Source organism: Eublepharis macularius, chromosome 7, assembly GCF_028583425.1.
Source record: "Eublepharis macularius isolate TG4126 chromosome 7, MPM_Emac_v1.0, whole genome shotgun sequence".
Lineage (NCBI taxonomy): Eukaryota > Metazoa > Chordata > Lepidosauria > Squamata > Eublepharidae > Eublepharis > Eublepharis macularius.
This window is the reverse complement of record NC_072796.1, coordinates 142,375,997-142,497,892: the sequence shown is the minus strand read 5'-3', so window position 1 is coordinate 142,497,892 and position 121,896 is coordinate 142,375,997. Positions and strand designations below refer to the sequence as shown.

At 49.3% G+C, this 121,896-nt stretch overlaps 4 protein-coding genes across 7 annotated transcripts; 1 reads left to right on the top strand and 3 right to left on the bottom strand.

Annotated features, from left to right (window-relative positions):
- Positions 1-1,960: 1,960 nt before the first annotated feature.
- MFSD3 (major facilitator superfamily domain containing 3) lies at positions 1,961-14,038 on the bottom strand. Its single transcript, XM_054985464.1, has 7 exons — positions 13,852-14,038; positions 8,207-8,264; positions 7,202-7,890; positions 5,370-5,517; positions 3,955-4,061; positions 2,787-2,896; positions 1,961-2,226 (listed from the first exon to the last, which is right to left on the bottom strand). The coding sequence occupies exons 3-7, from the start codon at positions 7,866-7,868 to the stop codon at positions 2,053-2,055; spliced, it is 1,206 nt and encodes a 401-aa protein (XP_054841439.1). The 5' UTR covers positions 7,869-7,890; positions 8,207-8,264; positions 13,852-14,038; the 3' UTR covers positions 1,961-2,052.
- Positions 14,039-17,836: 3,798 nt separating this feature from the next.
- RECQL4 (RecQ like helicase 4) lies at positions 17,837-53,179 on the bottom strand. Its single transcript, XM_054984982.1, has 25 exons — positions 53,134-53,179; positions 51,190-51,305; positions 51,066-51,099; positions 49,575-49,672; positions 48,302-48,445; positions 46,506-47,587; positions 43,454-43,553; positions 41,197-41,326; positions 40,337-40,459; positions 39,307-39,450; positions 37,730-37,822; positions 36,731-36,867; positions 36,235-36,318; positions 34,348-34,536; positions 32,773-32,955; positions 31,072-31,270; positions 29,822-30,099; positions 28,895-29,032; positions 25,821-25,977; positions 24,161-24,290; positions 21,807-21,979; positions 21,044-21,230; positions 20,562-20,730; positions 19,652-19,760; positions 17,837-18,811 (listed from the first exon to the last, which is right to left on the bottom strand). Exons 2-25 carry the CDS (start codon positions 51,271-51,273, stop codon positions 18,690-18,692), a joined length of 4,287 nt encoding a protein of 1,428 aa, XP_054840957.1. The 5' UTR covers positions 51,274-51,305; positions 53,134-53,179; the 3' UTR covers positions 17,837-18,689.
- Positions 53,180-53,328: 149 nt separating this feature from the next.
- LRRC14 (leucine rich repeat containing 14) lies at positions 53,329-64,748 on the top strand. 4 transcript variants are annotated; one of them, XM_054986001.1, is made up of 5 exons: positions 53,329-53,351; positions 55,281-55,370; positions 56,647-57,011; positions 58,993-59,628; positions 61,699-64,748. In XM_054986001.1, the coding sequence occupies exons 3-5, from the start codon at positions 56,689-56,691 to the stop codon at positions 62,267-62,269; spliced, it is 1,530 nt and encodes a 509-aa protein (XP_054841976.1). In that variant the 5' UTR covers positions 53,329-53,351; positions 55,281-55,370; positions 56,647-56,688; the 3' UTR covers positions 62,270-64,748. The 4 variants fall into 4 exon arrangements, with proteins under 4 accessions (XP_054841976.1, XP_054841975.1, XP_054841977.1 ...); XM_054986000.1 differs by having other exon boundaries at positions 53,335-53,424; XM_054986002.1 differs by lacking the exon at positions 55,281-55,370 and having other exon boundaries at positions 53,335-53,424.
- Positions 64,749-80,933: 16,185 nt separating this feature from the next.
- On the bottom strand, positions 80,934-99,416 carry LRRC24 (leucine rich repeat containing 24). Its single transcript, XM_054985945.1, has 8 exons — positions 99,401-99,416; positions 97,313-97,409; positions 95,251-95,413; positions 92,717-92,778; positions 88,455-88,626; positions 85,944-86,222; positions 84,704-84,872; positions 80,934-81,955 (listed from the first exon to the last, which is right to left on the bottom strand). The coding sequence occupies exons 1-8, from the start codon at positions 99,414-99,416 to the stop codon at positions 80,934-80,936; spliced, it is 1,980 nt and encodes a 659-aa protein (XP_054841920.1).
- Positions 99,417-121,896: the final 22,480 nt, after the last annotated feature.

The following is a 121,896-nucleotide window of genomic DNA, read 5'->3' as shown; positions in this document are numbered from 1 at the left end:
AGCGGGGTTAGCGGGCTAATTGCCTGCACCTGTGTGAATTTGGCACGACTGACTGGCGTGTCTGGCGTGTCGTCATGCCTTTCACAAGTTTCTCAGGGCAGCACTTGTTTAGTGGAGGTTTGTTTTGATCGGCCGGATTTGCTTTAAGGTGGGCCTGTTTCCAGCCATGGGGAGGGGTGCGGCTTTCCCTGCTTTCGACGCTGCTGGACCACTGCCTTGATCTGAACGTTGCAAGACCTGTTATCATGCTGTGGAGTCCATTGGTGAGGCCGACCTGTGGGAGTATTAGAGCCAAAACACACATTAAGAAATACCTAGGTTCAGCACGTGTTCTCTTACCTCAAGGTTTGCCGGGATCTGTAGGCGTCCTGGAAGCTTAAAGTTTAGCATTTACAGAGCAGCAGAAAGGGGAAGGGAAATACAGGCGCCTGTATTTTAAGCTTTAAGCTTCCAGGACGCCTTTAAGCTTCCAGGACGCCTACAGATCCTTTAAGCTTCCAGGACTTTAAGTTTCCAGGACGCCTACAGATCTTTAAGCTTCCAGGACGCCTACTTTAAGCTTCCAGGACTTTAAGCTTCCAGGACGCCTACAGATCCAGGCAAACCTTGAGGTAAGAGAACACGTGCTGAACCTAGGTATTTCTTAACGTGTGTTTTGGCTCTTAGTCAGCTCATCTAAGTGTTTCAGTTACGTTAGCCCAAATTAGCCTTTTAGTGAGGATTTGTTATTTTATAGACGCTTGCAAAGTTTGAGTTCCTTAGAATAAAAAAATATTTTTCTTTCTGTGTGCCTTGGTTCACAGTCTCTGCACCATAAACTGTGTTACGCTGGGTGAACTCCCATCTAAGGAACAAAGGGGTCCTTTCCCCTGACACCGCTTGTTTTCAGATTTCTCTCAGAGCCATTTCTCATGACACAGCCCTGTAATCTGGGCCAATCCAAAGGAGGAGGTGGGCTCCCCCCTCCCCCCCAGGCCCAGCCATTCAGCCCCAAAGGAGACAGGAGCAGCCCTACCCCCCCAATCTACCCCGCCTCAATTGCAAATGGAAGCCGCTCGTTCACCCCAAGAGGCTTCGCTTCCAGCTTCAACCAACATGGGCAGCGCAGTGCCATCTTTTGGACTGGATCAGGTTCTCCTGCGTGCTGGAAGAATGTTATTTCCATCGGTTTATCCCTGCTTGACCTCCTGGCCACATTTTGCTGTTACTCCACTCAAACACATGCACGCATGCGCACACTAGTTTTGTGTAGTCGTGCGTGTCTGCATGGGCATGCACCAGCCGAGGGGAACGCTCTGAGATGCGGCCAGCGTTCCTCAGCATCTGCCGCAATACACAGGTTTGCCTTTTAGTTCAGTTGCCAGAAACCCCTCGCCATGACTTTTCCTGTCTTTTCTGAGATAGGGGAAGAGGGCCGTGGACAAAACACGTTTTCTGCTCCAAAGAACCGAGACAACTCTTCTCAGCTGGCTGCAGCCTCTTCCCAGCCCGTTCTCAGCATCAGCCCTGGCTCTCTCCTCCAATGCCACAATTCACTCCAGCTCTGTGGGGAGGAAGCGAGGTGCCCCAGGAAGGGCTTACAAGGCAGAAGGCAGAGGGACGGTTTGCGGCAAAACCCACACACTGGAAACCGCTTAGAACGGAGGGCGGCAGGAAGCCCTCCAGCCCACTCCTCCACCCAGCAAAGGACCTGAGCTACTGCCAGAGGATTTCTCTCTCCTTTCCCTGTGTCAGTGCCAGTCCCCACACACACACACACCCCATGGCAGTTGCTGCCCAAGGACTCCAAAGGACCCCACGTTCAAGGTGCAGGCACTTTAATGGAGGCCAGAGCGGCTGCCCAGCTGGCAGTGGAGCATGTCGCGGATCTGTCAACCTGCTTCTGTCTTGTAAAGGGACCGCCAAGGTCCTCACACCTGGAACGCCGGCTGACACTCCACAGCCAAAGCAGGAGCCCTTGCCTCTGCCCCAGCCAATGCCTCCGAAGCCCCCAAGCCCAGGGTGCAGTCAGGATGGGGACAGATGATGCCGAAGGGGGTGGCTGTCCAGCGGTCATCTTCCGGAGGGCGATGCTTGCAGCGTGTATAAAACTGAAGCGAGGGAGAGGGAGAGGAAGATGCAGAAGGCCGAGACGAAGCCCAGCCAGTCCACCAGGCTCCCCACCATGGTGCTGAAGAGCAGCTTGCCCAGCACTTCCAGGGTGGCCAGGAAGCTGTAGTGGGTGGCCTGCAGGAGGAAGAACGGGTTGTGAGCACAGCAGGCAGCCGCCTGGGCCCAGTGATCTGAAGCAGAGGCACCTCGCAGAGCTGCCTTCCCAGGCCCCCAGACATCCATACTTGCAAAGCTGTGAGCTTAAGAGCACAAACAGCAGGCCAGGGCGGGGGAAGGAAGGGGTTAAGAGAGCTGGAGTGGGGTCTTGGTGGCCTGGCGCTAATCCCCGCTCTGCCTGGAAGCCCATGGGCCAGCCACCTTCTCTCAGCCTGATCTACCTCAAAAGGTTGTCGAGAGGATGGCAACCATGTGTCCCACCCTGAGCTATGGGCTAAAGGGGTGGGATAAAAATCCAACCAGCCAACTTCATTCCCTGCTTGTGAACTTCCTACTCACAAGACAGACAGAGCTTGGATTGCACAAAGTATTCTTGTGTACTTGTTAGGGGGAAAGCCATGAACAAACGGTGTTGCTAATCCATGTCAACTGACCTCGAAGATGCCCCCGTAGCTGCAGAGCCTGGGATTCTGCCGAAACAAAACCAGGGCCCTGTGGAAGGTGAGCAGGAGCCTTACCTGTACGCGCTCCTCCGCCTTCTGGGCGCAGTGCATCATGACGCTGAACGTCAGGGTGGTCACCAGCCCGGCAATGAAGTGCTGGATGCAGATGCTCAGAACAGCAGCCACTGCCAAGACAGAGGGCTTCGCTAGCCAAAGGGGGACTGCCTCTGTAAAAGGGGACTCTGAGGGGGTTGAAGATTGGGGGGAGTCTCTGTCTGGGGGGGGCCTACCTCTGCATGCCTGAGGAGAGTCTGGTATTTATGTTCATGTACATTTATTTGTTTAAAATATGTATATCTCTGATGCAGGACATGAATTCTTGGAAGACGTTGTGTCCTCTCAGTGGGCCTGTAAGACAGACATGTTCCACTAGGCATTTGGTTGAGGCCAGTATTCAGATCCACCGATCGGCCTCCTTGGGCAATATGGGTCATCTGCCCCATGTAGGAATGGTGACTAATCGTGCACCAACTCGCGTCTCCACCCCTCTCTTCTCCTTATGGACCGCGGGGAAGGGTGAAGGGAATCCCATCCTGGGATACTCGGAACTTGGCGGAGAGCTTGTTTTTATGCCGCTGAATCTGATTTTTACGATTATCCGATGTTACTGTTTTATCATTGTATTTTTGATCTGTATGCTGTAATCTGCCTTGAGCCCGTTCTTGGGGAGGACGGTCTATAAATTTAATAAATAATAATAATAATAATTGGAGAACTCCGTTTCCACTGTGTGACAAAGACCACCCGAAGTTGCAAGCGTGTGCATGTGGATTTGCAGGCTGCGTCCGCAAACGGCTCCTGCAGGACGGCAGAAGACGCCGCTGAGTGCGGAATGGCTCTCGCAGCCCCCACTTTTGCTGCCCCCCCTCCGCCTCCTACTCTCTTCTTGTTCTTTGTCAACCCAAGATGGTGAAGGGGGAAGAGCTCTTGCTCTGCATGCAGAAGGTCCTGGCTCAGTCTCTAGGATTTAGAGAGCAAGTCTTGGGAAAGACCCTTCTCCACTTGCGACCTTGGAGCGCCAGGGCCAATCCGAGGAGACAAGGTTGACCAGAAGCACAAGGCACCATCCTCTGGTCAGCCGGACCGAGCTCGGGCCTCTTGGAACAGTCATGTGGAAGAGGGGCCAGCAAAGCGGCACCTACTCGATACCCTCTCCCACCAGGGCTGGCTGGGCTGAGCTCACCTTGAAATAGGGGTGCTTTGTCTTCGTAGACAACCATCAGGAGTGTCTGGAAGAGCAGGCTGCAGATGCGAACTACCAACAGGACCTTCAGCAAAGCCAACGGGTGCCTGGCAAGAACAAGCCCCAAAGGATGGCTGTCAGGCAGGGCAGCGAAACACAGAAACGTCATGGCCTGGCTTGCAGTCTCTGGGAGTTTCCGGACCACACACGGCTGCTTGCAAAGAAAATCGCCCTGGAATATCTTTTCCCATCTTGGGCTAGCTTGCCTTTCTGATCTAGACAGCTAGCATTTTCTTTTTCTGTTTTATTTCCTTAAAAAGATCAACCCTTGTAAGATGAGGTTTTCCTACCCTTGCTTGTGTAGGAATATTTTGAAACAGAATGCATATTTAGTTAAATAAATGTCTTTACTTAAACTTCCTGTGGGGAAACCTTACCCATGAGCCAAAGAATGCTTAGGCAGGCTACCGAGGTTCCCCTTCTTAGGTCTCATTACAAGTTATGCACCCCGCTGCAAGGATCATGTATAGCTAACATTACGACTTCTTCACCGTCTTCCCATCTCCATTCCAAGTGCTGGTGTGAACCTTTAAAATCCTGAATCGCTTGGGACCACAGTATCCAAAGGACCATCACAGCCACAAGACCTGCTTAGAATTTGAGGTCCTTGGGAGAAACCTTCTTTTCTAAACCTTCACTGTCTGATAGTGGCCACCTAAAACTGCCCTAAGGCGTCCAGTAGCTGTTTACCTGGCCCCTTCCCTTCTGGCCAATAAGACCATATTTTTTTCAAAGGGCTGGAGTGGGGGAGTGAATCCTACTGTTTTGGGGAAAAAGTCGTCTAGATTGCTGCTAACTCATTTCATTTGATAACTGCTACTTTTAAAGTGTTACGGTTGCCTTTTCCTTTAATTCCAACTTTTAATTGATCAGTCTTAACCATTAATCTACTGTTACTAGTTTATTAGATTAACGTGATTTGGTAGTGCTTAGCTTTCTTCTTGAGTTTTTTTTTTTACAGTTTTTGTCATTGCATTTAAGATTGTAAGACACATGGAAAGATTTATGCAAAAAACACTAAAGAAAAAGGACCTCCATTCATGGGTGATGTACACATATTCGTAACTCAGAATCCCAGGCAGGTATCAGCCAATTTTAGGAAAAACCCAGTCCTCAGTGTGTCTGGGGGGGGCGGGGGGGGATGCTGAATGCTGTGTAAAAATATTTTGGGGAAAGACTGGTAACCCTTTCCCCAGAAGCTACAGGAGAGGTTGCTTTCTCCCACACCCTAATCCAAAATACAGGCTAGAGGAAAGGGGGAAATTGCACAGAGAAAAGGAAAGACGACCACGTGGAGAAACCAGAAGTCTGAGAGTGACAACTGAGCAGAAGGCCCTTCAGTGATGATGCGTTACCTCTGCTTTGACATCAGATGGCCCCCCAATGACGAGCCAGCAATGGAGAAGACCATGGCCACGATCCCATTCCAGAAGCCGAGCTTTTGCGGAGAGAAGTTGTGGTCCAAAAGGAAGAGAGGGAACATGGAGACAGCCCCTTGTTCACCTGCAAGGAGGAAGGAGGTTCAGCCCCGGCAAGGCCTGCTCTTCACATGGGAACGCGAGTGGCTGTGCGAACAGAGTCACGGTTCTTCGGGTAGCAGTGGGCGAGCCCCAGGGCTGTAATGACTGGAAGAGGACGCAAGACTCAGAAGAGAACTGAGTCAGCTCATCATCTAGATAAGAGAGGACTGATCACATCTTCCCCTCAGGGATCAGAAAGCAGTTTAAAGAGGGATCCCTCGTGCTCATTCCTGTCTCTGGAAAAGAGGGTTTGGAGGGTTTCTCATTCTTTCCAGAGAGAGACAACACAAGAGCAAAGAGCCTCTCAAATGATTTTCTGAAGATGTCTCCAGCTCCATTTTCTCCTTACAATATGGTTACTTTTCGGGCAGCAACCAAGGAACCTGTTCTCCCTTCACTCCGAGAAAAGCATGATTTTTTTTTAAAGAGAGAAGAGGGAGAGGAAATTGAAAACCCCCTGAGTGGTCCGCTCCTAAGAAACCTCCACGATCATCCATTTCATTCTGTAGCAGGATCCCCCACCCCCCATACAGCATCTCCAAGGGAAAGTGCTCCCCTTGGCCTCCCCCAGGTGTGCTGCATGCAGGGAGTGTTTCACAGGGGGGTGCATGTGTCGGCCGTGGCCAGGGGGGCTTTTTATCAGGTTCGCCTGGTTCACCAGTTGCATCCCTTTCTGGATCGGGACGCCTTGCGCACAGTCACACATGCCCTCGTTTCCTCCCGTCTGGACTACTGTAACGCTCTCTACATGGGGCTCCCCTTGAGGACCTCCCGGAGGCTGCAATTAGTGCAGAATGCGGCCACACGGGTGATCATGGGAGCAACATGGCACGCCCATGTAACACCTCTCCTGCGCGAGCTACACTGGCTTCCGGTGGTCTTCCGGGTGCGCTTCAAGGTGCTGGTTACCATCTTTAGAGCATTCCATGGCTTAGGGCCTAGGTATCTGCGAGATCGCCTGCTGCTACCGATAGCCTCCCACAAGCCGGTACGCCCCCACAGAGAGGGCCTCCTCAGGGTGCCGTCGGTCAAACAATGTCGGCTGGTGACCCCCAGGGGGAGAGCCTTCTCTGTCGGGGCCCCTGCCCTCTGGAATGAATTGCCCCCGGAGATCCGTATGGTCCCTGACCCACTCACCTTTCACCGTGCCCTTGAGACGCTATTATTCCAACAAGCGGGGCTGGCCCAAATGTGTTTTAATTGAGTTGTCCTGTTTCTGAGTTAAATTATTTAATATGTTTATATTTTATATTCTTATTGTTTTATATTTGTTTGTTTTATTTTTGCTGTACACCGCCCTGAGTCCTTCGGGAGATGGGCGGTATAAAAATTCAATTAAAGTTAAAGTTAAAGTTAAGTGACACCCCTCCAACTGTAGCAGTGTGATCCCAGAAGGACAAAGAGTGCAATGCTAAGCAGAGTCACTCCTTGATAAGCCCATTGATTTCAGTGGCCTCAGAAAGGTGTACACCTGCATTGGACAGCTCCGTAAAATCATCTGAACCATGACCACCAGTCCCCAAGCTAAGTTCTGTTGTGACTTTAGAACCACCATGACCAGGAGCCTGTTTAAGGAATGGGGCTAGAACAGCCTGTTTTCCTTCACCAAAGATAAATATTTGGCTCTCCCACCGCTTTTGCAGCGGCTCCTCTTGAGAGGGACTTACCCAGCTTATAGATGAGCACAAAGCCAGCCGTCCAGGGGGTGCCTGGCACCCGGAGGAGCCCCTGAAGGATTCGCCAGGGGTTGAAGGTCCTGCTCTGAGCCTGGCTGCCCTGCAAAGGATGCCTCAGGTCCGAGCGCCAGGTGTACAGAATGGCCAGCAGGAAGACGACAGCCAGCGAGCAGAAAAGCGGCCCCCAGCCCAGGAGAGGAAGGAAAGTGAGGAGGCCCCCTCCAGCCAGCACGGAGCCCAGCTTGTAGGCCACCACCTGGATGGTGTTGCCGTAGCCCACCTCCTCCTGCCCCAGGAGCCAGATGGCCACCCCGTCCACCGCCACATCCTGGACAGAAGCAAAAAAGTTCATGCAGAGAAGGGCGGCAGCCACAGGGAGGAAGTGCGTCTCTGGCGTCACAGTGGAACAGGCCAGGCAGGTCAGCACCAGACCCCACAAGCTCAGCAACAGCCAGGCCTTCTTGGTGAGATACTGGTCCACCAGCGGGGCCCATAACACCTTGAGCATCCAGGGCACAAACAGCATCTTGGTCAGGCTGATCCTGGTGAAGGAGAGGCCCACCGTTCGGAAGTAGATGGGCAGCAGTCCAGACTGTAGCCCATAGGGAATCCCTTGGACAAAATACAGCACCCCGAGCAGCGCATATTTGGGGTTCATCCTTCAGCATTCGGCCATCGGCCTGTAAGGAACACAGACAGGCAAACGTAACGGGGTGAGACGACCTACGGAGCCTGCAGAAAGAAGGGCTTGGGCCTCCAGATGCTTTGGGGAAGAGCTCAGAGGTAGTGTGTGTCCACTGATAATGGAGGGAATTCAAAACTAGATCCGTTCTGCTGAAAGCAATGGGGGCCATTCATTGAACTTTCCCTTCCCACCAACCCCTGCTGCAACTAGAAAATAGAGGAAACACCGTCACTGCCATGCAAGAGAACAGATGCATCACCTTTGGCGACTCTAGGCCTATCATGAGATGGGAGGGTTATCTGGGCAGTTACCTGGCAACCCTTTCTTCCTCAAAGCAGAGCAGAGCGGGGAGTCCCATGACACGGAACACTAAAAAGGAAGACAAAGGGAGAAAAAAAAGAGAACATGGACACAGATTTCAGTGTTACTTAAAAACAGTCCTATCCTGCCCTTGCCCACTGGCTTTGAGGTCGTTAACCACAAAGGCCAGAATGCGCAAAGTCATAAAAATATTCCATCAGATAGTGGAGTATCCTCTCCCAAGGACGCCAGAAAGTGACATTAGAATGCACAATGGATAGCCTTATTCTTCTATCCATGTTTGCCTTTTCCCTGCTGATTCATCATAGTATCTGCCCTCTGTCACTGCACAGATAAAAGTAGGGACTCTTGTGTATCTGAGGGCTTTTATTTTAAGTTTAAATGCACTTTTTGCAGCTGCATTAACTGGATTCTCCTGTAGCACTGCTGGATCCAGTGCAACCCCTAAGCTCTTAACCGAATCAGCAAGGGTCAGCCAAACCCCATCAAAAAGTGGGAAGCACAAAGTCCTTCAAGACTTCTGCCTTTCCAACCACCAGCACTTCCATCTTGTCTGGGTTCAGTTTGTTCACTTTCAGCCATTTGACCACAGCAGTCAGCTGTTAACAACAACAACAGCTATGACATCACTAAAGATGATACCAAATGAAACACACTGTGGATGTGAGATTTTGGAGCAGGAAAAAGATCTCTATATATATGGGTAACCTCACATTATACAAGTCTCTGGTGCATATGGTTTGAATATTTATCCAAGATATGGACTTTGGAACTGGAAAATGTGCAATGCTATCAATAAAACGAGGGACGATTATTGAATAACAAAATATCATGATCTAAGACTTGAAGTTCAGCATCTCTCGGAGAGACATAAAACAGTAATCCCAGAAGTGATATGAGTGCTAGGTGCGATTCCGAAAAGACTAACTAAACACCGAGGCGATATCAACATAGCCGAGATAACACCTGGCCAGTTGCAAACTGCTGCACATCTTGAAACAGGCTACATACTAAGTCGGTATCTTGTTGCTAAGCAGATACTCTGCCACTGAGCCAACAAGTCACACAGAATGTCACCTTCCCTCCATGGCAAAGTATCTGCTTGGCACGCAGAAGGTCCCAGGTTCAATTCCCAGCATCTCCAATGAAAAGGACCAAGTAGGGGGCGATGTGACAGACCTCTGCCCAAGGCCCGAGAAAGCTGCCTGTTAAGGGTAGACAAGACTGACCCTGAGGCACCTTGGGAATGGTCTGTGTAATGGTTTTAAGTAAGTGTGTGTGTGTCTTTAAATGCTTGGTGTGGTTCAGATGAAGAGTGGGGGTGAAAGAGAGGGGTGAGTGAGTGAGATGATGGGTTGATGACCGAGAACGTGGGTGGAGTGAAGGCAGTTTTAGACTTAGAGTGGAGAGAAAAGAGTCAGTCAGGGCAAGAGAGGCCAGCTGGGTGCAGCCTGAGCATGTTTAAGCAGTTCTGAGAAAAATATTTAGTCTGGGTTTAGCAGGCAAGCTGTGTGCAGCCTGAGTATTTTTCAAGCAGTTGAAATATTTAGTCTGGTGTTAGCAGGCAAGCTGTGTGCAGCCTGAGTATTTTTCAAGCAGTTCTGAGAGAAATATCACCTATCTGGAAGCCTAAACTGTGTGTTTGTGAAAGAACATTCAGTCAGGGAAAAGCAGGCAAACTGTGTGTGCGCCTGAGAAAAGGTCTTGTACTGAGAGAGAAATTAATATCAAAAGCAAGCAATCGGTGTGTGAAGCCTGAGAGAAGATCTGTGCGACTGGGTTTAAGTAAAGTAACTTTTAGAATTGAAAACTACTCTTTTGAAACCATCAAGTTTTACAAATAATATGAAACCGATATGCTCATTATTCCTGTATTCCATTCCTATCCTCAGGGCCACATAGTACCAAGAAGGAGCCTGACAACTGGGCAGGTTACAAAAGGGGAAATTTAAATTAAGTATCTTGGAATATAATATTCCTGGTGGCACCAATCTACCCAGAGGGTGTAAGAGAAAGAGTAAAGGCAAAATCTACCCAAGAGAAAGAAAGGGGTCGTAACAGTCTGAGTCAGGATGAGGCAATTTCATGTGTGCATCCACCACACAGCTAATCTCTGTGTTGCTATTTTTGTGTGTGATGAATCTCTTCAGAGGCACATGGTGTATCTGACTGCACACAACCACAGATACCACGTGGGCTACCATTAGGATTTGCGATGAGAGGACCAAGGAGTAGGGTTGCCAGCTCCAAGTTGGGAAATTCCTGGAGATCTGGGGCGTGAAACCTGGAGAAACCTGGAGAAAGTGGGGTTTGGGGAGGGAAAGGACTTGGCGTGGCATAATTCCATAGAGTCCGCCCCCCCCCCCGGGGTAGCAATTTTCTCCAGGTGAACTGATCTCTGTGGCCTGGAGACCAGTTGTAATTCCAGGAGATCTCCAGCCACTACCTGGAGGCTACCTTGCCTTTGTCACTTCGTACTCACTCACAATTACTTCAAATTTGGTGACAACTTATATCTACAGGTTAATGGCACAGCCATGGGCACACGCATGGCACCACAATATTCATGGCAGACTTGGAGCAACGCTTCCTCAGCTCCCATCCACTGGAACCACTACTATACTTAAGATTCCTGGATGACATCTTCATCATTTGGACCCATGGGAAGGAAGCCCTTGAGAGATTTCATCAGGACTTCAATAACTTTCATCCTACTATCAACCTAAGCCTGGACCACTCTACACAACAGGTACACTTCCTGGACACCACCGTACAACTACATAACGGGCGAATAAATACCACCTTATACCGGAAACCAACAGACCGATACTCATATCTACATGCCTCCAGCTTCCACCCTAAACATACCACTCGGTCTATTGTCTACAGCCAAGCCTTACGTTACAACCGTATCTGCTCCAATGCTCTCGACCGAGACTCACACTTAAGAGATTTACAACAAGCATTTTTGGGACTACAATACCCACCAAATGAAGTGAAGAAACAAATTAACAGGGCCAGACTAGTACCCAGAAACAGTCTGCTCCAGGACAAACCTAAAGGAACTAACAACAGAACACCACTGGTTGTCACCTATAGCTCCCAGCTCAAACCCATCCAACGTATCATCAGTGAGCTACAACCCATCCTGGAAAATGATACCTCTCTCTCAGAAGCCCTGGGTGGAAGACCTTTCCTTGCCTACAGACAGCCCCCCAATCTTAAACGACTTCTCACTTACAATCATGAATCGGCCAGCAGAGTCACCAGCACAGGGACCAGGCCCTGCAACAGACCCAGATGCCAGCTCTGCCCCTATATCTACCCAGGGAATACAATTACAGGACCCAATGGCATCAACTACACTGTCTCTGGCTCTTACAGCTGCTCATCCTCCAATCTGATATAGGCCCTCATGTGCCAACAATGTCCTTCTGCTCTGTACATTGGACAAACCAGCCAACCTCTACGCAAAAGAATAAATGGACACAAATCTGACATTAGAAATGGAAACGTCCAAAAACCAGTGGGAGAACACTTCAATCTACCAGGACATTCCACCAAAGACTTAAAGGTCGCTGTAGTTCAACAGAAACCTTTCAAAAACAAAATCCAACGGGAGGCTGCTGAATTGGAATTCATATGCAAATTTGACTCTGTCAAGCTGGGACTGAATAGGGACTATGAATGGTTATCACATTATCACAGGTAACAGATTTCCTTTACAGAGGCGGGGTCTGGGGGAGCCCAGTGGCGCTTGGCGTGGGCTTTCGGGGACCACAGTTCTCTTTGTCAGATGCATCTGACGGGGAGAGCTGTGGTTATCGAAGGCTTATACTACATAGGAATTGGATGGTCTAGCTATTTTACTGCTGCAAACTAACAGGGCAAACTCCCTTGAAGCCTCACTTAAGCCAACTGACCCCAAAAGGACACCAAAAGGAGATGTTTACATTTACTAGCAAAGGAATGTTTTGGTTGCACCCTCCCTCTCCCCCCCCCCCAACTGCATCTTCTCTCTCCTCCCTTCCTCTTCTATATTTGACCAGTTTCTGTACCATGCATCTGACAAAGAGAACTTGATTCTCGAAAGCTTATGCTACAATAAAATTGGTTAGTCTTAAAGGTGCTACTGGACTCTTTTTGATTTTACAAAAAGAGAGAGAATCACGGAAGGACGATCAATCAAGTTTAAATCAAGTGAAACAGTCTCAAGAATATAATATATACAATGAAATATAATTCAAGGTCCAAACATTGCTAAGATACAAAACAACTATACAAAACAAGGTGGCTGCCAGATGATGCTTCTAAGCACAGAGTCAACTGGAAATTTACCATAAAGTGCAAATTGCAAAAGATAATCAATAACAGTATACAAAATTTTAAAGTGACCGTGCCTAGAGCAACAAAGCATTTATAACCCAATCCATAGGAGATGTTCAACAGAAATAATCTTCATTGCAAGGAAAGTTCCCAAGTAAAGCTGAAGAAATCCATGAAGCAATTCGTCAAGGAGTAGGAGGCACCAGCATGTCCACCCGTTTCTGGCTGTGGTACGGTCTCTTTAATGTACTTAATTGTTACTGTGGATTTCCACAGCTGTTGGTCTTTATAAGCAACTGACAAGACATTAAATGCCGCTGTTCTTACTGGAGAAGGGGAGGATATGTTCTGTAATTTGCATAGGAAATATTGCTGTAAGTTGTTCAACTGTTTCCAAACCTTTACGACATTGTATGTATGGTTTATTTCAATGTTATTTATTGTTGTATATAGCATGGTAACTGCCAGGAAGAAGAAAGACAGACACTTTATGGTAAATTTCCAGTTGACTCTGTGCTTAGAAGCATTATCTGGCAACCACCTTGTTTTGTATAGTTGTTTGGTATCTTAGCAGTGTTTGGACCTTGAATTATATTTCATTGTATATATTATATTCTCGAGACTGTTTCGCTGGATTGGTTTTTTGTAGTTAGTTTTCACGGTGCTCTGTGAGCTTTTTTTGCTGGGTACTACCCGGAGGCTGGCAACCCTACCCAGGAGCCTTGTCTGGGATTCTTTTAGGGCTATTCAATTATAAGATCTCCCAAGAGACGGCAGGAAGCCCCTCGCCCAGAAGGGAGGGGAATGTACATCATTGTCAAGGCTGTTTGTATTGTCACTTGCTTCTCCTGAAGAATCCAGGAAAGGCGGCTACTTCTGTGGTTTCTTGCTCAGTTGTTCGCTCTCAGTTTCATTGTTTCTACTAACTAGGATCTCTCCCCTTGTACATTTTAGTAGTTACTGTCAAAACAGACATAAACTAAACAGATTATGTCGCTACATAAATTCCAAGCAAAACTAAAAAGTAAAAACCAAGGCAAATAATCTACGCATAACAGCACAAGCCTTTGTAGGGGGTAAATCAAGTTATTCCTTATTCTCTACAGCCAGCTTTTTAGAACGGCTATAGAATCATAGGGACGGAAGGGACCTCCGGGGTCATCTAGCCCAACCCCCTGCACAATGCAGGAAATTCAACCAGGGTGCAGGAGACCCAGGTTCAAACTGCCTCTCGGCCACGAAGCTCACCGCAAGACACCCGCCAGCCTCGCCCGCCCAACGGTCGCCATGGCAACTGCCCCACACTCACGCTTCCCTTTCCTGCTGCAACGGCGGCCGCCGCCAGAGGGCGCACTCGCTCGGGCCGAAGGGAGCCAGCCAGCCTCCCTTCTTCCCGCAAGCCTCGCTCGCTTCGGGGCTCTTTAATACGGAGCGGGCGGAGGCGGCGGCCGCTCTCGCTTTCCTGGGCGCGGCGCGTCAGTTTCTCTCCCTCGGCCGCGCCGCCGCCATAGAGACAGCACACACACACACACCCGAAGCGCTCCACGCAGCACTCACTTCCGGCTCTGCGGGAGCTGCCTCAGGCGCGAATTCTGTTCAGGCTCCGCCCTCTCGCCCCGCAAATGGAGGGCACCTGCGCAGCTTCAACTAGGAGCCGGATTTTATTGCGGATGAGCTTGAAGGCCTTAGCCGCTTGGGTTGCTGCCGCCCATTGGCTCCCCGGGATAGGAGTCCCGCCTCTATGCCGGCACTTCCGCCTTTGCGGAGTGGGACGCGGTCCAGTCTCGGCCTTTGGACGTTGAAGCGGCTGGCTGCAGTTCGAGGGAAGGCCGGGCGGAAGTGTCTGTAGAAGTTAGGAAAAGGGGAACTGTCGGTTCCCATTTGGACGCCTCTCTGCGTGCAGTGAGAGTGCTAACCTGGACAGACATGGGGTTGCCAACTTCCAGGTTGGGGGGCTTGCACGTCTCCCGGAATTGCAGCCGAACTCCAGGCCACAGAGATGAGATCCTCTGGAGAAAAGGGCTGCTTTGGGGGCTGGACCCTATCAGATAAATAAATAATTGGCTGAGGCGCTTCACCTCCCCAGACTCCCCCCCCCCAACTTCAGTCCCCTCAAATCTCCAGAAACTTCCCGAGCAGGAGCTGGCAACTCCACCAGTGTCTCATCTGTTCTGGGTCATACTGAAGCAGTCGGGGTGCTTGAAACAACGGAGCTGAACTCTCTTGAGCTGACTTCCGTGTATTTGACTTCCAATTTATCTAAAAGGTTATTGTTCATCTATGTTTAAAAAACAAACTGAAGGTTTTGGAAAATCCCAACAGGGATGTTCTGAATTAGATTTCGTCAAAAGTGTAAAATACTCTACCCTGACTCACTATAGGTGTAATAAAGAGCTCGGCATTACCCACCCCTTGAAGATGTTAAACCATTTCCCCTCGTTTCACACAGTACCTTCCTTGATTAGGGTCTCTTGTTATCTTTCTGCAGCCTCTCCCACGCGGTATGGATTGATTGCTCTTTGGTAGGGTTGCCAACGGGCCTGGGGGAAATTCCCTGCTCCTTTAGTAAAGGCTGGATGTGATTCCATTTAGCAGATGGAGTTATTTATCCTCATGCCCTGAAAAGTTACAACTGCTTATTTCCATACATGAAGTCTCTGTTAAAAGGACAAGACTTCTGTCTCCAGGCCCACTGGTAACCCTCCTCTCTGGTTGTTGTTTCAAAACTGGCTTTTGTAACATCCCCCTGAACTTGTCCATCTGTTGCTCATTGCTCTAAGTATAAATAAATGTTATGGACATAGATTCCATGCATCTGATGAAGTGAGCTCTGACTTTTCTAAGATACCACTGGACTTCCTGTTTTATATTCCCTCTAGGGCCTAGAGGAACTATGCCCCAGAAAGGGAACTTGGGAAACCTGCACAACTTGTTCCTTTTCTGCCATCTGCAGCCAACAGAATACAGATGGTGCTACGGCAAGAGACTGAATGTATTCTATGTATTTGTTGCCTATCTAACTCTTGCAGTAGCCTGGGAATTGACTCTTAATGCTGTGCAATGCTAGATCAGTGAGCCACAAAACTGCACACCTTGCCAGGATGTTGCACAAAAAGAGAAAATAGATCTGGCTTGCCTAACAGCGACATGGTTGGAAGAAATGACACGGTGTGCCTGTCCCAACTAATACCACCTTGTCACGCGGTCCTCCACCAATGCTGCACATGTAAGCAGGGTCGGGGGGCATGGCTATTACCTTTCCATGAGTCCTTCAATTTCTGTAGGCTGCCAGTGCAAACTATCCCTGGCACAGACTGTATGCCGCTTATATTAGGGGCTAAGGACAGATTGGGCATTCTGCTTGTTTTCTAAGTGGCCTAAAACTGGGCCCAGCAACACATGGGCCAGTTTGGTGTAGTGGTTAAGAGCGATGGGACTCTAATAAGGAGAGCCAGGTTTGATTCCCCACTCCTCCGCTTGAAGCCAGCTGGGTGACCTTGGGTCAGTCACAGCTCTCTCAGAGCTCTCTCAGCCCCACCCACTTCACAGGGTGTTTTGTTGTGGAGATAACAACATACTTTGTAAACCGCTATGAGTGTGGCATTAAGTTGTCCTGAAGGGTGGTATATAAATCGAATGTTGTTATTATTATTATTACCTGAGAAAGAGGCATGGAAAGTGCAAAGGAAGCCGGTCTAGGCCTGCAACCTACCAGAAGGCGCATAGCTGCTGGTATACGTGGCTTTGGGTGAGGATGGTCACCTGTAGTGGAGGAAGTCCCTGACAGCCAGGGAACCCCCTGTTGGGAGCAGGGAGCCAACACCCCCCTATGCCCCACAACACCAGGAACTTCAAGAGCTGCTGCAACATCAAGGGATGTTATCAGCCCTTCTGGGAAGGATGACAATAGTCATACCTGCCACTGAAATGGAACCAGGTAAGGTGACAGGAGAGCCCCTGCAACCTCTGCCTAGGAAAACCTGGGACCCAGTACATCAGGAGATCAATGACATTTTGAAAGAAGGGGCCACGATTCCGAACCATGAGCCTGTGGGGGAACCCTACAGTACTGGTGGCAAAGTGAGATGACTCACTTTGGAGGTGTTGGACTTCAGAGGCCTCAACTGGGTATCTTAGTTTGAGGCACACCCTATGTTCCAAGTGCCTGAGTTGTTTGAACGCCTAACCGAGGCTTGCAATTTGACAATGCCGTATATGACCCAGGGCTACTCCCTTCAGGGCCCAAGATAAGGAAAAGACTCTTCACCACTCCCTCAGACTGCTACTCATTGGGCTGCACAGAGCTGCCATGACATTTTCAGAGTTTGGTGGGCCACTTACTCAGGCCAGGCTACAAGTATATGGCAGCCAACATAGATGATGTGGTTGTGTTCAGCTCATCCCAGGCTGAGCACCTACAACACCTTGTGTGTGTACTCACAATAAAGTGAGAGGCTGGACTGCACTTAAATGCCTGGCAAAGTGTGCTGGCCGGGCCCAGCATCTGGTACTGAGGCTAGTGGGGGGGGGAGGTCTGGTCAGTGCAGAGCGGAGAAGCCCTTCAACTGTTACCTCCACCAGGGAGGGGGGATAGAACAGGCTATGCAGCTGCTGGGTTGGTTGGGGTACTAGTCAGTTTGTCCGCACCTTTGCCAAATTGGAGGCACCCTTATCAGACCTCTTGAAGGGGTGGTTAAGGAAGCCCTTCTCCGGGGGCCAGCGTGTCAGAGAGCAATAGACACGGGGCTCAAAATCCTGGCCAGTCCCCATTTTACCAAGCCCTTCAAGGTATTTACCGATGCATCTGGGGTGGGCCTTGGGGCTGTTCTGGGCCAGGAGCAGGACGTCACCCGTAGTCTAGAGGAGCAGGATATAAGTGCAGTTATTATTATAAAGGAGCTGCTGTAACACAGCGGTTAAGTGGCTGGGCTGGAAATCAGCATTCTGCTGGTTCGACTCCCACTGCTCTGAGTGTGGCACTCATCTGTCCAAAAGAGCAGTGTATAATATATAATAACAAACAACAACAATAATAATACATGACAACGATGTTCTGGGCATAAGCTTACAAGAGTTAAAACTTCCTTTGTCAGATGTCCCATCTGACAAAGGCAACTTTGGCATTCGAAAGCTTATAGCCTGAAAAAGCTGCTCCTTCAAGGTGCGGCTAGACTCGAACCTTGCTGTTCTACTGCAGCAGGGTACCCACCAAAATTAACCACATTAAATTACATTATTTTAAAAAATAAAAGCTATGTTTTATAAAATACAAATATATAAAAAGGGGAGCATTTCAGATTATCAACTGAGGATAAAATTTATCACACAAAAACAATCCTCACCTGGAACCCCACCCCCCTCCACCCAGCCTGACACAGGTCAAAAAGGGGTCTGATTCCAACTGCAGCGGCACACGCAGGACTGCTTGCTTTTTCTTGCGGAAGATGGCCAGCAAGTCGGCTCCAAGCATCTTATCCGGGAGCAAGCACTCAGTGCGAATCCTCTCCCCCGTTGCCAGCAACCCGGCCTTCCTCCCCACCCCCAACACCTGCATCTGAAGGCGGAAGGGAAGGCGTTCAGCAACACCCGTCGAGATTTACTACACTGCGCTTAGAGTTGAGCATGGAAATAAAAATAATAAGAATCTCTAAGAAAAAAAGATAGAAAAGGGAATCTTAGAAACCCTCCCTTGAGTCAAAACAAGCCCTTTATCAGAACAGTCCAATAAAAGAACAGTCATTAAAAGAAGAGGATTTATACACCATAGACGGGCTTCCCGTGGATCCTTTCTGCTTCCTCCAATGCAGGAGGCTAATAGAGCCTCAACGGCTCGCTTGCATCAGGGGAGGTTTCCTTGTGCTGTAGGGAATGCACCACTGCCAGCAGAATGAAGCAGGTATGTGGAAATGAAAAACAAAACAAATGACTCCAAGGTAATGGAGAAGCCGGTGCAGAGAAGCCTGAGGCAACCTACAGGCTGGGAGGACAGCCCATGGGGTCCCGGGCCTGTGATTATGGACTGGCATGTAGTTGGTTTCATTCTGCAATTAAGACAATCCACACACAGGCTCGAGGGAAACCTGAAGTGCTGGGCACCTGTGTCTTCAGCATGTCTCTTTGGCAACGGACATACCCATGCAGGCTAAGTCATTTCCAGTGGATGATTTCTTTCGTGGCCAACTGCATGATCTTGTTGAAGTCAAAATGGATGTACTTCCTCCAGAAACGCCGATCTCTGCCATAAACTTGTGCAGGATAACGGGGACTCCCTGTCCAGAGAGGGAGGAAAACCAGTCAGACACAACATTCCTTGGGTCCCAAAGGAAGCCAAATGGCAAAGCCGTCATGTGTGGAGTTTCTAATTTCTGCTTTCTAGCACATGGACCTGCAGCTTTGGCTTACAAAACTAAGGGAACAAGTTTTATCAAGTTCTAATCAGAATCAGGCATCTTTAGTGAAACTGGTCAGGCACACCTTCTCCCCGCCCCCCCTCAGTTCTCAGGAGTTTCTGTTCTTACGGATGTGCTGCAACACTTGGTCAAAATCATCGCCCTCTTTACAAAGAGAGAGGGAACACCAATATAAAAGTTAAATACACTGAAATGGGAGACCAACTAGAAGAACTAAGAACTACTTTTATGTAACCAATACGCTTCTTAAAAAATAAACTTTTATTTTGTTTGGTTATATCCCAGAGTAGCAGTCATTGTTATCTCCCATTCCTATCCTCAGGGCCACATAGAACCATGAAGGAGCCTGACGCATAAACACGTTACCAAAGGGAAAACTTAAATAAAATATATTGGAATTTAATATTCCTGGTGGCAGCTAACTACCCAGAGGGTGTGAAGGGAAAGATTAAAGCACAATCCACCCTAAAGAAAGTGAAGATCATAACACACAGAAATACAGGTGCTGCTCAGGAACACCACTTTTGTCGGCTTTGAAGCAAAGCAGCCTGTCTGAGATCCAGTTGCCTTCACCTTCCCCAAGTGAAGAGACCAGCCACGGTGGAGCAAAAAAACAGGGGCTGCAAAGGGATACTGCTATGGTATTACAGCTTGCAGAGTTAAAACAGCTCACAGTGGGCAAAAGAACCACGCCCTTACCGATGCCATGGAACACCCTGGCCACGGCCCTGCCTGAGAACTTCTCATCTTGGCGGATGGACAGGAACTGGCGGATGTCAGCTCGGATCTGCTCCTCCCAATCCCGTAGCTGCAATGAGGAAGCAGAATCCAGTGGGAAACAGTTACACGTCTGTGTGCTTATCCCAATGCAGAGCTGAGCAAATGCTTGCTTTTCCACCTGAGTACCCTTGGCTGTTGCAGCCATCTTGACGAAATCTGCGTAGCTGGCAGTGAGCCATTTTTTAACGGACTTGGAGTTTAAGCCAGTCCAATCCTTTGCTCGCCCTCCACTCTGTACCACGGCCTCTAATGAAAAATCTTACTTTGCAGGCATGAAAATTAATCTGATGAGGCCGCCTTCTACCAAAGCCAGACTGCTTATATGGATTGTCTGTTCTGACCGAGCTGCCCGGAGTGTCAGGCAGGGATCTTTTCCAGCTAACCAAGATCCCTTTTAAACAAGAGACTCCGGAAATTGAACTTAAGAGGTTCTGTTTGCAAAACATCTACTTTGCCACTGAGCTATGCCCCTCCCCCCATCTCCCAAAACAAACAAAATCGAGATTAGAACCCAAGTCTTCCAATTCCCCTGGGCAGTTCTGATACAGCAGCACACAATTTACACACACACACGTGCAGGAGTGTCAACCATGTTCCCTTCCTCTCAGGAAGCATTTGGCAAAACTTGATCAGGCCCCAAAGGGATATTAAATGGTCTATGAAGTCCCAGAAAACTTTCCGGAGTGTAGCAGACTGGGCCTAATTGGGGCCCAGAAACCCCACTGCCTGGACAAGCCGTTAGCCAAAGTAGGGTATTTTCCCAGAAGAGCTGCCAGTTTGACTCCATACTGTGGAGCCAGAAAAAGAGTAAAGAGGGGATCTTCCTCACTTTAGCATCCTGAAGACTCTCAATGCCCTGCTCTCCATCCTGGAACTCAGGGCCTGCCTCCTTTCGCATCCTCTCCTTCTCAAAATAATCCATCAGCAGGGACTTCAGTTGGGAGCTCCTCCCCTCGTCCCCACAGCCAGAACACAAGGCACTGGATTGGAAAGCCACACTGCTCGAAAACACACACAGAGGCATGAGAGGAAGACGAGTGTATCCGGTGCGGAGAAGGCAAGTGCAGGAGGGAATCTTGGGGACACGATCCGACTCTGCACTACAGCCGCAAAGCTGGCCTTGCCCCTCCTCGTCCCTTGCTGTGCTAAGAGCTCCCATCCCAACCACTGAACAATTCAGCTCCTTCCAGCCCATCATCTTCCATGCTGCAAAAACAGTAGGAAAGAGGAAGGCCAGCAAGACCTTTGTCGAACACCCACATGCCCTCTCCCCTGCCAACTGGTTTTAGGGGCTTGTTGGTGCCCTCTGACCTCTGGAAGGCTTGGAAGCAAAGCTGGAGCTGGCGGAGGGCTGCCTTTTCACGGCCCATCACGCGGCAGTGCAGGAAGTCACACACAGAGTCCAGCTCCCGACCGGTGAGATCGCCATAGGAGCGCAGGTGGAAGGAGAGCTCGCTGAACTCCACCAGGACTCTGCTCCTCCCAGGCACGTGGGAACCTGTGGTGGCGGTTGGGGGGAAAGAGAATCTTTGCATGAGTGTGGGAAGGGCCTGTGGGCCACAGGTTCGGCTGCCTCTTCTTAACCAAGGACACTTAGGCTCGATTTAAAGGTGACACTGGGGGTGGCAAAAGAATTCACCCGTGGGACTTGGCACTCCCACAGTGTCTCACGGAAACTGGTCTGTTAGTTATATGAAGCAGCTACGTGGGATACTCAGGCAGGTCGGCAGACCACCATCGACCGGGCTTCCCTGCTACTTCCTGAACCACACTTCAGGGGTGACTCAAGCACACGTAACACCCCATCCTCAGAAGTGGCCCTTTCTTACATGCTCAGGGTAATGCCGATCGCCACTCTGGGGTCAGGAAGCTATATTCTCCAGGCCAATTTGGCCTGGAGGTTTACCACCATCTTCTGGGCATGGAGCAGGGGTCACTGGGGGTGTAGCTGGGAGATAGTTGTGAATTTCCTGCATTGTGCATGGGGTTGGACTAGATGACCTTAGAGGTATCTTCCAACCTTATGATCCTAAGTCCCCACCTGTCCTCCTAGCTCGGATCCCTGTTCAGTTACCATTCTGCTGCTGCAGGTTCCATTGCAGCTGGCGAAGGGCACGTTTCACAGGCAGGACCTCCCAGCCCATGGAGTCAGCCAGCTCAATGACATCAAACTCCACAGAACTGGCGTGTGTGAGATCAATCCCTCTGAGGCGCTGCTGGGCCAGGCAGACTGCCAGAGGGGGGCACCTGCGGGAGGCAGAAAGTGAGGTCTAAGCCAGATAACTCCAGTCAGAAGGAATTGCTCCCTGATATCATCAAAGCTCTGCATGCGAGCAAGGCACTATCACACCGAGAAAGGGTGGGATTTAACAGCACAGAACGTAGCGTTTTAAAAATGCCAGTGTCGCCTATTCATAAACAATCGTGTTAATCTATGTATTCTTATAGATCAAGATGGGTAGCCGTGTTAGTCCATCTGTAGCAGTAGAAAAGAGCAAGAGTCTGGGGCATGGCATAGATTTGGAGCAATGGCTACAGATATGGAGAACAAATATCAAAATAACAAAATCAGCCACCTTCAAAAGAAAACCTATATAAAATGTTTTAAAGGGGGAATGTGATACCAGAAAAATTAGCAAAGATGTATCCCAAAGTACCCAGTAAGTGCTGGAAGTGTAAAGAGAAAACGGGCACCTTTCCTCATATATGGTGGCTATGTAAAAAAGCGAAGAAATATTGGAAAGGGATACATGAACTGCTGCAAGAGGTGCTAGAAATGAATATACCCTTCAAACAGGAAATGCTCCTACTAAATATAATGTCGGAGGAGATAAAGAGGGAAAATAGATATTTGATAATCCATATAATAGTATATGCCAGATACTGGAAAAATACAGATATACCAACAAAAGAAGAATAGATAGAGAAAATCTTAGAGACGGCAGAACTGGACACATTGACAGAATTAATAAAAGAAAAAAACAAACACGATGGGAAACAAAAATGGACGCCGCTCTATAGATGGGTTGAATGGAAGTATAACATAGGGACATAACTGTATGTTAGCAAAACACAATTAAATGAATGAGGAAAGAGAAAAAGTACTAGAATTAAAGAAAGTAAACTTACAGTGATAATAGCTTAGTGGAAAATAATATAATTATGATGGAATGTGTAGAGACGAAATGAAATGCATGATATGTATCATGTAACCAAAAGATTTTTAATTAAGCTGGAACTAAAAACTAATAAAAAAACAAATATTTAAAAAAAAGAAGAGCAAGAGTCCAGTAGCATCTATAAACGAACAAAATTTGTATTCTTATATCTAGCAGCTGGTCAGGAAAAGCACAGAACTGCCACTCAACCTGACAGTCCATTAGTGTAGCTGAAGAAAAAGCACACTTATTGCTCTTTAATTGTGAACAAGTGCTGCTTTTAGCCTTGTAACCTTGCTTTGAGAATTGAATGAGAGTTAGCAAGATGTATTCTAGTCTGCCTGTTACTTATCTTTATAATCTCTTTAGGGACCAATCATTTTATCCAGAGGACAATTACTTGTTAGAGTTAGAAGGATTAATTTCTGTTCCTGTCACTTTCTCTATAATCAAGCTTTCTGCCAGAGGCTCCCAGTCAGAGAGGATCTTATCCAGGTGAGCATTAACGTGTTCAGGACTTCCAGATCTTATATAGCATTCTGCCAATCAGCTAAAACTTAATTTGTCTGAATCTTATCTACTTAACTAAGTTTGAGAAATGTTAGGAGACGTGTTTTTTACAGCATGAGTTTTTCCTGTACTGGTAGAATTCATTAGCACCTGTTTATACTTAACAAGTTCTTGCCTCATAAAAAGAGTTATGCTTTATTTTTTTTAAAAAAATCATTAACTCAAAGAAGTTCTCTCTTTGTTCTGCTGGCAAAAGATCTGATACCGAACGTACAATTTTTTCATTGTGTTGCAAAAGGTGAGCCTCTCAGAGGGTTCTGCAGATGTGCTAAGAGCCAATGAGAAAAACCCTTCACTATATCAGGATCCTAGTCCTGATGGGTGCAGAAGAAAGCTAGAAGACACGTGTGCAAGACTCAGAGAAATCTTAGGAGTGGGAAGGGCTGGTGTGCAGAACTGGCAGAATTCAACAGGTGACGACTCAGTGGTTTGCATAAGTTATCCCTTCTCCATGGCATATATGCAAATATGCTTCAAATACACCTAAATCTAGAAACAAAGTCCGAGTTATCTTAGATTTTTGTAAGCACAGAACGCTACACAGCCCTGGAGATAACCACATGCATTAACGATGGCGGATTAGGGTGCTTGCTGGATATCCCCACTGGGCCCTGTTCCCCCTCGTGCCCATTCCTGCTGCCCTCAACGTCTGCTGCTTCTTGTCTCCCACTGGAACAATGCGAGATAAGCCCTCCTTTACCTTCGAGCAACTGTACGCAGCTCTTGAGGTCCGCCATAGCACACCACCCGGCACGAGGAGAAGGTGGGGTGCAGCAGCTCCACCCAGTGCTGGGGGTGCAATTCCAGGTAACACAGAAGCGTCTCTATGCCTGAATGAGGAAAGAAGCCGTGCTCAGGGCAGGGGCATCTCTTGAGGCGGGATACTCACTTTCTGTAACCATCCCCTGCTCCATAAAAACCCAGCCCCTCAGGTCTTTATCTTGCCTGTTCATGGAGGAACAACAACAACATCCAATTTATATACTGCCCTTCAGGACAACTTAACAGGACAACCCACTCAGAGCGGTTTACAAAGTGTGTTATTATTAGCCCCACAACAATCACCCTGTGAGGGAGGAGGGGCTGAGAGAGCTCTGAAAGAGCTGGGGCTGACCCAAGGTCACCCAGCTGGCTTCAAGCGGTTCTCCAGATTAGAGTCCTGCTGCTCCTAACTGAACTGGCTCTCAGGAACCAGAGCCAGTCTCTGGAAACAAAAAAGCAAGCTGGTAATTCCACTGGAAAATGGCCCCCTCGCTCCCAGCACTCATGCCCAGCGCCAAGTGGACCTGGGACAAGAAGACATCAAGACCACTGGTGGACACCGAGGGATTCTTACCATTAACATCTAACTTTAAGCGCTTCACCCATAATTCAGCTTGTGAACCACTGAAGGCCATCTCAGGGCAGCCCAGTTGCTACCTCCTCCCCTCTTCCTCAACCACTGCTTTCTTCTCTGTCGGCATCCCAGATACTTCTGTGTACCACATGTGTGCCATGGTCAGAGAAACAGCAAGTCAGGACTGGGCAGGCACCACCAGCCAGAATACAGAGTAACCGGTCAGGGATGGGCTGGCTGGCCTACCACAAAATCCAGCAATGTTTTTTGAAAGCAAGAGAAAGAAAGACTGTATGTAGAAGAAGAACGTGTGTGTGTGTGTGTGTGTGTGTGTGTGTGTGGAGTTGCCTGCTCCATTTCCAGTGGAAAATAGGGAGGGAGGCTTCAGCCCTAGGCAGCCACGATGGCAGAATGATATTGGCGGGGGGGGGGGGGACAATAGTGAGTCTAATTCTGGGAGCGTGACGGGCAGCTTAGGGAACAACTCCATCTTCCAGCAGACCATTTCCAGCCATGGCCTAGAAGGTTGTCCCTGAAATATGTAATAAGAACAGGGTCCCTGTCACTGTAACCTTCCTGGTCGAAGAAGAGGAAATGTCACAGCAGCTAAAACGGGCCAGCTTCTAAAGCTCCCGGCTCAGGTCATTCTCAGAACCTTTACAACTGCCTCTGGCATGTCGAGGGCTTTCACAGTTCGCTGAAAAGGGGAGAGCTCTCTTGTGTGCACACATTCTTCACCCCGTTTCACCCAACGTATGATGCAGCGTGAACCTGCATCCTTTTTCTCATTTTTTGCAGAATTTATTCTTCTGCTATAGTTTGGGATTTCTTCCTTTAGGAAAGGAAAAGGCTATATTCCCAAGTACTTCCATAATCTGTCCTAGAGGACTGGCACAGGCATGCAGAACACACACACACACACAGACACACAGATAAACACACAGACACACTCGCTTGTCCCACCTACAAGTCTCTGGTCAGACTGTCCTTTACCTCGATTCCTTGCACAAGGCCTCCTTCTCACCTTCTTCTCGGAAGTCCAGGGCCTCCACCGTTGGTTGTATGGGAACGGCCCGCTCATGTTTGTGGCACGCTCTTGGCTTTCCACCCTCGAGGTCAAGCTGCTCCTCCCTACTTGTGTCCAAAACAGCCAACATCTCTGCATCCTCCACTTCAGGGCTCTGCCGGTAAAACACACAAAAAGCACGCCCTAACTGCAGGTAGCACATCAATCTGCAGTCCTCAGTGTGGATGTTGTGTGTCAGCAGCGTAACCTGTGCTTGTGCTATTGATTGTGGTGGGTTAGATCATGTGGATCTGCTCCGCTAATGGCAGTGCTTGCCCACAACACAAGGCGTGTTTCTCAGAGGACAATGTGTCCAATGGGGTGGGAGACCTAACCTGCTCTAGGATACCCCCCACCAGCTAGTAGCAGTGAGGAGTTGGACAACGAAGAGCAGAAACAGAAGAAGTGGCTGGAGCCCTTTGTGACTCAGTGTCAGAGTGTCAGTTTGCTATTCAGCTCTCGAGCCATAGCTACGCCATGTTCTCATGTTATAATCTGTAGCTGTTTAGTTCTCTCCCTCCAGGCCCAGGTGCTGTCCAGGCCGCCTATATCCATGGGAACGAAGAATTCTTATCAACCCATTCCGGCCGACCTTGACGTCCTCGCCTTCCCAGGCCTTCTAGACAGGACTAAGGGGGGAGGCTGGGAATGGGTGTCTGAAGTGTTGTTACTTTCATTTTGTGTGTCATTCTCAACAAAGCTTTCGTTCAGCCAAGGCTTGCCTAGTCCTTGGAATATGGACAACTGTATCCTGAGCATTGTCTTTCAATAAACCTTTTGGAATCAAGAAACTTTGTGCTTCTTGCAGAAGGGGGGGAGACGAACTCTAGATAACTGGGATTCCATAGTCTGACACTCAGACTGAACTGCAGGACGGCTGGCCTTTGTGATATTGGGAGCAGCCAATCCCCCCCTTCTGAACAGGTACTCCGGGGATTAGCACTAGATCACTTCTGTACATGACATGCACGCTCACCCTAAAATGGGTGAAACCCAGGCTGAATTTAGAGCACAAAGGAGCAACCATTTGGAAGTACAGAAAGAAAATCAGAACTCAGACACGTGGCTGAGGCCTTCAGACTGCATCTTCTCTATACAATCAAACTCAGCTCATATACTCTTATCCCCATATTTCAGCCCATTTTCAGAGGGGCATGAATTAGCCTGTGATTGGTGAGCAAGGCCTGCTGGAACTCTAGAGTTTCCCCCTCTGCAGTTGCACTAACTTCCCATCCCAGTTTAGCCTCCTACTGGGACTGGGGTCTCTCCTGATAGTAAAAGCAGTTCGCTCAGTGGCACAGGCTTCCGCGGGAGGTGGTGGGCTCTCCTTCTTTGGAGCTTTTAAAGCAGAGGCTAGATCGCCATCTGTCAGCAATGCTGATTCTATGACTCAGTATGAACTGAGGCAGATCGTGAGAGGGAGGGCAGGAAGGGGGGGAGCCAGTGCTAGGCTCTTGTGGCCCTTTCTTATGTGCCCAGGGTAATGCCAATCGCCATTTTGAAGTCAGGAAGGGATTTTCCTCCAGGTCAGCTCGGCCAGGGATCCTGGAGGATTTTTGCCTTCCTCTGGGCATTGAGCAGGAGTCACCGGAGGGGTGGGGGGAGTTATGAATTTCCTGCACAGTGTAGGAGGTTGGACTAGATTACCCTTGGGGTCCCTTCCAGCTCTATTATGATTCATCGGTTCTTTGTACTGTGATCTTCTGCTTTCCTCAAAGTAGATTCCACGCTGCTCCCTCATGAGCCTTTGACGCCCGCTTAAGACACTTCTACACTGAGCTGCTTCTTTCATTGGCTCCAAATTTTAAAGCAGAAGCTAGATGGCCACCTGACAGCACGGCTGATTCTGTGAACCTGGGCAGAGCATGAGAGGGAGGGCAGAAGGGGGTCGCGCCAGTGCTTTGTTCTCCTGGCCCCTTCTTACATGCCCAGGGTAAGGCCGACCTCCACCTTGTGGTCAAGAAGCAATTCTCCCCAGGCCAGATTGGCCAGGGGTCCTGATGGTGCTTTTGCCATCTTCTGGGCATGCAGTAAGGGTCACTGAGTGTGTGTGTGTGTGTGTGTAGGCTGGGGGAGGTAGTTGTGAACTTCCTGCATTTTGCAGGGGGTTGGACTAGACGACCCTAGAGGTCCCTTCCCACCCTATGATTCTAAACCTATCCCTTCTCCATGAATCCTTTGGACTTAACCCCTTAGTCTCCCTCCCCCAACTGAGACGAAGTCTTTGTTCCTGCTTCCCCTTCTCTCGCGTATTCTCCCTCCATTCTGAAAATCAGGATCAGCCTCGCCTGTGGCGCAGGCACCAGTTTTTCCGGCTGTGATTCACTTCATACGGATTGTGTTGCTGCTAATTATTGGCTCTCTCTTTGATTTCATCTATGAAACAGCTTCATCTAACAGATATTCACATTTGAACTCAGTAAGGAATCTAGGAAAGCCAAAAGGTCAATCCCTTTAAAATCCTGGCGACTGAAACGGAAGCAAGTGAAACATCTGTTCGTTCCCCCATTGGACCCAGTGGAGCACCGAGCATTGCTTGGAACGTGCCCTTGTTACTGTGCCTCGGTAAACCTGGGGAGGGAAGGGGGAGTTCATTCCCCGTGCCTTCTCCTGCATTCTAGCTGCAGCTCCCTAGACATCAGATGACTCCCTGCATGTGTCCGGAGGGTGGAGGCCGGGCTGCTATTTATTCATTCATGCCATTTGTAACCCCACTTTTCTTCCCAAAGGGGACCCAAGTCAGCTTACATCATTCCCCACTCCTCCGCTGTATCCTCACAACAACCCTACGAGGCTGGTTAGGCGGAGAGAGAGTGACTGGCCCAACGCCATCCGGGAAGCTTCAACGGCCGAGTAGGGATTTAAATCCGGCTCTCTCAGATCCTGGTCCGACACTCCGACCAATATACTACCCTCGTGTATTTACTCCACTTGAGCCTGTGGACTATCAAAAACATGCAGCCCTCCCCTTCCCATGACTGCCTGGCAAGTTGTCCTCCCGCTTCCCTCGAGCACAAGCCTGCTTTCCCAACCTTGTTGATCTCCTGCTGTCTCTGGTGAAGTTCCCGGCACTTGCAGCGAGGGAAAACCTTCTGCACCAGCCTCTTCGTGGCCAAGTAGTCAACGGTGTCCGCGTAGACGTGTCTCCTCAGCTCATGCAGATCCTCACCCTGCGAAGGAAGGGGCCAGTGATGAGAACGGGGAGAAAGGCGAGGGGGGTGGGGGAGCGGGGGGGGGGACAGCCCAGCCACCCACCACCAAGAGGCTGGTGAACTTTGGATCTGATCAAGTCCTAGTAGAGACCATCATCCATCCCTTTCTAAAGCCACTTCTCAGACTTGTCTGCTTCACAGGGTAATTTTGAGGATTTATTTGGGATAGCCCCACAAATGCTGCCCTCAGCTCCTTGAGATATAAATGCAGCGTAACTACTCAAAAGCCCTGCAATGGACAAGAAGGGAGAGGGCATTCTTATGTCCTATAACTGCCTATAGGTTCAAAGTCATAGATCCACATCTCTGCAAGGTGTTCTTCTCTAGTCTGGGGTATTCAACCAGATAGGATTAAACAGGAGTGGAGGAATTTGCATCCATTTTATACCATTCCTTTTAACTGGACATGTTAGTCTCTCATTTTTAGAGTGGTGTTGTTGCATTTTTGTTGAGAATTAGGTATGGAGGAAAGAAATGGTAACTAAATCCTCCTGTCCCCAAAAGAGGCAACTAGCCCCATTTCTTGTGTTTCCACTGCTTCCCACTACATACTTCCATACCTCCCCCATCCACTACTTTCCTCTTGCAAAAATGCAGAACAAGGTGATTTTAGTCTAAACGTAGAATTTCAAGTTTCTTTGCACAGATTTTGGAGCACAGCACACAAAAGCCTTGCTTTTAAGCGTGAAGCAGAAGAACTCCGAACCCTACCCCAGCCTAATGCCAATGGAGTCTGGCGAGCCCTACCTCTGGATGTAGGAAGAGGTGGCACTGGGCTGGCTTGCCATCTCTTCCTGCCCGCCCGATCTCCTGCACATAACTCTCAAAGTTCTTGGGCATGTTGTAGTGCACCACACCGCGCACATCAGACTTGTCCAGTCCCATGCCAAAGGCCACTGTGGCCACCACCACCCGCAGCTGGCCAGACATGAAGTTGTTCTGCACACGACGGCGCTCAGCAGCAGACATTCCAGCATGATAGGAATCGGCGATCCATTTCAAGGGACGGCGAATGCTCTTTTTAGCTATGCAGAGGGAGAGAGAGAAAACAGATGCAAAGCTTGTGCCACAGCCACAGCCAATGGGACTCACACCTAACCAGTTCCTCCCTTTTCTCTCTTCATTGAGATTCACACTAAGCCTTGACTGCTTACCCCACAACCTTCCCCACAAGATCTCCCAGTACCATTTTCTTTCATATCTCTATCTCTGACAAAGTGGGCTATGACTCACAAAAGCTTATATTGAAATAAATGTTTAGTCTTTTAAAGGTGCCACAGGACTTGTTTTATTTTGCTGTAACAGACTCACACAGCTGCCCCGTTGCAACCAATTCTGACCCCCTGCTGTAAAGAAGCTGGCTACTGTGGTAGAAGATTTGCCACTGCCATTTGGCCACTGCCCAAGTCAGTAGGAGCCATCTCTTCCCATGGCCTTACATGCCCAGATGGTAATGTGCTGTATCTTAGCTAAACCCTCTTTGCAAGAGATTTCTCATGCTGTGATCCAGACGTGCATTAAGCGCAAAAATTCATTGAAGAAGGCAGCTTGTTGGACAGCAGGACTCACTAGACCAGTAGTTGGGCTTTGCCTGAAGAGAATCATTGACAGGCTGCCATTTTCACAGGCTCCAGCTCCCCAGCCCTGCCTCCTGCATCTTTCTGACAGCACCTGCATCCAGGTCCTGATATTCATGCTCTGCCTTATCACAACAGATGGGCACTGATGCACATACCTCCCCGCTTTTAAAAACATTTAAGATACTCAGAGTGGAAGCATGGGAACAGTTTGCTTTTGCAACGGGGGCTGACCCAGTCCAGGGCCAGTGGCTCCATCTAAGCCACTCCCAAGCTCACATTAGGTGGTTCCAGGGCTTAGTCGTGCCAGCTGAATTGTTATCGCGGTCCACTCTGGAACAGGGCAGGCTGTAAATAAACGCCTTCTCAGCTTGAGAGGGGAACTGGAATGAGCAGCTTCCCCCAGTCGCCTCCTCCTACCCTTTGCCTTCTTCCTCCTCCCGGTGGCATTGTCATCTTCCTCCTGCCCCTCCGCAGCAGCAGGTTCCTTCAGCTTTACACCCTGGAGACACGTGCGGATCAGCGCTGCAATCCGAGTCGTCTCTTCTCGGCGTGTACAGTAAACGATGACCGAGTCCAGGCTCCCAAACCTCCCTCCTTGCAGCAAGCGCACCAGGGCCTGAAATTATAGGATAACCAAGTTGCTGGAGAGGCTGCACAGCCTTCCTGGACGCTCTGGCAGTGGGGCCGTTGAAGCTGACCCACAGCGAATAAGCAGCAGCAAGGAAGTCAGAGACGTTGGCAGGAGGTAACAGGAAGCAGCCAGCATGGCTCTGGAGGATGCTTCACAGTGACAGCTCAGGGGCACCTGGGGCTTGCAGGCAGCTCCTTACACTGGGGGTGGCCTGGAGGACTTCAGAGGTTAGAGGGATGGATGGGACAAGACAGGCAAGAGAAAGGTGTAAACCAGGAAGAACAACCCATGAAGTAAGCAAGGGGAGAAGCTCAATAAAAAGGAAGGGTAGGTCAAGAGGAGGAGCTAAACAGAAAGATGTGTTGGAAGGAAGAGGTGGAGTCAAGCCAAGCCGAGCCTTGCCTAATTTCTGAGACCAGGAAAAACCCAGGTGCTTGGAGAGCAAGAACCTGAGCCCACCATCCAAGAACCTCAAGGCATGGGAGGGAACATTGGTGTAGGGTTGTAAGGCACAGGCTGGGTCCTAATGATGTAACTTAGGACCAAGAGCTCACATAAGGACCTCAGACATGGATACTGGACAGCCTTGGGCCTCTACCTTCAGGGCACACTCAAGGCAAAAAGCATCACAAGGTGGGGACAGTCAAGACTTTGGACACCCATTATCCACCAGTCAACCTGCCAGAATCTCTCTCCCCAACATGTTTAGGAACTCACCATGAAGCCCCTGGTAACCACTAGAAAGTTTCATCCAGCAATATACAACAGTTATGGCTATTGCTGGATGTGTAAGAAGGGAATGCCAAAAGGCTATTCTCCAACCAATGAGTCACCGTCAAGCCTGGAAAAATATTCCCTGTCCAGGGATCCACTGACTGCATTTAGGCGCTTCTTTCCTCTGAGTTGCTCAGATCACGACTTTATCCTCTCAATGATCATGTCATACAAGTTAGGTTGAAAGAGAGACATGTCCAAGGGCACTTAGCAGAGACTTGAACCTAAAAAAATTCTGTTTCTAGTCTAGCACTTGAGTATCTTACAACACAATCTTTTTGGATATTCCCCCTTCTAGGTAAGAATTAATGAGCTGTTAAATAGCTTGTAAGAACAGTGCTCATCCATCTAGGTGAGAAAAGGAACTAGCTCTGCTGAATTTGTTTGCTGAATTCAGGCAGGGCTGAGTATATTCTGCACTAAAAAGAAAATCCCAAAGCAGGATTCTACAGCCCTTAGTCAGGCTACGTGGCATATATATGCTCACTTGATATGTTTTGTATTTCTTCTGCTAGGCATAGGAAGGAGAATGAGCTGGAAAACTCTGGTAAGTAGCATGCCTACTTTGGTGTCCAAGATTTTACTTAGTATCACCTATCACCTTTCAAAGTTATTTCTAAAACCAAAAGGGCTACAAACTCTGATAAATTAAAAAAGAAAAGAAGCCCTAAAGCAAGAGATATGGAGAACAGCTGGCTTAACCTCAGGCTTACCTGGTCTTTGTCTCTGTCCATAGAGACAGAGAGATGCAGGTTTGGCGGGACAGCAGCGGAGCGCACAGCAATCCCCTCGCCCTCTGGGATGCCCAAGTGATGAGCTACGTCCTGTGCTGTAGACACTGTGGCAGTGGCCGTCAAGCCCAAGAAGCAGCGCACACCCAAGCGGTCCCGAAGAACCTGTGAGGCAGAAGGCGTGGCGGTCAGGCTTCCTGCTTGGCAGCGTCTGGAAGACCAGAGAGATGCCACACATACTCCTGTTGGCAAAGTCGGAGAAATTAGGAAGTGCCACCTCCAGCTCAATGAACCTAGCCGTGGGAAAGCACCAAATTTATTCGTGCAAAAGTGAAAATCCATCACAGCATGCAACTGACCAAGCAGTCAGGGGCCCCTGAAACAGAGTCCAGAGTAAATGCTTTGCCCTTTCGAGTGCCAGGGGGCTCTTTGTGGTTTAAACAGCAATGGACTAACCCAGATTAACGCCCTGGAATCTTTCTTCTTCTCAGGCTCTCTTGCCCACCTTCTTACTCTTGCACAAGCTTTTTTAACACAAAAAAGCTCTTCACAAGGCAGAATGGAAAATTTCCAGTCAGACAGCGAGCGAGTGCATGCACAAAGTTACTACCAACACAGAAGGCTGGTAGCTGCTTCAGACGGGAAGACCTCCAACTGCAGAATTCTCCACGTCTAACGTATCATATCCGGGACTCTAGCGCGGGACTCTAATCTGGAGAACCGGGTTTGATTCCTCACTCCTCCGCTTGAAGCCAGCTGGGTGGGTGACCTTGGGTCAGTCACAGCTTCTAGCTCTCTCAGCCCCACCCACCTCACAGGGTGTTTGTTGTTGTAGCGATAATAATGGCATACTTTGTAAACCGCTCTGAGTGGGTGTTAAGTCATCCTGACAGGCAGTGTATAAATTGAATGTTATTATTATTAGTATTATTATCATCATCGGACTTACAGCTTTTGCCTCAGTGTATGGGAGTGGCTGTAAATGTCTTGTGGTGAAGAAAGGCACTTTACACATGTTCAGACACCATTCAGACACCCTTCATCATATGCCTTTAAGAACAATGCAGAGGGACTGTAATCTAGGGTTTTTTTAAGAAGCTTTTTTGGTGTTCTTAGATGTGTACCAACATTTGTGAAAAAGCTGGGAGTCTCGCATCTCTGGTGCCACTTCAACAATCTCCCTCCTCACTTCTGTGACACAGGGCCATGCAAAGGGGCCTGTTCCTCCACAAAGACATCTCTGGCAGTGTTCATTTTGGAAACTCCCGAAGTGGCGAGTATGCAGGACGGCAGGGAGGAAACTGTTGCTTGTTCCAATCTCCCATCTCAGGATGACAGCCTGTACAAGCCCCTCCTCTGTTACAATTGCCCCCCCACCCCATTTGCCTTTAGGTTTCCCACAACACAAATCCAGAGGAGTTAGCCGTGTTAGTCTGTAGTTGCAAAATAGTAAAGAGTCCAATAGCACCTTTAAGACTAACCAACTTATAAAGTTGGTGAGTCATAAAGGTGCTACTGGACTCTTTGCTATTTTGCCGCAACACCAAAGCGCCTTACCTTGCAGAGCCGCAAATAACAAGGGCGGAAATTGTGGGACCACTCTGAGACACAGTGGGCTTCATCGATGCAGGCAAAAGCCACTGGGGGGAGCTGATCTGCAGGGGGGAGGCAGCTGGAGCCAGAGAAGCCCCCCCCAACTAGGGCCTCTGGGGACAGCAAGAGCACGTGGACCTTCCCGGCCTTTACCTGCAAACACACAGCACAGCCAAGCATGCACAAAAATTACCCTCTTGGCCCAGCTGAAAACCTAGAATAATTGAAAGCAGCCAAGGTAACAGTGCAAAATAGAAGTGGCTGCACTTCCTATATCATACTTGAAAAAATAAGATGGGAGAGGGATTTGCTGGTCAAAGTGAGCAGATGAGCGCGCATACGTGCACATGCACACAGCTCTGTGGACCTGTTGTCTAAACAAGAGATGTGTTGTGGCAAGATTCTCCCCTTGCCCTGCTCCATTAATGTGCAGAACTTTGGGTTCAGGTATGGTGAGACCTCCTGATAGGCCACAGACGAACAGGTCTGGTGTCCCACAGGCACAGGCACAGAAATGACTCTAAGTCTCCAGAGAACAGCGGACTCATGGGGAGCACAGAGCCAAGAGGGACAGAAGCCACCTCAGACCAGGGTCAGGCTCTCGACCAGGACTGGATTGCAGTCGAGTGACAGGAGGATTCTGGAGCGCCCAAAACCTGAAGTTAGCCCTCATATTATGCAAGACCCATAAAGTGCTCAGTGCTAGTAAAACAACTATTACTGATGTATTGAATTGTATCAGATTGCATCCTCCTGCTTACGGACTTATGACTGGAAGCTATATGGCTGTGGATGATTAACTAGTTGTTTTACTAGCCCTGAGCACTTTATGGGTCTTGCAACGAAGACTGTATAAACGTATTGATACAACATTGAATTATGAATAGATATTGAATATTGTACGAACTGCACATAGATTGGCAATTTGTCATGACTGTATTGATTATATGAATGTTTACAATTGAAGTGGTTGCCGTTAGAGGTGGTCTTGAATTCCTTTGTTTGCGAAACTTAGTGCCTGGCAAGAAGGAAGAGGCTGGGGAATGAGCCATCCCAGCTCCAAGCACAGGGTACTCAGTTGCTTACATATGGTAATGGCTCTGGCCAAAGTAACTTCTCTTACTCTGACATCTGGACCAGCCCTTTAGAGAGGCACTAGCCACAAAGCACCAAGCTTTTACCTAGAGACTCTATTTAGCCCACGTGGCAAGGAACAATGAGGAGAGGTCCCAACCCCACGGAACTACGGTAATATCAGACTTTAAACTAATGCAACTTCAAGTAACACTAGACTGTCCCATTTAAACACCATTTAGGCTAGGTACCGAGTGTAGGGGAAAGGGATTGCGTGTTCTACCCTTGCTTGGCCTGAATACAACTTGTATTCTTTTTACTGTGGGGAGAGCGGACTATAAATTTGATACTAATGCTAATAATTGTAGGAGCGAAGCAGGAAGGCATGGCAACTGGGTGGCGCCTCTAAACAGCAATGCAGGTACAAAGTGCTAGGCATGCAACACCATTTAGCAGTAGATACTCTCAGAGTTGCTGGCAGCAGCAGTGGCTTTGGCAAACCCCACGGGGCAAGAGAAAAGAGGTGGCATCTCCAAGCAGAGATGGCGATGGGAGTTTTCCAGTCTCCAGGGAACAGGGAGGGCTCGTGTGTCTGTTCCTTCCTAGCACACAAAGATCTCTGCCTTAGTGCAGCCTGCCTCTGAATGGTTTTGAGATTCAGACAGTCCCCCATGGCCCCAGGGAGCAACGTGGCATTCTCATGTTCCCAAGTAACAACAGGAGGGAGCCGGGGGTGCCAGAAAAGGCAGTTGTTCCGTTCCCAGCCAGTTGGCTCACCCTTTCCATAGCAGCCTCTCTCTGGGCCTTGGACATATTGGAGTGTATGCAGACTGCTTTAAGGCGCTGGGGAAGACCAGATACCTATAAGGGGAGAGTAGAGGAGGGGTTATTTGAAGGCCAGAAAGAGACAGACTCAACGCTGTCAAGAGAATGATACCCCCTCAGTCAATAGCTAGACTGTCAGCAGAGTTCAAAACTGTGCCATAAGTTCTTGCATTCAACACCCCACCCCTTTCCACTGATACCAGGTGGACCATGTGCCCACACGGGAGCTACAGATAGCTTCCCTGGAAAGAAACAGCCATGCCGAAAGAAGTTAGAAGTTCAAAAAGAGGAATTTCCCTTGAACAAATTCCCTGGCATCGTAATTCCTGTGGGCACCAAAAAAGGCCAGGTGGCTTCCTCCCCCAACTCACCCCTCCCAGGTGCCTTACAGGCCATAAGCAAGGAAGCCCTGCCGAGCTCAATATCCCGTGGCACCTGCAAAACTTACTTGGTCATCCATCAAGGACACCAGTGGGGATATTACCAATGTGATGCATTCAGACCGCTTTGCGTACAGGTATGCAGGAAGCTGGTAACAGAGAGATTTGCCCATTCCTGTTGACAGGAGCACCAGTGTTGAGAGCCCTGGGGGGAGTCAAGAAGGGCAGCAGCAGAATTAGAGGCCGTGAGGCCGAATCCAGCAGGGTGCTCCTAACAAAAGAATGGAAAGGTGCACCCGGGTCTTTCCCTTCCACCAGGCTCTTGCGCGCAGATTCTCTCCTGGATATACCTGCCTTCAAGGCAAGAAGGTAAATCCAACTCACCCACTTTCACTTTAGTTAGCACTAATCAAATATTTCATCATGAGAAGTGCAAGAGAGCTCCACCCCCCACCCCATCTTTGCACAGGAAGGAGACAGTAGGACTCCTATCTAGGATCAAATAACTGAATGCGAACTATGGTTGTTGTGGGTTTTCCGGGCTGTATTGCCGTGGTCTTGGCATTGTCGTTCCTGACGTTTCGCCAGCAGCTGTGGCTGGCATCTTCAGAGGTGTAGCACCAAAAGACAGAGATCTCCCAGTGTCACAGTGTGGAAAAGGTGTTGGCAGGTAATTTATATCTACTCAGGAAGGTGGGTTTGGGCTGAGTCATCCTGTAAGAGTTTCCTGGGGTGTGGAATGCTAATGCTTTCCTGTATCCTGAGGTTCTTTTGCATATGGATTGGTGCTTGATATGCTAATTTTATCTGCAGGGCTATTGTAAGATGTAGAGTATTTTGTTAGTGTGGTGTTTTTCAGGACTGGAAACCGTGCTCTATTCATTCTTAAAGTCTCTCCTGTTGAAGTTGTGCTTATGCTTATGAATTTCAATTGAAGCATAATAGCAGTTTCCCTAGCCAGCTTAACCAGAGACATGAGTAAAACCTGGGCTGGAACTCCTCCAGATTCTAGTGCCCTGGAACTAATATAAAACATGAAATGGACTCATGAATTCTACAAGGCGTACCTGAGAGTATCCTCATCACCGCAGTTTCTTGTCCTGGTCGGAAGGAGGTGTAGCCCAGCTCAGACAGAGCACGGAACACTTCAGGAGGGGTCTCTGCACAAAACACAAACATGCCCAGTCAGGAGGGGGGCCAAATGGCATCTCCAGCGACTTGGAAGCTTCTTTATTTATCATATTTGATTTACATCCTGCCCTCCCCACGAATGGGCTCAGGGCGGCTTTTGGCTAGCAGAGGGAGAGCTGGGGTGAGCTTCTCCCCTGTTGCAGTTGCTTAACCTGGGTGTTGCCAGAGGCATGAACTAACCACGGCACAGCTTCAGGTGAGCCGGCTCAGTGCATCCAGCGCCAGCCCAAGTGCTGAAGTTGGGCTCCCTCCCCAGGGAGATTCTGTCTGTCTGTCTGTCTGTCTCTGTCACTGTTGTCTGTGAAGACTCTGTCTTGTTGGGCGTACCTCCAGTAACTCTTATTGGCCCTCCTCCCCAATTGTGCTGCATTTGTATGTTTACATGCATTTTAAATGCCATCCTTGGATGTTTGCTGCTTTGGGGACCCTATTTGAGTAGAAAGGCAGCATAGAAATGTTTTCAATAAAATAAATATATTTTTGTTTTTCTTTGCTGGCCTAAATTATATTGCGGGGGTGGGGGTTGTATGCTGAGCTGAGTCCCCCAATGAGGAGAAAAATGGGAAATAAACAAACTCGTGACCCCAGCAGAACAAGAGGGAGGTGCACATGTCCAAGCCCAGCTTCAGCCAGAGGGACCCTCATCCAAGGCTTTGGGACGGTGTCCTTGGGCTTCAGGACAAGGGCCACAGGAGAGATCGGTTCAGTGGACGAGGGGCCAAAGAACAGCCGATCCCTTGCTCCTCCCCACACTCATGAAGAGATTCCCCACAGGACAGGACCAGTTTGGTTTCATAGGGAATTTTATTTATTTATTTATTTAATTACATTTTTAGACCGCCCTCCCCGTCAGACGGGCTCAGGGCGGTTTGACAACAAATTAAAAACAGTAAAAACATTAAAACATCATATAGAAAACCATTAAAATTGGCGGGTGTGGAATATTAAATATTAAACTGCAGCATTGTCCTGCATGGGTGGTGGAGGGTCTTCAGTGGTATGGCCAGCGAGAGGACAGCCCAGCCCCCACCAAATGCCCGGTGGAACATCTCCGTCTTGCAGGCCCGGCGGAAAGATAACAAATCCTGCCGGGCCTTAGTTTCCTCAGACAGAGAGTTCCACCAGGTCGGAGCCAGGACCGAGAAGGCCCTGGCTCTGGTAGAGGCCAGGCGGACCTCCCTGGGGCCAGGGACCATCAGCAAGTTCTTAGTGGCTGATCGAAGCGACCTCCGGGGAACATATGGGGAGAGGCGGTCCCGAAGGTATGCTGGGCCCAGTCCGCATAGGGCTTTATAGGTCAACACCAAGACCTTGAACCGGACCCAGTACTCAATGACAGCTTGTGCTGTCTGACATCTGTTCCAGACTGTGCAGCAAGCTCTGCCTCCAAGCATGAGGGTCTGCAATGACTAGATTTGGGTGGGATCGCAGAGGGGTCCTCTTGAAGCCTTACCTCTCACCTTCCCATCTTGCCCCAGCTCGCAGAGAGGCCGCACTGGTGCAGGTGGAGGGGGAAGATCATACACAGGCCTCTGCACAAGCAGGTAACCCTCTTCCTCCTGTGCAAGCTGTTTTGGGCTGCTCTCACTCACTTCAGCTGGGGAGGAAAAACAGTGAAGAGGCAGCACTTTCGTTCTCTCCATCGGCATGGACGAAGCAAGTTTGGCAGACAAGCACAAAGAGGTTCGGCTCTCCAAGGGTTAAAAAAAAAAAAGGTTGAATCCTGCAGGTCCATTCTGCTAAGCGTGGCACTTTGGCGCGTTACTTTAGTGCAAGGAGCCTTTTGCGTTGACAGAGGATTCTGCCTGCATGAGCAACATTTAGCAAATCAGATCTGCCAGATCAAACTCATACTCCCCACCCGCCCGGCCGCTGCCGAGGTTCTGTCAAAATTAGCTGCCAATAAAACCGCTTTAGAAAACACTTTTGTGATACTGGCATTAACTGAGGTGTAATTCTCTGACAGTGATACGTCTGAATAGATGAGCTTTATACTGCCATTTATTTTAAATGTTTATCAGCTTCCTTTCAACTCATGTTAAGTCCTAAAGGCATCTAAAAGATAATGTACAAAGCAATTCAAATATACAACTATCAGGCCACAGTCGCATCCGTTCGGTAAGATAAAAACAGCTCTTTTTTTTGCAGTAAAAAGGACACTTCCAATTACACAGCAGGATTCCCCTTCAATTGATGCGTGTCCAATCTGCCGCGCAAGAGAAGTTGTGAGAGACTGGAAGCATACACACGCGACCAACTTCCCTAGGAAAGCCCAGTATCCACCCTGGGCCCTTGATGTATCAATCCAATCAGAAGAGGCCAGAAAGTTCACTTCGGCTGTGGAACAGACCCAATTCCCAGTTGGCTATGGTGCCAGTTGAGCCAAGCAGGTCTCTCTCTGTGCTCTCCACTTCCCTTTCAAAGATTTTCAATCAAGAGGAATGAATTCCAGTAGCACGTCCACCTCATCCTTTGCCTCCTACCTGAGATCTTGCTGTAGGCTGTGTTGGTCATCTCAGCCACTTCTTCTAGAGTGAGCAGCGGCACCGCCTCTTCTGCGGCACAGCCATTTCCATCCTGTGGGGGATCACTGGCTGGGAGCTGTTCTGCCAGTGTAGCAAGAGAAAGAGGGGTGTGTGTGTGTGTCTTCTCTTCTCCTGCAAGGATGGTCAGGGACTTGGGTATGCATCCCCCGCCAGGAGTGCTATCCCTAATGGCCGAAAAAGGGTCTGTCCTATGAATCTATTGCAGGAAGACACAGGTTGGTGCAGACGGCATCCGCCACTTTATCCAAGGGCTGGTTAGCTAAGGCTCCAAAGAAGGCAAGCCAAAGATGGGTATTGAAAGACTAGCTTGAAGGGGGTGCCCTTTCACTCTCGAAACAGCTCTGCTCAGCAGAGCCCCTACTCTTCTCTTGGGGACGCGTTTTGCCAGGGGTTCTCATTAATACTCTGCTTGGAGATTTCATCGCCATCTCCAGCTCACTCTGACTGGACTTTGGATTTCCTCCCTCCCTCCCAGCCTTCCTCTCCTCATATGGTCCCCAAAGATGGCATCTCCATCTTCCCTGCAGGAGAGGCTTGAAGCCCCGGCACTGTCTTTGACCTTTGCTCCTCATATTCAGCCTGCTGCCAATTCATGTTACTTCTCCCTCGACAAGAGTGCAAAAACTGGGCCTTTTCTCTCCGCTCCCTTGGTGAAGACCTCAGTTCGTAGTCTGGTCGTGCCTCACTTCTGTCCCTCTCCCTCTCTGCTCTTCCACTCTCATTCTCAATGCCCCTCCACTCTATCCAGCACGTGTAACCTGCCCTTGGGTTTGGCCATGGCAGCCAGATAGCCTTACCTCTGCCCTTGCACTGTGAAGCCCAGTGACCAAGCCCTCCGCATCTGAAGCAAGTATCGCAGCTCCGGTCCAAGTGCCGTCCGCCCCCTCCAAACTGTTCTCCCTTTTTTTGCCACTTCTGCTTCCATACCTACAAAGGCACCAAGATACAGGCTCAGTCCACGGATACCCTCCATCTTCACTGATCAGCCTTCTCCTCCTTGCTGTACCGCCTGGCCTGCCCCTTCCTTTATGGCTCGACGGCAGAGCCAGGAGGGGGTGGGGAAGGTTGAAACCAGCCTGGTTTGCCCATTCCCATCCAGTTTGGCTCCACCTGGTCCTCAGGGTACCAAATCCTTCAAGGTTCATTAAAGGTGAATCTCAAGCCCAACATGTGGGAAATGGATCAAGGACCAGAAGGAAGAAATCATCTGGTGAGAGATCTTGATCAGTTTGTGTGTTATAGATCCAGAACCCTGAGGCAAGAGTGGGTCACAGGGACCATATCACTCCAGCCTTGTTCCATCTACGCTGGCTCCCAATTTGCTTCCGGGCCCAACTCAAGGTGCTGGTACTGAACTTTAACGCCTATGCAGCTTAGGTCCAGCATACCTTAAGGACCTCCTTCTCCCATATGAACCTACCCATTCACTCTGGTCATCTCTGGAGGCCCTGCTTTGAGTGCCCCTGCCATCTCAGGCTAGACAGGTGGCAATCTGAGAAAGGGCCTTCTCAGTGGTGGCACCAAACCTTTGGAACTCTCCCCAGGGAGATTTGTCTGTCCCCTGTATTGCTGTTTTCTGCCAACAGGAAAATATTTTTTTTGTTTACATACCCCAAACAATATTTAATGGCCCTCCCCACTGTTCTTGGTGTGGTTTGTGTGTATGTTTTATTTTTATACTATTTTAAACTACTATATACTATTATACTAGTCTATAGTATACTAGTATACTATATATAGTATATACTATATTATAGTATATACTATTTTATACTACTATATACTATTTTACTATTTTGTGCTGTATTGCAGGGTTAGGACGGAATACAGGGAAGCAACATGCCAAACAGCCATAAATGGGTTGACAAACAGTCAAACCAATCATTGAAAGATCAGCTCCCTGCTCAAAACCACCCAACAAGATGTTAACTAAACCAGTAAGCGTTCGAGCATTTTTATTCTGCTATGCTACAGCCCTCTTTCCTTCATTAAAATATCCTCCTGAAGTCACCTGCAGCTGCCAAAGATGAGTTCTGGTCAGAGGCTCAGAGCTTGTTTCCTCAACCTTTGATGCAAATGCATCTTTTCAGAGTCAAAAAGAGGTATATAGTTGTAGCTTCTGATTTACAAGAAGCCAGATTTTCTCCCGCAATTTATTCATGTTTCATACCCAATTCCTCCATTTTAAGACAATGGTTTCGTCCAATAACCACTGTTATTAGCATACTGCAGTACTGAAGTGTAATCTCTGTCCTCAGGACAAAAGATCTGATTACAGGCTGCAGATATTTGTCTGAACTGAGGTGCTAACACCAAACTCAGTTCCTCAAAGAGCCAAGCAAGACTCCTTTGGCAGTCTTTACCATGCCTTTTTTAGAGTCAGAGTGAAGGAGAAAGCATCTCACATGCACAACAGACAGATATCTCCTACGTGCTTGAAACGAAAGTAAGGCAGCTACCTACAGGGACTAAAATACTGACAAATGGAATACCCGTGTCCTCTTTATAGAACTGAAGGCTACAGATGAATAGTTAACAGGATGCCTCCAGATGTAATCCACATAGCAATTTGTCACAGCCAAGAGGAGGACCTACGTTGTGCGCTTAAACACGTACCCAGAACCTAAACTGTACAATGATTCAGACAAGCAAATGATAAAGCACACAAATACTGAAGAACATCTATTTTCAAAAATCCAATTATCCACATGTCTCATTTGTCAAAATTCAATTTCTGCTCATGCAGACCTGCAACCAGAACAAGAGCTATGCACCCCGTGGAATGAAGAGAAGGCAAAACCAGCAGGTGCAAGACTACTTCATTACACCCTAAAATGTTTTTCCTCAAGGGAATCAGCTCAATATATGATTTTTTTAAAAAAAAAAACGTACATATTTGAGCTGAATTCAATCTCCTCTAGTTTATTCTACTCTTATTTCCCTGAGTACAGAGAAGCTACTTCCTCAGTGTCTGGCCACCCATGCAGCACAGAGCTACTGCAACCTTGCCTATATTTATTCTGGCTTCCCCTCTCTAGCCGAGAGGCATTTCACCTGCTTGCGAAGCAGTCTTCCTTTCAAGGCGTATCCTTTCACATGGGATTTCTTCTTGAGATTGAGACGGACAAAGTTGCCATCTTTCTTGGATGGGGTCCTGAAAGGGAAAAAAAAAGTCTATTGTATTCTACTGTAAAGAGTCTCAGCATTGTGCTTCCATTTCACTGTTCGCTTTCTCCAGCTTTAAGGGTTCACTGGTGAAAAAGGACACTGTGACAAGTAAACTACTAAGACTGTATACGGACTATAAAAATGGTTTTAAAATGTCCTGTCCTTGCCAGCCCTCAAGGAACGACTTGCTTGAGAAATCACTGGACATTCTGTTACGAACGTATATAGGCATATGAAGCAGCCTAATGCCAAGTCAGATGACCAGTTCATTCACTATTGCCTAGTCTGATAGATGGCAGGTCTCCAAGGCTGCAGAGAGGCGCTTTTTCCTGGTCCTGCTAACAAAGATGCCAGGAACCTTCTCTGCCATGTTCTCCTCTCTGTGGAACACCATCTCCAGAGACACTCTTATGGTGCCAGTTTTGCTTTCTTTTGGGCACCACGCTAAGACATCGCTATTCTTCCAGGCATGTCACTGCTGAAATTAATTTAATGCTCCAGGTCTGCTTAATTCAGGTCTCCTGCCTGTGTGTATTTATCAGTTCTGTTTTATGTGCTGGTTTATGTCGTTATTTTATTTTTATGATCATTTTATCTTCTTCTTGTGAGTTGAATCTTTCTGAGCAGAGGGGCAGGGTACAGATTTCATCAATAAAACTGTTACACAGGCCCAATCTTGTTCACAGTCCCTGACACAGCAAGGAGGCAAATCCCATTTTCCCAACACAGAGACCCACGGAAACAAGCCAACCCACTGGGTGGGTCGCTGCCTGATGAACGAAGCTTCAGACTACCTCCATGGCAATGCCACAATGCTGGGACCACACAAGACACACTTTGCTTCTGAACACATTTAGTCTCACACATTACGATTCATGACCACAGCACATTGTAACTTGTTTGTGCCATGTGCAGAACTAATTACTAGGTAGTTTTTTGGGGGGTGGGCTTTGTCTTAGTTTTTAGACTCTTCAAGATGCTGCACTATGCAAATGTGAACCTTGAAGGTAGTATCCAAGTTGAGCATAAATTACAGGGAGCAGATCTGAGAACTGAAAAAGATGTTTCTTTATATGAACCGGTTCACATGATGATAACTAATGTTAAAAAGCTTTAAAAGATGTCCATAGATTTCCTTCTGTGGAGCAAAAACATTTGGGGTGTAGTGATCGTCAGCATAAGGGGAAAGGGTTAACTGTAGCAATACCTCCTTTAGCACTGTGGTTATGTTCCTGAAAACAGAGCGCTAAGAGCCAAAACACACGTTAAGAAAAACCTAGGTTCAGCACGTGTTCTCTTACCTCAAGGTTTGCCGGGATCTGTAGGAGTCCTGGAAGCTTAAAGTAGGCGTCCTGGAAGCTTAAAGATCTGTAGGGGTCCTGGAAGCTTAAAGTCCTGGAAGCTTAAAGGATCTGTAAGCGTCCTGGAAGGTTAAAGGCGTCCTGGAAGCTTAAAGCTTAAAATACAGGCGCCTGTATTTCCCTTCCCCTTTCTGCTGCTCTGTAAATGCTAAACTTTAAGCTTCCAGGACGCCTACAGATCCCAGCAAACCTTGAGGTAAGAGAACACGTGCTGAACCTAGGTTTTTCTTAACGTGTGTTTTGGCTCTAAGTGAAGCAGCTCTCTAAAACCTATTGACAGAGTGGGCCACAATGGAGACGTGCTCACAGGATCCCCATTTCTTATGTGTGAGTGATACATCAGGCAGCAACTGCACAGCAGGCTGCCTCTCTTAGGCTCCTTGGCTGGAGTATGCTGGGAAGTCTCTCCGGGCTGCCTTCCATGCTGAGGCTTCTTCTCAAGAGAACCTCATTCACTTTCAGCCTCTTATCTCCTACCGAACAGCGAGATTCAAGTCCAGAGACACCATAAAGACCTGTAAGATTAAGGTGTCCTTGCATATCTTTAAGATGTCACTGGACGTGAATCTTGCAGTTCCACTGCAGATCAACACAGCTTCCCATCTGAAACTATCTCCTACTGAGGCTGCACTCCTCAGCCATGCAGGTCTTTTATAGATCTCTAACGCAGTTAGCATATTTCCTTTCAGCCCCACCATATTTACTTTTGGCTGGGCTGACCATGCTGTGGAACCACCTCCCAGCCTCTGCCCGCTGCCAACACTGTATAAAAAAATTACACCCAGGAGAGACTGGTTTAATGAAAAAGCTTTATAGGAGGCATTACTGTAGCCCTTCTCTCCGCACATTGGTCTTCCTCTTGAAGCTATGGTTCTAGTGGCTGCATTCTGTTCAACAAAAAGGAATCACAGAACCATGTGTGACAGATAATTCTACCCTTAATGAGGCTTTGTTTGATTATTTTGATTGAGTCTTTTGCTCCTGGTCAGGTGGATCAGAGCAAGCTGGGAAGAGGGCTATCCTTTGTTTTAGCACTAATAGCATTATCTATCTATCTATCTATCTATTTCATTGCACTTATATTATGCTCTCCCTGTAAAACAGGCTCAGAGCGGATCACATCAAAAGTATAAAACAAGGTAGCATTATAATAAAAACAATTCCAGCTAATAAAACCTTTCGTTGAGCACATTACCAAAGAGGATATCCAACCACAAAACCCAGTCTATCTGAAACTCTTATATCTCTAAAATTTAGCCATCTTAATAGTATAAATTATCTAACTTTACTCTCTGTCGTGTGCAATGTTAAGCTGTGAAGAATATACTGATATCATTAACAGAATGTTATTGTTCATATCCCTCTCATTTGCAACTTGTTGTTCTAGCTTAAACTTGATATGTTTAATTGGCTCTGATAATATGACCTGTTATCTGTAATTAGTTCTCAGATATGTGGTAATTCAAATGAAATGTCAGTATGATAAGTTGTAAATGTTAGAATCAACAATAAAATTTGGTAGAGGGAACAGAAGTAAAGCAGTATTGAGCGCTGCTATTTTCCCTCCCCAGACATACCTGCTGGCTGGGATGACGGACTGCCCATTCCTTTTAGAATTCTCCTCCTCGACTTCCCCAAGTAGGTTTTCTGAATGGATGGGGGCAGCTATCCCTTCTTCCTCTTGCACTTCTGCAGTGTCCTGACAGTCAAAGTCATATTCACTGAGCCGTTGCTTTTGACTGACACGACATCGTTTTTTAACTGGGCTGTCCCTGGCTAATTCTTTAGTTCTCCTGCGCTTCACACCTGAGTTGCCACCTTTGGAACTGTCTATACTACTGTCTTCATGAGCTCTGGTAACCTGCAGGCTCTTCTGGCAAGAGGCTTTTTCTCTCTTCTTAGGACTATGCCTGTCCTCAGCTTCACAAAAAGCACTTCCCGTCCTTTCCTTCAGAGGCTGCACGTCTGTTTTCTGAGTGGGATCCAGTTTACTGTGAATATGCTTGACACCGGAAGACACGGTGCTGCTTTCAGTGATTGCTGAGCTTGTCCCCTCTTTGCTTGGCATCACACCTACAGCTTGGCTATCTTGCACACTTGGCCTGCGCTCGTCTGCAACACCTTGGCAGAGGGGCTTCCCTTTCAGGAAGTCTTCTTGGCAGTGTCCTCTGGGAGAATTACTGTATGTTCCCAGCTCTCTCTCCCCACTATGGAAGGGAGGAACATTTCCCATGGAAGTGCGTTCTAGTGATCCCTGGCTTTGAGCTGCTCCGCTGGTTCCCCCAGGACAGCAGTCTTCTTTTAGTCCCCCCGTAGGATGCAGGTTTGCCCCCTGGCACCTGTCCAGCCACCCGGCATCCAGGCTGCTCAGCCGCTTGGCCACCGTCTGTTTCAGCTCCTGAAATCTATCCAGCGACGGCAATCTTGGCTTCGGATCAGAGGAGGGGAGCTTGGCAGGAGTTGGCCCCAGAAAGGAAGGAAAGAGGCCTGCAAGTTCTTCAGCATCGGGGCCAGGCAACTCATCCAGGCTATGCGTCAACGAAGAAGCCTCTGGAGTTTTGGAAGGCACGGCCTTGGAGGTTTGGTGCAAGTCCTTCTGTGACAATGTGGCTGACTTCCTCCTGGGAGTGAGGGACCTTCTTAAGGTTACAGGATGCTCCTGAGATCAGAAGTAAAATCTATTGAATTTTCAACAATTGTACTAATCTGTTCCCCAATATGATTGCCTTTATTATGCCAGAGGTATTGCAGTACCTCTACACAAAAGTTTTCAAAGTCAGGCATTCCTTCACAAATGAAACCTTTAAAAAAAATAATTTTCTCTAGTTCAGTGAGCTTTAGGCAGAAATAACATAACACAGATTAGTAATCCCTTAGCACACTTACCACATTTTTACTAGGCTACAAGAGTGGATATTTCCCCCCAGTAATTCCGCTCATGCCTATGGTCGGAGCTCAGTTCTAAGCGGTTAAGGAAGCAATTTTAAGATCAGCATTCTAAGGAATGAGCTTGTACATTTGGTACCAGAGAGTTAAACTAGGTATTGTACTAGACCCGAGGGCTTCCAGCCTTAAAGACTATTCAATCTCAAAATTCCTCTTATTTTGAGATATTCCGAATAAGAGGGATGACCCCAAACTTTTAACAGATCACTTCTTCATCTGGCTAATGGAGTAAAGAATATGCTTATCAAATTTCCAGGCAAATACCAGAAAGGAAGGAACTACAAACATCTTTTCTCAAGCTACCCAAAGTGCTGAATTCAAAGTGTGCTTGAGGCTACAATTACAGCGCAATTCGAAGCCGAGTCAGTGGGCTAAGAAGGGTGTATCTCTGCTAAGGACCACAGTGCTGCCCACCCACCCCACAAACCTTAATAGCTGCTCCCAGGTTGTGTTTCAGCTTCATCCCAAAATACTGCACAGAAGACTGGAGTATGTCTTGAGCTTTGGGGGTCAGTTTAGGAATCACCTTGCCTCGATTCAGGTGCGTACCCCAGGAACCTGAGCCAGGTATCTTGGAAAATATTTTTATATATTTTGAGGGACAGAAAGAGAGAGAAAATGGCATTATTTGCAAGATATGGAAACCAAATTTTCCAACATCTTTTTAGAAAGCTGCAGATGCACAAAAGAGCAATGAAAAAGTTTCTAAAGTCTAACTCTATAGTTTCAAAATGAAAACTGTGAAACCAAGAGAGAGAGAACAGCTGATTAAGGTTAAAACTGGAAAATATCTGATTGCAGATTCTGGATCCAGTGTCAAACTTGGTTCCAGAGAAGCTTGTGGGGGAGAACAGCAAGCTTCTAACTCTCATGTTCGTGGAGATAGATTTGCACATCTGTAAATGACAACTGCAAATGCTCCTGTGGTTCAGAGGATAGCATTTCTGTGCCTGGCATACTTACATGCCATGCTCTTATGGCCTCCAGATACGTGCCTTCCCCAGTATACCTATATAATACGCTTAACCTGGCCCCAAAGAGTCATTTATTATAAATATCCAAAAACGTGTCAAACCTTCAAGGTCAGATTCATTGTAAAGCATTAAATTTGAACAAAATCACAAAAAGTGCATACTTACATTAGAAAAAAAATTCAGATTCTGAACTGGGTTCCGACTTTGCTCGTAAACCCTGATTCTCTTACCTTGAAAACCTCTCAGGGAAGTCAAGTCAGCTTTGACTTGATGGAACCTCTCTCTCTCTCTCTCTCTCTCGCACGCGCGCTCTCTCTCTCTCACACACACACACACTCTAGATTATTCATCTAATTGCTAATTCACTTTGGGAAGTGAACACTGCAACAAATGCAGTTTCATTGGGAGAAGGAAAGAATCCAGGTCATCAGTACTGTCACTGTTTAATATTTATTTAATACCAATGGTGTTCTAGGCAGTGTAATAAATATACAGAAATAAACTGGAACTTTTACAGTCCATAACAAATGGGGGGGAAAGGATGTGTACAGACGGAACAAGGGTGGGGGATAGGGCTGTTGGTTGGAAAAGGTGAGATTAAAAGACCTTGCAGGAAAAGGGAAAGGTAGGTTACTATGAAAAAACGAATCGAATAAAACCTCTCCCCAGCAGGATCAGGATTAACAGAGGACGCCACATGCCCCGACCAAAATATCCTTTTGCTACCTCTTCAGCAGTAGGAGGGTCCTGAGTCCTGTGCTGGCAAATCACCTCCAATTCAGAGCCCTTGGCTTGCTTCAGCATTTTGTACTCTCTGTACAATTCTGAGCCAAAAGAAAAGAAAAGCAGGTGAGAATGGCTTCTGGGCTCTGTAGAGAACTGCCAGCTAAAATAAGCTCCGGAGTCCACCAAATCCAGCACCCTCTCTCAAGTGGCGGTAATGCCTACTTTTTCAAACAGATATTAAACATTTACAAAAGAAATTACACAAGAATAATCTGCTCAAAGGAAGGTCTTGCTGTAATAGTTAGAGGCTGTAAGTTATTTATTATATTTTTTCTTGTTTTTCTCCTGTCACGGAGCTTACCTGGGATTCCAAAGATATCACCCACCCAGGCACTGAACAGACCCAGACCTGCTTCACTTCGGCCAGGATCCAACCATATCCTGGGACCAAATTCACTCATCAAGAGAACACTGAAGTTGCATCTTCAATTAAATGAAGCCACAGTGAACACTGTAATGAGCTGGAAGGCAGGTATCTACCGGTTGATTTAGTCTGCAAGTAAAGTACTTGGCAAGAGCTCCATCCAAGATGCTTCGCAGTGCCATTTCTGACAAGACTTTATGCATGGAACATGGGTAGCACAGAAGCTTTCATAAACTATAAGCTGCAAAACTTCACACCTGCAGGAAAAAAAGGGTAAGAACTTTCTCCCCTCCTCCAGGCAATGTCTACTACAGGGTACAAACCATTAGAGGCAGGTTGGACTGGGATTTAAAGGTTAGAAGACGTGCATTTATACTTCCATGTCTCTCTCAGTGACTGCTAAGTCTTGATCATACCATCCTAGTGCATGGGCAATGGCCATAGTGCATCATGTATGCCTTTTGTTGTCAGCACATTTCTTCCCAGCCACATTTAGCAAAATCACACAACCTCACATCCACAAAGAGAGGCTGTGGCTAAGTGACAGAGAATCTGCTTGCATACAGAGCATCTTAGACTTGGCCTCAGCATTTCCATTTTAAAAGATCAGGTAGCAGGAGTTGGAAAAGACCCTCTCCTAGCCTTCGACCCTGGAGATCTGCTGCTAGTCAGCGAGGGAAATACTGGCCATGATGGACCACGAGCAGCTTCATGCATTCAATGCAATCTAAATGAGCAATGCCCATTTGTGCTGCCTGCAGAAATATGGGCTTTTAATTGTCAACACCTACAGGGAGCGATCCTAAACACAGAAGTAAGTTCCATTTATGCAGTAGGGCTTCCACCCAGGAAAGCGTTTTTTTCAGATTGCAGCCAAGGTCTATTACATCCTCCTTAAAACTGCAGGAAACTGTAAGAGTGAAAAGAGACCCTGGGGAGCTACTTATCTGTATGGCAAGCTGAATCAACCTTGTCCTCTTGATGAGACCAATTCTGGTACCTCATCCCTTCCCTTCCACCCTGACCGTATCTCCTTACCCAGAAAAGTGGAGTCAATAAATGCTTACTTTTAATCTCTTCAGGAGCTTCTTCAGCATCAGCCTAGAAAAAATATATATATACAGATTTGTCAGATGTGGTTCTGGAAAGCTTTGTGGCTGCTGTTACTTCATACCAATGTGTTGCGCATACCTTGGTTGGTCTCTTTTGATGCTCTTGAAAAAACAAAGCCTCCCATTTTTTCAGTAGCAATTTAACCTCACTGCATCTATCCATAGCTTCCTTAGAGAGGCTTCCAAAAACTGACCCTGAAGACAAAAGTTTCTCATTAATTTGTTTCTCAAAAAAGATTTGCTAGACAATTATCAAGGCCACATTAGCACTTATATGGCTCCATCACAAGCCATGAAAGCCCAGAATTTGGAACATGGAAGGGAATTCAGTATCCCCAAAACTGCAGCTTCCAAATGTAGCATGTATTTATTTCCATCGCTTTATCAGCAAAGAGAGAAACATAAACAATGGCTGGATTTTAAAAAAAAAATTCAAAGGGAGTGCAGCTGTTGCCTCACTAAAAAAGTCAATGGACTTAGAAGGGTTTTACTCTGCATAGGACGGCACTGTAAGTCTCCCAGGCACAGCACCCCAGACTTCTACCATCCCTTTTAAAGGTGGCATCTCCCCCTGGCATTTCCCTTGATCAACTCCAAAGAAAAGATCTGTAAGACTCAAAAGCTGTGTTATGATTTTTAGCTGGTCCTGTTAAAAGTATTGGGATATGGTTCCCATTTGGATTTGTTCATAACACACCAGCACAGTGGCTTGTACATTTGCTGATGCACACAACATTTTAGCCTACACAAAAAGATCCTTGCCCCCAAAATCTTACAGTCTGAAACTCTCCACTTTGGGGTAAGGCATAGCAGTGAGACACCCTGATCTGGATAGAAAAGAGTCCAGTAGCACCTTTAAGACTAACCAGCTTTACTGTAGCATAAGCTTTTGAGAACCACAGCTCACTTCGTCAGATGCATATGACGAAGAACACTGTGGTTCTCGAAAGCTTATGCTACAGTAAAGCTGGTTAGTCTTAAAAGTGCTACTGGACTCTTTTCCATTTTGCTACTACAGACTAACATGGCTAACTCCTCTGGATTCCTGACCTGGATAGCCCAGGTGAGCCTGATCTCATCAGATCTCAGAAGCTATGCAGGGTCGGTCTTGATTAATAATTGGATGGGAGACCTCCAATGAAGACCAGGCTTGCAGGGGCAGGGAACAGCAAACCGCTTGTTAGTCTCTTGCCTTGAAAGCCCCACCAGGGGTCACCATAAGTCAGCTATGACTTGACGGCACTCTCCACCGCCACATAGCATTGAGACAGGAGAATCATTATGAAAAAAGGGGTGAATGTGAGCAAGATGCAGTTGTGTATTTGGACAAGACAGGCTGAGTACCCACATCAAGTATCTGACTCTCACCAGTGCAGAGAGGGCCCCCCCCTCCCCGCCCCAAGCATACAGGATTTACAAGATGCCTTTTCTAAGCATAGAATTCCGGGGGGTTGATTATTCATCACGTATATGCATCATAGCAGTAATATAAGCAAATCAAGTGAAGCAAGAAACAATGACATCCAAAACAGAGTTGCCAACTCCAGTTTGGGAAATTCCTGGAGGTGGAGCCTGGGGACTGCAGGGTTTGGGGAGGAGGAGGAGCTCAGCAGGGTATTAATGCCATAGAGTCCACCGTCCGAAATTGCCGGTTCATCTAGGGGGGGAATGACCTTCGTAGGCTGAGCAGGTGTAATTATGGTTGCCAACCTCCAGGTGGGGCCTGGACAGCTCCAGGAACTACAACAGAGGCCAGTTTCCCTGGCAGAAACGGGAGTTTCAGAGGGTAAACTCTACGGCATCACACCCTGCTGAGCTCCCTCTCCTCAAACCTCCAGGAATGTCCCAGCCCAGAGTTGGCAACCCCGGTTGTGATTCCGGGAGCGGCTCCAGGCCCCACCGGGAGGCTGGCAACCCTACGCACGAGTGTCGGAGAGCCCCGCCGCTCCCCGCCTCAGCAGGGCCCGAGCGCCTCTCCGTGCGCTGAGGGGTCCCTGGAGCGCCCACGGCCGCCTCTCCTCACCTCCAGCCGGACAGGATTCTTCTTCCCTCCCGCGCGCCCAGCTCCCTGGCCAATGGGAGGAGGGGCGGGGCGGGCCCAAACGGGCACCGCCAATCAGCCTCTCCCGGAGAGAAAAAAACCGCCTCGTCTCTATGATAACGCGGCGGTGGGAGTGGTGGCCGCGGGTGCGCATGCGCGCGGTGGGCAGTACGGTGGCCGGCTAGGCGTACACCTGGAAGGTTTGGCGCGGCCTCGGGATGGGCTGCGGGAAGCGGGAGAAGAGGCGGGCGCGCGAGTGAAGCAGCAGGGCGGGTACGGGGGAGGCGGGGAGGGCCCGGGCTGGCTCGGCTCTCTCGCCGCGTGTGTGTGTGGGGAGGGGGGTTCCTACGCTGGGGTCTTTTCCCTCAGGGGCGGCGGCTGAGCGTCCCCTCTGAGGGGGGATGTAGGAAGAGATTTGTATGTGGGGGGGGGCGAGACTGAGGGGAGGAGGGGGCCGTTAATAATGATAATGGCGCCCCTGTAAATTCCCAGCATGCCTTGCTGCTGGAGCAGGGGGGGAGGGCGCGAAGATAACAAAGAGGCGGGCGGCTCCTCCACGGCCGGCAGCTGCAATGGGGGGGGGGGGTGTTCCCTTGAATGGGGGGGGCTGGGTTGCCAACCTCCAGGTTGGTGTCTAAGGTGCCAGTCCTGCTGTTCTACTGCAGGCCAAAACAGACACCCCCCTACAAACAATCTCCAGGTGGGGGCTGGAGTTCTCCCGGAATTGTAGCTGATCTCCAGGCCACAGAACTAAGCTCCCCTAGAGAAAATGGATGCAGAGGAGTTAGCCGTGTTAGTCTGTAGTAGCAAAATCAAAAAGAGTCCAGTAGCACCTTTAAGACTAACCAACTTTATTGTAGCATAAGCTTTCGAGAATCACAGTTCTCTTCGTCAGATGTGATGCATCTGACGAAGAGAACTGTGATTCTCGAAATCTAATGCTACAGTAAAGTTGGTTAGTCTTAAAGGTGTTACTGGACTCTTTTTGATTTTCCTAGAGAAAATAATTTCTTTGGAGGGGGGACTCTATAACACTATACCCTGCTGAGACCTGTCCCCAAACTGCACCCTCTCCAGGCTCCAGCCCCAAATTCTCCTGGAATTTCCCTTCCTGGAACTGGCAACCCTGTGACAGAGTTCCTGTGGAGAAAATGGCTGCTTTGGAGGGTGGCCTCTAGGGTGGCAGTCCCTCCCCTCCTAAACCCCATGCTCCCCAGACTCCACTCCCAAATTCTTCAGGTATTTCCCTACCCAGAGTTGGCAACCCTAGTTGGTGCCATGCCTTTTGATCGGCTGCAGCAGGCATCCCGCCCCCCCCATGGGGGCAAGGGGCTTTGGGAAAACTGCATGTGGGAAGGGCTGCTTCGAGAGCAGGCTTCTCTTTATGTTTTTACAGTTGTAATCCACCTTTCTGATGCTCCAGGGTGGATTATGCACCGTTAAGTGGATGTTGTCAATAGAATGAGATGTCTGATAAGCATCATATTAGGATTACAGGAATCTGAAACTAGCAACAGAGTTGATAGTTTTTTGAGATTGTGCTTTCCGCCGTGTCCATGCCCCCTTCCCAGAGCAGTGTAGGGCATATCCCAAATCACTACAAAATAGACATAAATACTCTAAAAGCAGAAAGAAAGCAATGGCACGAGACAAGCGTTTAGCAGTTGGGAATAATGACACAACAAGAGCCTACTTGTTTGTTGTGATTCCCCCCCCCCCCACACACACACTTCTAGAGCTCTTGGGGTGATGTATGTTTCAGGAGCTTAGCTGTGTTGGTCTGCAGTAGAAGAGCCAAGATTCGATCCAGCAGCACTTTAAAGACCCATCAGGTTTCCACAGTATGAACTTTCAAGAGTCACGTTTGACTCTCAAAAGCTCAAACCCTGGAAATTTGGTTGGTCTTTGGAGGTGATGTTATGGAGCCCTGGATTTTGTCCTCAGGACAGCCCTGAAGGCTGAAATAGAGTCATGGGCCCAACGTGATCCTGGTGGGTTTCATGGAATCTGTGGGTTTTGAACCAGAATAACCCTTTTCCAAGTCTAAAAATTTAGTGATTACCCCACAGTGGTACTTAGAAGACCCACAACCAGCATTATAAAACAAACACTGCTTTGCCTTTCAACAGAGCCAGCCTTAAAATTAATCTGAAAGGTGTGGAAAAGAGGATGATGCCTGTTGGGACACCTGCGTGTGCCATCCTTCAAAAATCATAGGAGTATGTTTTTCAGCTTTGCTTATATGTACATCTGATCAACTAATTGAGTAAAACTCACATGATTAATTCACTAAGATTTCTTTATTTGGTTGAACTTTCCTTTTTTGTACGTACAGATGGAGGTGGAGAAATGGCAAAACATGGGAGTCTGTGAGGTGTAAGAGGGATTTTTGACACTTTGTAGGAAAAAGTCACCGTTTGTAGCTTCTTCTTTGTTTCTTGGTCTTTGGGCTCTGTCCTTTGCACTTTCTTTCTCTGTCCTTCATCCTTTCAATAGCAGGCTTTATATGAGATTTAACAATCCAGTGCCTAGGACAGCAAAACAAGACCACTCTCAGATAAGGTAGAGATTTCTTCTGAAAACATTTCTGTATAAATATACCCATTCACAGGTGACTAGGTGAGGGCTGAACCATAGGAGGCATAATAAGGTCTATTGAACATTTATTTATTTATTATATTTATATTCTATTCTCCCTGTGGAGCAGGCTCAGAGCGGATTACATCATGATATAAAACAGGTAGCACAATAAAACCAAAGTCAATTTATAACATCTCACGTCACTCAAATTGCCCTTCCCTCACTAAAACCTCACTCACGGGAGGGGGGGGGGCGAACTAGCTGACATCATGCAGACTGGAGGCAATGTTCCCCCACCCCCAAGCAGGAGGCCAGTCAAGGGGGAGGGGTCCTCCCACCTCAACCATCTCTGTCTTACAGGCCCAGCAAAAAGAGAGTAAATCTTGCCTGTGTTTCCACAGACAGAGCGTTCCACCAGGCCGGTGCCAGGGCTGAGAAGGCCCTGGCCCTGGCTGAAGCGAGATGGACCTCCTTGGGACTGGGAACCGCCAGCAGATGTTGGTTTGCCAAACGAAGGGCCCTCCAGGGAACATATAATGAGAGGTGGTCCAGTAGGTATGCTGGTCCCAGTCCACTAAGGGCTTTAAAGGTCAAAACCAAGACCTTGAACATCACTTAAGGAGGGGGAGGGGGTAATACAGAAATTGGCCAGCTCAGACCCTGAAGAAACGTTGAAGGAAAGATTTGGGCTGGGGGTAACTTCTCTATGATTTAGCATTGGGTCTTGTGCCTGTCTCTCATTCGTTGTTCCTCACCTGCCATTTAAGACTCATGCTGAATCAAACCAAAAATCCATAGAGTATTCCGTCATCCTGTCTGCTTTTCAGCCTGTGCTTGTGAAGTGTAATCTTTCAAGAAACACTGAGCTGTTGGAATAGGTCGGAAGGTGTCTAAGTACAATTGTTCTTTCTGTAGGACGGTGGAGCTGTGGGTTTGGCTTGTTGCCTGGTTGCTGCCATGAACTCCCTGGTGTTTCTCTGTGCACAGAAGGTCGTATCCCACCATGCTAGCCTGCATGGTGCCTTGGGTTTCCTCCCGAAGGAGCTCTACCCAGTCTTGTTCAAAGCAGCCTTCATGGACAAGAGAACCTTGGCATTGCAAGACTTGGTGCAGACCTGGCCCTTCCCAGTCCTCAGTTTTCAGAAGCTCTTGAGGAAATGTCAGCACTGCGAGCGCGCCCTGATCCGGGAGAGGCCCAACAAGCTGTGCATCCAGACCGTTATTTTGGGGGTGGTGACATACCTGATTAAGATGCTAGAGGATCGGCACCGCAGTAAGAGGTATGTGGCAGGTCATGCTCTCTCCATGATTATCAGAAATGGAAATGCATTAGTTGGCCTTGAGAGTGTTACATGGAGCTCTTTAAAATCGCAAGAGGGCCAAGCGAATCACATTTGCTCACACCTAGTTTGTGTCCATTCTAACTTCCGGCTTCTCAGCATCCAGACTTAACTGTATTTACAAAATGTGTACCCTGCCTTTTCGCCCTCATCGGGGCCAGCAAGGCAGCTAACAGGTTAAAAACATACCCAGTCCTACTATCTCTACCCATCTGATTGTTACGCGCTTACCGTGTTTGAGGATTTGAAAAATCTTTCTCATGATACTGCTCTTGATATCTGTCTTGTGTTTGCATATCCTATGTGGACTTTAAATGGGCAAGGAGGTGGGAAGGCTGAGAAGTTGAAGACCCAATTATTAAAAAGTTTCTTTTGACCACATCCAGGTGGACAAATGAGAGAACTGGGGAAGGAAAATTCAGAAACTGGAAAAAATACGAGTATACTTGCTAGCTAATTCAGAACTTACAAGGATTCTCTAGTCTTCATGCCTCTTTTTTGGAGGAGGCCGTGCATTCTAAGATTTGCATTTGAATGCTGATAATGCTCTCCCCCCTCCCCCACTTTATTTCTGAGGTTTCGTGGGAAGGAAGGGGCTTGTCCTTGATCAATCAGAAAGCGGTGGGGGCTTATGCAAATGTTCCCTCCAAAAAAGTCCAGATCAATGAAGTATTTCCCTAGGGCCATGTAGGTTTTGCAGTCAGCACTTTTGGTGTTGTGTGCAGAGTTAGGAGTGGGATACAGAAACAGAGTGGGTTGCAAAGATCTGCGTGCACTAGGGTTGTCAGCTGTGGGAAATGGACGCTGAAATGTGCCATCCAACATTGATAGGTTTTCCATTGTCTTCTCCAGCCAGCTACTAGTCAGGCTACTTGGACAGCCATTTTGGTGTCAGACCCTTGAGGCTTACTTTATTTACCCCAGTTTGGCATAGTACTTAAGAGCATGGGACTCTAAGCTGGAGAGCCAGGTTTGATTCCCCACTCCTCCACTTGAAGCCATCTGGGTGACCTTGGGTCAGTCACAGCTTCTAGGAGCTCTCTCAGCCCCACCCACCTCACAGGGTGACTATTGTTGTGGGGATAATAATAACATACTTTGTAAACCGCTCTGAGTTGATGTTAAGTCATCCTGAAGGGCAGTATATAAATCGATTGTTGTTGTTGAACTGGGTTTTGGTCAGCTAAGAGCCTCATATTATAGGCCTGACTTGCCTATAAACTCTAAATGGGTTTTTTGTTTCATTAACTCTGAGAAGCTCCCATTGTGTTTTCCTTTCCTGAGCACATTGGAATAGAAGCTGTAGACGTGGTGCCCAGAGCTGCCGGCCCTTGGGCCAGAATGGACAAGCGCGCTCCTAATGCCAGCACAAAGGCATCCTGTCCCCCTCTCAGGCCAGTTGATGGCCTGGCTGTTTCCATAGCCAGTGCCACGCCAGATATGTCTGCCTGTTTGCACTGGCTAACTGGCAGGCCGACCCATTGCGTTGGTGTACCAATCATCCTGGGCTGCTTTATGGTAGCCTCCTTTGTCCCCAGCTGAGTACAAGGTGGTGCTGCTGCCACCAGTTGCCATCCATCGCTCGCTCTCCACAGCTGGTTCTGGAAGTATGTCACAAGCCTATTTTAAAAAGCACAAGAAATTCCAGAGGCTGAGATCTCTCTTGCTGTTTTCTCTGAAAGGCAGTGTGTTGGGCAAGACATACTCATAGAGCCTTTGATTCTCCTATTGGCCACTCCCAGTGTCTATTGGTGCCATACTCTTGGCCACTGGATTTCCATGTACTTTTGCATATGCACAAAGCAATGGTGGTAACTGAGGCTGAGATGAGGGAGGAGACCATTCCAGGGAGAAAGGGAGTGGAGCCTGTTTTCTCAGTAGTGCTGCCCTAAGGGCTGTATTTGTCTGGTTCTTTCGACAGCAAGGGCCAGCGGCTGCAGATTCTGGATATGACCGGCCTTCAAGATGAAGGGCAGGGCCCTGAAAGCATGAGCCTGTGGTCTCGGACCGTCACGCTGGCCAAAGCCTGCCTTGACATCTCCAAGCAGCAGAGCAAGTGCATGAAGCGGGCCTCTAAGCGGAGGAAAGGCCCCTACCACAGCTCCGTGGCTTTGCCGCCCCCTCAGCCTGTCTCGGTGGATGTCTGGGTGGACCTTTTTGTGAACAGCACCTCTTATGGGGTCCTGAAGGATGCTTTGCAGATCAACAGCAGCAACGCGCTGCGACTGAGGTGCCGGGACTTCCGTGCCGAGGAGCTTTCCATTGCCAGCACCGTGGGGCTCCTGGAGTTCCTAGACCCTACTGGGGTCCGGCAGGTGGATCTGCGATTCAACAACTTGGGACTCTCTGGCCTGCGAGTGGTCCTCCCCCACCTGGCCAAGTTCACCAACCTGGCAAGCCTGAAGCTGCCCTACAGCAACATTGATGTCCGGCGCCTGACGGTGGGCATGGAAGGGAGCCTGCAGTACTTTGCCACCCAGCTCAGCCGCCTGGCTTGCCTCAAGGAGCTGAACCTGGGCTCCTCCCGACTGTCAGGCAAGCTCACTCAGCTACTGGGGTAAGTAGTTCAAGAAAGGGTCGGGTGTGTGTGTGTGTCTGGTAGTCCTTTCCCCCAATGCAAGGCTCTTCCATCAGAAGAAGGGAGCTTTCATGCCCACTGCCCACCCCGGCGGCCCAGCTGAGCTCCCTGAAATGCAGCTTCTGGGTGATAGGGGACCTTCGGGAATGATGGGAGGGGGGGAAATACCCTCCTCCCCCTCAGCTGGTGGAAAAACAATGGCGGGTTTGGCCCATGTGTTGTGTATAAATGCCCGTGCCTGCGTCAGTGAGTGAGAAAGCCGATGTGTTTGTAGATGGCTGATAGCTCAGCATGCGCCTCTGTGCTTCTGGTCAGTTTAAAAGGAATGGGGGGCTGCCCAGCCAGTTTGGTGTAGTGGTTAAGAGCGGCAGGAGTCTAATCTGGAGAACTGGATTTCATTCCCCATTCCTCTGCTTGAAGCGCGCTGGGTGACCTTGGTCAGTCACAGCTTCTCGGAGCTCTCTAACAGGGTGATTGTCGCAGGAATAATAACAACACACTTTGTAAACCATTCTGAGCAATTGTTTTGAAGGGCGGTATATAAATCAAATATTATTGTTGTTATTAGCTCTGGCAAGGGGACTCCTGGATCAGAGGCTTGGAGATGGCTTGGAATGGTCATTTGTCATTGTCATTCCCTGGTGGGAGACGGCCACCAGCTGGCTAAAGAGAGCACAAGAAGAGGGATCTGTTCAAATTCTGGCACCAGAAACTTTAATGCCTGGACTGTGCTGGGTTTCAAGCGCACAGATATCATCATTTAATAAGGAATCGTTATTTTTAAGATGAATTTATTTACTTCATTTATTCCCTGCCTTTCTCCCCGGCAAAATGGTAAAGAGTCCAGTAACACCTTTAAGACTAACCAACTTTATTGTAGCATAAACTTTTGAGAGCCTCTCGAAAGCTTATGCTACAATAAAGTTGGTTAGTCTTAAAGGTGCTACTGGACTCGTTGCCATTTTGCAACTACAGACTAACATGGCTAACTCCTCTGGATCTTTCTCCCCAGCGGGGACCCAAAGCAGCTTGAATCATTTTCTTCTCCGTCATTTTATCCTCACAACAGCCCTGTGAGGGAGACTGGGCTGAGAGTGTGTGACTGGCCCAAGTTCATCCACTGAGCTTCCATGGCAGAGTGGGGGATTCAAACCTGGGTCTCCCAGGTCCTAGTCCAACACTCCAGCCACTAATTTGTATCGGGAGCGGGATTTTTCCCTTAGACTTTGTAAAACAAATATTACAATAGAAAGGAGGGAGGTGTGGAGAAGGAAGGGATGCTGGCTAGTCCAGCTCAAGGCAGCGTGATGGCTGCAAATGCCCTGTGTTCTCTTGGCTGAAAGCCCCAGAAACTAGGAAGAGGAATTGCTCACATGTAGGGAAGCTGGTTCCTTCTCTAACAATATTTGCATAAGCACACATTTGGGCGGGGGAGGGTGGGGGGAGAGTGTGCGTGTGTGTGTTGGGTTAGTCTGCAGGATTTGAGTCCAGTGGCACCTTAGAGACCCACCAGATTTTCAGCTTTCGAGAGTCAGAGCAGACATGGTGTCTGCAGAAAAGAGCTCTGACTCTCGAAAGCTGAAAATCTGGTGGGCCTCCAAGGTGCCACCGGACTCAAATCCTGCGATATCCACGCGCACACTGTAGCTGTCTCTTCACTTCAGCATTCCTGCTGGATAGGCATTGTTTCCCCCCAAGGTGTATTGATTTGTGCAGTTATCGTGAACTAGGAAGCAATGGACAGGGGAGGGGGGACCCAAAAGTGCCAGACAAGCAGTGGTCTCCACGGCCCGTACTGATTGCTCGCAGGTTATCCAGTGAGCATGGGCTGTGGAATCCCTGGTGAGGTGGGCCCATTCAAATGGCCTAAATCCTCTTCGTTCCTTCCTGCCATGCGGTGGCTGCAAAAGGCCTTGCATCTTGGGGAGGAACCAGGAGCGTGAAGGCGGGAGCCAGCGTACAGGAAGAGCTGGGAGAGGCGAGTCTGGTGGTGGTGGAGTGAGCAGAGGATGCGCCCGAGGCCTGTCAGTGTGTCCCTTTTATCCGCAGAGACTTGCAGAGCCCCTTGGAGAGCCTGGAGCTGGCCTTCTGCTACCTTCTGCCAAACGACCTTGCCTACCTTTCCCAGAGCCTGCACACGCCTGCCTTGAAGAAGCTGGATCTCAGCGGCAACAACCTCTCTGACTGCCTCCTCCAGCCTTTCCAGGGCCTCCTGGCGGAGGCCTCCGCTACTCTGCTGCACCTAGACATCATGGAATGTCGCCTGATGGACACCCACTTGAGTTCGCTCCTGCCTGCCCTCTGCCGCTGTTCACGGCTTCGCTACCTAGGAGTCTTCGGCAACCCCATTTCAGCCAAAGGACTTAAGAACCTGCTCCACAGGACAGTTGGGCTCTTGGACCTGAAGCTTGTCATCTACCCCTACCCGGTGGACTGCTACGGAGAAGACCTGCCGTGGCCCCCCACCTCCTCCAACCTCCTCAATGGCTCTGTGGACGAGGAGAAGTTTTCTCGGGTCAACAATGAGCTCCAGCAGATGCTGCTGAGCGCCAACAGAGCAGACACGATCTGGACCACAAACCTGTGCCGTCACAACAGCCTGGACTATTTCAGTTTGTAGCCCGGCTAGTCATGGCATGGATGCCCCTCTCTTCCTCCTCTGTCTCTTCCAACATTGCCTGTTCTTTGCTTTACTCCAGAGGGGCTGTCACGGTTACCTCTTCTGGTGTTTCTGAAGCAAAAAATCATGCACCTGGAATAGCCCTGCCTGTGGGCTTTACAGAGGAGGAATGGTGGTGGTAAAGGGAGCCTGGGCGCAGTCCCCGTAGCCCTCCTTGCAGCCTCCGTAGCTCTGGATAGCAGCCGCAGCAGAGAACTATTCCTGTTGCTTGACGTGTTCATTGTAGAGAACAGTGGATGTTCGTTCATCCAGACAGAGGAAGGAGCCCTGGAGAGGGAGGTGGGCAGGCGGCGGCAGGGGGAGGGGGAGGCACAAGTAGAATATGCCATATGATGGTACATGGCAAACTGCATCTCTGAATAAAATGTGAATGCCAGGTTGAAATATTTTACTTTAAAGCCCATCCTGGTGCATGCAGTAGCGCCTGGGATTTTTTAAAACATCTGCTTTATATTGTCTTATTTATCACATGTAAAGTGGAGGTTTACTTCGCTCCTTCTGCTGTCGAAATCTGAGGTAGCAGCTAGCTGGGTGCTCGGATGCCCAGTTCAGTGTTTGGCCCTTTTTATCCACCAATGAATGGATTGGGAGGGAGTTGGCAGTAGGAATGTTCAGTAAAAAAAAACCCTGTATTTTTGGAATTCAGGTAGAGGGAAGGCCATAAAGATCGTATTCCTGATATTTGGGTTTCTCCCATACCAGTTTTGGTTTTTGGTCCTGTTACTGTTTATTGGTTGGCTGAGGGGGCAGAGGTTCTGAAATTAACCGCATCCATTATTCCATATTACTAATAGGACATTTTGGAGGCCTTTCATTCATAGGGTCGCCATGGATTGGAGGAGACTTGACACCACATAACAGCAATTATTCCCAGTGGTGTGAAATGGTTCTGGAGTGTGGGAGCAGCTGTTTTTCATGCATGTGACACCAAAATTGCAGCAGAGTGAGGAAGGCCAGTCTTCCCGTTAGGTCTCAGAAGCTAAGCAGGACCAACCTTGGCTAGTAATTGGATGGGAGACCCCCAACGAAGACCAGGGTTGCAGAGGCAGGCAATGGCAAACCACCTCTGATAGTCTCTTGCCATGAAAACCCCACCAGGGAGTTGCCGTACATCAGCTATGACTCGAGGGCAGGATTTGATTCCCATACTAGTGTTGGGTTTTGATCCTGGTTCTTTCGGTTGGGAGGGGGTCTGAAATTAACTGCATCCATTATTCCCTATGGTGGAATCTTTCTGGAGCGTGGAAGGGGCTGTTTTTCATGAACATTACACCAAAATTGCAGCAGAGTGTTTGTCTTCTGAAGAACCCCCCAAGTTTCAAGTAGATCGGGTCAAGGGTTTCACCTGAAGAATGTACTCTCCATTGGTTTGTATGGGGAAAAAATCCAGTTCTTTCCCCAGGACACAGAAGCCTTTGCCCGGGGGTCCCCAGCATGGTGCCCGTAGGCGCCCTTGTGCCCGCTGAAATTTTTCCTGGCTCCCACCGAATATGTTTAGAAAGTGGGTGGGGCTTTTGTCCAGCAGGGATTCTGACTGGCCGTTGGAGATCAGTTTGGCTGAGCAGATCTTTAAAAATGTTGCTTGGCATCAGCTGTCACCGCAACACAAGGATCTTAACTGTGTGACTGAAGGTAAGCTGTGTGTATTGACAAAAATATTTTTAAACAGTATGTTAATTTTAAAAAGCATTCTGTTAAATATGTCTTCTGCTTGAAATATTGCAGAGTTACTATTAGAACTGTGTATAACCTGTGGCTGGTCATGCCTCCTGCAGCAACTATTTTATGGTTGCACCCACAGCCCTGTGTCAGAATTCCAGAGGTGCCCACAGACTCGGAAAGGTTGGGAACCCCTGCCTTAGCCAAATACACAAAAGCAACCACTGACCAAAGCCTCCCAATGCAAAAAGATGCAGCAAAGCCCAACATAACCAATACCAAACCGGAGAGTCCCAGAACCAACCTGCTAGCAAATGGCAGAAATAAGCCAAAAGCACACACTCGAAAACCTCTCACCCTGAAACTGCAACCAGGAGGTCAGCTTGTGAGCTATGAGAGAATTGCTCTGCTTGGACAGACAGTTGAGCTCCCCCTTACGTGCAATGCCATTTGCCTGGAAAACTTGCAAACGTGAAAAAAAGCAACTGTGACCTTTAAAATGGCAACCCCAGTTATTCTGGAATGTTTTTTGTACTGATCAACCTAGGGATATCAGTATATCAGAATTTTGGATACGAATCTGAGTTCCGAAATATACGCATAAAATAATGGGAGCAGGGAGTTGTATGTTTTAAAACTGGGCATACCCAAGCACACGTCTCTCCTTGGCGGTCTGATGTTCCAGAATCTAGAGAGAGAGAGACCAAGGAAGGGGGAGGCAAGGTTGCATGGAAAACTGAACCTAAATAAAAGGTTTTTCATCTGAGAAAGAGGGCGATGTCTGGTGTCTCTTTATCTTGTGCTGGGCAAGCATTGAGGGGTCTGGTTTGTGTGTGTTGCATTAAGTTCTATGTGAGGATCCCTGGTTCTGTATATCAGAAGGGGGTTAGGGTTAACCCTAACTTGAAGATTATTGGAGATGAAACAGACAGGAAACAAGGGGAAACAAAACAAGCCCTGTGACACCTTAAAGAATAACTACATTTATTCTAGTGTGGACTTCTAACTAAGCGTCGTTCTTTGAGGTGCCCCTCATGGCCTTTGTAAACCATCAGATTCCCACCGGGCATCTGACGATGTGACGCCAAGGACAAGTGACTTGCCAGAGACCTACTCTTGTTTCTGGGTCAGCAGAGATTTCAGTTGCTCAGCAGCTGGGGCAAGGAAGTGGCGCTTAGTGGTGGTTCTATGCACAAAACAAGTGACGCTGCTGTATCCCAACTCGGGCCGTGGGTCCACACACCTCCCAGCACCTGGAGCCTGAGATTGTTTTACAGGAGAGGCTGCAGATGGCGCCTGGGATCTTGGACGTGTGCAGCAGGGGCTGCATTACTGAACGAAGCCAGGTCAATTTCCGGATCAGTTTAATTTGGGTGAAACACTTCAAAGGGATCTGTAGTGCAACCCTCTGGAGAGAGACGTGTCTGAGTAAGATACTTATTTTAGTAGAAGTACAGTGCAGGCTACTTCTCTAAACCCATTGGCTTCGGTGGACTTAGGGGGTAACTCTGCTTAGGATTGCACTGGAAATCCCACCCACCCACCCCACACTACTCTTGGCTAGTAACTTCCACTTATCTGTATTTAATTTTTTTTTTTGAGAGGGGATATGCTCTGGATGAATTTCAACCATCTTATCAGCGTTTTTCGTTAACTGTTATCCCAAGAGAGAGCAACTGAGACACCAGCTGAAATGACTGAGAACATGGCTCGTGTGTAAGCTTGGTTCAAGTTCTGATTGGGCCCGGTTTATAGACTATACTGATTAAATGTGTGTATTAAGGAAACGTGGAATAGGATTCAAAGACTCCTGTCTAATTTTTATTCTTTTATTCATTTACACCCCACTTTTTCCCCCAATGGGGACTCAAAATAGCTGACATCATTCTCCATTTTATATAATAATGCACCATCACTGTGGAAGATTTTGTTCATGAATCAGTTCCTTCCGGTTAATGACGTGCAGTTTGAAAGCCAGTGTGGCTTAAGTAATAATTAGCCTTTTCATTGGTAGGGTTAGAGTTCGCTCTTGCTTTGGGGGAAGGCTGTTGCTCTGTTTCCAGAAGCAACGTAGAACTCTGTTAAGTGCTGTTTGGAACCCTTGTTTCGATTCTGGCTGCGGCTCAATGTGGGAAAGAGATCCCTCTGCCAAAAGGACTGGGGTGTGGAACCAAGATCCTCAAACCATTCCTAGGACGACTTCATGCAGGAAGTATGTTCTTCCTTCCATGACACCTCCCAAACTGTAAATATTCTTAGTTGGTACACCTGCTTTCCTAGCTAACAATCTCAGGAATAGTATTTATTTATTTCATTTTACTTTGTTCGTAATTCAGCTTTCTTGCTGATTACAAGGTATAAAACAACACAAGCAACCTAAGACTACCAATGAACATTGCAATCAGACTTGGATGGCAGAACTAGCAGGGCAAACAGCAGACTAACGCAAGGTATGCTATGAATATAGGGAGTGGATCACACTGCATTCTTCTGGACGGCCTTTCTGGTGCTGTCGGAGCTGCACGAGACACAGATTGCAATTTGAGCGTTCCCTGTTTTTTCTTCTACATGCCAGGAAAAAGTTTCCTTGTTGACTCCCTGCTCTGCAGCTCTTAAAAGCATGGGAGCCCTGCAACACCCTACAGTTGGCAACTGTTTTGTATCTGAAGGGGTGGGTGTGTCACATCCACCCCTGTGATTGACAGAAGCACGTGACCTACTTTTCACTTCATGATGGAAGTCCTGAAGGTCTCAGTTGCCTTATGACTCTTGTGATCTGATGGCAACTGAGATTTAAACACTCTAGCAGTTGCTGGAGGCACGGAGGAATGCTGGGAAGAGCTGGCTTGGGTTGCATCAAACATATGAACCGGGTAAGGGATGCTCCCCCTTCCAGCAAGGGTTTCTCTAGTCTACCTCTAATTGGCTGGACACAGGCCATGATGACACAATTGCAGTGACAGCGGTATGTGAGATCACGCTTCCCCAGAATTCTTGGCCCAAGTTAAAGGTGGCTGGGAGGTCCTCCAGCGAGGAGAGTGCCGGGTGTGCGTGGGAACCCCCAATTCTGCAGGTATGGCATACGTGGACCCCCCGTCAGGAAAGACCTACAAAGCAATCTCCAGAATAGGTGGAGAGGGAGCATTTTTGTCTGCCAGAATGCCCAACCGTTATCTTGCTCTTCCTCTGCCAGGCCACGTGGTTCTGTATGTAACACCACAGCCTGGCCTTTTGCCTCCCTGAAGAAGCTCTCCTTCCCACCCACCGATGCTGTTTTCTGAATTCCAGAGCACTAGCATCATAAACAAAAAGGAGCCTTGTGGTGTCTTAAAGTCTAGATAGTTTTTGTTCTAGCACAAGCTTCCGTAGGCTATAGAACCCACCTCTTGGCTGCAGCGAGCAGACCCTGACTAAGCAGGCAGCCTGGCCGGGGAACCCTGAATGCAGCAAGTATAGAGTGAAACGGAGTTAAGTAAAATACAGATATAACCAAGAAATATAGAGGCTATGTACTAGTTTTGCTAAATTAGTTATTGTCTGTGATGGGTCAGTTGCCCCCGATTTTGTTAAGGTAATAATAACACCTATAGAGCATTGAAGTATTTGGAGCTAAGAGTTGTAGGTGGCACCTGGGAGGTGTTATCGTTATCTTTGTAGGATGCACATTGCAATAGGCTATTCTTAGATATCAGTCTGGCCTTGTCAATCTGCTCCCTTGCGTTGTTAAGTGGATACTGTACTCCCACAAATACCTGTTGTTAGTCTTTCAAGTGTGATTCCTGCCTGAGTATTATAGCAGGTGCAGTTGTAATGTGGTGCTTGACTATAGACAATGGATTGCATCAAGCAGTGCTTTCTTTGTCACGGGAGACTGGCTATGAAGTTACTGGAGACTTGTGAAATAGTAGAGAGTCCAGTAGCACCATTAAGACTAACCCAACTTTATTGTAGCATAAGCTTTCAAGAACCACAGGTCTCTTCGTCAGATGCATGTTTGGTGTAGTGCCAGTTTGGTGTAGTGGTTAAGAGCGTGGGACTCTAATCTGGAGAGCCGGGTTTGATTCCCCACTCCTCCACTTGAAGCCAGCTGGGTGACCTTGGGTCAGTCACAGCTACTTGCAGCTCTCTCAGCCCCACCCACCTCACAGGGTGTTTTGTTGTGGGGATAATAATAACATACGTTGTAAACCACTCTGAGTGGGTGTTAAGAACATAAGAACATAAGCAAAGCCATGTTGGATCAGGCCAGTGGCCCATCCAGTCCAACATTCTGTCACACACAGTGGCTAGAAATCCAGTGCCATCTAAAGGACTGTCAGTGAGGCCAGGACACCAGAAGCCCTCCCACTGCCTTCCTTCCAGCACCAAGAGTCATCCTGAAGGGTGGTATATAAATCGAATGTTGTTGTTGTTATGGAGGGTATGAAGCAACTGGCCAGAGGTATATAGGTGGTGAGGGGAGGGGGGAAAGGGTGCAGGGAGTGAGGGTCATGTAAATGTAAATCTTTCTATATATCTCTGGCCAGTTTCTTCATATCCTCCACGTATTTGACAAAGAGAGCTGTGGTTCCCAATAGCTTATACTACAATAAAGTTGGTTAGTCTTAAAGATGCTACTGGACTTTTTACTATTTTGCAACTACAGTCTAACACGGGTAACTCCTCTGGAGTCTTGTGGCAAGTGAAGAGATGGGCTGTAGTTCCTGACAGTTTGTGCACGAATAAGAACATGGCAGTCTTCAGGGTGACACAGGACCCCTTTTTTCTGCTACTGCAACAAACTCACTTGGCTACCTGGGGATACAAATATTAATACATGAATATATATTGGGATGGAACTGAGAATTTCTGCTCATGTCCCTGCTCTTGGGCAAGAGAGATTATAGCTTTAAGTGCTTAGAACATTTGAGTAGCACAGAACTCTTCTTCAAAAGTAGACTAGACTTTTTTTTATTAAGGCCTTGATGACCCCAAAGGGGATATAAATCTTGTAAATACATTTGTAAGTTAATTAAACAGTGCTTGTTCCCACATTGCATATTTGGTCCAGCTAAGCAGCTTATAGGAAGAGTTTTTTCCCTGCTTCCATACATCCTAGTGCTGTCATTCACCTCCCAGCTTTGATGGGATCTTTCCTACACCTGCTTCACTGTGGTCTTTTTGAGATTGCAACAACTTCAGGGTGGCTGCCATGCAAATAGGAAGGTCTGGTTCCTGACCCCACCCACATCACTGCCATTTTTTTTCCTGCCCAGTCCTCCACAAAAGGCATGCCACAGCTGTGCTACAAGAGGAATATTGTGGGTTTGTTTTTTTAAATAATTGGAAAGTTGTGATAAGCCATTTGTTAGGTCCTCTGATTCCCTAGCTTTCACTTAAAAAAAAAATTAAAACTGTAGGCCTCTTCAGTATCGAGATGCTCCTTTCCTCTTGTATCTCCACAATGAAAGTGGATTGCACCTTTTCTAAAAACATCAAAGCTGGGAATTCTGAGGGCCTGATGGACAGATATTTTTAACATTGTACTGATTTGTCAATTGTTGATTTAAATGGAGGCACAGGTCACAGCGGTTGTCAGGTCCTCTTTTTTCCATCTGCGGCAGACCAGGCAACTTGTCCCTTACTTGTCAACCCGTGACTTAACTACAGTGATCCAAGCAACTGTCATCTCTAGGCTAGATTACTATAACTCGCTCTATGCGGGGCTGCCCTTGAGCCTGACCCAGAGATTACAGCTGGTACAAAATGCAGCGGTGCGTGTTATTATGAAAGTGCCAAATAAGGCGCATATAACACCGATCTTACGCGAGCTGCATTGGTTGCCAGTGGAGTGCCGGATCAGATTCTTCAAGGTTCTGGTATTGACCTATAAGGCCCTGTGCGGACTGGGACCAGCGTATCTACAGGACCGTCTCTCCCTATATATTCCCCGGAGGACACTCCGCTCAGGGGACAAACAGCTGTTGGTGGTTCCTGGCCCCAAGGAGGCCCGCCTAGCCTCGACTAGAGCCAGGGCCTTTTCTGGAAACGGCCCAGGTGGGAGCCAGGGCCTTTTCGGTCCTGGCTCCCACCTGGGCCGTTTCCGGACGGCTTACCTTCTGCTGCTCCATGCTGCAACGTCGCGGCTCGTGCCGGAGAAAACGTGAAATAGCATGTTTTCTCGCATGAGTTTTGCGCAACATCGTGCAAAACTCGTGTGAGAAAACGCAATATTTCTCGTTCGCCCCAGCACGAGCCGCGGCGTTGCGGCATAGAGGAATTTGTGTACCCTCTGTACCCCATAATGTCTAGGATGTCACTTTAGCACCAAGCGCTCCAGGATGCAAGCAAACACACACAGATTGTTGCTCTCTTTGCCTTGCAACAGAGGAGAGTGCAATTGTAAGCTTCTGGGCTTGGAAACTGAGAGCAGAACCACAAGTGACAAAAGGCACAGATTGGACACTTGCCAGCTTCCCTCAAGTTTTGATGGGAAATGTAGGCAGCTTGGCGGAATGTTGGACAAGTGACAGTTGAAAAGTCCACTGGACAGCAGTCAGAGAGCGAAGCTGCGAGACCAGGACGCCTACATTTCCCATCAAAACTTGAGGGAAGCTGACAAAGTGTCCAATCTGTGCCTTTTGTCACTTGTGGTTCTGCTCTGAGTTCCGATTCACCGTGATGTCCAAATGCAAAGTGGAGTTTGTTTCTCCTTCTCTAAACAAAAATGCTAAATGAAGACTAAACCAATAGGTTTAGAATCCTTTTAGCTGTGTGAGGGTGCAAATTGGTGCAGAATGCTACAGTTGGATTATTATCAGGAACTATGCATATTACACCCATTCTGCAGTCTCTCCCTTGGTTGCCCATCAGTTAGCAGGTTCAATTCAAGGTACCAGCCAATTTACAAAGCCTTTGTGACTTTGGACCCTCATATCTGCACTTCACTTGTCTGAATACGGCTTTCTTCAGATTCTACCCTGCCAATGGCTGAGATCAACAACTGTCCAGATGTGCATTCTCTGTAGTACACCCCCCCCTTTGGAATAGCCTGCCTGTGGGGGTCAAGAAGGCTCTCACACCTCTGGCTTTCTGCAAACTGTGTGAAACTGAATTGTTTAGAAGATATTTTTTTTTTTATAAAGGAGGAAATAGGGGACCCACAATGGCTTGTGGGGAGCATCTCATTTCCCTCCCCCCACTCTTTCCTCTTTCCCTTCCCTGGTAGCCCCCAAAGCCTCCCCCCCTTTCTGCTTCCTCCTTCCCACCTACCAGTCAATCTGCCCTCCTGTCTTCAGTTTTCCCTCCTTCCATCCCCTTGGCAGCCTCTCCCGGGGAACGCTGTGTGTGGTGCCAGCTGCCAGGCTGGGCCAGGCCCAGTTGTACAGAAGGGGAACCCACAAGGACTTCCAGGGAGCACCTCACGCCCCCCCATCTCCCCCTCCCAATTCTATTTTCTCTTTTCCTCCACTGAGCAGTACCCCTTATCCTCCCCTTTCCTGCTTCTTTCCCATCCGGCAGCCAACGTATCTATCTGCCTCCCTCTTCCATTTTCACTCCTTCCTCCCCTCCCTGGGATTCTTCTGGCCAAGTTGTGCCATGCTGGCTGAGCCTAGCCCAGTTGGCAGAGGGGAACCCTTGTATCCCCTCCTCGCACAAATTCCTCCTTCCTTCCTCCTGGCACTCCCCATAAATCCCCCCCTCTGTGCTTCCTTCTCTCCTTCCTTCCCACCAGCCAACCTACCTTCCCCTTCCCATCATCAGTTGTATCCATTATGCATTCCCTTCATTTATATCCTGCTTTTTTCTACACAATGGGAACCCAACGCAGCTTACAGCCTCTCCTTTCCTCCATTTGTTGAGTTCACCTTCACAAGAAGCGCTGAAAGGTGATTAGTGGTGGATGAACTTTATCACCAGAAATGAGCCACACTAGCTAAATGGAACCTCCATAGTCAGAGGCACTGCACCTTTGAGTATCTACTACTGCAGCTAAAGAGCCAAGGGGTGTTGGTTGCCTTCTCTTCTTGAGCACCTGAGTACATTTTCAGCTCTGGGAGACCCGGGTTTTAATCTCCGCTCTGGCACAGAAGCTTGCTGGGCGACCATGGGCGAATCACATACTCTCAGGCTAATCAACCTCACAGGGATGTTGTGAGGAAAAAAACGGAGGCAATGAAAATGATGTAAGCTGCTTTGGGGGCCTGCTGGAGGGTATAAATGAATTTTTAAAAAAATAGGTTTGTTTGTTTTTTGACCTGACAGGACACATCTTATCTTCAGGTGTGTGTTTCTTCTCTTATGCTGTAAGCTTCTCATCCTCTAGGAAATATCCAGACAGACACTTCAGACCTGAGGCAGCAGCAAAGACGGGTCGGCAAGCTGCAGAGCTGACATGGTTGCCTGAGAAAGGTAAGCCAGGGCATAAATTGTCTGGGGTCTGAGGCACAGCCCCCGGCCTCAACAAGAGGAAGCAGGGGGAGGCAGCCAGGAGACAGCAGTCCTGCCACCTCAGCCAGCAGCCAGGGCCAGAACCTGCCTACACCAAAGGGAGAGGGCAGAGGCAGGAAGAATTGGGACCCAGCAGCAGCCCAAGCAGGGCCCTTACCTGCAAAGGGGGAGAAGCAGCCACAGCAACTCAGAGCCACGCCCCAGCATCCACCCCAGCTTGAAGATGGCCACCTGACTCAGGAGGTGCTCAGAAGCCAGCCCCTCCGGGTGGAGCTGCTGAGGGCACTCGGTGGGAAGAGCTGGGCAGCCAGCCAAGGGGCCGCAGCTGGGCCCACCTTCCCTCATCAGCTCAGCCAGAGAAGCCCAGTAGCCAGCCAACATGGTGCAGCTGTGGCTGATCCCGGCAGCCCAGCCAGCTACCCCTGCTGCAGCAGCTTGAGACAGCCCATGGCCACGCCAGGGCTAGAAGACAGCAGCCTGGCTCAGGAGTTGCTAGAAGCCAAGCCTCTACAGGGGGGGCTGCCACAGGCATTCTGCGGGAGGAGATGGGTAGCCCCGCCCAGCATTGCCAAGCAGGCAGCACGGAAGCTGGCTAAGGCAGCTCCTCGTGAGCAAGGCCAGGCAAGCTCAGTAGCTCAGAGGCTGGCTGGGGCAGCCCCTCGTGAGCAAGGCCAAGGAGCCCTCAGCTGGGGATGGCTCACACTCAACCCCACCCTGCCAGCTAGGCAAAGGAGCCCAGAAGGGATTAGTGGTTGGAGGGAAACACCTGGGGGAACGCACAGCTGGGCCCGGTCAGGAGAGGGAACAAGCCTGGAAGGAGGGCGGGGTGGAGATAGGAAGCCCTATAAAGGGTGGCTGGGAAGAGCTCTGGGGTGGTGGGTGTGAGTGAGGAGTGATGATGTGGAGTGAGAGTGGTGCAATGCAAGAGTGGAGGTTTGGAGGAGAGTTCTGGAAGGAGGGGATGAAGAAGGACACAGGGGGCAAGCAGGCCAGGTTGAGCAGGCCAGCGAGTGGACTGAGAGGGAGTCTGGGTGAGGTATACCGCCCCTCCTTCCACAGAGCAGGGTCCTGCAGCATCCCTGGTCACCCTATGACGTCAGGAGCAGATTGCCCAGCGCCCCGCCCAGTGGCGGCTGCTGCTAGCCCTGACATAAATAAACACAGCCCAGTCCGGACCCATCCGTGGAACTTTAGCTAAGCGAGTCTTGAAGGGTGTCTTCTGTGATTTCCAACAAATCCTCTGTATCTGTTGCCTTCCTCTGCACCTTCCCGCTTGTTGCTCTCACACCTCTCATGTCAGGCTGCCGTCTTTGGGGCTGTGCATACATCTGCGCACCTTTTGATAAAACTGGCCAGAATGTCATCTTTCTGGCCAGTTGCCAAAGTGGGGAGTTGTCAAGCCAGAAACAGAGAGCAATGGCATAGATTGCATTTTAATTAGATCTCTGGTTTTCATGTGATGCTTTATAAAAGGGTGGGAGAGATAAAGGTACCCAGTCTGTACAGGAATAGCTGCTTCCTCTCTGCACATTCCAGAGGAATTTTGGTCCTCCCTCCCCGCTTTTTAAAGAGAAGCCATTTTGGTTCTGCTGTGTGACAAGGTACTCTGCATGTGGTCAGAGGCACTTGGCCAGACTTTTTGAAAGGAAAAGATGCCAATGCCACTGATTTGTAGTGAAGCGTTATAATAATGACATTCTTGGTTTACCTGCCCACCTGCCTGGGTTCGGACCCAGGCTGAAGTTATGCCTTCTGCTCTAAGAGCGGGAAATGAAGATAAGGCAGGGAGGGACAGAGAGGAGATGAGCCAGTTTGGTGTAGTGGTTAAGAGCAGCAGGACTGTAATCTGGAGAGCCGGGTTTGATTCCTCACTCCTCCACTTGAAGCCAGCTGGGTGATCTTGGGTCAGTCACAGCTCTCTCAGAGCTCTCTCCACCCCACCCACCTCACACGATGTGTTTGTTGTGGGGATAATAACAACACACTTTGTAAACAGCTCTGAGCGGGCATTAAGTTGTCCTGAAGGGCAGTATATAAATCAAATGTTATTGTTATTATGAGGAGCGTGAGCAGAGAGTGAGGTAGAAACCTTCAAGAGGACTAGATACTTGACACAAACATGGAATATGACAGGAATCCAATGTAAGACATAAAGGAAGGGGAAGGTACACGATCATAGTGACTGGAGAGACAGGCGTAAGATGGAGCAGGGAGAAGCTGTCTTCAGCTAAAAGGGCGCAACAAATTCCTGTTATAATTTATTTGGTTTTATTTTTAAAATTTTCTGTTTGCAAATTCAGCTTCCAGCATTGCCTTATCAAGTGGAAAAATGGCTAGGGCAAAGAGGAGACACGCAACTGTTTCCATTCCTGCTTTTGTGGGGGGGTGGAGAGGGGGGTTGTTACTAGAAAAAAACATCCAGAATTGTGTTTGCTCCCACTAGGGAAAAGGTAAATACCCATTTTCTCCCCCATTGGGGAAAAAGCAGCTCAGGTTTCATTCTTTGAGTGAAAAAATGGCACAAAGGGTTACACATTTCCCCCCTTCTCTCTCTCTCTCTCTCTCTCTCTCTCTCTCTCTCTCTCTCTCTCTCTCTCTCTCTCTCGGATAAAGTAATCCCAGGGGCTGCATTTGCAAAAGAATGCAAGTTATTTAAACAAAAAGGCTGCAATTGCTGAGTCCCGGCATAGTTGTGGTGTTGGGGACAAGGCTTGGAAGGAAGAGTTGAGGCATACACCACTTTTGTAAAGCAGGGATCTGGGGGTGGGCGGGCTGTGTTGAGACACTCAAGAATTAACACTCTCATAAATTGCCGAGGTCCCAAAATGCCCGTCATGGGCAGTAGCAACTTGCACACTGATACTTGCCATTTCTGCCCCCTCCCTGGCAGGATGGAGTCCTATGAGGATCACCCTTGGTGCCCTTACGGTTACCAGAGTGGGGAGGAAGAAGAACACCACCACGATCCAAACCTGGCCAAGGTGCGTGCCAGAAGCAACAGCCGGTCCCGTCACCACCGGTCCTCCTTCCTTGTTGATGAGCTGGACATGCTGATGGACAAAGCGGCCACCACCATTCAGGCCACGTGGCGGGGCTACCTGACACGGAGGAGGTTGCTTACGGAGCACGCAGCCGCCACCACCATCCAGGCTGCCTGGAGAGGATTCATCACCCGGGAGTACCTGGCCTTGCAGCGAGACAACGTACCCTCGTGGAACGTGCGTGGCCCCAGGAGACCGACTCCTTCGCCTGCCTCTTCAGAAGATGGGAGAAGATCTTGGGGGCACCCCTCCATGGACAAGGAGAGAGCCGCTGAGGTCATCCAGGCCCACTACCGGGGGTACTTGACTCGTCGGGCCATTGCCCAATGTCACGAGGCAGCCACCACGATTCAAGCACACTGGAGGGGTTACCATACCCGTCAGGAGCTGGCCCGAGGGTCAGGTTACCCTGGCCGCCAGGTACGCGTGTCAGGAGTCCCTTCGGAGGTGGGTCCGTATCCCAGGGCACACTGGGAGAAGGTCCTTGTGGGCGACCCTGAAGAATGGGAAGCTAAGGTGCCAACTCGGTCGTATGAAAAAAGGAGAAGAGAGCCCACGAAACCACCCCAGCGGAAGACGTGCCCTCAGTGCGGAAGGTGCATGTCAGTCCGGGTGCTAACGGGAGTGGGAAAGGGCCCACCCTCCGAATCGGAAATGGATGAGAGCGATTATGAGGAGAGGGTCCGCCCCTGCTCTCCTGCCCGCCCTCCTTCTGCCTGCTCTTCTTCTTCCCGCTCTCCTTCTGCCTGTCGCCGTGCCACACAGAAAAGCCCAGGCTGTGGGTCGGAGAGGCAGAACCCCACAAGAAACTGCCCGTCGGGGCCCCACGCGTCATACCCGACGTGCTCCCAAAGCTATTACCCTACCAACTGCCGCACTTCAGCTTGTCAGCCCCGCCGGCAGGGCTGCAGCTCTGGAGGGATGTGCCCACGCTACGGCCCACGGCCCACGAGGGACTGCAGCGCCAGCAGGAGCCACTCGGCCACGAGCGTCCGCCACCAGAGGGAACCCGCCGACGGCACCGCTGACTGGCTGTTTGAGAATTACTGCACCCGCCCAATGAGTGAGGGCCAGAGACGCGTGTTCAAGACCAGGAAGCACGTGTGGCAAGTGGTGCGGGCAGCCACCCTCATCCAGGCCTTCTGGCGGGGGTGTCAGGCCCGGAAGGAGTTGCGCCAGCAACAGGCAGCTGCCACCAAGATCCAGTCGGCCTACCGGGGCTACAAGACCAGAGCCTACCTCATGGAGGCGGGAGTGCTCAGCGAAGGGGACACGGACTGACCGGGGCTTGGGGCGTTCTGGGGCCTGTTGTGGCCAGGGGCAGAAACTGCGGGTCTCCATTTCCCTAGCCTCCTGCAACAAAGCAGCGTACAGCTGATCCAGAGTACAAGAAATTTGTGCTAACAGGGCAAAAGCCTTTGTTTTTGGTTGTTCTTTAAAATGCTTTGCAATCCCCAAATCGCTCGCCCTCGTGTGGAACCAAGAAAGCAGGGATGGAGATGGAGAGAGCAGAATTTGAGTCCAGGGACTCCTTAGAGACCAGTAAAATTTCCCCTGGCATAGGCTTTCGAGAGTCAAAGCTCCCTTTGTCAGACGCGAAGCTCTGACTCTTGAAAGCTTATACCCGGGAAATCTTCAAGATGGGTAGCCATGTTAGTCTGTCCGTAGCAGTAGATCCGGAGGAGTTAGCCGTGTTAGTCTGTAGTTGCAAAGTAGTAAATAGTCCAGTAGCACCTTTAAGACTAACCAACTTTATTGTAGTATGAGCTTTCGCGAACCACAGCTCGCTTCGTCAGATGCATGGAAGGTATGAACGAAACTGGCCAGAGATATATAGGTGGGTGCAGGGTGTGAGGGTCATGTAAACGTAAATCAGCTGCAAATGTCAAGAAAGAGGTAGAGTGCGCAATCTAGGCGGGGTGTGACCCCTTCCCTCAATTTCTGTATCTGAATGGAATGCCTGAAGGCAGTAACTCTACGGCCATTTTCACACTGTCTATAAATCGTGCGAGACTCACGGAAGGCTGCTGACTTTCTCGCATAATTTTTGACGCCATCTGTTTACAAAACACCACAAACAGTGATTTACGGCATTTTGTAATCGGATGTTAAAAATCGCGGGAGGAAGCCGGCAGCCTTCCGTGAGTCTCCCGCGATTTATAGACAGTGTGAAAACGGCCTACCTCTTTCTTGACTTTTGCAATGGATTTACATTTACATGGCCCTCACTCCCTGCACCCTCTTCCCCCTCCCCTCCCCACCTATATATCTCTGGCCAGTTTTCTTCATACCCTCCATGCATCTGACGAAGAGAGTTGTGGTTCTTGAAAACTTATGCTACAGTAAAGTTGGTTAAAGGTGCTACTGGACTATTTACTATGTAGCAATAGAAAAGAGCAAGAGTCCAGTAGCATCTGTAAGACTAACACAATTTATGGTAGTGAATAAATAAAAAATAGGAAATAAATTATAGGGGTTAAGGGGAAAGGGGGGTTGGTGGCCCACAGAATGTAGGGCTGACAGTCAAACTAGCCAGTCTTTCAATCTCTGTGAGACTATGAAGAAATCTTTGCATTCAGATGATTAAAGTGTATTCTACAAGGACTGATTAAAGACATTGGGAGATAGGTTCCTCATTAGCAGCAACCTTATTAACCCAAAATAGTAGAGTCCAGTAGCACCATTTAACCAACTTCATTGTAGCATAAGATTTTGAGAACCACAGCTCTCGCCGAATGCATCTGACGAAGACTGCTGCAGTTCTCGAAAGCTTATGCTATGATAAAGTTGGTTAGTCTTAAAGGTGCTACTGGACTCTTTACTATTTTGCAACTGCAGACTAACATGACTAACTCCTCTGGATCTTATCAAGTTTGGCTTGAGCTTGTCAGGGTTTCAGAGCTAAATAGGGTCAGCCACAGTCACTACATGAATGGGAGACCATCAAGGAAAATGAGTTACTAAGCAGAGGAAGGCAATAGCAAGTAACTTGTGCTGGTTGCAACTTGATGGCACGTGCTTCCCCACAGAAGGTTTACGTCGTAATACTTTAGCAAAAAGATGGACGTAACTGGCCAAACGCTACACACGAAGAGTGCAGGGACACCCGTGGAGCAGTGAGTGACCATTTTGTGTTTCTCGGTTCACACATTTCTGAAAGTGGAAAGGACTGCGGCTGTTGTAGCCAGTTCTTAGCGCCAGCCACACTCTTCTCATCACCATCCAGTTGTTCCAGGTAAAGAGAAAGCAGTTAAAAGAGGGTGGTTGGGCTTGGGCTTCTAATGAATTCCCCCCCGCCCTGTAATGTGTCTTGGGGGGGACTGTCTCAACTTGAGTATTTTCAAATTGTTAAGGACAGCAGAGGAGTCATTTGAGGTCAAATGTTGGGGGGAAATGCCCGACTCATCAATAATCCCTTCCCTACCTCACGATCCTGAAATATTCTGCCCCATACAGCTTTCACACCACGGGTTTTTTTCTTTAAACAGTGAGCTTTTCACTTGCTTTGATATTGATTCATTTTGCAATTTGGGGTGACTCTGACTCCATTAAGCGGCAGCAGAGGGTAGGACCCGAAGCAATGGGCTTAAATTACATGCACAAAGGTACCGGCTGGACATTAGGAAAAACTTTTTTCACGGTCAGAGTAGTTCAAAAGTGGAGTCAGCTGCCTAGGGAGGTGGTGAGCTCCCCTTCACTGGCAGTTTTCAAGAAGAGGCTGGATGAATACTTGTCAGAGATGCTTTAGGCTGATCCTGCACTGGGCAGGGGGTTGGACTAGATGGTCTGTATGGCCCCTTTCAACTCTATGATTCTATGATTCCATGATTCTAAGAGCGGAACTACAAATGACAAAAGGCACAGATTGGACACTTGTCAGCTTCCCTCAAGTTTTGATGGGAAATGTAGGCAGCTTGGCAGAATGTTGGACAAGTGACAGTTGAAAAGTCCATTGGACAGCAGTCAGAAAGCCAAGCTGCAAGACCAGGATGCCTACATTTCCCAGCAAAACTTGAGGGAAGCTGACAAGTGTCCAGTCTGTGCCTTTTGTCACTTGTAGTTCCGCTCTGAGTGTGAAGACAGGAGAACCTCTGTGGGGAGCCTCCTTTTCCAGTTTCCCGACACTGAATCCTGCAGCCTCTAACGGCGTAGGCTAGCAAGCATGATGCTTAATGCTGGAACGCTCCCTTACCTCCAATACTCTTTGACCCAGAACCCCAGGTTGAACAAAGCCAGTCTGCCCTGCCAATGCAAACTGTAACCAGTGGCTGCCCAGGATGAGAGACCCGTGCCTCCCAGAAGTTTACGCATCAACACAAGACGGGACTGTCAATCCCTAGCACCGACTACATTTTATTGGCTCCTTGCTTGCTGGAACACCTTTACAAAGCAGCCTCCCTCCTCCTAGCAGAGCCTCCTGTTTTCCTATGGCATTCAGGCTCGGGAAACCATATTGTGTAGCACCAGAAGGGTGATTGAGAGTGAGAATATATAGCTGGGTGGCTCTCCTTATGGAGGATCTACCACGGTAGCGATGCAGTTCAGTTCTTTTGTGAGTGTGAGCCTTTTTTCCTTTAAAAAGCAAAACAACTCAGACAGACTGGGGGAGGGGGGGCATTTGTCCCACTTGTCCTCCAGCACGAGGGTTCTCCCATCCATAGAAAGAACCTGGGTGCCCCCACAGTGTTCCTAGGCGGTCAAGATCAGGGGGGAAATGGATTGGTCAGAGTGGCACACAGTGTGTTCCGAAGAGCCCAGCGCCAGCCTCCAGGGGCTTCCTTTCATCTTGCCCTTTCTCTGCAGAAAAGGATGGGGGTGGGGAATGGCGTTTTGTGAGTTGGCACACCCTGCTTGGGGGCGGTTTGCAGGGCTGGCCACTGTGGGAGGAAGGAAGCTGGTTTTGATGGACGCCCTTGGGTGGGGGTTGGACTAGAAGGTCTGTATGGCCCCTTCCAACTCCGTGATCCAGCCAGCATTGGTCCACTTAGGCTCCTCCTAGTTACCTCCAGTTGGCAGCAAATGGCTGCTTATTGTGAGGAATGCAAGGGCGGGGTCTGTCGTTCTTCCATGGGCAGCAACCTGTTCTGCCATAAGGCCTTCTGTCACTGGAGAAGAGCTTTACGGGGGTGGGGGGGTGGGGTGGAGAAGTGGTTATGAATGGCTCCCTATGGAGTGCAGCTTGGACAACTCTCAAGGGGGGAGGGGAGTGAATCGGTGCCCATCCCAAGCATTGGCGAGGAAGGAGGTGGGAGGGCAGCATATGCTCTGCTAAAAGCTGCTTGGGGCGAGGTGCCTGTTTGGGAGTCAGGGAGAGGCTCCGGAACAAATCCTTTCTGATCCCCTTGGTAACTAATGGCAGCTGAAGTGTCAACAGATTCCTCCCCAGTCACCTTAAATCACAGAGAAAGCAGACCTACTGAAAAGGTCAGGACAGAGGTGAAAGGTCAAGAAGGCCCAGAATCCGCCTCAGGAATTCAGCAGTGGATTTCATAAGCAATCTGAGGCTGGAACATCAGTCCCTGGTTGACGAAGAGCTCGCTGGCTTCTGGCGGGCAGTCCCCTTCCCCTTCCAAGGTCTGGGTGGCTTGGTCCTGCAGCTGTTCAGGGAAGACCCCCGCCAGGCCTTGAGGGTCCTTGTAGGTGGCAAAGAGGGGCTTGTTGCGGTCAATGACGAACATCTCGTGGCCTCTCTCGTCACGGTACTCCTCCAGCTGGGCGAAAGTGGTGGGCCCGTCTGAGTAGTCATTGACATAAAGGATGTTCTCCTCTTTCTTGGCCTTCTCCCGCTTGCGGTGTTTCCGGTAGATCATGATCACCAGAAGAAGGGCCACCAGGGCCAGCAGGGAGATGGCCACTGCAATGGCAGTCTGTGTGGCCATGCTGAGCGCGTTGAAGTCCATGCTTTCCATGTCATAGAGGGGCTCCTGGCTGATGTCCACGGAAGCTGGGTAGCCCCTCGAAATCTGCTGCTGTTGCTGCTGCTGCTGAGAGAGGTTGACCATGAGGTGGAAGAGGACTCGGGCTGTCCCTCCCGGGTTTGAAGCCTCGCACTCGTATTTGCCTGCATGGGCCACCGTCACGTTGTTAAGGAAGAGCATCCCACTGCCTGTGTCCGACTGCTCAAAGCGTTCCCCCACGCTGCGCTCGCTCAACTCAAAGGTTCCACCGGGCACCCGGGCACCATTGGCCCTGGAGCCCCCCGTTCGCCAGTGAGCTAGCTTACGCCAAGTCACCAACGGCTGTGGGTAGCCTGAAGCCTGGCAGGAGACACGCAGGTCGTCTCCCAGTCGTGCCGTCATCTCCAGTGGCTCCACTTGCACAACTGGTGGGATACAGATCAAGCTGTTGCCTGAGATATCCATCAGGCTCTGGTAGGCCAGGCGTGGCGGCTCAGAGCACACGATCTTCTTGTCCAGAGGACTCAAGAGCCGCTGCCCGTCCTCCTTGATCCAGTTACTGAGCCAGTGCAGCGAGCAGTCACATCGCCAAGGGTTCTCTGTTGGGAGAAAAAAGGGGGCCCAGTCACGAAGGACTGCATCTTCTCCCTTCTCCCCAGCATCTAGAAAGCAGCCCCCCTCCCATGTTATTTCCCCTCCCCTTGCACACTTCTGCCCAGAAAAGGGAACAGAGGCTGCGGACTCTGGTTTCCACACCCACTCAGCCTTATTCCCTTTTGTGACTTAGAGCCAAGCTACAAGTGACGCCTGACACAGGTTGGACACTTGTCAGCTTCCCTCCAGTTTTGATGGGAAATGTAGGCATCCTGGTCTTGCAGCTGTAATGGAGAGCCAAGCTGTAAAACCAGGGCGCCTACATTTCCCATCAAAACTTGAGGGAAGCTGACAAGTGTCCAACCTGTGTCAGGCGTCACTTGTAGCTTGGATCTTAGTCTCAGATCCCAAGATTCTCCCATCCAGTTACAAGGGCACAGCAGTTGTGCAGGGCCAGAATGCTTATTAGTGCAGATATTAATTTAATATTAGAAGCCACCAGGGGGTGATTTGAATGGGGGCTGCAGCATCAGGGTCCAATTTAAATCTTATTCCTCCTTGTATCATTTTGCATATGGAAATCGGCATGACAGAGAGGCTTGATAAGGAAAACTCATATTGGGCCTATCTTTCCCCCTATGGCACAGCTCGAATGGGGGGCAGATTTAAATGAGATCGGGAAAGGATACCAGCACAGTGGCCCAATTCAAGAGGAGCCCGCCCTGCTGCTCCAGTGGCTGCTTTGAAACGGTCGGGATAGGATCATGTATTTCCCTAGTAATGCACATGTGCTGCGAGGTCAGCTGCTGCGGCATCACCCTAAAGAATCCTGGGAAATGTAGTTCTGGGACAATGCTGAGGTCCTAAGTTTCTTCTGTGGCCTAGAGTTCCCAGGCTACCTTGAGCTTGAACCTGACTTAAATGAGTCCCTACAGGTTCAGCCAGATGCTGGCCTCGAGCCTGCCCCAATGTACTATTGCCACTGGAACTGGAAGCTGGACTCTTCACCTCTCCCCTGGTCCCTAGCCAGAGCAAATGCCTTCTCCAGCTGCATCCAGCCTTCCAGGCACAGCTTGTCCACGCCTGTCATCTTCCTCCTTGCCTAGCTTCCTGCAGGCTTGACTAATGCCCGTTCACCTGGAAGGACCTCAGACTGGGTGCTGGAATGAGGCTGAGCACAAATGCACAACCTTTAAGCAATGAACTTGCAGTTGGTGCCCAGTCACCACTTTCAGGCAGATGTACAACCTTCCCCAGGGAACAGAACAGGGGAGCAAAACTTGTTCCTGTTCCCACGACCAGTTAGCTTTCCAGAGGGCTGACTGGCTAGTCCATGTAACAATCATTTCTCCCACCTCCCCCTGGCTAAATGTTTTAAAATAAAGACTACAAAATTCAAATGGACTGGCTAAAAAGCAAGGTGGGAGAGGAGAGGAATAAACGGTTAAATGGATGAGCACGCTAGGTGCCTGGAAAGACTGATTTCAGAAAGTCCCAAACTTGCAATGGATGTGTACGTGTGTGCAGGGCTTTTTTTCTGGGGAAAGAGGTGGTGGAACTCAGTGGGTTGTCCTCGGAGAAAATGGTCACATGGCTGGTGGCCCTGCCCCCTGATCTCCAGACAGAGGGGAGCTCAGATGGCCCTCCGTGCCGCCGAGCGGCGCGGAGGGCAATCTCAACTCCCCTCTGTCTGGAGATCAGGGGGCAGGGCCACCAGCCATGTGACCATTTTCAAGAGGTTCCGGAACTCCGTTCCACCACGTTCCTGCTGAAAAAAAGCCCTGCGTGTGTGTGAAAAACCACAACGTTCCTAAACCTTTTTGAGCCTGTAGGCACCTTTGGAATTTTGAGTGCTGTCCCCAAAGGGCTTCTGCAGGAAGTGGAGCCAAACACACTACCTCTCCCCTCACTCTGCAAAAGAATCACAGAAGGAGAAGAAAAAGAAACTTAAGGAAGGCCCAGGGAGGAAGAGAAGGGGGAATACAAGGAAACCTGAAGAAGGAACGGAACCACAAGCCTGGGTGCTCACCAAACTTCCTGATCCTCCAGAGCCTATGGCTGCTAGTGCAACCATGGAAAACCCGTTCATATGAATGAGGACAGCCAACAGCAAGCCCTGAGCCACAGCTCCCATGGGCACCACGTTGGGGAACCCTGATCTACAACGAAGGCACAGCCTGGTACATGATGTGACACAGAGTGGAAATACACATTGCAAATTACCTGGGGATGCTCAAGTGCAGGATTTTATGTGTGGTCCTCAATTCACATGCAGGCTGTTCTTGCTCGGCGCCCGCAAATGCAGCTTTCATGGGAGCTCCCTTTGTGTGACTGCATTTGTGAGTGAGTCCGGAGGGTAGATCACTAATTCCGCTGCATGAACAAGTACTGTAGGCTCCTTTGACTTCCCAATTTGCATTTCTTTATGGTGTGAGAAAGTGTCGAGATCTGCATTTCAATGAATGGATGTGGGGGAAACTGGAAAACTTTTAGTAGTTGAGGAGGAACTGATATCGAATGCATGAATGTACTCACATGGAGCAAACTGAAGTGTGACTGTGTGAGCGAATGCATGGGAAGTTGTGGGGGACACATGAAATGAGGTTCACTTGAGCATCCGTAAGTACTTCGCAACATGTATTCCATTCACAGTTAGCAGAGCAGGAGCTCCTCTCAGAGCAGTATGTCTGTACGCACCTCTCCTGAGTGAAGAGGCCTGCAGGTGGTGCTAGAGGAGTTTGGGTAAGGCTTACCTGTCAACCGGAGCACCTGCAGGCTGATGAGGGGCCGGAGAGCCATCCTGCTGATGGTGCGTAAGTTGTTCTTGCTGAGGTCGAGCAGGGCCAGCGAGGACAGTCCAGCCAGTGCCTGGTCCTCGAGAATCTCTATGCTGTTCTCCTGTAAGTGAAGTTCCTGTAGCCTCTGCAAAGGGGGAAAGCCGGCCAGACGTAACCAGTGAGTAGAAGTTCTTGCTAGCCGAACTTCTGGCCTAAGGGAGTCCACTGCAAGCTTAATTTATTTATTGCAATGTATATCCCACCTTTCCTCATGGTGGCTTAAGCCACAATTAAAAGCACCATAATTTCCTTCAACCTTTGCCCTAGAAGAGAATTTGGGTGAAACGATGCCTGATGTGGATATCAGAAAAATGGCATTGGGAAAGGATTGGGGGATGGCAGTTAAGAAAATGCTCCAGTGACAAATCATAGAATGTGCAAACTCTTCAGGACTTGTGCCAGGATGAGGTGATGCTGTACCATAGTGGTTAAGTGGTTGGGTTGCAAATCAGCACTCTGCTGGTTCGAATCCCACGGCCACTATGAGCTCAGAAGAGCGGGATATAAGTGCAGTTATTTTTACTCCTGCCATCAGCTCAGCAGGTGGCCTTGGGGCAGCCCCTCCTCTCAGCCCAGATCCCCGGTTGGATTGTGGGGATAATGAAAACACTGACTTTGTTCACCACTCCAGGTGGGGCACTCGTTTCCAGAACAGTACATAAGCACCGTTATTATTATTCTGGTGGGGTCTGGAGGGAGTCCATCTTTGGGGCGAAGGGCTCCCACCCAGCGGCTTATTGGCAATGAGCTATTCTGGACCAGCAAAGAGGGGGGCTGGAGTTCGAATTCCCAGCCACAAAATGGCCATCAGGCCCTTCTGGAAACTTGCAAACGCCATTTTGTTCCACAGGGCCTTTGGCGTTTTTATTCTGTGAGGCTGTTGCAGCGTCTGGGGAGGCTGCTTGTGCCAGAGGAAGGCGCCGTTGTTAGCAGAACAGATCCACCAGAGAAAACCCAGTTTTATGTGCTCAGCCACTTTGCGTGCCCTTTGTAGGAAAGAAAGGCAGAATATACATTTCCTGCATAAATCGGCCCCCGCCGAGCTGTGGCCTGCTGGGTGTCCCTAAACAGCCTCAGTTCCTCATCTCTGAAATGGGTCTAGCAGAGACTAGATACCCTGGTATGCTGTGCATAACCCCTGATCCCCTGGACTCACCTCCAGGTCGCAGAAGGTGAAGTCTGGTAGGCGGGTGATCTGGTTGCCAGCCAGGTAGAGGACGCGCAGGTGCTCCAGGCCTTTAAAGATGCTGCTGTTGATGAGGTGGATTCGGTTGCCGTTCAGTGCCAGCTCCAGCAGCCGGTCCTGGCTGCGGAAGGCGCCGGGCTCCAGCGCTGAAATGGTGTTGTTCTGCATGTAGAGGTACTGCAGGCCCGAGAGAGACGCCAGGTCTTGCTGGTGGATCTGTGTGATGCTGTTGTCCTGGAGGAAAACCGTCTGCAGGACCAAGGAGGGACAAAAGGCCATCAGAGACACCTGGCGCTCGGGTCAACAGGCATGTAACACCCGGGGATTTCCACCAGCAGCAGGTGTCAAGGGAATCGCTTCTCTGCCGGGGGTGGTGAATTGCCACTGCAGAAAGGATCCTATGCGCAACGTGGCCCATTGGCCTGATTCCGTATCGGGCAGTTTCATTTGTCCGCACATTCCAAAGCAATTCCTTCCCGTTTGCTCTAATGGATTGGGTACGTAGCCCAATTAAGTATGAAGCTGCTTTTCTAGAAATCATGTTACTTATTTTAGATGGGCGTCCAGCCTGATGAAGACATGCAGAAAGAGAGGTCATACAAGGGCACGCCATATACAAAACCCTCTCCTTCCCTCACTCGCACACGTACAAGCACACCCAGGACACATGCTAAGGGGAGCCTGCTCCAGTTCCAGTTTGCTCCCGTACAGCCTTCCAAAAATTCTGCAGGAATGATTTCAGGCTTCCCACCTGCACAGAGTAGCTGTTTTCCATGTGATGGCCCATGTCCTATGGAACGGCCTGCCCCAGGAAGTCAAGAGAGCCCCACCCCCCTCTCCTGGCCTTCTGCAAATGATGCAAAGCTGAATTATGCAAGGAGATTTTTACACAGATGTATTGTAGGGAGATGATCTCAGAGAGATGCTTCACTAACAAGCTGGGGACCTCAGACTTGACCACTATGTTGCCTTACATTCTGTCCGCTGCTTTAAGTATGAGCTTCTATGTACTACCTGTTGCTTTAATGATGACCCTGCCAGGTAGTTTGGTGAGCCAGTTTGGTGTAGTGGTTAAGAGCATGGGACTCTAATCTGGAGAGCCGGGTTTGATTCCCCACTCCTCCACTTGAAGCCAGCTGGGTGACCTTGGGTCAGTCACAGCTCTCTCAGAGCTCTCTCAGCCCCACCCACCTCACAGGGTGATTGTTGTGGGGTAATAATAACATAGGTGGTGGTTGTTGATTTTCTGGGCTGTATAGCCGTGGTCTTGGCATTGTAGTTCCTGACGTTCAGGAACTACAATGCCAAGACCACGGCTATACAGCCCGGAAAATCCACAACAACCATCGTTCTCCAGCCATGAAAGCCTTTGACAATATAATAATAACATACTTTGTAAACTGCTCTGAGTGGGCATTAAGTTGTCCTGAAGGGCGGTATATAAATCGAATGTTATTATGTTATTATTATTATAGTTCTATGTTGTCTAATGTTAATCCTAGAATTGCTTATGTTCCGTCTCAGCATTTCTTCAACTCTGTATTTCTGCTGGTTTTAAAACTTGGCAGATTTGCATTCATATACCCTATGGCATGGCATTGTTTATTGAAATGTCCTTGATATCGACTGTGCTAATCTCGCAATATGTAATCTGCCTTGAGTTTCAGTGAGAAAGGTGGTCTGTAAATAAACAAACAAACAAACAAACAAACAAACAAACAAACAACTAAATAAGTGTCCAGCAACCTCAATTCGTGCAGAATACTGCAGCCAGGATATTGGGTCGTAGGGATCCTATCACTCCACTCTTGGCCCATCTGCCTTAGCTCCCGATCTGGTTCTGGGCACAATTCAAGGTACTGATGTTGAGATACTGATGTCTAAAGCCCTATATAGTTTGGGACCACCATACCAGAAGGACCACCTACTCTCTTATAACCCCACCCAACCACTACGGCCATCTTTGAAAGCCCCACTTCATCTGCTCCTGCCTTCTGAAATTAGGTGGGTGGCCACCTAGGAGAGAGACTTCTCAACGGTGGAACCAGAACTCTGGAATATTCTCCCCAGGGAGATGCATCTGTCCCTTTCTTTTACCATCTTCTGCTGGTGGGTGACAATTTTTCTGTTTTGTTTGGCATTTCCTCAGCTGACGTTTTGTTGTTTTTATGTTTTTGCATGTAGTTTAGTTCTGGTTTTAAGTGTTTTAATGATGTGTAGTTTATTTCTGGTTTTAAGTGTTTTAATGATGTGTTTTTGTTGGTTTTAATACTTTTTAAGATGTGATTTTATTATGTACATTTTGTTAGCCACCTTGGTTGCTCTAATAAGGGCAGAAAGCCAGGATATAAATGTTGTGAAATAAATAAATAACGCCCCCCCCAACAGTGTCAATCCCATACCCATGTGATGTTGCCTTCCTCTGTGATCCTTGCGGCATCCCCCCTCCCTGGCAGCCTTGTCCTTCTGCCGGAGCCTTACCTGAGTGGAGGGGGGGATGCTGGCCGGGAGCTCTTTGAGGCCCAGAGAGCCACACTCCACAGTCATGCTGTAGCAGCGGCAGGTGGCAGGACACGCGTGGGCCTGGAGTGCCACAAGCCCCAGCAGCACGAGGGAGCCCAGGGAGGCCTCTCCTGGGGCCATCCTAGACCAGCTGTTGATGAGAGAGAGGGAGGGAGAGAGAGTTAGGACAAAGATCCACAGGTTAAAGCGGGTGTTCTACAACCCACAGGCAGGTGATGGGGAGAGATGAGATGGAGGGTTATGCAGTGCCGCACTTCAGCATCAACTTTCTCCCTCTCTCTATTCATATTTTATTCAGGTGAACATCCTCCTTTTGATGTGGGTCCGTGCCTGTGCTTTGAAGCCTAAATCTTGGAGGGGACTTGCCAATGACAACCTGGTTACTTTGTCTGATTATGTGCAAAGCCAGAGAGCATTTCTGGATCCAACTAGTTTTTAAATTTCATTTCATTTTTTTTTTTGGAAACATAGGCAGGGCAATGCCTAAAACTGCATTTTCCCCACCTGCATCTTAAATGAAAGCTCCCCCTCCTCATCCCTGGACAGACCTGATCTTATCATGGTGATTCACTGCAGAAGCTCCCAAGCTTGACCGCTGCCACATGTCACATAGGACGTCCCTTGAAGTTAATTTGGGAGCTTCAACTGCGACAATACGTGGCAGCAAAACCACCAAGGGGCTGGTTGCTTGGAGCACATCCAGCCAGTCTGCTTTAGTTCAAGGTGCTGGTAACTCGATTCTAAGGTCCTCCATGGCTCGGACCCTACATACCGGAAGGATAACCTCTTTCCACAAGAGCCCCAACACCACTTAAAAGCAAGATTCTCCTTTCAACATGGGAAGGGGACCTTTTAACCGGGGAGGGGCTGTGGCTCAATGGTAGAGCCTCTGCTTGGCATGCGGAAGGTTCCAGGTTCAATCCCCGGCATCTCCAGTGGAAAGGACCAGGCAGCAGGTGACGGGAAAGCCTCTGCCTGAGACCCCGGAGAGCCGCTGCCAGTCCGAGTAGACAATATTGACCCTGATTCAGCGTAAGGCAGCTTCGTGTATTCATGTGACAAGCAGCAGGGCATTCTTGGTGTTGGCTCCTACCCTTTGGAGTTGTCTTCCAAAGGAAGCGAAGAAGGCCGTCTCTCTCCCTCAGCTTCAGAAGGAGTGCAAGAAGCTTTCTCCAGCTAACAGTTCTCAAGGGAACGGACAAGTCCCCCTGACCTGCGCTGATATCACTGCTCGCCCTTTGTTTGCTTTAATTTATATGCAACAACCATTCCCTTCCCCCTCGCAAACTGCTTTGAACCGGAAAGGAGAGCCAAATAATACATAAATGAATAATAAAAACGATTGGCTGCCATTTATGGGCCAGTTCATCCACAACCATCCACACAGCAGCCGGTCACTTTAATCCTTCCCGAAGGATCCAATCCTGCTCCATAACTGGCAAGTTTGTGCCTTGCCACCCTCATCTTCCTGGCTAGACTGAGCTGATTTTTTTTTTGCAGCTGCATTCATTTGCTTCTATAACAGCTATGCTGGATCCAGTTTAACCCCATGGCTCTTAACCAAGTCTACAAGGTTCAACTAAACCCCATTGAAACTGGGGAGTACAATATCCCTCAAGATCTCCACCTTCCTAGTCAGCATCACTTCCTTCTTGTCTGGGTTCGGTTTCAGTTTGTTTGCTTTCAGCCACTTGACCACAGCGATCAAGGGACCCAAGATCGCTACTGCATCACTCGATGCTTTGGATAGTATACGTACGTTCTCTGTGGTAGCCCCCACATTATGGAATAGCCTACCAGAAGAGGTCATGAAGCCCCCACTCTCCTGGCTTTCCACAAGCTATGCAAAACTTAATTACTCAAGATGGCTTTTTACTGAGATACTGTGAGGCTGTACTGTGAGGCTGTTGTCTCAGAGGGATGTATCAGTATTATACTACTATAACGCATTCTACATTGGTCTCTTCTCAAAGTTGCTGCAGAATGCCACAGCCGAGTTATTAGCAGGACTGCACATCACTCCCATTCTGCAGTCACTCCCATTGGCTACCCATCAGCTACCAGGCTCAATTCAAGGTTTTTACCTATTACGCACTAAGCCCTTCACAGTCTTGGCCCCTCCTATCTACAGTACCACCTCTCTCTCTTATGCTCTCCCACTACAGCTTCGCTCATCTGAACAGGGCCTTCTTAAGGTGCCACTCTGCAAGTGGGCAAAATCGACAACCGCCTGTACATGCCTATTCTTTTTGTGGTGGCAGCCATCTTATGGAATGGCCTACGTGAAGCCGTCAGGAAACCTGCCACTCTCTTGACCTTCTGCAAACTATGTAAAACTGAATAACTCAAGAGGGCTTTTTCTAATGGGGCTGTGCCGTAGGGAAATGGTTGAGAGAGGTGCTTTGGTAAAAGGATAGGAACTGTAGACTATACTATTGTGTACCATCTGCTGCTACAAATATGCTCCTTCTGGGGAGTTTCTGTGTTGTTTAATATATCATGTTAAGTTGCTTGTGTATTATTTCAGCTTTGTTTAATGTCTGTATCAGATTTATGCTTCTTTTCAAATTTCTGCAATCCATAGCCGCTTGCAGTGTTTATTGACTGTCCCAGCCACTGACTATACTGACTTACACTGTGTAATCCACCTTGTGTCTCAGTGAGAAAGGCAGATATAAACAACGTAAATAAAACTGGACTCACTCAGGCCTGTGCTTCAATGAGGCATCCCCTTTCACCACCAACTTGGGCCTCCAAAGGGCTGCTTGTGCCACTGAAGCTACTATAGGGATTGCTTTTTTCCCGTTTATATCCAATTTTGCCAAATACGATACAAAGAGAATCACAATGCACAAAACAGCTAATGCAAGCAATTGGCAGGCGATAAAAGATCTCTTGCATTTAGAAAATCTCTTAACAAACATCTCATTCCCATCACCGATTACTTCTGAAGTGTTTTAAGATGACTCATTGTTGAGAAACCTCTGCCCATCTGCTACCCCCTCAGTCTGGCCAGGAGATTCGCGTCCGGAGCATTGTCTGTGAATTCTGAACTAGGCTTCTGGATCTACAGAACTGGTTGTGCACAAAGCTGCCATATCCCAGTCCTAACATAACACTGTTGCCTATAGCTAAGCCGGGGCTCTCAGAAGCAATCAAAACCTCAGCTTTTGAACAGAGCAAAGAAGAGTTTCTCCTTCCCGGAGGCCTTGAAAACAAAGCAACATAATTTCATCATCTCAAAGAAGAGCGGCAGGAGGCACTGAAGAAAGACTAAAACTGCAGGTGCTGCATTCCCCAGCACTTGCCACGTTTTAAACCTTTCCCAAAGAATCAAATACCTGAACTTTCAAGATCGTTGCAGAGATGACATGAATCCCCTTAAATAGCCTGCGGCCAGCACTCTGCTGTGGTCCCACGTCACCAAGAATCTGAAGAGCTCCGTTGCCACTTTCTGCAGCTCCCTTGTGACTTTGTGTTATGAATGCACGTGGCGCTTTACAGAGCAACACCAAAAAGGAAGGTCCCCGCCCCAAGCAGTTTACAATCCCCAAAAAATGACAGTAGGGAAGGCAACAGAGGGCGGGAAGAACACATTCCAGTTGCATGCATGAACGGGATGAGGACTGACGGGCTGAGCCAAAGGAGGGACTGGGAAGGAAGAGGTTTTCTGCCGAGTGCACTCTGCATGCACTCAGATGCACTTTTCCAGATTACTTGTGATCTTCTGGTGCTGAACCCCAGTGGTGAAATCAGTGTGAATGAGTAAGTCCCCTCCCTTGGGCTGAGCAGGCATCTGTTTGGCATGTTCTGCTTGCTTTGCAGGGTGGAGGTACGGCCAGGGCCCTGGACTAGTTGCCGCTTTGAGCCCAACCCCAGAATCCTTCATGATCTCTCTTAGCTGGGCTGCAAATTGGTAGTCCTGATAGCAGCACAGCAGCTATCCACAAGCCACCTTCCTTTGGAGGAGACTTTACTGCTCTTTCCTCCAGAATCAAGCATCTTCCTCCCAGGATAATGGCTCACGGGAGCCCCTGGATCCAGCTGTTGGCTGTTACTATAGTGCTGGAGCCATGGCAACAAGCAGCTGAAAACACTGGTACCCGTGGGTACTGTTGGATGACTGCCTCCTGGGGGAACACAGCTTGGAGGTCTGGACTGGGCTAAAGTCAGAGTTGGGACTTAGTGCTTAAGGGCAGGAGAGGGCACGGCACACTCACCTTGCATCTCCGGCATCCAAGATCCAGGCTCGGGACACAATCAGCTCTGTTTCTCTACTGCCCTTGAATAGGGGAGGGACAACTCAGTAGCTCCTAAATCCATTAGAAGCTTTGGCCAATGTCTCGAGCAATCAGGACAAAGCCCCATAATGTCTGCGGCCTCCCGATGAGGCAGAAGGATGGGGCAGCTGTGAGCTGTGTGGAGTGATGGTCTGAAAGGAGGGCATTCACCCCTCCTTTGGTTCCCGGGGAAAAGAGGTGGCCAAGTGAGTGATAGATCCTGTGCTTGGAAATGGGAAAAGGAGGAGGAAAGATGGAAGAAATGAGGTACAGATGATGTAAGAATAATTCATTTGGGGGAGCAAAAGGTGGGCAAAGATCATTTTCTGCTTACTAGGGAAAATAAAATAACATGCATACTATTTATTAGTTCGTTCAGGCTGGCATTGTCCAAGGTCAAAAGTGTCTCCCTGCAAACTGAGGCATCTGGATGTGTTGCATGGTGCAGATGTGCCCCCACAATCCCTGATGACACCTGGGGAGGGGCCATGGCAGGTACCGGGTTCAATTCCAGCTACAGAATCTCCCAGAGAAGGTCTTGGGAAAGAGTTTTCTCTGCTGAAGACCCAGTCTTTGAGAGACAACACTAGAGGCGTTGCGGCTCCAAACTGTTCTGGCACAGAGCTTTCCCCTCGCCCCCCTCTCTTCCTGCAAAAGTAATTACCGCAATTGCTTCATATTCATGCTTTGATGCTCCAGCAAATACACATTATGGTTTGGTTTTATTGTGTTCATGTTTCACGCCGCAGCAATCTGGTGTCTGTTTGTTATTGTTTGCTTCAGGTCTCTGCTTATGATCCTAGTTTTCCCTCGGTATCAGGGACCAAGTGATTGGAAAGACCTCAGCCTGGCACTCCGGAGATCCGGTGCCAGTGCGGAGGCGGCGACCCTGACCTTGAGAGATCACGGGATGGTCCGACTCCGTTACAAGGCTGCTTTTTGTGTTTATTTTCTCACACAGACCTGCTGCTTACTGGATACACGTCACGCATCTCAAGAAGTAGGTTTTTTTGCCAGCTGGAGCTCTGGCCGCAATATCCCAGCTGGTCTCCTAAGGCCTGTTTGATGCTGAGAGCTACCAAGTTGATATTTGGAAGCGAGGAGCACATTTAGGCAGGGAAATGAAACAACACTCTGGAATGTTTTGCCCATGTTACTTTTCCAGGCAGAGTTACATCGACAGGGACGCAGAGCCGAGTGCTCTGGTGTGGTGCCATGTGTTGTGAGGTGGCTCACGTCCGATTCACATGTGCACGTTTATGGCTGTAGCTTCAGGTGTTGATAGGTACGTGTGAATCTACCCTTCCTTTTTATCCCACCCTTCCTCAAAGAGGCTCAGTAACGTCCAACAGGAGAGGGCTTTTGCCTTCCAGCATCCCTTTTAAATCAAGCCTCAATTGATACGATATGATAGCCCTCTTCAAGTACTTGAAGGGCTGCAATATAGAGGATGGCGCAAAGTTGCTTTCCACTGCCCCAGAAGGTCGGATCAGAACCAACGGCTTGAAATTAAATCAAAAGAGCTTTTGGCTAAACAGGAGGAAGAACTTCCTGACAGTTCAAGTGGTCCCTCAGTGGAACAAAATCAAAAAGAGTCCAGTAGCACCTTTAAGACCAATTTTATTGTAGCATAAGCTTTCGAGAATCACGTTCTCTTCGTCAGATGCATCTGACGAAGAAAACGTGATTCTCGAAAGCTTATGTTACAATAAAATTGGTTAGTCTTAAAGGTGCTACTGGACTCTTTTTGATTTTACTACTACAGACTAACACGGCTAACTCCTCTGGATCTATGACCTCAATGGAACAGGCTTCCTCGGGAGGTGGTGGGCTCTCCTTCTTTGGAGGTTTTTAAGCAGAGGCTAAATGGCCACCTGACAGCAATGCTGATTCTGTGAACCTGGGCAGGTCATGAGGGGGAGGGCAGGAAGGGCTACATCAGGGCTTAGTCCTCGTGGCCCCTTCTTACACACACACAGGGTAATGCTGATTGCCACTTTGGAGCCAGGAGGCAATTTTGCCCAGGCCAGTTTGGCTAGGGATCCTGGAGGTGCTTTGCCATCTTCTGGACATGGAGCAGGGGGGTCACTGGGGCAGTCGGAGGGGTTAGTTGTGAATTTCCTGCACTGTGCAGGGGGTTGGACTAGATGAAGCTGGAGGTCCCTTCCCAACCCTATGATTCTATGAATTAAGATGCTCTTGGGAAGGCAGGAGGAATTTACTCATAAAAACATGACTGGTATCCTGCATCTCATTCAAATGAGCCCTTTGGGAGCCGCTTTAGTGTGCCAGAGATCCACAGCTGGAGAGCCAGCACCACGCTCGGGGCCCCAGCTTCAATCCGTCTCTGGCTGTCTGCAGTGCTGCACAGGCTAAGCCCTTCCTTTCCTCAAGCATCACATTCAAGTCCGGCTTTAGACCTTCTTCTTTAATAGAGAATCAGCCTTGGCCGCTACATCAAGCTGAGCTCCTACCCTCTCCATCCAGAGATATCCGTTCTCTGTACAGCACCTAGCACACTGTAGGGCTTGCAGCCATCGCACTATGTCATTGTTGTGCGAGCACTGAGCATTGGGGGAGGCCGGACTGATACCCCGGGCATTCTCTATGCGGCCCACACCTTCTGGAATGGTCCACCTGAGGAGGTCAGGAAGGCTCCTGCTATTCGGCCATTCTGCAAACGATGCTAAGCAGAATAGTCCAGGCAGGTAAAGGGGGTAGGGCGATAGTATGAAGGAATCATTCTGGAGGATGTTTGTATGACACACAGCCTATTGCCCTGTTATATGCACCACCTTGCTCTTACTGTACTTTTTGCAATCCATTTTCTGTATTGGGATGTGTTTTTTGTTTGTGTCGTCTTGTGATTTTGTAACCCTATCAATCAGCGGTGACTACCGGACCGCACTTTCCAACGCCATCAAGCCTACTTGTTTATTGGATACCTGATATATAAGATGTTGTAACCTGTCTTGAGCATCAGCGAGGAAGGCGGACTGTAAATAAACAAACTAAATACATGGTACAGGTGCTCGGCCAGTTGAGGAGGGACGGCTTTCCGCTGCTCAGCTTTCTGCCCGGTTAATTGCCTTCCAGTCTCTTGAATGCATAATAAATAAGGAGCAAGCGAGGCCTTATGAAACTTTCATCGGGAGCCCCAGCAGCAGGAGAGATGGAGGGGAAGATGCTGTACGCTCAAGGAGGCTGCTCTCAGCCCCTGGGCAGGCAAATCGGAGGGCTGCCGGTTTCAAGTGGATCCTCAGCTCCCCTATTCTGAAGTACTGCCTCCCAGGTTCCTGCAGTGTAATGATTCTGGTGGATGGACAGGCACTAGAGCCTGGCAACAGATTGGGTTCTGCAGCTCTTTGGGGGGCTGCCATGGGAGGTTTTACGACTACATCCTCCTCGTGGCTGGCTCTGTGCACCTGAGCATAACCTGACTGTTCAGACGCCAGCAGCTGCCATGGAAGCATCTGTGCATTTGCTAATCCCAATCAAGGAATAATCTTTGACATTAAGAAACAGAAAACTTCACCGCTGGGGACATCCTCAATGCCAAGCCCCCGACAGGTGACTTACTAAATCTGCATTCATGTTCCCACAAGGTGCTTAATGGGAGGCAATTCCTCTCCCGGGTGGAATCTGCATGCGGCCAAAGGGCACACGCGGGGAGAGGAAACGCATGGCGCAGAAGCTTCGTGCAACAGTGGGGCTGCCGGGGGCTTTTCGGTTTAGGAAAAAAACACCTTTTGGGGAGGGGACATGATAGCAGTTTATAATATGTACAGGGTAGAGAAAGTGGACAGAGAGAACGTTTTCTCACTCTCCCCGAGTACTAGAACTCAAGGGCATCCAATGAAGCAGAAGCGAAGTAGATTTTGGATGGACCAAAGATGAATACTCCTTTACTCAACTGATCCGGAGGAGTTGGCCGTGTTAGTCTGTAGCTGCAAAACAGTAAAGAGTCCAGCAGCATCTTTAAGACTAACCAACTTTATTGTAGCATAAGCTTTCGAGAACCACAGCTCTCTTCGTCAGATGCATCTGACGAAGAGAGCTGTGGTTCTCGAAAGTTTATGCTTTCTGGACTCTTTACTATTTTACTCAACTGGGCAATTCAGTTATGGAATTCACTGCTAGTGGGCATGGCAACGGCCATGAGCACAGACAGCTTGAAAAGGAGGCTAGACAAATTCATGGAGAAGCGCTCCACCAGAGGCTACTAGCCACGGAGACTGAAGGGAGCCTCCATCTACAGAAGCAGCAAACTTCTGAATACCTGTGCCGGCAGGCAGGAGCAAGAGAAGGCCTCAGCTTTTACATCCGGTTTGTTGGCCCTCCAGGTCAATAGGTTGGCCACTGTGATAAACAGGGTGCTGAACTAGATGGACCTCTGGTTTGATCCAGCAGGGCTCTTCTTATGTTTAATGTCAAATTGCACAGCCTGTCAACATGAACGTGTCTTTTCAGAGCCGTAGGGAAAAATAGGTCTTGAAATTCACATTCAGTAATCTCAGGAGTGCCACTTGGACCTACAGAACCGGTTTCTTGGTCTCCGCCTCCTGGTGAGCATCTTTTTTGCTCAGCACGGTCGTTCTCAAACTCTGTTCCAGGGGGCCTTGTGGAAACTTATCTGGAGGTTCCCCAATGAGAATATCAGTCACAACGCACAAGCTACCGTCAAAGAGAGCTGTCTCACCTTGATGGGCCTTCCACCACAATGAACTCTCATATCGGGACTGCTCTTAGGCAGGCTCTCAGTTGCAAATTCAACGTGTGCCCTAGAACATGCCAAGATGTCTCTAGTGTGTGTGTCCTTGGGAAAGGTTTCTCTAGATGCAGAATGTCTGTAAATTACTTTGCATAAAACAAAGTTTGCCTATGAGATTTTGGAGGTAGGGTAGGGACCGTGTTTCAGTGGCTGAGCATCAACTTTGCATGCAGAAGGTCTCAGGGTTAGTACCCTGTATCTCCAGTTCAAAGGGATCAGATAACAGCTGGTGTGAAAGACCTCTCTATATGAGACCCTGGAGAGAATTAAAAATGAGAGCAATAACAATCTGCCTCAAAGGATTGTTATCGGGGAGAAAGAGCACATGCAATAGGCTATGTACTTAGCTGTTCAAAAGCACTTACTGTATAAATGAGAAGCCGCGATAATATAGTTTTAAAATATTGTAATCCACTCTGATCTTCAAAGGATAAGGTCAGGATTAATTGTAAAACTATCAGTCTCTTAATAATGGGGGATTATAAAGGATCCTCCTTGGAGATTATAGTCGCTCAGGCACGACATTTTGTCATACAGCATAAACAACGAAAAACCAAACCTGACCTTGAGGGTTGGTGTTGCACCAGGTGATCACAAAGTGCCATTGGCGACAGACGGAGAGGACCATTCATCAAGGGGGTGCGTCAACAGGCAGGAGAGCAACCAGCAGGGCTTTTTTTCAGCTGGAAGGCTTGGAACAAGTTCCGGCACCTCTTGAAAATGGTCACATGGCCGGTGGCCCCGCCCCCTGATCTCCAGACAGAGGGGAGTTGAGATTGCCCTCCGCGCGCGGAGGGCAATCTAAACTCTCCTCTGTCTGGAGATCAGGGGGGCGGAACCACCGGCCATGTGACCATTTTCACCAAGGGCGATTTAAACTTTAAAAAACTCCCTTGTTCCAGCTGACTCAAAGTGTCGTCACTGTGCGGTCCTGAGTTCCACCACCTCTTTCCCCAAAAATAAACCCCTGGCAACAAGGGCTGTGCCTACCCCGATGCAGACTTGGGGGAGGGGTCTCCTTCAGGTTGCAATTTTGGCAGCAACCCATTGGCACTGGGCTGCGTGGGGAAGCTTATCAAAGCCACCCAGTCTGGGAGAAGTGCTGCATTTTCCCAGAGGGAGGCTTCTGCGAAAGCTCCTCAAGCCGATTAGGTATCTTTCTGCTGGGTTTCATGGTATACTTAGAGAGCTGCAAATAATTCTAAAGCAGCTTATGGGAAAAGGAAGGATTTGAGGACTGGCGCACTAAGGATTAGCCGCCAGTAAGAAGGCTGGGGCCTGCCTTGGACACCTGGCAGCTTAGGAAGGTGAACACAACAATGAAGCTTGGTGCCACTTAGGCAGGCAGTGAGTGCCGCTGCTTCAACTGGCCCAGCAACGTGTGAATGCTTAAAGGAGGATGGAGGGGTTTTTCTCCCTGCACCAGGGCACAGCTTCAGTTCTCTGGAATTCATTGCCTAAGGAGGGCAGCTGTGGCCCTTTCATGCAAATACGTAGAAAAGCTTCAAAGCACCATCTGATGATCAATTTAAAATGCTAAAAAAGTGGGGGGAGCAGCAAATTTGGGCTCAGAGTAAACACCCCCCAACCACGGGGAAGAAAAAGCCAAAAGTAAGAAAGGGATTCTGGAAGCCTGGGCACATCAAAAAGCCATTTCCCCAGAGTTTATCTGACTTAACTTACGAAGCGTGTCTTTAGACTTTGCTATTTTCAGGCTGTGCATATTTTATATTTACGTATCTAGATTATGGAAAGTTGCTTTCAGGCCACCAGCTTTTATGGAGAGATCATTTCATTCCTTGAAATTTGGGGAAGGGAGGAACTTTGGTGGGGTATAATGGTACAGAACCCACCTTCCAAAGCAGCCATGTTCTACAGGGGGAACTGATCTCTGTCATCTGGAGATGATTCTATGGGCCAAACTACAAGTGACGAATGACACTTGAACGGCAAGTGTATTCCTCCCTGTTCACTTGCCCTCCACTTGCTCTCCACTCGATCCACTAGCCATTCAAGTGTCATTTGTCACTTGTAGCTTGGCCCCAAGATCAATTGTAACTTGGGGAGATCTCAGGCCCCACCCAGAGATTGGCAACCCTAGCAGAGCTACAAAGGCTGCTTCCTCTGTAAGGGGTCCTCCCGAGAACTCGGACCGCCTGAGGCTGCTTCACTGGTCCTCTGAAATATGCGGCCACTTGGAATGCTCTCCTAGTCCGATGGTCTTCGGTGGAAGTACCTGGCTCGGCAACCTGTTCAGTGAGATGCTGGGACTTTCAAGGTGGCCTGATCAATAACAACAACAACATTCGATTTATATACCGACCTTCAGGACAACTTAACGCCCACTCAGAGCAGTTTACAAAGTATGTCATTATTATCCCCACAACAAAACACCCTGTGAGGTGGGTGGGGCTGAGAGCGCTCTGAGAGAGCTGTGACTGATCCAAGGTCACCCAGCTGGCTTCAAGCGGAGGAGTGGGGAATCAAACCCGGCTCTCCAGATTAGAGTCTCGTGCTCTTAACCCCTACACCAAACTGGCTGACACCACCTCAGCACAGGCTTCTTTGCCTCCTGGCTGATGACTGCCTGCCGTTGTTTCCAGCGACTGTGCATGTCCCAGATACAATCCAAACCAAGCGTCCTGGCATCCGTTGCACACAGCACGCTTTAAAAAAAAAAAGTTTCCAATGAGACACTTCTTTAAGGAGCCGATTCAACTATCCTTCTGTCCAAAAAAGACCTTCTCTCCTGGCTCTGGTCACTCCAGCCTGCTTCTACTGCATGCAGTCCTAGAATTTTGAGTACTCAGCCCCTCGGTGGCTGATATGCCGCAGGAGCGGGCGGGAGGGGAGTCCTAACGCCATGGGTGTGCAGAACATTTCTAAAGGTGGTTGTTGTGCATGTTCCGGGCTGTATAGCCGTGGTCTTGGCGTTGTAGCTCCTGACGTTTTGCCAGCAGCTGTGGCCGGCATCTTCAGAGGTGTAGCACCAAAAGAGAGAGATCTCTCAGTGTCACTGAGACACTGAGAGGTGACACTGAGAGATCTCTGTCTCTCGGTGCTACACCTCTGAAGATGCCAGTCACAGCTGCTGGCGAAACGTCAGGAACTACAATGCCAAGACCACGGCTATACAGCCTGGAAAATCCACAACAACCATCATTCCCTGGCTGTGAAAGCCTTCGACAATACATTTCTAATGGTGCATGGAGGGCCAAATCTGTGCAGGCAGTTTCAAATTCAGAGTTCCCAGCGATTTTTTAAACATATGTTTCAGATGCTCAGGGAACAGATTTGGACTGAGACTGCGGGAGGGCTAATCCCTCTAGCGGTCTCAAAGCAAAGAGGTCCCCACAACTCTGAAAATTAAGCTTTTCCAAAAAGAGTTCCCAGCACAGAATTTCCAGGGCACATCCCGGCTCTCACAGTCCTTGAGTGATTCCACCATTAGAAGTGAATTATTGCCATCTGCAAAGAGTATCACAGTTGGTGGTTTTTGGCGAGTTTCTGGCAAGAGATGAGAAGTAGGTAGGCTTGCAATATTTGCTCGGTATCGTGTAAAATCTCAATTTTAACAATACCCATTTGTTTTCTTATGTCAAGGCAACCAGAAGTACACACTTGACTGTGAAACAGGCAGAACGTGAACGTGTCCGACTCCGGCAAGCTTGCCGGACTGTTCTAGATGTGTAAAAAAACCTTCATTTTTGTTCCAAGTGGTCCATGACCTTTGGGATATTAAACTGCTGCTTTCAGCATATGGATTTTCAAAGGGTCACTGAGCCACTCGTGGCTGGCTTATTTGTGGTTGAATACTGTTTAAAACTACTTGCAATCGTTGATTCTCTCGATTATATTATGTTTATACTCTCTCGAGAACATATGCTAAAAGACAGCCACGCATGCATAAGCAATGTAACCCCCACTCCTGCCACAAACTCCCTTGGCTCGTGGCTGCTTGGGTTCTAGAGAAAGGATCTCAAGGGAAAGCATTCTTCGAAAGAAAATGGCATCGTAAGTTACAGGAGAGAGCCAAGGACCTGATTTCATTGTGCTGAGAAAAATCTGTATTGAAATGTATGACCCTTCCGAGAGTCATTTTGGGGAATTCATTATCCCCCTTGGCAGGAATGGGAGCCTCATCTCTCTTTTTTATGCTCTCGACTTCTACCACTCCCTGCACTTTTTGCTCTTCTTTGGCAGGGCTCCTGTGTCCTCAATAGTTGCCAACCGGGAGAAAATTCAACAAGTAGAGCTGGTCCCACCCAGCACAGGGGTGCAATGCAGGAGCAAAGCTGCTCCAGTTGACTTCCTGCCTATCACTCAGCCAAGGGCAGGTGGAAGGAGCGGAAGGTTTTGTGTTCACCCACATTCCAGAGTCCCGCCTCTCCGGGCTGCACTTTCTTTAGGTTCACACATGCAGGGCAACGAGGTGGTAAAATGGAGTGAGCCCCTTCAGACACTGGGTGGACCTCTCCACTTTAAGATGTCCCTTTGCATTGAAAAAAAAACATGCAAATTGAAAACTTGCACAGCAGGCAGAAAACTTCTATCCTCTCTTTGCTTGCTGTGCTGGCTTTCTGTTTGCAGGGAGCTGTTAACACAGACGAGCATTCCAAATTGTTACCCCCTGCCTGCAGTATAAAAGAGTCTAGTTCTTTCCACCACCTCATTTCCCCCAATAAGTGAACCAGGCCTTATTTGTCAAATCCTCCTCCCAGAGCAAGAGCAAAAGCTTTCCTTGAGCGGAGCCTGCCAGGTACAAGCAAAGGTGATTGCAAGAACCCAGCGCCTCTGCACTGAAACTGCAAGCCAGCCTCCTTGCAAAGCTTCTGCTCCTCTGCCAAAGAGCCCAACCAAAAATGCCCACACTAGAATTACAGGAATAAGCTAGCTTCTTAATAGCAGGGTGGAATGGCGATCAAGCAACGCAGGGAAATGATATTGATGGAAGGCTATTAACTGTCACGCTCTATTAAAATGCTACAAATGTTCCTACTGGCTAAACAGACTGAGATGGATCCTACCGTTATGCCAGCAGAAGACACTCAGTGCTGATTTTTCCTACATTTCTCTTCCTACGGCAATTCATGTTCCTCGATCCTTCCTGTGTCTTCCAGAGTTAAGGAAGAGGAGGTGATTCTGTCTGATTTGCCCTCCCCGATGCAGCCCCCTCTCCCCTGCTCAGTGCTTTTTATCCATGTGGGACCTCTGACTCCCTTGTGTGAGGGGTGGGTTGTAGAAGGCGGCAGTGCAAAGGGGAAGATCCGCTGCCTATACACACTTCCACAGAAACAGCCCACTGTTTTCCAGTCCTTCCAAATGCAGAGGAGTTAGCCGTGTTAGTCTGCAGTAGCAAAATAGCAAAGAATCCAGTAGCACCTTTAAGACTAACTTAATTGTAGCATAAGCTTTCGAAAACCACAGCTCTCTTCCTCAGATGCATCTGACAAAGAGAGCTGTGGTCTTCGAAAGCTTATGCTACAAAAAAGCTGGTTAGTTCTAAAGGTGCTACTGGACTCTTTGTGATCTTCCAAATGCAGTTAGGGATCCCACACTCAGCATATTGGCCAAGAGATGAGAGATGCCAATAACCTTTGGAGGGCATGTTCCTCGACTCACTGCTAACAGGGAAGTTCTCCTGCACAAACACCTCTGAAATGAATGGGAGCATTTTGCTAGTGGCCGCTCAGGAGAACAATGGGAGAAAATACAGTGAGAAAAGAACCTCTAGAAGAGGTTATTTTCGGCATCTACCAACTCCATACAGCAAGGAAGGGCTCTTGCTTCCTTAAATGGCAAGAAAGCTGCCTGTGTGTGTGTGTGTGTGTTCACATGTTTAAAGGGGACCTGCCTCACCTGAGCGTATCACCTGGGACCTTGATGTGCCAGTCCACTCTCACCTCTGCAGACAATTCCATGGTGGATACAAATGAATTAAGTCAGTAAGAGGAGGGAGCCATCAGAGAGGTAAGCATGGTGGACCAGGGCAGGGGTCCCCAACCTTTTTGAGCCTGGGGGCTCATTTGGAATTCTGACACAGTGTGGTGGGTGCAGCAACAAAATGGCTACCACAAAATGGCTTCTGCAGGAGATGGCGCACGCTACAAAATGGCTGCTACAGCTTACCAGTTACAGCTGAGAGCCAGTTTGGTGTGGTGGTTAAGAGCAGCCAGACTCTAATCTGGAGAACCGGGTTTGATTCCCCACTCCTCCACTTGAAGCCAGCTGGGTGACCCTGGGTCAGTTGCAGCTCTCTTAGAGCTCGCTCAGCCCCACCCACCTCACAGGGGGATTGTTGTTGTGGGGATAATAACAACACACTTTGTAAACCGCTCTGAGTGGGTGTTAAGTTGTCCTGAAGGCGGTGTATAAATCAAATGTTGTTGTTGTTATTACCTTCAATCACACAGTGAAGACCCTTGTGCAATGTTTTTTAAAATCTGAGCAGGATCTGCTAGATCCCAGGTCAAATCCCCATAAACTTGCTGGGTAACCTCAGACCTCTCTCAGACAAAATCTACCTCCCAGGGCTGTTGTGCAGATAAAATGCAGGAGAGGAGAATCACATAAGCAGCCTTGAGCTTCTTGAGGCCAGGGAAGAAGGGAAATGAAGCAGAGAGCACACACAATTGTAAAAGAGCAGTGCCTGCTGCCCAGAGACACCTGCCTTCTCAATTGCACAGAATACGTTTTTATGAACTATAATTTTAAGTCGCCCATCAGTTGCTGAGCCCAAGCAGTGCCCTCCCCCCCCCAATAAACCAGCTTCAAAGCTTTCAGAGGCACGATCTGGTTGGCCTTTGCAGAAGGAATGTGCAGGTCCGTGAAATGCACACGCGTTCTCCCGTGTGCAGTGGACCACATACATCCCTCCCCATAGCCTCACATCTGCATATCTCCAGCTGGCCCAAAGCCAGTCAAGTCTACCCCTCCAGCCAAGCAAGCCCAGGTTGCCCTGATGCGGGTAAGTGCTTGCTGAGGAGGCATATGGGGAGGGGGCTGGGGCATCTCATGCACAGACTTCCCTGATTCAGGGAGTTTAAAGAGGAAGGTTAAAATCTTTTTATTCTCCAGAAGGCTCCAATTGCTAGAGTTCTGAACACCAGACAGGCAAGGGAAGCAAAAAGCTTTCCCATCCAAACCATTTTTACATTCAAATCATCGCAAACGCACCAGGGACAGTCCCTGCCTTCTGGGGCCTTTCTCTGGTAACACACGATCCCCGTTCTGCCTTTCAGGGAGATGTTGCGGATGTAACCCATCTCCTCCCCTGGGTCTTTCAAAGTGAAATCTCCATCCTCACGGGGCCCAGAAGCACCGAGTCTCTGATATCTACACACGCGAACTGCCGATGTGCAACTTCCACCCAGCTCCTCCGTAAGCAGTACATCCCAGGCCAATCCAGATGTGTGCGGAGAGTTCCACGTCTGAATCTGCTTAAAGGCATTCAAGCTTACTAGGGCCAAATTTGGATCATAACTGTGGGGAGGGCCTCCTGGCAGTCCCGATTCAAACTGGGATCCTGCACACTTGAAAATAAAGGTTTTTTTTTTAAGAGCCAGCGCTGGCCACTATGAGCCCAGAACTCCCCTGTGCATATCCGATTTGGCTTCTAAGATGGCAAGCGATACTGACTGTGTGGCCGTGATTCTACAAGCAACTACCCGAAAAGCTGGCAATGTAAACATCCTCTAGAACAGGCTTTTGAAAACACAAACCCTTTTTAGTCACTTTAACATGTATCAGCAGGAGAAAAGCGTTCGGCACTACAAGGGAGGACAGCAGGGGAGGGGCAGCGACGCGTGCTCTGACAGCAATCCCGACTGTGAGAACAGAGCATGACCCGCACTCCAAGGGACTCTGCTTTCATCTGTGAAGCATCGGTGGGGATGCGTACAGGTGTGGGGAAGAGCCAAAGCAAGATTATGCGTTTGCTTTAGGGAACAGCCCGAATGCACTCTCCTTCGCACTAGGAGCATGCGTGCAGGCACAATGGTTGCCCTCACTGCCCACAGGGCACTATGGTTGCCCTCGCTTCCCTCCCATCTTCCCAGAACGTTGTTGCTACATCTTGCCTCCCCCTCTCGTCCTCCCAAAGCCCCCAGATGACGCCAGTCTAGCCTCACATCTTTGGAGCGCTGTCTCCTCTGCCTTGAAAGGGGTTGCATTGGGAGCAAGTTATTCCGCGTTTATACTGCCGAAAACGTTGGGTACGAAACAGTCCTTTTGGGGTGGGGATGGGGGATGGCTGCAAAGCACTGAGATACTGGTGGGCTTACTTTCTGTGCGAAAGCAGCTCAGCGTGCTCCGCTGCAGATTTTTGGAAACTTTCATTTCGACACACAACACCAGGGAGGCGGGTGGCAAACCTGTGCTGCATTTTATACAGATCTGTTTCCCAGATGCTCAATATCTAACCTCACTATAGACTAGAAAGTGGCTACATCCAGGGAGAGACAGGTGATGAATTCCTTAAATGGGCCCCAAAGAAGCATCCCCCTCAAGCTGAGCTGAACGGCCTCCGTGGGGCTGACAATGCCAGGGGCACTCCCTCAGCTTCCTTTCCCCCACCCCAGGTGGCAAGTTAGAGGGCCAGTCTGCCCCCAGCCAGCCTCAAGGCACAAACCCAAGCAGTTCCCCCCCACTTCAGTCTTTTGAGAGGCTGGCAAGAAAGTTGGGTGCAGTTTAAGGGGAGCCCTCCAGCAACTCTTGCAAGTGGGCAGAATGCTGAGATAACTGACTCCTGGCCCTTAACTCCTGCACGACAGGTAATTTTATTTAAAACTTTTATATGCCACCTTTCCACCCAAAAGAGGGTCTCCAAAGTAAAGTCTTGTTCCATCAATCCTGGCTTCCAATTTTCTTCCAGGCTGCTGCAGCACAGCGGTTAAGTGGTTTGGCTGCAAATCAGCACTCTACTGGTTCGAATCCCACTCCTGCCATGAGCTCCGTAGGTGGCCTTGGGTGAGCCCCTCCTCTCAGCCCCAGCTCCCCAGCTGTATTGTGGGGATAATAACAACACTAACTTGTTCACCGCTCCGGATGGGGCACTAATCTGTCTAGAGGAGTGGTATATAAGCGGTTATTATTATTAAGCATACCCTAAGGACCACCTTCTCCCATATGAACCTGCCCATTCACTCCGCTCATCTTTGGAGGGCCTGCTTTGCATGCCCCCCCCCCGAGGCTACACAGGTGGCAGCCTGAAAAAGGGCCTTCTTGGTCGTGGTGCCAAAACTTTGAAACTTCCTTCCTAGGGAGACGTGCCTGTCTTCCCCTGTCCTTGCCAGCAGGTGAAGACTTTTTTGTTCTGTTTTGTGTATCCCAAGTAAACTGTTACTGGTCTCTGCCCTGATGTGTGTTTATGAATCGATGTGTTTTTTTGTATTTATATATACCCTTTAAACGTAATTTTAATGTTTTAGATGTTTTAATATTGGGGATCCTATTTTGGGTGGGAAAGTGGCATATAAATGTTTTAAATAAATAAATAAAAGGTTCACTTAAATGAACCACACTGATAACATGTGGGGATGCAGTTTTAAGGAAGCGGCGCCTGTTGTATTTCTGCTGACCGTGCAGCTGTTAAAAGCCCGTCCTGCCAGGGAGAAGCAGGCAGACCCCCCCCCCTTCGGGGTCCACAAGAGCCAGCTCAGCCTTCGCTGGTGGAGAAATGAAGGCCGACAGTCCCTGTTTGTTGCAAGAGCTCCATCCTCACAATATTTGCAGTAAGTAGCTATGGCAACCTATCTGAACCATGCAAACCAGCTACCGGGCATTCACAAGATTGCCATTATTATGGGCTTTACGTTTGCACAAAGAGAGGTTTGCAAATTAGGACTCATGAATTTAACTCCCCATTTCAACAGGGCAAAGCGGAGCAGAAGTCCAGAAGGAGTACAGACTAGGGCCGGCGTACCCCTTCCCAGCAAGCAAACACAGAGGAGAACTCTGGAGATTTCACAGCTATGGTCCCTCCTTGCCAAAGAAGATTTTCTAGTGCATATAAAGTACGTGTAGACAAAGGAATATCTCCTCCCCCGCCCAACAACCTTGCCTTTCTTTACAAGCGTGTATCTGATCAGAATTCCTTCCCTTCCTCCATTTTTATAAGTTTCATCCCTGATTTCAGTTTGTAAAAAACATTCTCTCTCAAGAGCTTAATGGCAGAGAAGGGCACATCAAGAGGGAAAGAAAATCCCATTCCTAGTAAAATCACCAAAGAGAAACCTACAAAAGTCCCAAAGTTGCAGAGAGGCCTCAAGCAATTCCTCCCACACGACCATTCTGAATGGCCCAGCCTGATCCAGGTGAGTTGTTTGGGTCAAATGGACTGCCAGAAACAATCCGTTCTCTTCTGCATTATAAAAACTATCATCCTTAAGTGTCTGGAAGACTTTTACCATGCACAGGAGACAGCAATGAATTTTCTTTTCTTTTTTTTAAAGAATCAGCATGTGATACAAAATTCTATAAAGGATTCAAAGTTAACCCTGATCACAAAATGGCCGCTCAAAGAAGGCCTTTCAACACACCCGTAAACTGCTCAGGCTCAGACTTTGGTGAACCTCCAGCAGTAAGGAGATCTCCGTTGTCATGATCCCATTGGTAGCGGAGAGTGCTGACAAGTCGTAGCCGACTTACGATGACCCCGGTGGGGTTTTCATGACAAGAGACTAACACAGGTGGTTGCCTGCCTCTGCAGCCTTGCTCTTCTTTGGCAATCTCCCATCCAATTACTAACCAAGGCTGACCCTGCTTAGCTTCTGAGATCTGATGAGAGCACTTGGGCTATCCAGGTCAGGATCATGATCCCATTAAACACATAATAAAAGGAGCCTCGCTTGTTTCTGGGCACAATTCAAGATGCTATTTTTGGTCCTTAGAGTCTTAGGTGGTCTGGGACCAGGACTGCATAGGGCCACCTCCTCCTGTGTGAATCTGCTCCCTTACCAAGTTCATCACCAAAGCCCCTTGACCAGATGTCTCGGCTTTCTGAGAGCAGGTAGGGGGCAACCTGGAAAGGTAAGCTGCGGGGCACAGGTAAGCAGGATTCCACGGACCCTGCCTGTCTTCCCAGCCTCTCCACCCGCCACAAACTGCGGCCACGTCCAGCCCGGGGAAGTTTGCGACCCAGCACCCACCCTGCTGGACATTTGGTTAGGGGTGCTGGCTAGCAGACCCCAAACTGGCTGGCAGCTTGAAGGCAGCGGGCCATGAAGAGCTGCAAAGTGGACCCAACTGGGTCTCTGGTGCAGGACGCAAGAAGGGCCGGTGCCCGGCTGGAAGCAGGTCCGACCCGGGCCTGGCCCGACCAGGTTCCCAACTCCTTGGCCAGGGCTGGCCCACCTGCGCGCAGCCCACGAGGCACCCCGCGAGCGCGCCCGGCCCCGTCTGCGCCAGCCAAGGGGACGCGGAGGGCCCCGCTCGGTCGGGACTGACTCACGCCCACTGCGAGGAGCCCCGTGGCGGGGGCGCGGGGAAGGGAGCCTCCGGGGCCCCCAAGGCGCGGCTGGACCCAAGTCGCGCTCCTCCGCGGCAGCCCCCCACGGCCGCCCCCCTGGGGGAGCAGAAGCCGCCGGCCCGCTGCCCGCCCCCCATGCCATGCCATGCCATGCCATGCCATGCCCAGCAGTGCCCCGTGCCGAGGACCCGCCCCCGCCCGGCCCAGCGCATCCCTCGCCCCGTCCCGAGCCGGGGGGCCAAGGCCGGCGCGTCCTCCCGGGAGCGCCCCCCTCGCCGCCGCCCGCGGCTCTCGAGGGCCGCTTCCCGCCCAGCCCCGGCCTCCGCGCGAAGGTCAGCCGCTTACCTGCAGCCGCGGGCGGCTCTCCATGGGCTCTGCGGGCCGGCGCGGGGCCGGCGGGGGCTGCCGCTCTGCCTCTGGCCCGCCCGGGCGCGCGGCTCGCCTCGGCTCCGGCCCCGCCGCCTCGCCCAGCCGCGCCGCGCCGCTCCGAGGTGATGTCAACGCCGCTCCGGCGCCCTCCCGGGGCGGCTCTCGCCGGCACACGCGCGCCGCGCCACGCCCCGGCCCCCCCCCCCCCGCCGCCGCCGCCGCCGCCGCCGCGCAGCCTTCTCGCCCGCTCGGCGGCCGCTGCTTGGCGGCGGGCCAGGAGCGCCGGGCGGCCCCGCGCAGAGCAGAGCAGAGCAGAGCAGAGCAGAGCCTCCCCGGCGGGCGGCGCCACTGCCAGGTAGACTGCCCCCCGGCGCGGAGGCTCAGCGCCACTCGGGCGCGGCTGCAGCGCCTCCCGAGGGCCACCCTCCGTGCCGCGCGGGCCCCGGCCAGAGGCCTCTGGGGCGCCTACGGGGAGGGCGGGGAGGAGCCACGCTGCCCCACCGGGTGCGCGCTGGCCAGTCGCAGCAGGGGCGCCCCCGCTGACTCCGGAGGTCTCATGAAGTAGCGGAGGGCGGAGACAGACAACGTGGTTTGGAAAGCGGTCTCAGAGGAGCTCCCTTCCTTCTAACCGTCCAACAACAACAACAACAACAGTAACTGCTTATATACTGCTCCTCTAGCTAGATTGGTGCCCCATTCAGAGCAGGGAACAAAGTCAGTGTTACCCCCACAGTGCAGCTGGGAAGCTGGGGCTGAGAGGAGAGGCTTCCCCAAGGCCACCTGCTGAGCTCATGGCAGGAGTGGGAGTCGAACCAGCAGAGTGCCGACGCACAGCCCAACCGTTTAACCACTATGCTGCATCTTCTCTTTTCCCATAAGCACCTCTAATCAAATAGGTTTTTTGAAACAATACCAAAAAAAAAAACCCGGACCTGTTCACAAGAACAAGGTGAGTGGACGCACCACAGACACGGTCCCCAGCTTCAAAACCTTGGCAGCAAAAACTCTCGTCTGCCTCCTCTAGAGCCATCCCTGTACCCAGCACTCTGCAAGGGCACAGGAGGAATTCTAGCAGAACAGCCACCCCGTGCCTCAGAAGAACTATTGCAGTGTTGGAAAAAAGCCTGGCACACACCTCTGTGATGACAAAATATCTGGAGTCTCTTGTACTCCACATGCAGCACTAAGGCCTAAGAAGTGCCGGGGCTCACCACACTGCGCCCCAGAACCTGCTGCCTGTGCTGTGAAACGTGTAGAGGAAAAGCAGACCGGCACCTTTTGGGCCCATAAAAATTAACAGGTTAAACACCCACTCCATCAGATGCACAATGTGTGTCCCCAGTTAGCAGATACACAGAAATTGGCGTGGGGAGAAAAGTTAAACGGTGGCACCAAGAGGCCATGAAATGGCTGGGCCTTTTCTGTGCCAAGCTCAGCTGTATTCCAGAGAAGCACGCAGGCTGCTCACAGCAGCCAGAAGTGGGGATTGCACCGTCTTCCAAGAGCTGCCATGCTAATTTAACACTAGAAGTAATTATCAAGACGAGTGTAATGGCCTGAGGTCAGAACCAATAAACAACGTTCATTCACAGAAGTGTGCATCTGAGAAAGCACAACTGTATTGCCCCTGAATAACCACAGGCAGAACACACGCCTGCTGAGACTGGGAAACGGGGCTTGCGGGCTCTAGGTGGTCCTGAGCTCAGGCCAGCACCTCTTTGGCTACTGACTTGCACGCTGCAGCCCGGATTGCGCATCTTAAATTGTGCAGCCAGGATGTTCCCGGGAATCTGGAGAAATTGCTCCTGTCACACCTGTTCACCTGACCATCTGGGGGTAAGATGAGTGGGGTGTTTTGTCAGTGAAGTGGGAATTCTAGTCACGGCTGGCCTTTGTGAGCTCAGAACCAGGGAGAGGTAATTAACTGGGATTAGTTAATCCTGATTGGACCCAGTTTTAGAGCCCCAGAGGACTCTCTGGGGGTCCGATAGCCCGTCTAGTCCAACCCACTGCTCCATATTGGGCATCCGAAGCTAAAGTACACGGCCTCTGCTTGAACTCCTCCAGGGAGAGAGAGCCCCCCTCCCCTCCCAGGTCATTGCTTTCATTGTGGAACTGCTCTCCCCATTCAAAAGCCACCCCAAATCTCCCCTCCTGGAATTTAAGCCCACTAGATCTTGAGCAGCTGAAGACAGAGCTTGCCCCTGAGATCACGTTCGCATTTTTTGCAGCCGCATCACACTGCTGATTCATGTTCATCCTGACATCCTTTTCACATGTGTTACTGCCAAGCCAAGTGCCATCAAGTCACAGCTGACTTATGGCAACCCCCGGGGGGTTTCAAGCAAGAGACAAACAGAGGTGGTTTCCATTGCCTGCCTCTGAACAGAGACCCTGGACTTCCTTGGTGGTCTCCCATCCAAGTATTAACCAGGGTCCAGCTTAACTTCCAAGATCTGACGAGATCTGGCTAGCTTGGGCCATCCAGGTCAGGGTCCTCTCCCATCCTTCACCTGTGCATTTTATTCTTTCTGCCTAAATGCAGAATTTTGCATCTGTCTTTGCTGAACATCAGTTTGTTAGTTTCAGCCCAGCTTCCCAACCCGACAAGGCCATTTGGAACTTCTGTCTAAAGGTGTATTGATTCATTCAGTACATTCTTGTCCTGCCCTCCTCCAAGGAATCCAGGGTGGCATATGCCATTCTCTATCCCTCCATTTTATCCTCACTACCTGGAAGGTACGTTGGGGGAAGAGAGAGACAGACCCACGGCTACCCAGAGTGGGGATTCGAACCTGGGTCTCCCAGAACCTATTCTGGCCTCCTCGCCACTACACCACCCCTGTTGGTTAGTTAATTTTATATATGTGATATAATGCTAAAATAGATATTAAAAAGTAAGAAACTCCCCCAACTAATGAAGATTCTACCTCCTCCATACCAGATTAGTTCTGGCTGCAAACAAGCGTAAGCTCTGAACAGACACGTCCGCACCTGTGTGTAGGACTGGATGACTCAAAGGGAAAGCGCAGTGGCCTTTCTTTCTCCAGGGCCTGCCGATGGAAACAATATAGAAGGATCTACTCAATCTCCCGGAATGTGAGCAGCCCCCACAGCTCCCTGGAGGAGCCCCCACATTGTCTCTGCTCCCCTGGCCCTCCACCCACCACGTGCTCCCAGAACTGGGCAGAATCTATATGGAATCCGTAGCTGTGATTTGAAATGCTGCGTGTGATTGGGAGTGGGGGAGGCACAGATTGGCAGCCGCGAATGAATCAGAGAAAGGACCAAGGAATGCAGCAAGGGATAGTTGACAGCCCAAGGACATGGGCAAATGGATGCTCCAGAAAGATGAGAGGGATGCTTTTAGAGGGCAGGAGAGCGGGCGAGATGGCTGGGAGAAGACAGATGGTGAGAACCAGGAAGGGCAGGCGAAGAAAAGAAGACAAACGACAGAGGGTGTCCAGCAGCAGCTTGAAAGCTAAGAGAACCTTGTTCAGAGACGGGCAACCTCTGCGTGCCAGATGTGGGATGCTCATACCCACAAAGGCTGTGCTTCCTGAAGGCCCCTGGCAGGACACAGCTGGAAAATGAGCGCGGGGCTGGATCAACCTTTGGCTTGAACTAGCAGCAAGACAAAGAGGTTGTGTGTAAGATAAGCAGAGGGCATCTCTCTAGGGCACAGAGGAGTGCAGAAGGGAAGAAGGCACAAAAAGCGAAACTTTGGACGCCAGGAGAAGGATTCCAAAGGATTGTGTTGAGGCAGCTCTCAAAGAAGCCAAAGGCCTGTCCTCCCAGACCAGGCCAGCAGCTTTTTTCCAACAGAGTGGTCAGCCAGATAGATGTCTCTGGGAAGTTCGCAAGGCACTGAAGGATATCCTGCCTGTGAACATGTTATCCTGTTAGTCCTGTGGCTGATAGCACAATTTTTCAGGAGGTCATTTATTTATTTATTATTATTTATTATATTAGATTTTTAGTCCGCCCTCCCCGCCAGGTGGGCTCAGGGCGGAGTACAACATTTCAATTTACACAAATAACAGTTAAAACAGATAAAACATTATACAAATAACATTAAAACAACTTTATACAATAACTACAATACAGCTGCTCTTCAGATGGCGACGATAAAATGCTGCTTTTCAAACCCTGGCTCATATGCCTAACCAGCTGTTAAATCAGTGGTCATCATCACTTTTTCTGCTAGCGAATCGCACAAGTTACCATTGCATTAGAAATGCTACATTTTGTGATGAATGCTTTTTTCCACAACTAAGCAAAACAGACTGTAACCACTTGCAATTATTTTTCCCACCCCACATCCCATTTCTTGATGGCTGCCTCTCTCCTGCCCTCCTCTCCCGTTCATGTTCTGTGCCCTTTGGAACAGTTTTCTCACATGGAAGCTGCACATTTGTGGCCTAGAGCACATCTGCGCTTGCTCAGAAGAGGATCTAAGAAACTGTGTGGCACCGTCGATTGAAGTCACGCATGCATCGTAACGTGAAGAGAGATTTATATTTACTTTTGAATTCATCTTCCTGCGTGGCTGTCCATTGCTTAAAACCTTTGCTTTTAAAAAAAAATCTTTAAAATTGCCTTTTCACATGAGCACACCAACAGCACAGAAAAGGAACTGAACAGTTGTAGACGTGGCACACATCAGTTTGGTCCCAGAAATGGTCTTTTAAATAATAATAATAATAATAACGACGATGACAACAACAACAACAACAACAGTCCGCCTTTCTCACTGAGATCCAAGGCAGAGTGCAAGTGACATACAATATAATTGACAGGACAGTCACTGAGAAAAGTACAATAATGAACAACTGGTAGGGCATTGGGTGAAAGAGATATATTAGGGTATGGTAGCAGAAAATTTGAAGAAAAAAACCCATAAAGCTAATTTCTGAAAGAAGGCAATCTAATTTACATGGCATGTTTATCAATATGGAAAGCTCCCTACTAGACCTCTGTCTATATCAGCAGACATACCCAGCAGAGTAGTGTATAGTCCCCGCCCCTACCAAGGCATCTCTCTGAGCTACTTCTTATGACACAGAACCCCTACCAAGTAATTCGATCCTGCATAATTTGCAGAAAGCCAGGAGAGTGGGAGCTCTCCTGACCTCAGGCAGGCCATTCCATAAGGTAGGGGCCACCACAGAGAAGGCACGTGTGCAGGCAGCTACTGATTTTGCCCAACTATAGGGTAGTATCTGTAGAAGGCCCGGTCCAAATGAGTGAAGCTGCCATGGAGGAACTTCACAGGTGTTAGAATTCTATCAATAGCCATCAATGTGACTGGGTCAAAATGATTCAGAAATGGACCAGACATTAGGCATTACCTTCTGGCTCACATATATCGCCTATAACTATATTACTGAGGGCATCCAGATCAGACCATATTTGAGCTATTTTAGGAGCAAAAACCTTTGCAAAGGTGGTTGTTGTGGGTTTTCCGGGCCGTATTGCCATGGGCTTGGCATTGTAGTTCCTGACGTTTCGCCAGCGGCTGTGGCTGGCATCTTCAGAGGTGTAGCACCGAAAGACAGAGATCTCTCAGTGGCACAGTGTGGAAAAGATTGTTTCCTTTGATATCTTCCCTCTTTCTCTCTGCCTCGTTTCCCCCTCTTGATTGGGGGGAGGAGTATCAGATTAGGATCCAGGCTGTTTGGTCTGAAACAATCACCCCTGCAAGACAGTCTGACCCCACATGTGGAGAGGACTTTGTATGTTATGAGCCTGACGCCTGAACTGATTTGAGTAACACCACTTGACGGGGTTATTGTGAGAAAGAACAAAATCACAACTGCCTTGCTCTTTTTTTTAATTTTTTTTTTTACTTTTAATTTCTAACATAGAAAACTACAAAAAACTACAGAAATATAAACGGAAAAAGGGGACTGGGGAAAAGGGAAGAGCAACATATAAACAGAAAACACACACTACATCTACATGTCTTGTATTCCCTTCATACTGCAATTTTTCTTTAGTTAACTTTCTAATATGCTATCAGATTGGTAGATCTTATAAAATACAGACTACATTCAGGATCAGGTCTTCTCCCCCCCCGCCCCCGCCCCTGCCTCTAGGTCTCAGTTCTCTCTGCACAGCTACAATAGCTGCGCTCGTTCCCTCCTCCCCCCCACTCTCCCCTTCAGACTTTGGACTTTCTTCTTGCTGAACCTTCTGATGGTTAAACAAAAAGTCTCTCAGCTGTACTTCCGATGTTATCTTGTAGGTTTTATCCTTGTATCTGAACCAGACGCCTTCCGGAAACAACCATTTGTATTTTACTTCACATTTCCTCAGGAAAGCCGCAAGTCTTTTATATTTAAATCTTCTTTTACGAGCCAAAAATGGAACATCCTTCAATATCTTAACCTTATTGCCCAACAACTGCCTTGCTCTTTAAAGACGAGGTGTCCCGCTGGTTCAGACCAGTGATCTATCTGTTTCAGCCTCCTATTTCACATAGGGCCAACAAATAGGACATAGGGGGCAAGGCCTTCCAATGATGTTCCTTCTTAGCACTGATATTCGGTGGAGGTTCCCTTAAGTCATCGGGGCTAGTAGCCATCAAGGGAGGGTCTTCTCTGCCATGAATCTACCTAAGCTTAACAGTGTTACCTACATGAGTATTAACTGTTCCATGCGACTAGGTGGCGGTTTGTGTGCAAGCATTTGGCTTCATGGGGTACAAGAGCCCTGTGACTGCAACCCAGGAGAGGTAACCAGATCAAAGGATGGAGGGAAGTTCTGGTCGGAGGGCGGAATGTGCCTCTTCTGCCCAAGCACTGATTACCTTGCACCAAGTATGTACCAGTTTTTGCTCTTGTTGCCAAGTAGGCCCCCTCCCCTGCTTTGAAGCCTGCTATGAACTGTGTTAAAGTTTCCTGCATTACTGTTTCACTGCTACACCAAAGACTGCTTTGCACGTGTGTGCTCTGATACACGTGTCAGTTTCCTGCCTGCGTGTCAATTACCCTGCTGCTGTAATAGACTGTGTAGTTTACTGACCCCCTGTTTGGATAACTGCACAAAGGACTCTCTTTCTGGGCAACCCTGCCCTAATCTGTATCTGGACCTCCCAGTGTGCTTTGGACTGTGTTCCCCGTGCCTGCTCTGCCATCTGCCACGGACCGTGCCTGTCCCCTGCCTTGGACTGTGTTTTAAAGTGTTGTTCCCGCTGCCTCCATGGAAGCCTGCCTCATATGGGCCCAAGCCGCTGCTAGCAGCCGGGCGCCTGCCGGGGAAACCTCCAGCGAGCCTGGCTAGGCGCTCCCTGGTCAGTTCCCGCCTGGAGCCTCCCGCGGGCCGGTCGCCAAGCTTGCCCGTGCTACCGGGCAGCCTGCTATCCAGCCCCAGCTATGCCCAGCCGGCATCCATGTTCTTAGGCAGCCAGAAGACCCTGGGAAGAAGACTGCTTTGAGAAGCCATTTCGGCGAAGCGGGCACACCACGTCCGCAGCGAGAGTACCTCGCCCCGCTCTGCATATCTTAGGAGCCGCCCCGGAGAAGGAACTAAGTGCCGACCATCCCAAGCACTTAGAGAATGCATCTCAAAGAAACCTCCGCATTCCAGAGCTGATGACATCAGGACAAGCCCTGTCCGCTGGAACATCCATTCAGCCCACTCGGATTTCCCCCTCCCTCTTTTGTCCCCTCTTCCTGAGGTGTCACTTATCACGATCTGATTACTAAAGTGGCCCATCCAAGCCATTCAGTGACCCATTAGACCCTTTGTTTTAATCTGTGAGAACCACCAAGTACAGCACCAGCCCCAGGGTACGTTTTGGGGTATTTAAGCTGGTCTCCCAGACCACTCGGTGCCTCGGCCATTCCCTATCCAGACCTCCTTGCTGTCCGTCTGTGGTCCCAGTGCTGGCATTGGGCCACCCTCGCTGCCGTGTCTCTGCTTCGCTCCAGGATTGTGAGTATTTCCCTTATCATCGTTGGGAACCCGCTAATGCGAACGTCTCTGTATTTCCTACTCTGTATTTCTTAGACCTTGTATGTTCCTTGTATGATTGTGCAAGCTAGGCTTACGCTACACTCAATACACGTGTTTGGACCTTACTCCTTGTCTGCCTCTTTTTCACTAGAGTGTCTGGGATCGGGACCTCCGTATACATAGGTTATGATCCTCGCTTAATATTAAAAGTTACAGACTGCTATAGCTAATTCCCCATTATAATAAAAGAGCAGTTCTGGTAACACTCTGTGGCACTTCCAGAGTTATCCTGGAATTTCCAAATGAATGAAGGAGCTAGAAGGCACCAAGGAGCATAAAGATGGTTCAGTTGCAGAAATGTGTCGTCTTGCATTCCTCTGCCTGCCCCAGCCCCTGGGTGCTGTCCTGGCCCCAGCTGCAGCATTATGCTTAGCCGAAGGCTCCTGTGGCTTTGGGCCCAAGAGGCAGCCACTGCTCTGGAGGAGACTGACAAGGAGTTAGAAGAGTTTCCAAAGTCAGCCAAGAAGAGAGGAGAATGTGTTCGCTTCAGAGGAAAGGGCCTTGGGGAAAAGGGCGGGGATGGAGAGGAGGGCCAGGAGAGGGGCTGTTTCTAAAAACAGGAGTGGGGAAGTGGTTTCTAAAAAAAGGAAGGCAGATCAATTGTTCCCTGTGACCACTGAGAAAGCAGGATCAAGTGACAGGAAGGCTTCAGTAAACTGCAGAGGGGACCAAAGTCAGCTTTGAGGACATCAAGGCAGGGCGAGTTCTCGGAGGAAGGGAAGGAGGCATCCTTGGTGCTGCCGACATTTTCCACCTTAGCCACACACCCCTTTTTTTTAACAAGATTACAACGTAAATTCTGGCTGGATTTGAGCCTAGAATCTTTCTGAAAGGTACGCTAAGAGAAAGCAACCCACCCAGAAACACCCACAGCACTCGAGCTCACCATAGGCACCTCCCGGACAGTCCTTGAATTTGGTTTCAGATTGGTAGCCCTGTTGGTCTGTAGAAGAAGAGCAAGCTTCGAGTCCAGTAGCACCTTTTTAGAGACCAACTAGATTTCCAGGGTAGGAGCTTTGGAGAGTCAGAGCTCCCTAGGGGGAGCCTGACAAGGCTATTCCACCAGCCACCTGATGCTGCCAGTTCTCCTGTCGGTCCCTGTTGGGTAGGCACCAGGCTCAACGGGAGGTCAGCCACTGAAGCCCTGGCACGCAGCGCTCGTTCATGGTCAAGGACGGTCTTCTGCACAGGCGGATTGTGCTCCCTGCTGTCTTCCCATAAAGACCCTAGTCTAAACTGCCCTCCAAGACCCCATTAGGTCACAATTAAATCATGGAGACGAAGTACCTTAAGCAGCTGACCATTAAAGAAGATTTGACAGGCTGTTAAAAAATACCAAACAAGATTTTGTGCCCCAAGACTCCTGTTTCTTTTGGCCACACAGCAGACATAATGCGGAATTATTACCGGCCAAGAGCAAGGAAGGCCCTCGAATATCTGCAGCTGTGTTGGTCTCATCCTGTAATCATGAAAAGATGGCTTTGCTCTGAGCACAGCCACATTTGGGGGCTGATAGGGGGATGTGGGGCAGGGCCAGCAGCTTTCTGAACGGCTTGGATCTAGGGTTGCCAGCCTCCAGGTGGTGGTTGGAAATCTCCCGGAATTACAGCTGATCTCCAGGCCACAGAGATCAGTTCCCCTAGAGAAAATGGCTGCTTTGGAGGGTGAATTATACGGCAATATACCTTGCTGAGCCAGCCCCCTTCCCTCCCCAAATCCCGCCCTCTCTAGGCTCCACCCACCAAATCTCCAGGAATTTGCCAACCTTGAGCTGGCAACCCTACTTGGATCCCACTGAAGGTATCTGCAGATGGAAGCGGGGGGGCAAATTTTGTAAACCTGTCGCTTCCCACACCCCCACACTATTCCTGGGTGTCCTCTTGCCCCAGAAGTGGGATTGGGGGGTATTTTGAACTCCTGTGGAAGGGAGGGGTGGTTGTGGACAGAAACTCCTTTCAGTCCACGGAAGTCCTCCATAAGATCCAGGCATGCTGCAGTGAGGGCACTGGCTAGGTCAACCGCTTGGTGCGCAAGGGCCTGTTTTGCCTGGCCTCACAACAGATCACCCAATTCCTACACAAGAAAGAGCCGGTGGGATTACAAGCTCAACGGGCAACCTACCCAGAGCAGGCCCTGGGCCCCCTGAAGGGGCATCCATTCCCCATTAACTCACAAATAAGTCCAGCCCGAAACCACCCCTCAGGCATGGCTGGTTCTCTGGCCAGGTGGCCCAAGAGAACGGGTTGGGGTGGCACAAGGAGGAAGGCATTGATGTGCCAGCAAGAGGAGACTCGCTGGCTTCCCCTCCCGGGCCTGCACTGTCAGTACCCAGCTCCAAGCCTGGCTGCTGGTGGTGCACACCTGCCTGCCCAGGAAGCAAAGGCGTACCTGGCCTGGGGGAACACCGTATCATGAACCAGCAATGCTCACCGATGCCAGATGCTCAGGGCAAACAGTAGGCAGTCCCTTGCACCCTCTCTGCCTGCTCGGGGGTTGCCTGAGATCTGATGGGAAGCAGATGGAGGCTGAAGGCTGAGCTGGGTGGAGCGGAACATGCAACCCTGGTCGTCAGCCTGACCTTTCCATCCATGACCCCCAAAGCCTGGGAGACAGCAGTCCTGGAAAGAGCAGCCGTCTTGCCTGGAACGTTTTCTCCAACCAGCTGGCTCAGGAATGGCTAGTAGGGCTGCCAAGTTCAGGTTGGGGAATTCCTGGAGATTTGGGGGGTGGAGCCTGGAGAGGGTGGGGTTTGGGGAGGGGAGGTGCCTCAGTAGGGTTTACCCTTCATAGCAGCCATTTTCTCCAGGGGGACCAATCTCTGTTGCCTGGAGATTGGTTGTAATTCTGGGAGATCTCCAGCTACTACCTGGAGATTGGCAACCCTAATGGCGAGTGTAGGGACTGATGTGGCAGAGTGCCACGGTGGCCAGGGCTACTGCTTCTTTCCTGGGGCTCTTCTTCCAAGAGAGCTTCTCATTCCTGGAAGAAGCAAAATCCCTGGCTTCTTTTTTTTGGTCACCGTCCCTTGTGTGACAAAGAAATAGAGCTGGGAGGGGAGCTGGAAGGCAAAGGGGTTGTGCAGTTGGGGCCTGGCCTGCTCTTACTGGCTTCCATTGAGGTCCACAGGACAAGGGAGCAGGCAACAGTCTGGGAAATGTGGGTGAGACAAATACCAAATTGATTATTCTGCATAGCAAAAAAACAAGTCCCGCAATGTCTCCGGTCTCTCTTTGATCGATCGATCGCCTCTTGCCTGGCGTAACTTGAAGCCAGCTATGTTTGAATCTGCTCTGCATCTAACACACAATACAGGCTTTAACAGATCCAGAGGGGTTCACAGAATCACAGAGTTGGAAGGGGCCATACAGACCTTCTAGTCCAACCCCCTGCCCCAATGCAGAATGAGCCGTGTTAGGCTGTGGTTGCAAAATAGTAAAGAGTCCAGTAGCACCTTTAAGACTAACCACCTTTATTGTAGCATAAGCTTTCTGACGATGCATCTGACGAAGACAGCTGTGGTTCTCTAAAGCTTATGCTACAATAAAGTTGCTTAGGCTTTAACAGGACTTCACACAATGTCCTGAAGCATTATTTTCCCCCAGGCCCTTTAAAAACATTTTTTGGGAATATCCAACCTGTGTTCTGGTGACCTCAAAATCTCGCACACTGTTATGGTCCTAATAAAAGTTCTTATTCCACAGACTCTGTTCCTGGATTTTTGGATTTTACTCTTCTCACCATGCAACAGCTTGGCATCCGCCCCAGGCTGCAGGTTTGGGGTGCCTGAGCAGCAACTCTGCGCTCCAAAGAGGCTTGCAACTGCAAGACATGAAGAACTGCCAGGGGGCTGTGCCCCCTGCAAATCAATGCAAAGGGCAAAACTGCCATTCCCATTTTCTGCCTTGGGCACCAACCCGGGGCAGGCCACGGTTAATAAGCATGCACAATCCTGGGGCCCCAGTGCAAAGGGAATGGCTCCTTTGAAGTTCGGAGCAAAAATATTGCTTCATTAGTGTTGCCACGGCAATGCATCCCCCCCCCTTTCTGCTGAAGGGGAAAAACAAACAGATGGAGAAAAAGAAATAATGAAGGGGAGGGAGGAATACGTCTCATTCCTTGCCGAGATGCCTGTCCCTTCCAGCCATGCTCCAGTGCAGCGTGTGCGTGCTGCTTGAGCATGCAGGTTGGCTGCCCCAGCTGCCCCGAGATGCTTCCTGCCCTGCCATATTGATTCAGAGGACGTGGCTGAGATGCAGGGCATGGCTGTGTTGCAATTAGGGCTGAAAGCATCGTGGAGGCATCAATCAATTTGCTAATTAAAGTTTTCATAAGTGGGGCTTTATGTTTGGGGGAATGCTCCCCTGGCGAGGGGGCAAGCCGCACTCAGTGGGGTTGTTGGAAACAGTCTACACATTGCTGTTGGTCTTTAAAAAATCTCTTTATTAAAAAGGACTGTTAATTTATACAAGGTCCTTGAGACTCAGAAGAACAGCT

What these genes read in the sequence shown, in the direction of transcription:
- MFSD3 (XM_054985464.1), bottom strand. Translation starts at nt 7,868, where the DNA reads ATGAACCCCAAATATGCGCTGCTCGGGGTGCTGTATTTTGTCCAAGGG. An exon ending in CATCTGATGTCAAAGCAGAG is followed by an intron (nt 4,062 to 5,369) that starts GTAACGCATCAT and finishes TGTTCTTGCCAG; the next exon opens with GCACCCGTTGGCTTTGCTGA. An exon ending in AGGCGGAGGAGCGCGTACAG is followed by an intron (nt 2,227 to 2,786) that starts GTAAGGCTCCTG and finishes TTCCTCCTGCAG; the next exon opens with GCCACCCACTACAGCTTCCT.
- RECQL4 (XM_054984982.1), bottom strand. Translation starts at nt 51,273, where the DNA reads ATGGATAGATGCAGTGAGGTTAAATTGCTACTGAAAAAATGGGAGGCT. An exon ending in AGCCTACAGCAAGATCTCAG is followed by an intron (nt 39,451 to 40,336) that starts GTAGGAGGCAAA and finishes TTTCCTCCCCAG; the next exon opens with CTGAAGTGAGTGAGAGCAGC. An exon ending in CAGGGTGTTCCATGGCATCG is followed by an intron (nt 18,812 to 19,651) that starts GTAAGGGCGTGG and finishes CTCTCTGGACAG; the next exon opens with GGAGTCCCCGTTATCCTGCA.
- LRRC14 (XM_054986001.1), top strand. Translation starts at nt 56,689, where the DNA reads ATGAACTCCCTGGTGTTTCTCTGTGCACAGAAGGTCGTATCCCACCAT. An exon ending in GATCGGCACCGCAGTAAGAG is followed by an intron (nt 57,012 to 58,992) that starts GTATGTGGCAGG and finishes TTCTTTCGACAG; the next exon opens with CAAGGGCCAGCGGCTGCAGA. An exon ending in AAGCTCACTCAGCTACTGGG is followed by an intron (nt 59,629 to 61,698) that starts GTAAGTAGTTCA and finishes TTTTATCCGCAG; the next exon opens with AGACTTGCAGAGCCCCTTGG.
- LRRC24 (XM_054985945.1), bottom strand. An exon ending in GATATCTCTGGATGGAGAGG is followed by an intron (nt 92,779 to 95,250) that starts GTAGGAGCTCAG and finishes CCCCTATTCAAG; the next exon opens with GGCAGTAGAGAAACAGAGCT. An exon ending in TCACCTTCTGCGACCTGGAG is followed by an intron (nt 84,873 to 85,943) that starts GTGAGTCCAGGG and finishes CCCCCTTTGCAG; the next exon opens with AGGCTACAGGAACTTCACTT.